At 36.5% G+C, this 130,986-nt stretch overlaps 2 protein-coding genes across 2 annotated transcripts in view; both read left to right on the top strand.

Moving 5' to 3' along the window:
• Nucleotides 1–9,315: 9,315 nt before the first annotated feature.
• Nucleotides 9,316–81,564, top strand: LOC141342078 (plectin-like). Its single transcript, XM_073846461.1, has 34 exons — nucleotides 9,316–9,498; nucleotides 13,016–13,077; nucleotides 23,041–23,130; nucleotides 26,747–26,824; nucleotides 28,254–28,346; nucleotides 29,734–29,900; nucleotides 32,547–32,662; nucleotides 33,288–33,394; nucleotides 35,149–35,268; nucleotides 38,453–38,548; nucleotides 38,664–38,791; nucleotides 43,902–43,995; nucleotides 44,096–44,250; nucleotides 45,454–45,778; nucleotides 48,065–48,142; nucleotides 48,220–48,381; nucleotides 48,513–48,617; nucleotides 49,613–49,708; nucleotides 49,818–49,943; nucleotides 51,003–51,155; nucleotides 51,239–51,393; nucleotides 53,215–53,341; nucleotides 56,031–56,214; nucleotides 59,028–59,185; nucleotides 61,370–61,545; nucleotides 62,856–62,994; nucleotides 65,228–65,584; nucleotides 65,711–65,794; nucleotides 66,577–66,681; nucleotides 67,163–67,261; nucleotides 69,686–73,039; nucleotides 73,265–80,330; nucleotides 80,614–80,715; nucleotides 80,870–81,564. Exons 1-32 carry the CDS (start codon nucleotides 9,378–9,380, stop codon nucleotides 79,379–79,381), a joined length of 13,527 nt encoding a protein of 4,508 aa, XP_073702562.1. The 5' UTR covers nucleotides 9,316–9,377; the 3' UTR covers nucleotides 79,382–80,330; nucleotides 80,614–80,715; nucleotides 80,870–81,564.
• A 21,928-nt stretch (nucleotides 81,565–103,492) lies between these two features.
• macf1b (microtubule actin crosslinking factor 1b) overlaps nucleotides 103,493–130,986 on the top strand; it is a 31,044-nt gene continuing 3,550 nt past the window's right edge. Inside the window, exons 1-38 of the mRNA XM_073847870.1 lie at nucleotides 103,493–104,056; nucleotides 104,236–104,292; nucleotides 104,382–104,552; nucleotides 105,916–106,082; nucleotides 106,201–106,360; nucleotides 106,461–106,545; nucleotides 106,650–106,891; nucleotides 107,123–107,242; nucleotides 107,325–107,432; nucleotides 107,528–107,746; nucleotides 108,020–108,223; nucleotides 109,082–109,313; nucleotides 109,447–109,673; nucleotides 109,982–110,104; nucleotides 110,206–110,307; nucleotides 112,792–112,893; nucleotides 112,977–113,141; nucleotides 113,217–113,372; nucleotides 114,033–114,230; nucleotides 118,008–118,136; nucleotides 118,253–118,423; nucleotides 119,671–119,826; nucleotides 119,901–120,107; nucleotides 120,206–120,325; nucleotides 121,947–122,116; nucleotides 122,188–122,347; nucleotides 122,427–122,621; nucleotides 122,904–123,029; nucleotides 124,577–124,720; nucleotides 124,837–125,025; nucleotides 126,333–126,447; nucleotides 126,535–126,701; nucleotides 126,786–126,948; nucleotides 127,043–127,197; nucleotides 128,845–128,919; nucleotides 129,427–129,544; nucleotides 129,776–129,942; nucleotides 130,056–130,167. Coding sequence (XP_073703971.1) covers nucleotides 103,493–104,056; nucleotides 104,236–104,292; nucleotides 104,382–104,552; nucleotides 105,916–106,082; nucleotides 106,201–106,360; nucleotides 106,461–106,545; nucleotides 106,650–106,891; nucleotides 107,123–107,242; nucleotides 107,325–107,432; nucleotides 107,528–107,746; nucleotides 108,020–108,223; nucleotides 109,082–109,313; nucleotides 109,447–109,673; nucleotides 109,982–110,104; nucleotides 110,206–110,307; nucleotides 112,792–112,893; nucleotides 112,977–113,141; nucleotides 113,217–113,372; nucleotides 114,033–114,230; nucleotides 118,008–118,136; nucleotides 118,253–118,423; nucleotides 119,671–119,826; nucleotides 119,901–120,107; nucleotides 120,206–120,325; nucleotides 121,947–122,116; nucleotides 122,188–122,347; nucleotides 122,427–122,621; nucleotides 122,904–123,029; nucleotides 124,577–124,720; nucleotides 124,837–125,025; nucleotides 126,333–126,447; nucleotides 126,535–126,701; nucleotides 126,786–126,948; nucleotides 127,043–127,197; nucleotides 128,845–128,919; nucleotides 129,427–129,544; nucleotides 129,776–129,942; nucleotides 130,056–130,167 — 6,241 coding nt within the window. The remainder of the gene's footprint in view (nucleotides 104,057–104,235; nucleotides 104,293–104,381; nucleotides 104,553–105,915; nucleotides 106,083–106,200; nucleotides 106,361–106,460; nucleotides 106,546–106,649; nucleotides 106,892–107,122; nucleotides 107,243–107,324; nucleotides 107,433–107,527; nucleotides 107,747–108,019; nucleotides 108,224–109,081; nucleotides 109,314–109,446; nucleotides 109,674–109,981; nucleotides 110,105–110,205; nucleotides 110,308–112,791; nucleotides 112,894–112,976; nucleotides 113,142–113,216; nucleotides 113,373–114,032; nucleotides 114,231–118,007; nucleotides 118,137–118,252; nucleotides 118,424–119,670; nucleotides 119,827–119,900; nucleotides 120,108–120,205; nucleotides 120,326–121,946; nucleotides 122,117–122,187; nucleotides 122,348–122,426; nucleotides 122,622–122,903; nucleotides 123,030–124,576; nucleotides 124,721–124,836; nucleotides 125,026–126,332; nucleotides 126,448–126,534; nucleotides 126,702–126,785; nucleotides 126,949–127,042; nucleotides 127,198–128,844; nucleotides 128,920–129,426; nucleotides 129,545–129,775; nucleotides 129,943–130,055; nucleotides 130,168–130,986) is intronic.

Raw genomic sequence — 130,986 nt, 5'->3', positions numbered from 1 at the left:
TTCCCGATCTTCATACTGAAATCGAGAGGGTCTGGAAAAAGCCGTACGCGGCGCGCATTCATAGTTCGTCCATTGCGAACTATGCTAGTATCGAGGGTTTGCGCGACCACGGCTATGAGAGGACGCCCCTTGTGGAAGAGATGCTATCTCTCCACAGGGCGGGCTTTCTCTCTCAAGACTCCCTCTCTGCCTTCTCCGGCCCTGCTGAACGGCAGAGCGTATGCAGCAGCAGGTCAGGCGGTGGGTGCACTGCACACCATGGCAGTGCTCCAAGCCTACCCAGCCGATCTGCTGAAAAATCCTTTATCCCTCGAAGGTCCAGGTATTAGCCCGAACACCACAGGGGTCCTGCTCCGCCTCCTTCTGAGGAACGGAGGTAGGTGCAGAAGGCTAGTGTTGCATCCCGCGCTCCTCCCCCGCCTGCGAGCAGGTCTAGGAGGCGACGCGGATCGAGAGGTGACAGACAGGATTTCAGGGAAGTCATCCAAGCGAGACAAAATTCTCGCAGGGGTCAGAGTAATACCTCTCCTTCCCTCGGTCCAGTCGGGTCGCCATATTAATTCCCCTGTCTCCATTTAAGCTTCCTGCACTCCCCGGACCCATGATGTCCTTTGGGGGTTCTACCTGTATAGAACCCTAATTTTCGGACGGTCTGGAATCAGGCGGTCTCTGAAAAAAAAAAAAAAAACCCCGCCTCTTTCTATGAAACAGGATGCTTTTAAATGGGTGAGTATGATCCATTTTTTACGTGAAGGAACTTCATACTGTCTCAGACCTGTGTATGTTTTTCTCTATTCACAGAAGAAATACGACGAGTCTACGGCAGACGCCCCCTCTGATCCTATGGATTAAGGTTACGGCAGTGTTTGCCCTCTCCACTCCACAGGCTGTGCGGTAAATCAACCCTTACAGCATATATTACACATAGGACCTCTGTCCTCTTCAAGGTAAGCTCCCTAAGTTTTTCTTAGGTTTGCCCTTGGTATGTTTATGCTGTCCTTTGCAGGCCTAGTGTAGACTTATGTCCTGTTGAGACAGGAGCATAACTCCCTAGTTACGCCCCCCTTATGGCTGGATAGGCGTGTTGCCTGCAGGGTTTGGGTTGCGTGTTGTGTTTTTCCCTCAGAAAAGGAATGTGGAAACATCTCAACGGAGCACCCCTCCCTTCCGGTTGTATGGTGGTGTCCGTCTACACAACACTCGTTCCAGCACAATCGGGCTTCTCCCTTCAGTGGTTAAACGAGCAAAAGGAAATTTTTCCTTTCTCCCTAGGTAAGCATCTTAAGATATTTATATTTAAGATTGCACTAGTATGTTTAACTCTGTTGCAGACGGCCTGCGTGCGAGGATCCGCTTCGTGTCCTCTCCTAAATACGGTTTCTATGGAAACTGAGTGTCTACACCTGTTGAGACAGGTGTTCACTTACATAGGAGTACCAGCAGTCCGGAGTGCTCGCTGCGGACTCGGAGCAGGTTTGGTTGCTCCCTTTTCTGCGGAAAAGGCTTTTTATTTGAGCACCACCTGGTGACACGCTTTCCAGCTGGGGTCTTGATTCTCGGTGTGCGCTCCCCTTTCTGAGGAAAGGGGTTTTTATCTGAGCGCTACTTTGAGACTCTCTTCAAGTCGCCTCATTCTAAGCCTGAGGGCTGAAGCAGCACTTGATGTAGGATCTACACCCAGGCTGTCGAATGTCTCCCCTACAGAGGGTTTGAGCATCCTTCGGTGTTTAACACCTTAGAAAGCCGTCACTTTAGGATCGATTCTCGCTCCCCAGGCCTAGTTCCACTTCCCTTTCTGAGGAAAGGTTTACGAAGTGTCTGAACTAGGAAGCTGCCCTTATTCATTTCGGAGCTTCCCAGAAACTTTCAAGGCAAACAGTGCTCCCCTTTCTGAGGAATGGGTTTGTTAAGGTTAAGAGCTCACGTTCCTCCCTGTGCGCAGGATTGCTGGAACGGACCTGAGCTCCCCTAATCCAGGGTTTCCTTCAGAGCAACTTCCCAGGACTGAGTGCTCCCCCTTCTGAGGAATGGGTTTGTTAAGGTTAAGAGCTCACGTTCCTCCCTGTGCGCAGGATTGCTGGAACGGACCTGAGCTCCCCTAATTCAGGGTTTCCTTCAGAGCAACTTCCCAGGACTGAATGCTTCCTCCCTCCTGAGGGTAGGAATCTACCAGGGACAGACCTTTGAGAGTTATGGACCTGCTACAAGGATGTTGGCGTGCCCCCTTTCCAGGGTTCACTTATAAGAGCACCACTCCTTGGTGGCCAAGTTCTCCTCCCTGTTTCCCAGGGTAGGAGCTTGACCTTCATGCTTCAGGTTTCTACTCTCCAGCCTTTATTCTGGATGTATGCTCCCCTCTATGAAGGGTAACAGTGAGAGCATTCGCTCCTGTTCGGTTGTGCAGCTCCCCTTCTGGGAAGGGTCTTCTATGAGCGCCAACCCACCTTCGTGAGATTGCCAGACCTTCATACAGGTCGCGTGGACCGGGCTGTGCACGCTTCCCCTTTTCATTAAGGGTTCCCTAAAAAGACAGCAGTGCCCCCTTCTGGAGAAGCGATTCTCCCTGTGGATCAGGGTCAGGATTTTTGTCCTCCACTGTCGTCCACTATTGCAGGATGGTCTCAGCTCCATGTTCTTCTCTGTTGACAGATAGCTTGCGAGCTTCTGTCCAGGGGAGGGTTAGTGTGGCAATCCCCTCACCTTCAGGGTTATCCCCTTTCCGTCTCTTCAGACGGCATGGAGCTGATAGTGAAACCCTCTGGGAAAACACTCTCCTTAAATCCGATCATGTCGGTAAGCGTCCCACGCTATGCCTGGGCGTCTTCCAGTTAAAACCACAAGTGTGGTAAGTGCACACACACCTGGGGCACTTCTATAAAATCCACGTGTTGGTAGGTTCCCACCAAGTTTGGGTTCCTCTTTTAAATCCCTTTTTGGTATGGGTCACACGTTTTGCCTTGTTCCCATCTATTGGAGTCGGCTCACAACCCCGGTTCCCTGGGTTCGACTCCTTTGATATCTTAGCTGATGTCTGCTGACCATCCACTATTAGGGCGCGCCACTACTAGTGGCCCTTTGAACGGACCCAGGACAGGTTTCTGCCCTCATATGGGAGCCAGTTCCTGAGGGAACTAGGCCCTATGTTGCGGTAGTTTCTGGTTCTGACAAGTCTAAGTTTCCATCGAAGCTTAGCCGTTTCCCTCAGAAGGAATTACTATAATTCCAAGCCTGAGCTGTGCCCTGGGTTCTACCCAGTCTGGTAAGTGGGTAACAGGTCAGGCCTCTGGCCGGGAGGGGTAACGTTTTGACAGCCGTCACCACGTCCTAGTAGGGGCAATTCCTCTCAGAATTGTTGCTTAGTGCTCGCTGGCTTAGCATGCACTCCCCTCAGCATGGCAGTGTTGGTATACCGTTCCCCAAAAGCGCCCTCTAGAGGACGCAGTGAGAGTTCCCTTCGGAAGGGAACGTCTCAGGTTACGTATGTAACCCTAGTTCCCTGAGAATAGGGAACGAGACACTGCGTCCTCTAGGCTTCTTCGCCATGCTTCGGACGATAAAGCTTCAGACTTTGAAGATGTATTGTGTTGCACGGGCGCCTCTTTATGTTATGGTCGCCCGGTAGTGACGCAACGGCAGCGACTGACGCGCCGCGGTGACGTCATACGCTGGCGCCGGCCATTTCATGTAGTTTTTCTATGCATTCTTCAGACTCGAGGCACGCTGCAGCGTTCCCCAAAAGCGCCCTCTAGAGGACGCAGTGTCTCGTTCCCTATTCTCAGGGAACTAGGGTTACATACGTAACCTGAGACGTTTTTCTTACCCCATTGACAGATTACTTTGCTTGTTAAAAAAAACACTTTTTGTCTAGAAAATCCTTCTTGATTTAAGAATTTTAAGACATTTTGGCTGGAAACCAGACATTTTTTGCAATGTAATAATTAAATAGAATTATAAATATAATTTAAAAAAATGTAAATAAACAGATGCAATTTTAAATAAATAGAAGTTACATTAATTAATATATTAAATATGTACCTAGGTTTAACTCTTACATTTTACAATTTTATATGTATTTAATTTGAACACATGAAAAATACTAGAAAAACTCAATTTTTTCTTTTTTTTTGCAAAAGTATTATCTTCTCTAACATTTTTCACTTTTTACTGTGCAAGGTCATGACCAAGTTAGTTTTTAGGTTTTTGAAGGAAAAAAGTAAAAAGCACCACCTTGTTGTGTTTTGTAAACTAATTTGGCATGACTCACAGAATTCACAGCAGACCGCCTGGAACATGTTTGGTTTTACCAATTAGAATGACTTCAGTGGAAGTAGTTTCCGAGCAAGTTTTAACACGCAGATTGAATATCACAAAGGAAAATATAGTTTGTTATTACTTGAAATAACTTGTCTCATTGTTTTGCTGTGAATGTGCATTAAGAAAGCAAATTTCATGACGCTTTAATATGTATTACTCTTTTGAAGTGCATGTCATCATTTCAAGAGGCCTGAGAGTGAGTTTGCAAGTGTTTGGCAGCTCCGTCTGTTTTCCATGCTGGCTGAGACGAACGCAGAAGCTCTAATGGGTTATTTTAGACCTCAGCTGCTGCGGTTGATGTTCTGTTGTGAATCTCCAGCTAAACTGAGATTTCCTCAAATCCAGTGCTATCACATCACAACATTTAGATAAGCACAGAGCCAACATTGCTGTTGTAGTATCAATGCTCCTAGCTCTTGGAAAGCCACATATGGAGCGGAAGAGAAAGAGCTCAGGTGTCCGTGTTGTTCTGGTTGGGAAGGACAGGGTGTGTCCGTGATTCAGGTGGATCAAAGCAGATGTGCTCACATTCCTCTCTCTCTCTGGGCGTTACAGACGGACACACAGACAGACGTATCGCTACACGCTCTCACACGCAGAGAAATAGAGAGACAGGGATCCACAGGGAGAGAGATAGAGAGAGAAAGTTGGGATTGGGAGGCACTTTCGCAGCTAATGCGGTTTGGTTACGCCTAACACAGGAATGTGAGAAGTTAGCATTCTTATAACATCGGCCTCATTATCTTTGAAGACAACCTTCAGTCTTATCTGTGATGTTCCAGGTTGCTTCTGTGCACTCTCAACTTTGCCTGTACTGTATGGGAATTTGTATGCTTAACCCCATAAGGCTTAGGTTATCAATTTTCGAAAGCCTCTAAATGATCAGCATGATCAAAACTTTGCTGTTGCACACATCTTCTCCATTCTTTTCTTGCAATTTAGTATAAACATCCACCTTCAGCTTGTGCTTCATGTGTCAAATCTTTACTGATTTTTATCAAGAAAACATAACTCATATCGAACACTTACTGGACCGAAGCAGCTTGGCTTTACTTGATTATCAATGAATCGTTTTTAAAAAAAAATCGGGGACTCTCAAATCTCTGGAAGCCTGTTTGCGTCACTAAATAAAAAAAATAAAAAGGTAATTGTGACTTTTTATCTCACAATTCGGACTTTTTTCTCGCAATTGCAATTCTTTTTTCTTGGAATTGTGAGTTTGTGTCTAATAATTTTGACTTTTTCTCCGAATTGTGAGATATAAACTCATAACTGCGAGTTATAAAGTCAATTTCTGAGGAGAAAAAAAAGACTAATAAAAACTAATTAAAAAAAAAGGAAATTGCGACTTTTTTTCTCACAATTCTGATTTTTTTTCTTGCAATTGCGAGTTTTTACATCTCAAAATTCTGAATTTTTATCCGAATTATGAGATATAAACAATTGTGAGTCACAAAGTCAGAATTGCGAGAAATAAAGTCAGAATTGTGAAATATAAATTATATTGCAATTCTGACTTTTTTCTCGCAATTGCGAGTTTGTTTTAATTGCAAGTTTGTATCTCATAATTCTGACTTTTGAGACATAAACTCGCGATTGCGAGTTATAAAGTCCATTTCTGAGGAGAACAAAAGACTATTTTCACAGAATTGCGAGTTTGTATCTTGCAATTCTGACTTTATAACTCGCATTTGTGACTTTTTATCTCACAATTCTGACATTTTTTCTCTCACAACTGCGAGTTTATATCACGCAATTCTGACTTTATTTTAAGTCAGAATTGTTAGATAAGTCGCAATTACCTTATTTTATTTTTTATTCAGTGCCGGAATCAGGCAAATCTGATCATGAGGCTTTTGAGGAATGTTTATTTGTTCATCTCTCAGTCATCATTGTATTGCATTGCATTATATGTTTTGATCATTTAAATCTCATCTAAGACATTTTATTTAGTGACAAATCATATTTATGTCATTCTATACAATAACAGTACAGCTGTTATAAGCTTCTGAATTTCAGAATCTCAACTTATCTTTAGGTCATAGAAATATCAGAATTTGCACCAAGTTGCATATTTTTGCACAGTGCGGGTCCCTGAATAAAATTCAGCTGTTTTTTAATCTTTACCCTCTTGTTCATACATATAAGCCTGATTTATGCAATATTCTTTTTTTAGACTTTAAACGAAAGGTTCAATAAACTCTTTAAAAAATATATGCATCTTCTCATTTGACCTCAGATCTAGAGCAGTTTTGTGTGCATGTGGTTCATAGAAAGATCTAGGGTGTGTTTATGCGAGGGTGAAAGATGAATACTTGATTTTGATTCAAAAGGTCCATCATGCTTCACCCTCCGCGTGTGGAGGATCGCTGAATAATTCGTCTTGTGTAGACTTGACTGTTGGAATAAAACCTGATCCGTGTTGCAGCTCTGGCTTAGAACCAAGCACAGTTTTGCAGTAAAAAAAGGCATTTAAAGGCACGTTCATCTAAATATATGGGTCTGCTCAAGGATATCACGTGTCTCAAACAAAGCTCTTGAATATCTTAAAGGCTGTATTTGTATAACGCCATGTATCTAGTGAACTTCAGAAGTGCTCCAGCCAATCAGATCTCATCCAGCTCTTGTCATTATGTGTGCCTTAAGTATCAGCTGGGATGTAAATGCTGCATTGAAACTGCTGGCAATCCTGTGGGTTAAAAACACATTTAAAAAAGGGAATCACATAAATGTATCCCTGCTATCAGCAGAATTACTCTTTCATTGTGGTTTAAATGAGATATTATCAATTTCATTACATAATTAAGCAATTTTTAACAATTTAATCTTCTAATAATTATATATGTGAATGGGTAAGTACATCTATAATAAATGATGTAATTTTAAGTTAATAAGCTTCAAAAACAGAAAGAACACTGCAGTTAAACAAGGCTGGTCAAAGCTAACATGAGGTTACTTGTGTTAATATAAAAGTAGTCAGTCAATATTATAAGGTAATATGTGAACCTGGACCTCAAAACCAGTCATAAGGGTCCATTGATAAACTGAATAAATAAGCTTTCCATTGATGTGATGTTTGTTAGGATAGGACAATATTTGTCTGAAATTCAACTACTTGAAAATCTGGAATCTGAGGGTGCAAAAAATCGAAATATTGAGAGAATCGCCTTTAAAGTTGTCCAAATGAACTGTTTAGCAATGCATGTTACTAATAAAAAATTAAGTTTTGATATATTTACTATAAGAAAACTTACAAAATATGTTCATGGAGCATGATCTTTACTTAATAGCCTAATGATTTTTGGCATAAAAAATCAATAATTTTGACCCATACAATGTATTTTTGGCTATTGCTACAAATATACCCGTGCTACTTAAGACTGGTTTTGTGGTCCAGGGTCACTACTACAATTCAAAATAACTGTTTTCTATGTGAATATGTTGTAAAATGTGCATTTTCAGCATCATAACTCCATCAGTGTCACACGATCCTTCAGAAATAATTCTAATATGCTGATTTTCTGCTCAAGAAACATTTCTGATTATTATCAATGTTGAAAACTGAGATACATTTAATTTTTTTAAGATTCACAAATAAATGGAAAGTTCGAAAGAACAGCATTTGTTTGACACAGAAATCCTTTCCAACATTGTAAATGTAAATATCTTTGATGCATTAAAAAAATCACAAAACATACATGGGTATAATATAAATAAGCACATACATAAATACATGTATGAGTAAAATTACATAACTTGAGATCATTGGAAATATTTTAAGTCAAAGACTGAAAAAAAAAGTAAATAATAGAGTTAAAAGGGTTGTTAATGCTGTTAAAGGTGTTGGTAGTTTTTGTGCCACACCTTAATACCTTCTCAGACATTTAGACATCTATAAAAGGAAGGCGCCAGCTTCCATATCCGCTGAAGAGTATTTCAGATATTGTAAAAATTAACACTCCTGCAAACTCAAGTCAAGTTCAGGCTGTTATAGTTAACGGCGAGCCTCGACAGGTTGTCAGATGAGCAGCTTCTCAAAGTTTATGGTGTGGGTCTGAACACCTCATCTTCATCTTCATTATCTGAGCTATAGGTTTATGTCTTTATGACTTGAGCAGAGCTGTCTCTGTATCTATAAGTCCTTCTCGACTTATACTGAAAGAAATGTAGTGTATAGTTTTCACTCTAAAATTTTTAAAGTGGATAAACTGAATTAGTAACATATCTACATGCTTAAGTTCTAGAAGATGATGCACATGCATGTTCAGCATGAGAAAGTGAAATGATTCTTATGAAGAATTTTCTTTGCATTTCTGGCTGTTGATTTTGCAGCCTCTGGTTATGTATTTTACCGGGGTTGGTTTGGACTCAATACAGTTAATCTCCAGCGTGTGTAGACCTGAGCGGCCCATCCCAGAGCCTCACCCTGCCTTATTGGCAGCACAGACTCTCAGTTAGTCATACTTGCCCAACCACTCAGGTATGTTACAGTGGTTAATCATTAAAGAGGTGTGTGTGTATGTGTGTGTGTGTGTGTGTGTGTGTGTGTGTGTATTGGCATGAGTAGTTTTAGATTGTGATTGTGTAATCCTGTTCCTGTAATGACTCTTTCTACGCACTCATTTAGCGCTCAGTTTTGTGAGGTTACACAACTGGCCACTGTCCTCTTCCTGTTGCGTTATTCTTGAGAGACTGATGATTTAGTGTGTATGTTTGGAGAGGGTGTGGGATTCTAGATGAGGCATGCTGGCGGACACACCTTCCCACTCACTTTCCCTGATTCCACCCCTTCTTCCTGCCTCGGCTCCACCAACATGACAATTTAGCGCTGAGGCGGGGCCAAGCGTATCCCGCAATGCCCTCCAACCTCCATGTCTCACTAGAGTCAGAACGACACAAGAACAGGCCCACGACCTGTACCTAGTGGCATCATTTACAAGAGCTAGAAAAAATGGACCGCAGGGATTAAACCGAAAGAAAGCACAACGGGAACATCGCTGCAACTTTCGATTTGAAGATAAGGAGCTTGTAAAGAACTGTGGTTTTAGTGTGACTTAAAGGAGATGAATACTCAACAGAGACGCAGGGAATATTCGGCTGACAGCCTGGAAAGGGAGAGGGACAGGATCCCTTCTGATGACTTGTACTATCAGGGAATGCTGAAAGCCGTGGAAGGCAGGAAAGGTGATGGAAGAGAAATCTATCTATAGTCTTTTAATCAGTATTTTTGTCATGGCTTCTAGTAAAATTATTGATATATTCTTCGCTAACACTGCATTTAAACTATGCATTTCACTTTCTATAAGTGACTTTGTTAGTGTCTTATTTTAACTTATTCTACTAACCTAGTCTGTTATTACTCAAGTTAGTTGGGATGTCGTTGCAAAGTTACTTATAGTGAGTAGAATGTCTAAAGTGGACTATAGAAATAAAGCGTGACCCATTCATAACACAAGATCAATTTAAGAAGTGAAACTGTGTCAGGTTGAAGCATAAATGGGGCAAAAACAATTTCATTCAAGGATTTATTTAAGATTGAAATACCTTATGCAGAAAAACCTTATGCAAATTACTTCCTAAATTAATTTATCTTATTTTACTGGAAAACTGTTTTTTTATTATTATTATTATTTTATTTTTTATATTAATCTTTTTTTATATGTATATAACTGCTATCTTCTTTAAAGTCAGGTTGTAGGATATCTAGAATTGTTTTATTTATTTATTTATTTATCTTGAGGTGTTGATACTTATTGGTATGGTTCTTGCATTGAAGAATATTTTACCCCTCATCGAATGCAATCTTGTGAGTAAACAGGATTATATTGGAAGATATTAGATATTAAAAGATATTTTACATAATGAGATCTGATATTAGATCTCATTATTTTAAAAACTGCATTTAAGTTCTAATTTTTTTAGTAAAGCGGAAAACATCTCAAAGTGCATCACTAGCTGTATAATGTTTGCAATCTGTCATTGCTTCACCCAGGTGCCTATAATTCACACTATAAAAAGTCTCATACAGAAGCTGTCTCACCTGACCAAGGCCGTTGCCGCAATATTTAAATAGATGACATATATTTGCCAGTGTAAAGATGTGTTAAATAGCACTGAGATGATTGTCCTGTCATCACACCGCTGCATCTGATTGGCTCGTTCAGTATGTCATCAGCAAACAGAGGTGCGCAAACACAGAAAGAGCATTTGACACTATATCTACTGTAGGTATACATATCACTGCATCAATAACATTAGATCAAATTTAATTTTATAGGTCAAAAATAAATTTTCTTATGTGCCTCACACACCTTAGAGGGCAGGAGCTGTGTACTGAATCACAAGGGCGTTGGTTTAAACATTAGTGCTGTAACATTATACATGTGAGAGGATAGTAAACGATGGTCAAAGGTCTGCTGACGACCACCGTAAAGGTACGACAGTATGACTCTTCAAACACTAAAGGGAAGTCTTACATTAATGACTGAGGTCAAGGTTTACTGCCTCCACCCATGATAGTCACTATGGTAATGTTATTTCATAATATGTTCGTCACACTCCACCCATCAGAAGCAGAAGTCCTGCGTGCGCGTCTGTGTGGGCCTGAATCAGCTGTTCCCTCAACACAACAATCACTGGGCGTTTTAAAGAACTCCCGCCGTTGCTTAGCAAAGAGTTTTAATTGTCTGTCGTAATATGCATTGAAGTATCCTGTTGTATTTGGCCAAATAGTTTCAAGTATTGAATGGAGAACATGTGATTCAACAGGAGCATAATTGAATTGATTTTTTGGGGATTTGACTAGATGAGTCAAATTCCACTCCAGAAATGTTTGAGACTTCACCCTTAATAATAAAAGGTACTTTATTGGCATCAATGGTTCCATGAAGAACCTTGGACATCCATGGAACTTTTCAAATGCCTTATAGTGTAAAGTGTTCTTCAAAATGGTTCTTTTAAGAACTGTTCACTGAAATGTTCTTTGGGGAACCAAAAAAACACCCTTTTAGAACCTTTATATTTAAGAGTGAAGCATGATCCATCCTTAAAATTAGAGATGGTGATGGGACGTCCTGTGTACCTGATTCATTGGTTCAGATTTGGTTCGGTGTTCTTCCTAATCATACTTGCAAATAGACTTTGCAGCAGTTTTCTTCATGCATTTACTCCCAGAAAGAGGTGTATTAAAATCTATATCATAGGATCTTGTTTTTCATGCTTTTACATGCTGTTTTGTGTATTTTTAAACACAAATATCTACTTTTTCTCTTTAGAGTAACTTTAAGGTACTTTGAACACTAACTTCACATGTTACAATTAATTAAGTGACCTTAACTACTGTAAACTAACATTTAATACCTTCATTATGGATTTACTATGTAAATGCCTAGTTTTGACATGAAACTCTAGATGGCGCAGGCTGAGGGGTTGTTAACGTAACTGATGATATCACATAGTTATATGACTTGGCACAAGCTGATTGGTTCATGTTGCGTACGCAACCAATGAGCTTGCAGCTTTAAATTCAAATGGCTGGTAGCATTCAATTGGGCATTTTGGAGTTCCTCCGAAACACTTCACCATCCCCAGCTCCACCTGTATAGATCTGATATGGGTTATTGTAAGCTATTTGTGCGGCAGCAGTATGCCTTAAATACTCACAACACAATATCGCCATATTCTATGGCAGTAGCAAGTTCTTGTTCTTAATTGCAGCAGCAGCAGCACTAATCTACATCTACAGCAATAACCAACAGCAGCAGTTATTCTGGAAAATTCCCAGATTTTCTGCTAATGAGTTGTTGTATGGTTAGGTTTAGGAGTAAGGTTAGGGTTACAGTGGTTAGTTTGTGTGGTAAGGGTTGAGTTACGGTTAGGGATCAAGTTAACAGTGTAATGGCATGTTAATTAAGTACAAGTAAATGTAATTGCAATGTACTAACATGCATGTATCAAATGGTACACAGTAGTGTAGCTAAGGTCAACCAACTTTAACCGTAAATGTAAGCATGTTGCTTCAAATTACAGCTTTTCCCTGAAAAACACAGAGCTTTGCCAGTTATCTAGTAAAGATGACGGATTCAAGTGCTGGTAATTTGTATGAGGCAGCAGTGTGGACGGTGAAGGAACATGATTCTGCAGGCTGTAGGTGTGTCTCTGGTGTTCGGTTAGTCATGAGCCATGCACATTTAAGATGAAAGCTTTTCTGCCTTCATGGTGAATTTTCCTAGCCTGAGGCGTCACAGTGCATGGCGTTTTCTTTCCTCCAAACCTGCGCTCCGTCTTTACTTGACAATGGAGCTGTCTAGACATCTCCTGCAGTCATTACGCTCCAGCCTCACCCAGAGATCGGCTTTCTCACATGGGTGTGCCTCCGGGGTTTAATAGTTTGGTAGGGGATGTTTTGTGTATTTGTGTATTTGCGTTCCTACACAAAAAGAAGTGATTTCTCTTCACTTCTCTCTTCAGTTGCATTTCTGAGGATACTTCTGAATAAAGTCAGGTTTGAAACAAACTCACAGTAGTGGTTGCATCAGTGTTGTTGTTTTGGGCCGATTGTAGCATTCAAAGAAACAGATCAATGAGTCGAAAGCATCACTGTCTCTGACAGTGTTTCAGTGTTAGTTTTTAGTGAAATGAACTTGTGAACATGAAACACTGCTGAAGTGTTACATTTTCTTTTTTCCTTGATCTTTTGCAGATGAACGGGACAGAGTGCAGAAGAAGACTTTCACAAAATGGGTGAACAAACACTTAATAAAGGTACATTTATGTTGTTTATTTACAATTTTTCCAAGGAACAATTACAATTGTCTTCTATGTCCTCATCCAATCTTGTTCAAACTGTGATTCTGCTTTTGCAAAATTTGATTACAGCAGAATAAGTAATCATTTTGCTGGAAAAGAGTTATAAAAACTAACAACAGCCTTAATAATGTACAGTAAAAACCAAAACAGTAACACTTTACAATAAGGAACACTTATTCACTATTAACTATGACTTTTCCCTCAATAAATTCCTGCTTATTAATAGTTAGTAAGGTAGTTGTTAAATTTAGATATTGGGTTAGGGATGTAGAATAAGGCATGTGTGCTAAATTAGTATTAATAAATTGCTAAGATTCGAGTAATATGCATGCTAATAAGCAAGGTAATTGAAGACGAATAAGCAGTTTGTAATAAAATAAGAACAAACTATTTAAGTGCAATAAACAGTGAAGAAGAAATAGTTGCACATGGTGTGATAGGTGGTTTTCTATAGTTGAGCTTTGGCTGTGTGCACATAGAAAAGCACTTTAAGAAAGGTTTAAAAACACACAAGCTTTTATTACAGTACGGTACAGCACTGCGGTGTCATATGAGCATAACCATGACAGAGAGATAATAGTTAAATTTCTACCAGTTTATCTTGTCTCCTAGTATATTGCTCACACTTACAGTACCAGTATTAGTTACCAGTTCAATTTTTAACTCACTATGTCACAACACCCAGTTTAGAAACTAGTGTACGCATCTTAAAGTCTCTTCCATTTGTGGAGACATAACAGCTGTTGGGCTAAACATGATTTCTGTTTGTATCCGCCGTGGGATTCTTTTAGTTAAGGACAGATAATTGTAGAGAAGCAGATCATATCCTGTCCACACATGTGATAAATCTACACATAGCTCATTAATCATCCTCTAGTCTGAAATGTCTAGTATTTAGGCAGAAAGAGGGGGCGTGTTGAGAATCCAAACAAAATGAAAATGTAACGCTGGACAAGACTGGAGGTTATTAACGCTCTTACAAATCAATCAAGCATGTTCATCGACCCTAGAGGACTCCTTCAGAACAAAAGAGTTGATTTAAAACAAACCTGCATGACATGAACATCTGGATTCATTTTGCAACTCGCATATCATTTTCGAGGTATAAACACTTGTCAGTCCAGCCAACAGTAGCACATGTGCTGCAGATGTTTGGCTTAACCCTTCATCAGCATTAGATAACAAAGTGATCAGTCTTATTTAAAGCCCTTCACATGTGAGTAAGCAAAAGAGAGGGTAACATTTGTATTTTATTCTGGATTGAACCATGTTAGTTTTTTCCTCATACAACTTTGGTAAAACTTACAGATCAAGCGAACTGTTTTTAGGCAAAATTTGCTAAAATCTGATCTCCTCTGGATAGTAATATTTGTCATTCTGGATTATTGTGTTAAGTAATGCTTTTCCTAATTTATGAGGCAAAGTTTTAGGGTAAAATAATTGTTTTACATATTGTATATTCAGTGTTTGGGGTAATGCAGGGCTCTAGAGTGCGACCTAATTTCTCAATGGTGCGACTAAAAAAAATCAAAGGTTGCACCCGTGCGACCAGCCGTTCGATGGGAAAAAAACGAAACTCCGTCACAAAGTCTCCCTGTTGCGCAACAACAGACACACATTAGACCCATATCGTGGTCTAAACCAATCAGAGATGAAGGACAGATCCCGCGCCCCCTCTGATTGGCCGTGGTCCAGATATTCCTGTACGTGTGTGTACGTTTGAAAATACACGTGATGCAGTCAGGATGTCTCTACATTGTCAAGCGTTTACAATGCCTCCTCCGCAAAAACACGGACTGGATCGCGGACTCAATTCATAAAAACCGAATTTACTATGGCGCGGAATGACACGTAATACGTTGATTTCTGGATTGATAAATCAAAAGTTGATCTGTCACTTAATTCAAATCGCGATATGGACTAGTGTCTATGAAAACTGAAAGGCAAAAAGACAGTTTAAAATGAATCCTGCATGTTCCGTTTCCCTCTATGCATTAATGGTGGAGACGTGTATTTTTTTTTTAACTACACGCGTATAGGCTACTGAAGCACGCGTGACGCTCCCGCTAAATTTTGGCATTTGCATCACACATGAACAGATAAACTCAATCTCCAAACCTACTGTGTCACTTTTACCGTTTCATTTGAGAAAGCATCATATCATAGTGTACACACAGACTTCACGGCAATCTGTCAAAATAAAAGTACGGTTTAACATGAAACAGAACAATATTGGCCATGTATTACTTTTGTACAGTATAATGTAGGTAGGTGTTTATATATTCCTATTTATAAATCATATATATGTTTGCCAAAAATGTTTATTTTTAATTTGATTAAAAATAAATAAATGTTTATGCTTTCATTTGATTAAGAGAAAAATTAAAACAAGAATTAAAAAAAAAAAAAATTGTAGAGCCCTATTGTTCAAAATGTTCAAATAGAGAGTTTTGAACTTATTTTTTCACTGAAATGTTTTCGTTATTACACAAAGTAGGGTAAAGTACTGGGGAAAAAAAATATGCTTCAAATAAATAACTTTATATTGACCAGATTGTTAGTTAATCATTTACAAGTCAATATTGCCTATATGGACAGGGATTAAAAAATAAATAAAATAAAAAAGTAAAAAAAACTTTTGTGCTGGTGCACCTAAGAAAAAAAGTTAGGCGCACCAGTGCAACCAGTGCAAAAAGTTAGTCTAGAGCCCTGTAATGCATTACAAGTAACACATGTTACATACTAATATTACTTTTCCACGTAACTAGTAAAGTAACGCATTCCTTTTTAATTGACAAGAAAATATGTGAGTTACTTTTTCAAATACACAACGCCAGTTACTTTTTCCCCCCATTTATTGATTAAAAGCTCTCTAAAGATGTTATTTTAGTTCTGGAATAAATGTAAACATGCATTATTTCATCTCACTTACCTAAAAACAGATACAGTGTTCCTCAAAATGAATAAAAACTGTGAAATTCAACTCAGAATATGACGCAAACCTGCAATAATATTTATCCTTTATGTATTTAATCCCATTTTATTAACCGATGTCTTTGCTGCCGGCCTTCGATGATCCAATTCATCCATACTAATAAGCAAAAATTACTCAAGAACATTTGTTTTCCTTTTTTTTTTATTGCTAAAGAGTTTACATTTTTTCTTCTGCGGTCTACTGTACAGACGTCAATTTACTTTTCTCTAAGCCTGAGGCTTTTGATGTTAAAAAGCTTTTACGTTATCAAAAAAATAGAACTTTTTATATTAAAAACAAACAAGCAAGCCCTGCCCAGATTTAAAAACTAACGCAAAAATAATGTAACACATTACTTTCCATAAAAAGTAACGTAATTAGTTAGTTTTTTTAGGGAGTAACTCAATATTGTAATGCATTACTTTTAAAAGCAACACTGTGTTTATTAGATTAATTATATACACAAAGTTATAATTTATTATAACATGCTCCATTCTGCAGCAAGTTATAACACACACAGTATAAATCTCATAGTGATTTTATGATGTGCGTCCAGGGCACACCTACAGAAACCTATCATTTTCCTTGGCAGCAAGTGTTCAAATCATTTGTATTTAGCACAAACAAACATTGAGTATGTTTTCACCCTTTATACTATCAAATGTAAGCCCTTATTTTGTAATAATCTACACTGACACATCTACATTTTCTGACTAATTGTTTGAAACTGACCTTGACCAACAATTTCAGATCACAACAACAGTTTGCGCAGTGGTTTGCACTTGTCATCAGCTGTTATCTAGCACTTATTAGGGTTTATTATTGCTTTGTGCTGACTGAGCTGAGTATGTGTGAGGAAAACATGGGTTAACAGTTGAATATATGGAGATAGATGACACAAATGAGACTTATTACAGAGTAATACACCCATACTGTACGTTGGTTAGGTCACTATTGGTGTTTTGCCAATGTGTGAGTCTAACACAGAATGCAATGTTATACATTATAGCAAAGAGTCAGATTGTGATGAAATCCATTGCAATCATAATAGCAATATTTGTCTGAGGTTTTGAGTAACATTTTAATCCATAAACAGCGACCTCTAGTGGCCCAACCTTTGAGTTTCTGCTTGTTTGTGGCTTCAATTCTCTTTGACATTTCACTGTCAGATGGATGAATAGATGTTTTGTGAAAGAAAAGAGGCTGGAGGTTGTATTCAGTCGATTTGAAGTTCAGAAGTAATGCTAATTTGGCTAATCTTCAAGCCTCAGTAGTAAACTCCTCACATACCCAATGCTTACAGCTGCTTTATATTAAGACTTTTAAAATATATAAAATAAAAATGCAATTATATTGCACTTTTTGCAGAAAAAATATTTCATATCTTATTGATATTTGTAAAAATTATTCCCAGTCAGTGTTCCTCAAGTTATAACAATATTTAACTAGATAAAAAAGTTTGTCAAGACAAACTTTAGGTTGGCTTGAGAAAGCCAAGCTTGAACGTTTAAAGCAGATATAAAAGCTTAAAGTTTTGAACTTTATACAGATAGATTAGATGATTAGCATGTTGCTAGCATGATTAGAATGTAGTTAGCATGATTCTAACATTTTTCTAACACGTTTAGTATGTTTCTAGCATGATTAGCAAGTTTCTAGCATGATTAGCAAGTTACTAGCATGTCATTATCAAGTTTCTAGCATGATTAGCAAGCTGCTAGCATGTTTCTAGCATGATTAACAAGTTGTTTGTTACGTTTATAATATGTTTCTATCATGATTAGCAAGTTGCTAGCACGTTTATAATATGTTTCTAGCATGATTAGCTAAGTTGCTAGCATGTTTCTTACATGATTAGCAAGTTACTAGCATGTTTCCAGCATAATTAGGATGCTATTAGCATGTTTCTAGCATGATTACCAAGTTACTAGGATGTCATTAGCATGTTATTAACATTATTAGCAAGTTGCTAGCATGCTAACATGTTTCTAGCATGATTAGCCAGCTTCTAGCATTTTTAGGAAGCTATTAGCATGTTTCTAGCATGATTACCAAGTTACTAGGATGTCATTAACATGTTATTAACATGATTAGCAAGTTGCTAGCATGCTAACATGTTTCTAGCATGATTAGCCAGCTTCTAGCATTTTTAGGAAGCTATTAGCATGTTTCTAGCATGATTACCAAGTTACTAGGATGTCATTGGCATGTTATTAACATGATTCGCAAGTTGCTAGCATACTAACATGTTTCTAGCATGATTAGCCAGTTTCTAGCATTTTTCTAACATGATTAGCAAGCTACTAGCATGATTGTAGTTGCTAGGCAAGGCTAGATAGTTAAATAGATTAGAAATGTTAGATAGAATGTTTAATAAATTAGAAATAGTACATAGAAGGGAAGCTTGATTGAGTCTCAAGGGATTCTGGCAGTTTAGATTTAGAATTTTGTCATTTGGAGTTTGAATAGTGTTGATCAGTTGAACATTCAGTCACTGCAAGTCTATGGGCTATTTATGATTTTTAATCTTCAATTTAATGAAAACTATAAGTCAGATCAGTCTGGGGAGCTGGGCTGAGTTTGGTGCTTCTAGCTTGAAAGCTCTAGAAGGAGTAGTGTTCGGAAATGTAGACGTTAAATATGACGTTAAGTTTCCATAATGGAAAAAAGATTCATTTACTTGTTAACCACTTTGATTTTTCTTTTTCTGTGGAAGTCAAAACAAGTTATTTGGCAGAACATCCAGGCTGTCTTTTATATACAAATCAAGTGCAAATCAGATGAAAACAGCCCATGAAACAACTTTCAGTTAAATATATTTTTTCCGGTCAGTGGAAAAAGATAAATGGCGTCAATGACATCAAAACATGATAAAGCATTCATTCAGTCAGTCATAAACATGAGCATCATTTTTAAAATCCTACATTGTCCTTCATTGTCTTTCACTTCTAAGTTCCATTCATTCTTCTAATCATTGTAACTCAATCATTCATCTCTCTGTGCTCTTCTCTCCTTCTCATCGTCTCTTCCTCTCCTCCAGCACCAGAGAGCTGAGGTAGGTTCATCTGTGAGCGTGTCCCAGCAGGCTTTGCTCTCTCACACGCATGTTCAGTTCTCTGTCCTCCCTGAGGCTCTTCTTCTGCCACAGGAGGAATGCAGAACGATGCTCACAGCTTGAGTTTGAGAAATGGCCCATTGGTTGCCATTAGTTTTAGTCTCATGCACTGAAAAGAATCTTCAGCAAAAAAGCAAAGGAAATGCAAGATGCAGAAAAAAATGCAAAGTGCAGCGCGGCCTCATCACATTTCCTGTGCATGAAACACCATCTGCTCACTCATATACTGTATGTACAGTGACAACTACTTTGTCATTGTATTTAGATTTAAAGAAGCAAAGTTGATTTTAAAATTGTGGAAAGGCTTTGCTGTGTTGCACTATTAGTTAAAGAATTGTTGATCCTAAAATCCTGTCTTCATTCGCTCACCTGTCATGTTCTTTCAAACCCATATGCTGTTATATGCCTTTATTTTTCACTTTATATTTTGGTGACCATGGCTGTCAAACTCAATAAGGACTGACAAAAACAACAAACAAACATTGTAACACTGTTTAATCTTCTATCACATCATTTTAATTTATCATTGAATAAATGTAGATCTTTTCAACTTTTTTTTTAATACTTTTATTTATTATATATTTTTTGATTATAAAGTCTTTCGCAATTTGATTGCCATTATTAAAAATAAATAAATGTAAATTAATAAAAATATATATTTTTTTAAATATTTTATTTCAGCAACATTTCTCAACATCTCAAAAAAAGAAAAAAAAAGTTATGTAGTTAAACCAAAGCTTAAACTAAACTGTTACTTGAAAAAAAATACATGTAAATTAATAAAAAAATATATTTTATTTCAGCTACATTTCTCAACATCTCAATAAATAAATATCTATATAGTTGTATGGTTAAACCAACGATAATACAAAACTGTTACTTGAATTAAAACAAATGTAAATTCATTTTCAAAAATATTATTTAATTTTAGCTACATTTCTCAACATCTCAAAATTTATATATATATATATATATATATATATATATATATATATATATATATATATATATATATATATATATATATATAGTTAAACTAAAACTAAAACTTAACTTTTACTTGAAATAAAATACATTTATTTTAATAAAAAAAGCTACATTTCTCAACATTTCTCATTTTATTTAATTAAAAAATACAATTTAAAAAGAAAATAGAAACAAATAAAAATAAATTACCCAGCCTTTAATTTAATTTAAAGCAGGAAACATAAATATAAAACCCAGTTTGATATTTACAATTATAACAAAACCTGCAAAATATTTCATTTATGCTAAAATAACACTGATTAAAATGCATTGACAGGAGGGTGAATAAATGATCACAGAACTGTCTCGTTTCTGTGAACTGTACCTTTAAGGATTTTAAGCGAGATGCAGAGTGCTGAGTGTTTTACATTGGTGCATGTTGTTGGCTGTATCTGCATGATAACTACCTGAAGAAACACATTCTGTCTGTCATCCACAGAATAGCTGTATGTTTTTATTACTGAAGCAGAGATTTTACACAATGATGTTTTATATACCAGCTATGCAATGACTGACTTGACTTGATTTAGAAAAGAAAGAAAAAGCCTCAGAATTTAATTTAAACTCTGTCACTCAATAAATCATATATTACAGATCTTTTCTGACGTGAGGCAGGTGAGCCGCTCTTGTGCCTGCAGCTATACATTGCCCGATCCTGTACTCGCTGCAGCAAAATGCAAATGAATCACTTTGAGTTCAGTGTTTTTTTTCCCCTTGTAACCACCAACATACATACAGTACTTGTGTTTTGAAGTCTTAACTTTTTCAGATACCCCAAAATTGTATTTTGGTCAAAGTCATGTATTAGTTTCTACTTTTATTTAAGCACAAAATTAGACGTTAGAAATGTCTAAGCTTCTGTTTTTATGGATTTACACAGCCAAGCTCTAAAAACCATCATAAAAATTTTGGAAATTTTGGAAAAAGTTTGGAAATTTTGGAAGAAATATATATGCAACTGCAGGATTGTAGGATTGTGGCATGTCAGTTGTGATTTTGGAGATTGGCATCGCCATTCACTTTCCTTGAATGGAAAAATCTGTAGAAGCTCAGCCTTTCTGTCTAACATCTCATTTTGAGTTGAAATGAGGATAAAACACACAAAATGACCGGAACTGAAAATTATACTCTTAAAACTGAAGATGCATTACGATGCCATAGACGATCCTTTTTTATCTAAACGGTTCAATAAAGAAGCTTTAACATCTGAAGAAGCTTCCTGTTTCACAAAAGGTTCTTTGTGGTGAAAGAAGGTTCTTCAGATTATAAAAAGGTAAGAAAGAGATGGCTCTTTAAAGAACCTTTGACTGAATGGTTCTTTGTGGAGCCTAAAATGGTTCTTCTATGGCATCGCTGTGGAGAACCTTTTAAAGCACCTTTATTTTTATGAGTGTAGAGGTGTTTTAGTCTAATATAGTGCAAATTGGCCAACTAAATCATGCAATTACTTGTCAACAAAAGTTCATAACAACATTCATAACAATCTGTTTTGTAATTGATTTTTTTTTTTTTAGCACAATTTGGTTATTTAATTTATGCAATGCTAAAAAAAAACAGCAAAACAACAAAATAACAAAAAAAAAGTGTTCAGTTTTCAGCTTTGGCCAAGAATTTTCCTTTTGGTCCATCCCTATTATTAATTAAGATATTTGCCTAATATTTCACCTACCTGACTGAAAATGATAATCTTGCCCTGGAAATCCTGGTTTAGTTTGGCCAACCACAAACACCTTTTGTTCCTCAGACAGTTTTATGCACTCTTCTCCTTGATTTTGTCAGTCTATAGCACTTCAAATGTTTTTCCCGGTCTGACCGATTAGAACAGCCCAAAACATGACAACAATTGACCATTTTCAGCAGCAATAATCAGCAAAATATGAGAGTTTTATTCAGTTCAGTGGCATTGTTTATGTTCAGTTCCACCAATATGGCCGATTGATGACAAGTCATGAAAACACACAATGTTTCCGGCAGTCAGCATTGTGATTTAAGAATGAAATCTTTAGAATTGGCCCCAGGGTAGGCTTTGCAATCACATAATCTAGATTGTTTTCTGCATTATGAATTATGGAGTGGCAAAATAAGTCCTTCTGTGAAAACATTTGACTCTTAATATGTCAAAAAAATTCATCAAGAATTTTGAAACTGACTTCATCCAGTGTTTAGATTTTTGTACTAGAAGTTAACGCATATTTCATTAAATAATGACTCATTGGCATATTAAAAACCTAACATTTTAGAAAACGTGTAATACGAAAAATGTTTGCAATTATCAATGTAATCAATCAGCTGGTTAAGTAAGGTCATAACTATTAGTAAATTTTTTTACCCTATTCACTGCAGTGAAAACACTCTAGAGCACTCTATAGAAAGAAAACTATATATTTTTTTTTACAGTTTTTTGGGGAATAAAATGTATAAAATCAAGCAAATTATATATGAACAAATCTCTCTGTAAAAACCTTCAGGATATAGACAGGAATAAAAATGTCAAGTTTGGTGTGCGTAAGTGCTACTGAAGTGGAGATTTATGGCTCAGTGTAGGAGAAGCATTTTTTTCTGAACAAACGGCCTTAAAAAATATGGATTGTAATCGAAATCTATTCAAACAAATAGATAAAGTGCTACAAAAGAAACACTTAACAGTGTCGTTTGGATGTTTTATTTCCACTAGTCTGAAAAAAACATTTTATGAAACACCAAAAAGCCCCAAATTCCAAATTTGACAGGTGCATGATAAAACAGTGTTTTTGCCTGCAGTTACGAATCTCATAAATTGATCTTTGTTTTTGTTTTTTTCCAGACTCAGCGTCATGTGAATGACCTGTACGAAGATCTCCGAGATGGACATAACCTGATCTCCCTTCTTGAGGTCCTCTCCGGGGAGACACTGGTGAGTGTAACCGAACTTCCTCCTCCACTATTGCAGCTAAAAAACCAGTCAAGAGAAGACCCATCTCTAATCCCATCCAACCTCTCCACCTCCAACCTTGCCCTCAGCCTTCAAACAAATCCAAAGTCCTGACCTGAACACCCCGCTATATTAATGGGTGATGCCTTGGAATAAGTCTTTCGAAAAGTTCGAAAAGCACGTTTTGTTGAATCACACCCTAAACACTGGGTTCAGATATTCCAGGCAAATTCTTGACATCATCCCATCAATCTGCTTAATTTCTTGGCTGTGGCTAAGACTTTAACATCACTCTTCGGCTTTTCTTTGACTCCTTCTCTGCCTTTCATTTCACCTTCCCTGACCTTTTGACCCTGACCCACCATCTCTTTGCTGACCTTTGCCCTTTGACTTCTGTCTGCTCTCTTTGCACCTTCTCTTGCTGGGTCAAGCCGAGGGAGCGGGACGTTGTGCGGAGCGTGCGGTTGGTGAGTGATGCAGATGCTTCATTGGCATGGGTCACTCACTGTGGCTGGCCTGCGCATGGTGTCACGTCCGCCAGTCTTGCTGTAGTCTTGCTTTCATTTGTTATTGGAGTTACTTCAATGTAGGGGTGTGCGATATCTATTGCCGGTTTTAACAGTGTTCGATTTGACATTATCAAGTGTTTTGCAAAAATCATTCAAAACACCTTAAGAGGAAGGTGTAAGAGTACAGGCATTATGTGTCTACACTAGTGCTACATGATTCGGTCTATTAAAATACATTTAGAATGAACACAAATTCAAGACATGGGGGCAGAAAATGTATGAATTTATTTTACTTCAAATAGTTAATTAATTTAAAGGATTTACAGATAATTTACTCACCCGCTTGTCGTCCAAGATGTTCATGTCTTTCTTTCTTCAGTCATGAAGAAATAGTTTTTTGAGGAAAACATTTCAGGATTTCTCTCCATATAGTGGACTTCTATGGTGCCCCCAAATTTAAACTTCCAAAATGTAGTTTAAATGTAGCTTCAAAGGGCTCTAAACAATCCCAGCTGAGGAAGAAGGGTCTTATCTAGTGAAATGATCAGTTATTAAAAAAATAAAACTCAGTTTTTTTTTTTTAATCATTCCTCAAATGACCTCAAATGCTTGTCTTGTCAAGCTGTGCCTAAACAAATTTTTTTCCGGTTTAAGACAGTTAGGGTATGTCGGAAAAATCCCATCTCATTTTCTCCCTCAACTTCAAAACCGCTGTTTTACCTTTTTTTTGTAAAGTGTGTTTGATCTTCTTTGCATGTTTACTTTGCAAACAAAGGGTCGGTACTTTTGCAACAATGTAGGATGATTTTGAAATGATTTTTGAAGAGGGAGAAAATGAGATACAGTTGTAGTTTCTCGACAAACCCTAACAGTATTGAACCAGAGATGCACAGACTATGCATGCACATCACAAAGAAAGGCAAAATAAGCATTTGAGGTTAAAAATTATTTAAATTGTCATTTTAAAAAAAATAACAGATCGTTTCACTAGATTAGAGCATCATTTAGAGCCCTTTGAAGCTACATTTAGACTACTTTTAAACTCTGGGGCACCATTGAAGTCTACTATATGGAGAAAAATCCTGAAATGTTTTCCTCAAAAAAAAAAAAAACTAATTTCTTTAGGACTGAAGAAAGGAAGGCATGAAAATCTTGGATGACAAGGGGTTGAGTACATTATCTGTAAATTTTTGTTCTGGAAGTGAACGACTCCTTTAAGAGATACCATGTTGGCTGTTTTTGCTCTGTTTCGCCAACAAAAATCATTCCAAACACAGCCACAGTACTGTTTTGCTTCTTTAATTTAATTGCTTTGGTTTAATTGCAAAGAATCACTTATTAACAGTGACTTGCTGCCACCTACTGGTGGTTTTAATTTCACATTCAAAGTATCTTTTCAATTTTTAAATCATTTCAAGTATCAATATTTAAAATGTTATGTTTAATATATCAATACATTATTTATGCATTTTTAGATGCATTCATTACCTGCATTAAACAGTGTGTAAATACATCTAAATGCCACTTCAAATGCATTTTCTGTGTTTTCCTAATACTAATTTGATGGCTAACAGCCAAATCTGTCTTGTTATTCTAATTCACTGATTAAATGTAAGAATCGGATTTAAAAGATAATGCACACTTTTACAAAAATGGCTTTTTAAAGGTTAAAACATCAATAAAAGTTAAAAAAATCTGTTTGGAAAACATTAATTTCTATCAGTGTGAACTGCACACCGAATATAAAAATAAATGAAGGAGTCAGCTGTCCACTTTAGTCCTTGAGATACCATTATAATAAAACACTCAGCAAAATATGGTCTAATTAACATCATCGATAAAATCCCAGAAAATATTATTTTTTGTCAATATCGCACACCCCTACTTCAACACTATGTTTCAATGCTGTCTCAGCTGATTAAGATTACAGGGTGATTATTCAACAGGTTTGTAGCTAAATGTTGAAATTCTCCATTAAAAATTCAAGATCTGTTTGCAGAAAAACATTGCTGTCTAAAGCATGTTTTTTCTTCTGATTTACTTCTGACTTTTATTATAAAAGATAACTATTAGGAATAGCATTACAGTAGCTGTTTCATTTCCTCTTATAGAACAGATTGGAAACTGAATATTGAAAAACTAAGATTTCTAAATAAGATAAGATTTAAAAGATTTAAGCTGTAAGTTAAGTCTGTTGAGCAAAAATCATCAATGTCTTAATAAAGCATGTTTGGCTTCTAATTTGAGGGACTTTTATTGTGTTTATTGACTGTTATGAATAATATTAGAGTAGTTCTGTTTAATTTCCTCTTGATCAGTTCCTCTTGCGCATGACTGATGCTGTTTCTCTTTATGAAATCATCTGAACCTCGTCATAGTTTGGGTGTGTGACTGATAAAGCGAATGAATTATATCTAAGTGACAGCCAAATAAATCCATGTTTATTTTGAAGGAAAATATGCCTAAGTGCAGAACAATACGTTTGTGCAAGACATGCTTTTTAAGTTAAAGTTGTTCAGGTCATAAAATGATGTTTGCAAACTCTTGAAGTGTTTTTGCCAAGTCAAATATCTGAAGTTGCTTCCTATAATACAGCAAGTCTGTAGTTTTTTAGCATTCATCCACAATTTTATACCACATTACATGCCTAAAGCCACAAAACCATCACTTCTGTCAAATAAGCTTAAAGACCCCATGAAACGACTTGATGTGCATTTTTATGTGTTCATTTATTTATTTTGCATAAAGGAACAGGAAGTTGGGGCGTGGCATATCAAAGTAGGTGTTATGTCAGGGACGTGCAAATTCAGATAAATGCAGATTTACTTTTTCTGTCACCTTTTATACAGACGCCCTCAATGCTAACAGACTTGGACTAAAGACCACAAAACTCATCGTTTTGATTTCATGGGGTCTTTGATGTCTTTGCTTAGTAGTCATAAATGTTGTAGCTTCACTACAAGGTCCTCCTTTTTATTTCATTTAGACCTTACAAAGAAGCTTCTCGGGGCACTCGAGGATACGCCTCAGCTTCACCCTTTCTGTCAACAATCGTATGAGTCTTATTCACCCTCTGTCTGTCTCCACAGCCTCGTGAGAGAGGACGCATGCGATTCCACAAACTGCAGAATGTGCAGATAGCACTGGATTTCCTCAGACACCGGCAGGTACGAGAACAACCCAATTTACAAACCAAATTAAAAGGATAGTTTGCTCAAAAATGAGAGTTGTACTTATTGTCCTTATTCAGCCTCATTTGTTTACAATTTCGTTCATCCATGGATTACCAAAGGAGACATTTAGCAGATTGTCCAAGCTGCTCCCTTCCTTAAAGTGAAAGATATTTGAAATCATATTCTGGTCCCAGCAAAGCTGCCCTTCAAAGTATTCTAAAATGCATTTGCATCATCAGTTGTGGTAACAATTCACTTTCATCGTGTGGAAAAGAGCAGCATGGATATTTTGCTTTAAATGACTCCTTAAAGTGATTAATGAGCACTTTTTGGGTAGATAGTATTTAAATGTTATTTAATTTGAGTCTGATATGGAATGCTGCAGTGGTGTAATATAATGAAGTAATAATACTTTGTTACAGTACTTAAGTATTTTTTGGTAGTATCTGTACTTGAGTTTTTATTTTTCAGCCTACTTTTACTCCACTACATTTCCTAATTAAAATGTATACTTTTACTCTGATACATATTCGTTACTTACTACAAAATAGAAGTCAGATCTCAGTCAGAATTGCGAGATGTAAAAACACAACTGTGAGAAAAAGTTTTTTTTCTTAATTTTGTGAATTAATGAAAAAAGTTATCTCACAAAACCTATATAGTGTTTGCTCACAAAAATATTGCCTTTCCCTCAAAAACATTTTGCATTTGCATTGAAATTTAGTTTTCTTTCTTTCACCTCTTTATTTTCATCACAAAAGGTTTTGTGAGCAAATGCAAAGTTTATAAACTCATAATTCTGACTTTTTATCTCGCAAATGTGTGTTTGCATCTCGCAATTCTTTTCAGGAAATTCTGTCTTTTTCCTCTTTTTCTGTCTTTTGTTCTCTGAATTGGGTGATATAAACTTGCAATTGCGAGAAATAAAGTCAGAATTGTGAGATATAAACTCAAAATTCTGACTTTTTTTCTCAAAAATTAACTAAAAACAAATTTTCCTCACAAATGCGAGTTTGTATCTCGCAAAACTGACTTTTTTCCTCCCAAAGCAAGTTTGTATCTCACAATTCTGACTTTTTTCTCAGAACAGTTGTGAGAAATAAAGTCAGAATTGCAATATAAACTCATAATTCAGATTTTTTTTTCAGAAATAAATAATATAAAATCGCAATTGCGAAAAAAATGCATTTATTTGTACTTTTACTTTCAATACTTAAGTACATTTAAGATTAAAAAAAAACTTTTTGTACTTAAGTACAATACATATCACATACTTTAAGACTTTAACTCAAGTAATATTCTAAATGGTGACTTCAACTCCTACCAAAGTCATTTTCTAGTAAGATATCTGTACTTTTACTTAAGTATGGCTTTCAGGTACTTTATACACCACTTAAATGCTGTTGTTCTCTGTAAATCACAGGTCAAGCTGGTGAACATCAGGAACGATGACATTGCGGACGGAAACCCAAAACTGACACTGGGTCTCATATGGACCATCATCCTCCACTTCCAGGTCTCCTATTCTGTCAGTGTTAAGTTCCCATACCATTTACCTCCTCCTCCTGGGCTCCAAATCGGTCTTATCAATCACTTCAGTCTGGGTCAATCACTGGTTTTAATTATTCTATGGGTGTCTTGGGTTAATTTTGGTTTTATACCTTTTAATTAAACATCAATGGGATCAATCATTTTGCTTTACACCAGTATCTGCCTCATGCAATGAAATGCAAAAATAAAATCTCCTTTAATCAGGAATATCCATTATGATCCAACCACAACATTCTTAGTATGTGAAAATGAAGCAGTTTTCTTCTTTATTTTGCCCAGTGTCTTAGGCGCCCTGAGGATTTGAGAGTCTCTGATCTAATCCAATTCCATAATCTAATATCCAGGATGTTTTGTAGATCCAAATTATGTGGATCTGTTGTTCATGGTGTTCAACTACAACCACACCCTGATTTATTCCACCACAGATAATTAAAAAAGAATATAAAACCTCACACATTACAGCTGCCAGAAGACTGACACAAATCCAGCCAATTTTGCTCCTTAAGTGTGTTCTTCCAGTGTTTGAGGGAATCTAATTTTCGTTGGGTTGATCAAATAAGTTGGCATGACTTCTGGTTCATCCAACAGCAACAGAGAGGTTTATGTAGAGGTGTGGCGTATGGACTCCTGCCCACTTCGTCTGGAAATAAAAGAGCTTTTTCTTAATAGATGCAGCCTGACTTAGAAGAGAATCTCATGACAGGGTTTAAGATGGTGCCAACCTTACACTCGAAGGTTATTAAAGTTTTCAATGGCATGTTGTATGGAACATGCTCAATTTACAATATTGAAAAACAATATTTAAACACACTCTTCTAGTCTGACGTTATTGTCTGGAAGTCTGACTTTTGTACTGGTTTGTTTTGTAATTGATTCATTGAACTGAAGTAGATTTTATCTTACAGTAGTTATATGCTTGTTTTATGAACTATATTTACTCTAAAAATGCACAATGTTTTCAAGTTTTTCTCTTTAAGATCCTTGTTTTTGTGGCAGATACTGTTGTTTAAATGCTTCAAACTGGGTAGCTTTAAAGCTTGGCAAGCTACAATTAAATATATAGCTTACCCAACATTGATAGTAAACCAGTTTCCAAGCTAATTGGATTTTCCTTAATGAACCGTGTTGTTTTTGCTACACTTGTTCCTGCATTAAGTTTTAATAAAGGTCTCAGAGGGGTCTTAGGAGGTCAATGGTATTCATTGGGGCTGAGTTTGTATTGCAGTGCATGCCTGAAATTTGTGTGAGAAAGCTTTTTTATTTTATTTATTTTTTATTTGCATTCGATAAACATATGGCTACTGCAGCCGCATGTCCTTAAATCCATGAAACTCATTTTTCTGGGCTGGTAGATTTCAGATATCCAGATTAACGGTCAGTCAGATGATATGTCAGCGAAGGAAAAGCTGCTGCTCTGGTCTCAGCGTATGGTGGAGGGTTACCCCAGTATCCGCTGTGATAACTTCACCACTAGCTGGAGGGACGGAAAACTCTTCAACGCTGTTATACACAAACACGAGTAAGTATAAAATCTCAAGAATAAACCAGAATGCGCCTTGTATAGGTAGTTGCATCAAGTCATATTTGTAATCACCAATGCATTGTCAAATTATTTATACTTATTTTGGTGCTTCCTGATGTTTTCCTGAAATATATTTATCATGTTTTACATGTGCTCAAAAATACAGCCCTCTTTGAGCAACATTGGAAGATACAAATGTTGCCTTACTCAAGTTTGAGCTTCACTCTTGATCAAACTTGTCTTTGATGCCATGGAGTAAAATGCTCTGATCTGAATTCAGCGCATATTTTCATGGAGATAAATGCCCTGAGCACAAACGTGTCAGATCAGCATAGTGCACACGACTGACAGTTTATACTTGCAGTCTTCTAGAGTTTAATCAGCCTTTGAAGTTCAACATTTTTTTGGTAACACATTACTTAAAGCCTTTATATATAATGCATTATAAATATATACATATAGTACTTTTAATGCATTAATTATGCCTTGTAATGCACTTTATAATGCATTGTATGATCTCATGAATAATCAATTCATTGTTACACCTTTAGAAAGTGTAACGCATTAAAACATGACAAACAAACCTTCAAATATTATAATGCATTTTAAGTTCGGTTACAGTTATTTATGAAAAGATATAATGCATTACAGTGTTCATTATGAATGCTTTTCAACTATCAAGCATCATGGGATCCTAAACTCAATGAAAGATCAACCTACACTCTTAAAAATAAAGGTGCTTTAAAAGGTTCTTCACAGCAATGCCATACATTTTTGCTTCCACAAAGAACAATTCAGTCAAAGGTTCTTTAAAGAACCACCTCTTTCTTATTTAATTTTTATAATCTGAAGAACATTCTTTCTCCAAAAAGAACCTTTTGTGAAACAGATAGGTTTGTCAGATGTCAAAGGTTCTTTTAGTTCTTTAATGCATTATACATAAAGCCTTTTAGTAAAGAGTTACCAGCTTTTCTTTTTCTGTGAAAATGGGCTGCCGAGCTCAAGAAACAGTTACGAGATACTTGAGAAAGCCTCATTAAAAAGCAGATTCAATAGTTTTAAGTCAGGGTGTTTTAAGTAAGAAGTAGAACAGTCAATAAGTAGGTGTTTTAAAAGCTAGCAGTTTTAAGGAGTTTTGAAGTTGTATGGAGTTTTTGGAGCTTGTTGAAACAAACTGATTTTATTGCATGGGAAAGAGCACAATGTAAATTATTAAAAATCTTCTTTTGTGTTCCACATGGGTTTGGGATGATATGAGCAGCAATTAAATAAATGATACAGTTTTATGTAAGTGAGAAACAACTGTCCACACATGCCACACAGATCCAGGCTAAATAAAAGCAGTTTTCTGTAATGCGGGTGTGTTCTGTATGCAGACGCAAGGACAAAAGAGAGCAGGAGGAGACTGAATGAGAAAATAGTTTTATAAGAAGTGTACAATGAAGACTGAAAAGATAAATAGCGTGAGGTGTGGTGCCTGTTGGAGTGGAGACAGGCCTCCCCGCAGGGCAGCTTTTCCGAAATGTTAGCAAGTACCTGCAGAGCTTGGGAACGCCCAACTGACCCTGACATGAGTAGAGAGGATTTGATGCTTTTGTCAGCCAGAAACACCCATCGGATTTGTCAGATCTGCCTCCTTTCAGAAATGGGGAAGAGCTATTTACAAGCACCACCTGCACCACAGAAAACAACACTGCAAGCACAGTTTGGTGTCTTTTTTTCGAGCTCCCTGGGAACAAATGGATTTGAGAAACTGAAGACTAACTAACACCATTCAGAGGAGATACGGATATTTGGACATTCAAGAACTATACAGCTGGAATTGCATTGCGAGGAAGCACATTTTGGGACAAAATGATGCTCAACATGAAGATGCAGCTGTCCTTGAAGAAGCGTCGGAATGGCTCCGGCAGTACCGCTTCTGGCAGCGAAGCGGAGGACCGTGTGGTGATGCTATGCGAGGAAATTCCCTCCGAGGGTTCCCTGGACTCCGGCCGGGGCTCTCATAGTCCAGGCGCTCACTCCAGCGGTGATTCTCAGATGAGATACAGCCCAGACTGGAGCTCTGTGAACCATTTGCCAGAGAGGGACCTGAGGCAGATCCATGGAGGCTACAGGATGGATGATATGAGCATGATAGCAGATGATAAATACCACGCAGGAGAATTTTACACAGTGATAACCGGGTGCTTGCTTCATTTCTAATACTTCTTTGTGGTGCTTGATGTTTAAATCATTCGAATCCGGTGTAAATATGTAGAGTTTGTTCGCTGTCTGTTGTTTTGAGCCGCTCCCATCTCTGGATATTCATGGCATGTGAGTTATGGCTCTATCCCTCAGGAGACAGATGTTTTTTGGATTTATGGAGCAGGTGGTCACTTTACCTGCATCTCTGTGCTCATTATATGTTCCTCTGCTATTAAGCAACTAGTGTACTTATTTTAGTCTGCAATATTCAAATCCACATACACTGATTTAAAATTTTGTCATTCTGGTTTCATTTTTTAAATCGTATCAAATGTATTGCTTAGTGTAAAAGTTTGCACTGCATTTCTTGTAGTGTTTCAGTCATTTAAAATTCTTATGCTGTGTTTATTACACAATTACTGAGGCTCATGGTTTTGTTTCTCTTGATTTCCCCAGGCCCAGGCTTGTTGACATGGGAAAAGTGTACCGCCAGACCAACCTGGAGAACCTGGAACAGGCTTTTTCAGTGGCAGAGCGAGAACTTGGGGTCACACGACTGCTTGACCCAGAGGGTAATGTTTAAGCTATAAGCTGATTTTGAAGAACAGAGAGATATTAACACCTAGTATTAAAGCTAAATCCTGCTTAAATGTAGTAGTTCAGTGCCAAAACACTACACTTTTAAAAATAAAGGTGCTTCATGATGCCATAGAGGAACCTTTTGTCTAAAGAACCTTTAACATCTGTTTCACAAAAGGTTCTTTTTGGAGAAAGAATGTTCTTCAGATTATAAAAAAATAAGAAAGAGATAGTTCTTTAAAGACTTTTGACTGAATTGTTCTTTGTGGAAGCAAAAATGGTTCTTCTATGGCATTGCTGTGAAGAACCTTTTAAAGCACCTTTATTTTTAAGAGTGTAGGTTGATCTTTCATTGAGTTTAGGATCCAATGATGCTTGATAGTTGAAAAGTGTCAAAAGTATGTGAACCCTTTCAAGCTAAATGTCACAGCAGAGAAGAAAAGAAAAGATGACCACAGTTTCTGTTTCATGCTGATGAAAATCAAAATAGTTTGATTGAAATTTGATCTGAGTAGACAAATGCGGTCTGCTTAAACAAATGACACACAAACAATCATGTTTTCATGTCTTTATTGAACACCCTGAATGCTTATTAAACTACAATTCTTCCCACTGCAGATGTGGATGTGCCTCATCCTGATGAGAAGTCCATCATCACCTATGTGTCCTCCCTTTACGACGCTATGCCACGTGTCCCAGACGTCCAGGATGGCGTCAAAGCCAGTGTGAGTATTTACCCTTATCATTTTACAATGACGCAATTGCCACTTAACAACCCAGTTCCAGACTTCCAGACAGTTCCAGGCAGTCAGCACAGAGTCCAGTTAATATGCAGTCGAACTAAATCTAATAAAACTAATGAAGCATTTTTATGAATGAGTTTTTTGAGGCATCCTGTCTTTGCCCCATTCCCACACTGCTGCTAAATAGCATCAGTGTCCAGTCTCTCTGACAATGACAAGATGTTTGCCTTTTACCCACATCTACAGATTTGTTCAGGATCTCGTGCACTTTCATGCAACACAAAATGAGAAGTTTAGCAGAATGTTCACGCTGCTGCTTTGAGCACAATTGCAGTGAATTTACAGACATTTACTGTTGCTCAGCGAAAAAAAGTTTTGTGTGAAGACAAAAAGTTGCCCAAACAGGTTTTGGTTGGTTATGCAAATTCACCACCTTAACCAACAGAAAGCTCCTTGGTTCTTTCATCTAAAGAATTATTTTCCATGTTTGTCCAATGAAAAGTTTCAATGAATGTTAAAGGTTCTTCATGAAATTATTAAGAGGAGATACTTTGATGCACCTGTGAAGTTTGAGATTTTTGGGCTTTTTGCTGTTTCATAAAGTGTTTTTTCAGACTAGTGGAATGAAAACACCCAAAAGACACTGTTAAGTGTTTCTTTTATAGCACTTTATCTATTTGTCTCAACAGTTTTCAATTACAATACATATTTTTAAAGGCCGTTTTCTCAAAATATGTTTTTTCTCCTACACTGAGCCATAAATCTCCACTTCAGTAGCACTTACACATTTTTATTGCTGTCTATATCCTGAAGGTTTTTACAGAGGGATTTGTTCATATATAATTTGCTTGATTTCATACAACATTTTATTCCTCCAAAAATGCAAAAAAAAAAATGTTTTCTGTCAGTTTTTTCAGAATTATGGAGTGCCAAAATTCCCTCTGTAAAAACATTTGACTCTAATATGTTAAAAAATTAAACAAGAATTTTTTAAACTGTTCATCCAGTGCATATTTAATTAAATAATGCATCATTTGCATATTTAAACCTAACATTTTAGAAAACTTGTAACACAAATTTTTTTTGCAATTATCAATGTAATCAATCATCTGGGTAAGTAAGGCGATAACTATTATTATTACTAGTTATTTTTTTCCCCATTCACCTGCAGTGTCTCGCCTTAAAGCCAATAAAGAACCTTTACATTTTAGAGCATACAATAGGTTTGTGTAAAGAAAAGCTATAAAATGAACATTTGTTGTTTACGAAGTCATTTGCATGTATTAAAATATAGTAAGTCAAGATCATTTTTGACCTCCATGGTGGTTACGAAATGATAGAAGGCTCCTCTTTCACCTCCTTGTTTACAACTTTAAGAAGGATAGACGGTTTAAGCATATAAACTTGAAGAGGTAATAGACCTTGTGTGATCTGGATCTCTGCCATCTGCCCTTATATAACGCCATCTGCTGTCAGATGCAGTTTATTTCATTCCTTCTTCACACCATTCTTCACAGAATTAGATGAGCTGTCTCACAAACTATCAATAAACCTGTATCAGCTATTTCTGTACTTTGAATCGTCCCTTCGTTCATGTGCTGTTATCAGACAGGGCTGCGATTGTTGACCTCTAATTGAGTGAATGTGGTAAGTGACTTAGTGACTTAACGCAGGGGCAAAAGAGTTTTCCTGTTCCTTTCTGAATAGTTTTTGTGTGGTTTTGTTCCCGGCTGCAGGAGCTGGAGCTGCGCTGGCAGGAGTATTACGAGCTGATCACCGTCCTTCTCCAGTGGATTAGACATCATGTCCTCATCTTTGAGGAGAGGAAGTTTCCCAGCAGCTACGAAGAGGTCGAGGTGAGTCTGTTGTTTTGTGGTCTGGGTTGCTACTAGTTACTCTGGTCCTATTCGGTTATTGAATGAATTGCACTCCTCATTATATGTCAAGCTGTGCTGTCTGTGAGTCAAACCTTGGTTTTGTGTAGAATTAGTGTGAATTAGTCAATGCAGATGGTCACCAGGATATGATGTGATCTGCAGACTGCATAGAATGCTGGAGTTCGAATTAGTTTAACGAGCAAAACCCATGTTGGTTGACCAGCTTCAAGGCTTTAACATAGTTATGCAGATTTAACAATTAGACCAGCACTAACCAAACAATATTAAAACCAGCATATAATTTGTACTGGTCAAAATTTTATTTTAAGTTATTTTAAGCTTTTTTTTTTCCTGCAGCTATATATATGTTTTTACCTCAGTTATGTAAATTAAGGTGTGTTATTAGCTGTATTTAGTGTGAATTAATCCTGTTCATATATATGTGACCCTAGGCCACAAAACCAGTTCTACAACCATGAGTATATTTATAGCAATAGCCAAAAATGCATTCCATGCCATATGTGACCCTGGACCACAAAACCAGTCTTAAGTCGCTGGGGTATGTTTGTAGCAATAGCCAAAAATACATTGCATGGGTCAAAATGATTGATTTTTCTTTTATGCCTAATATCATTAGGAAATTAAGTAAAGATCATGTTCCATGAAGATTCTTTGTAAAATTCCTACTGTAAATATATCAAAATGTAATTTTTGATTAGTAATATGCATTGTTAAGAACCTAATTTGGACAACTTTAAAGGTGATTTTCTCAGTATTTTAATTTTTTTTGCACCCTCAGATTCCTGATTTTCAAATAGATGTATCTCGACCAAATATTGTCCTATCATGACAAACCATACATCAATAGAAAGCTTATTTATTGAGTATTCATATGATGTATACATCTCAGTTTTGTAAAATTTAACCTTATGACTGGTTTTGTGGTCCAGGGTCACATATATCATTAGGATAAGTGAAGATCGTGTTCCATAAAGACATTTTGTGAATTTTCTACCATAAATATATTTAAACTCACTTTTTGATTAATAATATGCATTCCTAAGAACTTCATCTGGACAACTTTAAAGGCGATTTTCTCAATATTAAGATTTTTTGCACCCTCAGATTCCAGATTGTCAAGTAGCTGTATGTCGGCCAAATAAATCAATCAATTTAAACGCATAAGTCTCACTTTCAAAAAATTGACCCTTATGACTGTTTTTGTGGTCCAGGGTCACATATAAAGAGTTCAGGCTCCTATATTTATCTGTGATTTCACTTTAATGGCAATGAAAATAACCTATTTTGGAAGAAAATTTCAAATGGCAAACCTTTTAAAAGTCGATCCCAACACTCCTAAAAACAGAGAGAGAACTCTATCCTCCTCATCCGATGGCATGTTACTGGAAGAAATCCTTCTTTGCTGAGCGTGAGTCATGCCACATGACACCGAACCGTGAAGAGCGGCGTTCTGCCTTTGAGCTGCTTTGTCTGAGTTTGTATGGCTGTGTCTCATCAGGGTGGGGCGGCTGTGTAATGCGTATCATCTTGATCTGAGGGCAGCTACTTATATTAAGAGCTTTGTGAAGCTTATCCTTAATCATACCACTTCATGCTGGAGGAATAACAAAGAGCAGGCGATTTGGACAAATACTCTCAGGGTTATCCAGGGTCACGCTGTTACTTTGAATACCAGCATCTGTTGATTACCAAACTTACTACCATTGATATACAGTACCATTATAGTTTTTGTTATTATTTTGATATGTTCTGCTTTCATTTTAATCTTAGTCAAAGTTTTGGTTGTTTTTACGTTACAATAACCTTCCTTAGTTATTACATTGCACTAGCATTAACTAACAATATTTACAGTGTTTATGAATCTTTGTTTATGTTAGTCGATAAAAATACACCTATTTATTGTTAGGTTATGTTAGCTGAGTTTCATGAAATAATATTGGTCACACATTAGTTTAGCTCTTTACTTTGACTTTTTTCCTCAATAAACTCCTAATATGCTGTCTATTAGCAGTTAACAAGGTAGTTGTTAAAGGAGTAGTTCACTTCCAGAACAAAAATGTACAGATCATTTACTCACCCCCTTGTCATCCAAGATGTTCATGTCTTTCTTTCTTAAAGAAATTATGTTTTTTGAGGAAAACATTCCATGATTTCTCTCCATATAGTGGACGTCTATGGTGCCCCCGAGTTTGAACTTCCAAAATGCAGTTTAAATGCATCTTCATGGCACTCTAAATGATCCTAGCCGAGAAAAAAAATGGTCTTATATTGTGAAAAATTGACAACTATATACTTTTTAACCTTAATCACTTGTCTTGTCTAGCTCTACCCTGTCTTGAACTGGAGTGCGCAGAATACATGCAGAGCTAGACAAGACGAGCATTTGAGGTTAAAAAGTTTATAAATTTTAACTTTTTTTTTAGAAAAGAGCCAATCATTTCACTAGATAAGACCCTTCTTTCTCAGCTGGGATCATTTAGAGCCCTTTGAAGCTGCATTTAAACTGCATTTTGAAAGTTCAAACTCAGGGCACCATAGAAGTCCACTATATGGAGAGAAATCCATAAATGTTTTCCTTAAAAACATAATTTCTTTACCAGTGACAAAAGAAAGACCTGAACATCTTGCATAATGAGAGGGTGAGAATATTATTTGTAAATTTTTTAAATTAATCTGAAAAAATCTGTAAAGTCTTCCTTTAAGTTTATGTTAATGCAGAATAAGGCATTACTATGTGCTTTATACAGTAAGTACTAATACACAGCCTATTTGCTGGTAATGTGCATGCTATTAAGCAACAAGTTAATATTGAGAATTTGTCCCTAAACTAAAGTTGCCATAATATTAACAGATACAAGTTTAGTTCATGTTAACTAATATAATTAACTAAGATTAACTAGAAGCTTACCATAAAGTGTTAAAGTTTTTATTAAGTTTAGTACTTTAACTAAAATAATATAGGTTAAAGTTTTTTGTTATTATTTACCATTAGTTTACATTTTATTCTGGTTAAGGTCTATTTTATTTCAAGCAGTGATGATGTGTTTTATGCTGTTTGTTTCAGCCCTCAGACTCTTAATCTTTCGCTGCGTTAGATGTCTGTGTGTTTATTTATCAATTTGCTTGTTTGCTTATATTGTAGCTTCTGTGGCGTCAGTTTCTGAAATTTAAAGAAGCAGAGCTTGCCCCCAAAGAGACGGACAAGAGCCGCTCCAAACACCTCTACCAGACCTTTGAGGTTTGTACACAGGATCAGAACTCATAATACTACATTCATGGAGATAAAAGTGTTTAAAATCTGGATAATGATTTCTTTCCTCTGTCTTAATATGATTACTACCATTTCCCCACAGAGCGCGGTTCACGCTGGTCAGGTTAAGGTTCCTCCTGGATACCATCCCATTGACGTTGAGAAGGAATGGGGGCGTCTACATGTGGCCATTCTGGAGAGGGAGAGACTGCTCAGAATAGAGTTTGAGAGGTAAGAAACACATCTAAAAACACTTATCTTATCACTCTGCAGTCTTAATTTTGCCGTGGCCTTTATTTTGTGGTCAAGGCCTAAACTCAACACTCACTAAGCGTCAAATGCAAGTAAAAATCAGCGTTGGCGAGTGTATGTAACAGAGTCAGATGAAATATACTGTAACAATGCAATGTAGTGAGAACATCAGCCAGTTGTCATTCACTGTTTCTGATGTAAGCGAATAAAACAATCTTTTCAGAAGACAAGATCATCATGATTAGCTGTTCTGTTGTAAACGACAAGAACAAATTAAATAATAGGATGCAAACAGGCTGATAAGTTCAGAACATTGTGATGGCCAGCTTGTCCCTAGACACGCTTCTAATTACTTTTACCTGAGAAGATATTGCTGCTTTATTATGTAAGATTAACTTTTCCCTTCTTTATTCTTTATAACCCCAGAATGTGGCCCGCCTAAACGGTGCCATGAAGTAAAGTTTGAAAGGGGCGCTCGGCTGTAATATTAAGCATTCGCTGAGCCGCTTTAGACAGTGCACCAGTGACTTAGCACTTCAATAGACGAAAACACACACAGTTATGTCAAAATGCACAGTTTTGGTGAGTTACTTCGGAAACGTAGTCTTAAATGAGTCTTAAAGTCTTAAATTACCGGAAACAGTTTCGAGAAAATCACATGTGTGTCAGATCCACGTCATGTGCATCAGGTTTTAAAGAGACAGCGTTGCTTTTAAAGTGAAACCTGCTTAAGTCTGTTGTTGATGGAAATCAAAGAACAAAAGAAAAAAGATAAATAAAGCTTGTATAGTTTATACATATACAATTTATAGTTTATCTGAGGATTGTTTTAAAATCACTAAAATTAAAAGTTGTTTTATATTTCAGAGCCTAAAAATAAGTAATAATAGCTTTCAATTATACTTTAATGTTGAATAGCTATAATTATTAGGTTAAATTGATGGGGAAAAGAATTTAACGGAGACACCAGTTGCAGGACGAATTAAAAACATTGTACATATGTGACCCTGGACCACAAAACCAGTCTTAAGTCGCTGGGGTATATTTGTAGCAATAGCCAAAAACACATTGTATGGGTCAAAATGATTGATTTTTCTTTTATGCCAAAAATCATTAGGAAATTAAGTAAAGATCATGTTCCATGAAGATTTTTTGTAAAATTCCTACTGTAAATGTATCGAAATGTAATTTTTGATTAGTAATATGCATTGTTAAGAACCCAATTTGGACAACTTTAAAGGTGATTTTCTCAGGATTTTGATTTTTTTGCACCCTCAGATTCCAGATCAATAGAAAGCTTATTTACTGAGCTTTCATATTATATATACATCTCAGTTTTGTAAAATTTAACCTTATGACTGGTTTTGTGGTCCAGGGTCACATATGTCTAATCATTGTAGTAGTAATAACTGCCTGTTTTCATGGCCGGTAAAAAAATAAAAAATTGGCCGGTTTTATGACCAGTAAATTTGATCATGTCACCAGGCCATTGGCAGGTGTGCCAAAAAATTAGTTTTAGGCCCTGTTTGTGGTCATTGAGAATAAGGGAATGTAGTGGTTGTGTAATGGAATGACAGCCTGACTAAAATAGATCTGTCTGCCAATCCAAAAACTGACTTACATCAGCCATTATAACACAATGAAGACCTTTCTAGACTAATGAGAACTGCATGAGAATGATACAATTCTACCGATCTGTACCAGATCTCAATGTGCTCTCAAAACATATTTGGGCTGAAAATGTGTGCCCTGGCGTTTTGGTGATTTTTAGTTCATCACATTAGTGGAACTTTATGTTTGTATTTCTATCATTAGATTCATTGTTTAACATTTGACCACCTGTGTTTAGATATGCATACTTTAACTTTTTATGCTATTTTTATTTTTGTTTTTATTTTATGGTTTAAGCACACTGCAAAAAATGCTTTTCTTAATTTTTTTTTACTTAAATATCAACTAATTCTTAAATCAAGAGGGATTTTCTAGACAAAAAAAAAAAAAGTCAGAAGTTGTAAGTGAGTTTTTGCTTAGAACAAGCAAAATAATCTGCAAATGGGGATTTCTATCTTATTTCAAAGAGAAAATATAAAACAAGATTATTTTTCTTACACCATTGGCAGATTATTTCGCTTGTTTCAAGCAAAAATGCAGTTAATTTTGACTTGTTTGTTCTGAAAAAAAGACAATAATTTTTACTCATCTAGAAAATCCTTCTTGACTTAAGAATTTTTAGATATTTTGGCTGGAAACAAGTAAAAAAAAATCTAAGTAAGAAAGGCATTTTTTTTGCATTTTTCTTTTCTTTCTTAATTTTCTTTTCATAATCAAAACAAATATCGTTTACAGTAGACAAAGACATTTTATAGGTACAGTAGTAAACAGTTTCTTGTCAGAAAAAGTTTTTGTCAAATCCTTGAGTCAAGTAGAACAGAGAATAGAGTTTGAGTTGGTTTAGTTGTAAAACATAAAAAGATGGTTTGGCTTAGCAACATAATTATACCTTTAATAACAACTTCAAACTTTAAAAAACTGGTCAAAAAAAAATTCCATTTAGTTTCTATATAGCAGCGTACTATAGTAAATTTGTTGATTTCACTGTCAAAAAGGGCGAAAAAGAATGTTGCGATGCAATAAATGCAATGAAATAGTTATAAATATCCATCATCTAGAAGGAAAGGGAGTATCATCCAAAACAGGACACGTCTCCTGTCACAAGACAATGCTGCTTCTTGCTGGACAAGAGTAATACGCAGCACACAGTTTCTTTATGCACTGTGGAATGGCTGACCAAGCGCCACAACAACTTCATCCTGGCTGTGGTTTAGTCCGTCTGAGTCCCATGACAGGATTATAATAAGAAAAACATGTTTTTTATGCATTTTGGAGAGAGTCTTGCATGCCGTTGGACTGTAAGAAATGGCTTTTGTGACAGACCCGTATCGTTTAGAGTATTTGCTTCGTCGTGGAAAACTGTGAGTTTCTTGCTTGTCTTTTTCAATTACTTTTAACCAGCTCGCATTCAGGTGTTTTTTAATGTCATATGAAGTACAGTAATTCCAAATCATGTTTTTCTCATTTGTATTATTTTAGTTTTAATACGAATGCAGTTTCACAGAGAGGATATAACGTAAAAATGTTTGTGTTTTTGGTAACACTTTATAACACGGGTGCACAAATATGCATTAATTCATGCTTAATTAATGCACAGAGTTCATGTATAATTCATAAAGAACCAAATCATTTGTTAAAGATTACTACATCAGCAACTAATGAACATTCAAAATGATTCATAGATTAAGTAATCAGTAAATTGTTTTGAGTTAAATGTGTCATAATGTATTAATTCCCTAATAACTTAAAAAAATATATAATTATGTTATGACTTTACTTGTTGAGGTACAGAACTATTAACTAATTCTTAAGTAATATAGTTATAGCTAATGATTAATTAAAGCAGACAGCTGGAAGTTGAAATGCATGGCTTCGACCCGTTAACACATGCATTTACACTATTAGTTAATAAAATAAGTTATTAGGGAGTTCATACATTATGACACATTTAATTAATAACAATTTATTGATTACTTAATCTATGAATCATATACAGGGTGTCCGTGGGTCCTTAAAAAGTCGTTAATAACATTTTCCTAATAAAAGGCCCTAAAAAGTCTTAAAATGTCTTAAATTCAAATTCAGATATTTTTGGTCACATTACAGCTAAAATCATTGGACAGAACGAAAATCAAACAATTTCTTGTTTGTAAATTCATAAATGTATTTAAAATGTTGATCTTATAACATCATTTATATATTATTACTTTTTTTTTTTTACAATATTATTATAATAATCACACTTTCATTTACAGTAATCTGCCTGGTAACAGCCCTACAGAATTTATTGCAAAATTGTAGTAATTTGAAATCAAAGGTGATGCATACATTTAAAAAGTTTAAAAAATATGCCTTTATAAAGGTAAATAAAAAAAATGCTGATTTAAGTATGTAAAAGTTGATCACTGATAAAAATTATTGCTTATAAAAATATTTTTATGTGGAATATTGTCTGCTGATATGGAAAGTTCACTGTATATTGTTGTAATAATTATCATTAATGACATTTTATTTTTGAAATTTAGTTTTCTTTTTACATTAAACACATTAAATATTACATACACAGTATGTTTGTAAGATGTGTATTTCCATTACAAGTTTAGGTCTTAAACTGCATATAAGCTGGTATTAAAAGGATCTTAAAAAGTCTTAAATTTCACTTCTTCATATCTGTAGAAACCCTGCATATAGAATGATCATTTGTTCCTAATGCATTTATTATTAATAAATAGTTAAATTCTTCATGAGTTACATATGTGACCCTGGAGCACAAAACCAGTCTTAAGTCGCTGGGGTATATTTGTAGTAATAGCCAAAAATACATTGTATGGGTCAAAATTATTTATTTTTCTTTTATGCCAAAAATCATTAGGAAATTAAGTAAAGATCATGTTCCATGAAGATTTTTTGTAAAATTCCTACTGTAAACATATCAAAATTAAATTTTTGATTAGTAATATGCATTGCTAAGAACTTAATTTGGACAACTTTAAAGGTGATTTTCTCAGTATTTTGATTTTTTTCGCACCCTCAGATTCCAGATTTTCAAATAGTTGTATCTCAGTCAAATATTGTCCTATCCTAACAAACCATACATCAGTAGAAAGCTTCTTTATTGAGCTTTCATATGATGTATACAACTCAGTTTTGTAAAATTTAACCTTATGACTGGTTTTGTGCTCCAGGGTCACATATTATCTCATGATTATCTCTGTATTAGTTAAGCATGAATTAATGCATATTTGTGCAGCTGTATTGTAAAGTGTAACTGTGTTTTTATTGCACTGAAAATCCTGTCCCTTAATTCTATTAAAAAATCAGTCTCACCTCCAGTTGTTTCGTAATAGTCTCGCGTACATCAGACCTTTGACTAATCGGCGTAACATCTGGTCCTCATTGAGGCTTATTCTGACCACAAACTGCCAATTGACAAAATACAAATGTAATTTAATTGTGTGTGAACTCTGATCATTTCCAGGTTAGAGCGTCTCCAGCAGATCGTCAGTAAAGTGCAGATGGAATCAGGCATGTGTGAGGAACAGCTCAACCAGACTGAGTCTCTCCTGCAGACGGTACGATCATAGATCTTTACTTACACACTTGCACAGTTGCTATTCTATCAAATGTGAAGTTGCTGTATATACTTTGCATTGCAATGACTTTTTATTGCAGGATATCCGTCTCCTGAGTGCCGGGAAACCAGCCCAGCACACGGTTGAGGTGGAGAGAGATCTAGACAAAGCCGACGGCATGATCCGGCTGCTCTTTAACGACGTTCAGATGCTCAAAGATGGGCGCCACCTGCAGGCAGAGCAGATGTATCGCAGGTGAGTCTATACTACCTTCTGCCAGAAGCCTTAAAAAGGGTTGTTTATTTCCCGTTTGGACCTAACAGTAATTCTTTTGGATTAACCTGCGGTTAAAAATAACTATTGTTCTTAAATGTTTGAGAACTTTTGAACCCCTAATTCAATTTGAATTCTTTAAAAAGTCTCATAATGCACAAGAGTCTACTCTTGTCAGTGACTCTATTGTCTCATTTGGATATTCAAAGGCTCCGTAGTGAGCGTGACTATTTCATCGCATTTCCTCAGCACTGATTCGTCAGATGAAACCAATGCATTTCGGTCCTCTGAGCCAAACAGGAACGATTGTTGATGCTTAGTCCCACCCCTGCGCCCAGATTGGTTCAAACTGTCATCTGTTCAACCAATAAACATAGGTTTTGGTCTTTTGAACCATCGATTAGCATATTTCTTTGGAAATCTGAACAAATGCAAAGTGAAAGTAAAGTGCGTCTTGCGTGCATGAAATCAAATGCAAAATAATACATTTGCATGACAGCAGTCTTTGAAAAAGCACAGAAATACTCATGACAGAGACCTTTGACATAACACAAACCAAAAACAAGGATGGAACAGCAGTACATATCGGATAAAGCACTGAAATGTGGGTTTTCGCATAATTACAGCCAGCAGATCGATCTATTTGGTTGTTATATTATGTAACTAATTCTTATATAGTTTGTAAAGATTTTTTTGCACTATATTTCTGTTGTACTCTGTATATTTCTCTCTCATTTTGTGTGAGTTTGTGAATAATTTGGACTGTTTATATTTTTGTTGCACAAGACAATACTATTATATAATAATAATATTGTAATATATGGCTATAACTGGCTTGGGGAATGTTATATATAGACAACATTTTATTTGGAAGTGTAAAACACGTAAATACAAATTTCTAAAGAACAAAATCCAAACTTCAGGAGTTTTTGTTTGAGTACACATGAAAAAACACCCAACTGTTGCTAGAGTGTTTCCCAAAATTCTGGAAATTCACTCATTTTTAGAGAAGTTCTTATGTTTATAGTGATATATACGACAATTGATGCTGACTGCTAGAAAACAGTAGGTCTGAAAAAAACAAAGAAATGTACAGGTGCCTCAGGTGCCCCAAAAATGTTCTAGGTTTTTAAGGGTTAAACAACTATGGAAATCTATTTTAAAAAATGACTTTTCTTTTTTCAGGGTCTACCGGTTACACGAGCGCTTGGTGAACTTGCGCAGTGACTACAACCTAAGGCTCAAGTCTAGCATCAGCACTGCCTCTCACGTCTCCATCACACACATTTCCCAGAAGCCTGTGCAGCGGGCACGGCCCGAGCTCGATGATGTCACCCTGCGTTACGCTCAAGACCTGTTAGCCTGGGTGGAGGAGAACCAGCGCAGGATCGATACGTCCGAATGGGGCATCGATCTTCCGTCTGTTGAGTCTCAGCTGGGCAGCCACAGAGGACTTCACCAAACCATTGAGGATTTCAAGGCTAAGATTGAGCGCGCACGAGCAGATGAGGTATTTTAAATGTCCATTTTTAAAAGTTTTTAACACCTTTTTTTATTGAGACTCTCAACTGCTTTTGTAAATTATTTCTTACATATGAAATATGCCACTGCAAAAAATGCTTTTCTTACTTAGATTTTTTGTCTTGTTTCCAGCCAAAATATCTAAAGAATCTTGAATCAGGAAGGATTTTCTAGACAAGTAAAAATTATTATCTTGTTTTTAGTAAAAACAAGTCAAATTTAAGTGAGTTTTTGCTTAAAACAAGCAAAATAATCTGCCAATGGGGTAAGAAAAATAATCTAGTTGTCTGCTTGAAATAAGATTTTTTTTCTTACCCCATTGGCAGATTATTTTGCTTGTTGTAAGCAAAAACACACTTAATTTTGACTTGTTTTTACTAAAAACAAGATAATCATTTGTACTTGTCTAGAAAATCCTTCCTGATTCAAGATTCTTTAGATATTTTGGCTGGAAACAAGACAAACAAATCTAAGTAAGAAAAGCATTTTTTTGCAGAATTCACTGCCTCAGAATTCATTTTCATCAACTCCTCTAAGACTTTTTTTTTGTCGAGTCTTATGAAAAGATTTTGCAATGAAGTGAAACTAGATTTAATTTTAGATGAAATCATTAAAAACTTTTTTCAATTAATTTTAAATAGTTTTTTTAGTAGTTATTTGATATTTTTTGTTTGTTTGTTTTTTGTTTTCACTTTTTTCAATCATCAAATCAAATTTAACTGACCTTACTTACTTTAGTAATTTACAAGATTCTAATAAATGAAGACTACTAAACTGTTAAAAGCAGATCTAACTTTACCCACAAACATACAGGATACTTATGTAAAGCAATATATATTATTTTGCAAATCTCACATTTGTTTAAATTGTCACAAAATGTAGACGATACTATCACACAGCTCTATATATAAAGTTGGATATATAAACATATCAGATTTAACAACAAGTACACAGTATTTTCAAGTAAAGCAGTGCATACAATGTAGCAAATAACTGCTGAACTGCTTAATTGTTTATATTGTGGCAAAATGTAAACTATATTAGTAATCAGCTCAAATCTATAAAGGCCTATTCACATTAAGAACTATTAACCATAAAGATAAATGTGTCCATTTATAAGGGTCAAGTTTTCGAAATTGAGATTTATAAACCATCTGAAAGCTGAATAATTCCATTAATTCCAACTATTTGAAAGTCTGCAATCTGAGGGTGCAAAAAAATCTAAATATTAAGAAAATCGCCTTTAAAGTTTTATGCATGCAATGCATATTACTAATCAGAAAATAAGTTTTGATATATTTACGGTAGGAAATTTACAAAATATCTTCATGAAACATCCTCTTTACTTAATATCCTAATGATTTGTGGCATTAAAGAAAAAACTAAAACATTGACCAATATAATGTATTTTTGGCTATTGTTACAAATATACCCGTGCTACTTAAGGTTTTGTAGTCTTTATTAGCAGGATTATTAACAGACAATAACATTCTCTATCTTATACGTCTGCCGCTTTAAATATTCGAGCTCTTTAAAGCAGGATGGTTTCTGATTCATCAGCTGGAAAAAAAAGTTCTCAAAGTGATTCATAATATGTGACCCTGGACCACAAAGCCAGTCATAAGTGTAAATTTGTCGAAATTGAGATTCTTGCGTCATCTGAAAGCTGAGTAAATAAGCTTTCCATTGATATATTGTTCGTTAAAATAGGACAATGTTTGTCTGAGATACAACTATTTGAAAACCTGGAATCTGAGGGTGCAAAAAAATCTAAATACTGAGAAAATCGCGTTAAAAGTTGTTCTAATGAAGCTCTTAGCAATGCATTTTACTAATCAAAAATAAAGTTTTTATATATTTATGGTAAAAAATGTACAAAATATCTTCATGGAACATGATCTTTACTTAATATGCTAATGATTTTTGGCATAAAAGAAAAATCGATCATTTTGACTCATACAAAGTATTTTTGGCTATTGCTACAAATATACCCCAGCGACTTAAGACTGGTTTTGTGGTCCAGGGTCACATATATCTGTTGTCATCATAGCTGTATTGTTGAATTAGAATAGAAATAAAATGATTATTAAAACTTATAAAGTTATTGTTAAAGTTGTCGTTCTTTGTGTGCCTGGATTTTAAGGCATGCAAATCATTCTACAAATACATTTGGCTTGAATTAACTTAACAAAAATGATCGTTCTACCCTAGAATTTTTCTCTAAATGGTTTTCATTGCCTCTTGTGACATTTCTACCTCTTTGTGTGTGTTTCAGAACCAGCTCTCTCCCGTTAGTAAAGGCACATACAGAGAATATCTGGGCAAACTGGATCTGCAGTACAACAGACTGCTGGTGAGTATTTCAGCCGGTAACTATTGAAAAATCACTAGGCTTTGCAGAATGTCAGCAAATGTCTTCCTTCTCTCTAGAACTCCTCCAAGTCCCGTCTGAGAAATCTTGACCAGCTGTACAACTACGTCAGCGCCGCCACCAAGGAACTGATGTGGCTCAATGACAAAGAGGAAGAGGAGGTCAACTACGACTGGAGTGAACGCAACACCAACGTGGCTGCAAAGAAAGAGAACTACTCAGTAAGTGCAGAGCCAAAAATAGCAACCTGGATAGTTTGTTAATAAATAGATTGCTGCAATATATGGAGCAGGTGTAAATGGAGAATATAGTACAGTTTGGATTGTTTCTCATGGTTTAATTAATTCCTCAGGGACTCATGCGAGAACTGGAACTTAGAGAGAAGAAGGTCAGTGACATCCAGGCCACTGGAGACAGACTCAATAAAGACGGACATCCAGGCAAGAAGACCGTTGAGGTACGGAGTGAACTGCTAATGTGTTTTCTGCTCATCAAGGCTGTATTTATTTTATTAAAAATACGGTAAAAACAGTAAAATTGTGAAATATTATTACAGTTTAAAATGTCTGTTTTCTATGTGAAGATGTTTTAAAATGTAATTTATTTCTGTGATCAAAGCTGAATTTTCAGCATCAAAGAAACTCAAGAGTTTTTTTATTAAAGTTGCTCCTCAAGAAACATTTCTAATTACTATCAGTGTTGGGAGTAATGCATAACAAGTACTTAATAATATTACTTTTTTCAAGTAACTAGTAAAGTAACACTTTACTTTTTAATTGACAAGAAAATATATAAAGTTACTTTTTCAAATAAATACGCCAGTTACTTTTTCCCCTCATTTATTGATTAAAAGCTCTTCTGTCCCCATGTTGAGAGAAATTGTGAGTAAGATGTTACTTTAGTTCTAGAATAAATGTGAACATGCATTAATTCATCTCACTCACTAAAAAAACAGATCCAGTGTTCTTCAAAATGAATAAAAACACTGAAATTCAATGCAAACCTGCAATAATTAAATATGTTAAATAATACAAATATCCTTTATGTATTTAATCACATTTTATCAACCTTTGATGATCCAATTCATCCATACTAATAAGCAAAAATTACTCAAGATAATCTAACATTTTTTTAACTTTTTTTTATTTATCTCTAAGCCTGAGGCTTTTAGTGCAAAAAGGCTTTTACACTTGACAAAAATAGAACTTTTTATATTAAAAACAAACGAGCAAGCCCTGCCCAGATTTAAAAAGTAACGCAAAAGTAACGAAACGCATTACTTTCCATAAAAAGTAACTAAGTAACGTAATGAGTTACTTTTTTAGGGAGTAACTCAGTATTGTAATGCATTACTTTTAAAAGTAACTTTCCCCAACACTGATGACTATAAATGTTCAAAACCGTTTTGAAGGCTAGTATATGTAAGTGTTGTGTTGTGTTGGTGATCCTCAGGCCTTCACCGCAGCTCTGCAGACGCAGTGGAGCTGGATCCTCCAGGTGTGCTGTTGCATTGAAACTCATCTCAAAGAGAACACTGCATACTTCCAGGTACAGCGTCATCAAATGCCTATCCAGTATAATGTAACCTTGTGCAAACCAGTCATGTATTAGAAGTGTTCTTACCTTTCTCCGCCTTTCTCATCTGTTTTACCCACAGTTCTTTGCTGATGTGAGAGATGCTGAGGAGAGGATAAAGAAGATGCAGGAGACCATGAAGAAGAAGTACATATGTGACCGCACCACCACTGCCACTCGCCTGGAGGATTTACTCCAGGACGCTGTTGTGAGTTTGTTTTTCATTACCAAATGGCTTATAAAAATAAAAAAACTGTAATGCTAGTGTTTTGCAGATGGACAGTTTTTAGTAGAGTTATTTACTGTAATATTGCAACACTGATTTCACAATATCACAGCACAGTTTGGGAAATAAACCAAGTTTATAAAGCTAACTTTCTGATGCAAATTGTAATTGTGACTGAAAACACATTTAAATTTTGCTGTGCTTGTTTGTAGGGCTGAACAGTGTGGCCAAAATAAAGTAAAGTACAATAAAGTAAAATAAAATATAAAATAAAATAAAAAAGTAAAATAAAGTAAAATTAAATCAAATAAAGTAAAATATAATAAAATAAAATACAGGAAAATAAAGTTAAATTAAATTAAATATAAAAAATTAAATATTAAATTAAAAAATTAAATAACGAAAAATCAAATCAAATAAAGAAAAATAAAATATAAAATAAAATAAAATAGAACGAAGTAAAGTAAAATAAAATATTACTATTGTAATATTTCACTAAAATAAAATAAAGTAAAATAAAAAATAAATAAATAAATAAAATAAGGTAAAATAAAATAAAATATTACTATTGTAATATTTCACTAATAAAATAAAATAAAGAAAAATAAAATATAAAATAAAGGAAAATAAAATATTACTATTGTAAAATTTCTCTAAAATAAAATAAAATATTATTATTGTAATATTTCACAAAAATATATAATATTCAAGGTGAAATATAATAATAATAATTATTATTATTAGCAGTAGTAGTTGTAATACTTAACAGAAATATAAAAATGACTGAATCAAACAAAATAAGAAATATTACTGTTGTATATGTTCTGTAAAAAATATTTATTTATTTATTCATTTAGCAATAAAGCAATCATTACACCTGCACATTTATATTACTAATAACTATGGTCTTCATTTATTCATTTTCAAACCATCAATCTTTTATTTTTATGGGGAAAAAAAACATACTGTATAATGGTATTAGAATAAAAAAAAGTGGAATCGATAAGTAGCCTCAATCTAATTAAGTGAGTTTGACCACAGGAGGAGAGAGAGCAGCTGAACGAGTTCAAGGCTGACATCGCCAGCCTGAACAAGAGAGCCAAGTCCATCATCCAGCTGAAACCACGTGACCCCACGACCCCCTTCAAAGGCAAACTGCCCATCCAGGCCGTGTGTGACTTCAAACAGATGGAGGTAGAGTCCATCCCCGTCCGCTCGCTGTCTCACACTCTTACCCTGTGCTTGTGCTGCACGCTTAAACCTGTTTCTCCTGACAGATCACGATGCACAAAGGCGACGAGTGTGCGCTCATCAATAACTCACAGCCCTTCAAGTGGAAGGTTCTGAACCGCTCAGGAAATGAGGCCATCGTGCCGTCCATCTGCTTCCTGGTGCCGCCTGTCAACAAGGAGGCTGTGGATAGCGTGTCCAGGTAAAAACACTTCTACTATCTATTATAGTGCCATTGATATACTATTATATGTTTTGATAATATTTTGAATTGTATTTATATTTCAGGTTTTGTTTTTGTCATTTTTATTAGCGTTTTTCTTTAATATGCATATGGGTCAAAGACGTAAAAGTGTTTAAGCATAAAAGCAATAAGTGTAATACTGCTTTAAATTATTGTTTTTCCAAAAAAATATTAAAAAGTTTTCTCTTTAATTTTATTGCATTTTTGTTTTTGTTTTTCTGAGCAAAAAAATAATATCATTTACATCTATACATTTTTCCCTAATTTTCAGAAGACACCCACTAAAATGTCATTCAGTGTAACAATGCTGTCAGGCATATTTACAACAAAATCTATTGTTGTTATGTATTAAAAGGCAAATTACTATCACTTTATATACTAATTAGTATCAACCTTTTTCAAATTTGCCACTATCCTAGGTTTTGCCCATTTGTCAGTAAGAATTTTTTACTTCTTTAAAACAATAAAATTTTATATGCTCCCTTATTCTTTTATATATTTAATATGCACAAGTCAGAAAAAGCATTTTGTTTGAATTTTTACATAAATATTGTGTTTTGTGCACTGAATGACAATGTAACATTATTTCAACCAAATTTTGACTTTTATCCTCCTAAAACTTATTTGAAACCGTAAAAGTAGACACTTTACTTACATTTAATGTGCATTCTATGGACATAAAATCACTTTTGTAAATTTTGTAAAAACATCATAACCTCTTTGACCCATATATAGTATTTTTTTGTAGTAGTTTTAGTTTATTTAGTTTTCTTTGGCAACTTGATGTTAAATACTAGTATCAGATACAATTATAGTTTTTTTTTTTTAATATTTTGAATTAGTTTTATTGTTGATTAAGGTTTAAATTTAATTTTTCCATTTGAAAGTTTTAGTAATTTTGTTCTGTTTTAAAATGTTTTTTTTTTTTTATGTGCAAATATTTAGGTGCATTTTTTATTTTTTTGGTTTATTTAGTTTTTCGTTATTTTAGTACTTCATCTAAAAACAAATATGAGAAATGTTGAAATAGATCAAATAAAATACCATACAAATATAGTTTTTTATTATTATTTTGAGTTAGTTTTTAGTTTTATTTTTCATTGATGTACTATTAAATATTTTATAGTATTTGTTAAATGTCTGTATAGTATTTAATCATTTTTGGTTAGTTTTAATACTTTAACATGAAAAAGAGAAATTTTGCCTTGGCAACTAGCTGAAATAAAATACTACTATAACTTTTGAATTCATTTTTGTTTTTCTGTTTTCTGTGTTTATTTTAAATGTAGTCACATTTTTAGCAATTTGTGTTGTGTTGTGTTTTTTTCTTTTTTTTTTTTTTAGAACATGTCTATATTTTTATACATTTTTATTCTAGATGTAGTTAAACTAAATAAAAACAAGACTTTGTCTTGACAATTAGCTGAAATAAAATACATTTATATTTTTTATATATATATTTCAGTTAACATTTATTTAATTTCAAGTAATGAAATAGCATTATTATGATTTTAGTTTTAGTTAACGGCTGCCTACATACTGCAGAAAACATCTTTACTGAGACAGAACTGAATAGAAACGCTTTCCACTGGCAGTAATTTCATTAACGACTCAACTAACAAGAACAACTGTTTTCAATATAGTTGAATGTTAATGACTAAATATGCTATCTAGGTTGGTAGCTCACACGATGTGGAACAGCTACTGTGCGTTTGTTAAGGATCACAGATTTCTCAGTATGCGCTGAAGTTTTGAGTGTTATGTTGATGTTTCTATCAGTCTGGAGACCGGTCACCAGCAGACTCTGACTCTGTGGCAGAAACTTCACGTCGACCTCAGGAGTCTGCTGTCCTGGCAATACCTGATGAAAGACATCCATCTCATCCGCTCCTGGAACATCACTATGGTCAGTTTCTACACTTCATTCGTGACATAAACAGAAACATCTGTGTTTTAGTCTTTAGCCATTAAGTTGACAAATGATTTTATGATGAGATGTAGTTGCTGCTGAAAGAGATCAGTGGTTATGTGCTGTGAAACTTTGGGGTAAATGGTTAATTCACTAAAGAAAAACACACCACAGTAAACAGTCTACAGTCCATGTTCTACACTGAACAACATAGGATTTTACATCTAATTTGGTAACCGAGTTATATTTAGGAAACAGACAGTAAACAAGGAAAATTGCTTAATTTAATATCAGGACCTTCAAGGACTCTCTTAAATGAATTAAAGTGGAGATGCAAATCTGCTGTTCCAACATCTGAGAATAGCTTGCTACTGATTTCAGATCAGAGACAAGATCAAGATTATGAAGTATTTTTGTAATTTTGTCATTGCAGTAATCACAATACTTCAGGGAAAGATTCAAATGCATACAGTTACTTTTAAAAGTAATGCATTACAATATCGCGTTACTCCCTAAAAAAGTAACTAATTATGTTACTTTTTATGCAAAGTAATTTGTTACATTACTTTTGCGTTACTTTTTAAATCTGGGCGGGGCTTGCTTGTTTGTTTTTAATATAAAAAGTTAGATTTTTAGCAAATGTAAAAGCCCTGTAAAAACCAAAAAGTGATTTAAATAAGCATAAGGCAGAAGGAAAAGTAAATTAACATCTTTACAGTGGAACTGTAGGAGAAGGAAGTTCAACACCCTTCAGCAATGAGAAAAATGAAGCGCAAATGTTAATCTAAAGTACGTTTAGGTTATTAGTATGGTTGAACTGGATCAAGGAAGGTCATTGGTTAATAAAATGGGTTTAAATACATAAAGTAACTCAGATATTTCTTGTAAATGAAAAAGTAATGCGTTACTTTACCACACTCTTAAAAATAAAGGTGCTTCACGAAGCCACAGAAGAACCTTTTTTGTCTAAATGGTTCCATAAAGAACCTTTAACATCTGAAGAACCTTTCTGTTTCACAAAAGGTTCTTTGTGCAAAAGAAGGTTCTTCAGATTATAATAAGGTAAGAAAGAGATGGTTCTTTAAAGAACCTTTGACTGAATGGTTCTTTGTGGAACCAAAAATGCTTCTTCAATGACATCGATTGAAGAACCCTTTAAAGCACCTTTAGTTTAAAGAGGAAGTTACTTGATACAAGTATTCTCATTACGTAACTTGTGTTACTTGTAATGCTTTACACTGTATATATTCATTTTGAAAGTAAAAGTAGTTAAGAATTTATACTTTCTTTCACTTTTTGTTACGTGAAAAGTGTCTCAAACATCCTGAAAAAAATAAAACCAAAGTTTCTCTGAGATTATGTGTTATGTAATCTTGTTAAAATATATTTCTTAAGATAAAAGTATCGGAAAAAGTATCGTTCGGAACCGGTATCGTATTCAGGGTATCGGTATCTAAAATTTTTGGAACGATACCCAGCCCTAGATGTAAAAGGGTTTAATAATGCTTTAAATTGTTGTTTTTCCAAAAAAAAAAAATAAATAAAAATCTTTAAAAGTTTTCTGTTTAATTTAATTTCATTTAATTTCATTGCATTTTTGTTTTTGTTTTTCTGAGCAAAAAATAAATATCATACATTACCCTTAATTTACAAAAGACCCACTAAAATGTAATTCAGTGTCAATCTTGTCAGGCATATTTACAACAAAAATCAATTCATGACATTAAAAGACAAATCACTTTCACAATACTAATTAGTATCAACATTTTTCAAATTTGCCACTATCCTAGGTTTTGCCCATTTGTCAGTAAGAATTTTTTTACTCATTTAAAACAATAACATTTTATATGCTCCCTTATTCTTTAATATATGTGACCCTGGACCACAAAACCAGTCTTAAGTCGCTGGGGTATATTTGTAGCAATAGCCAAAAATACATTGCATGGGTCAAAATTTTTGATTTTTCTTTTATGCCAAAAATCATTAAGAAATTAAGTAAAGTTCATGTTCCATGAAGATTTTTTGTAAAATTCCAACTGTAAACATATCAAAATGTAATTTTTGATTAGTAATATGCATTGTTAAGAACTTAATTTGGACAACTTTAAAGGTGATTTTCTCAGTATTTTTGATTTTTTTGTATCCTCAGATTTCAGATTTTCAAATAGATGTATCTCAGCCAAATATTGTCCTATCCTAACAAACCATACATCAATAGAAAGCTTATTTATTGAGCTTTCATATGATGTATAAATCTCAGTTTTGTCAAATTTAACCTTATGACTGGTTTTGTGGTCCAGGGTCACATATTTTATTATATACATTAATTCAACCAAGTTTTGACTTTTATTCTCCAAAAACTTATTTGAAACCTTAAAAGTTGACACTTTAATTACATTTCATGTGCTTTTTATGGACATAAAATCACTTTTGTAAATTTTGTAAAACATGGACATATTAACGTCTTTGACTGAATGGTTCCTTGTGGAACTAAAAATGGTTCTTCTATGGCATCGCTTGAAGAACCCTTTAAAGCACCTTTATTTTAAAGAGGAAGTTACTTGATATACTTGATAAAGTAGTCTGATTACGTAACTTGTGTTACTTGTAATGCTGTATACTGTATGTATTCATTTTGAAAGTAAAAGTAGTTAAGAATTTATACGTTCATTCACTTATGTTTCAGTTCAAGACGATGAGATCGGACGAGTACCAGCTGATGCTGAGAAACCTCCAGCTGCGCTATCAGGACTTCCTCAAGGACCGCCAGGACTCGAACCTTTTCGATGTCAATGAAAACATGCAGATCGAGAGGGACTATAAGGAGACCGTACAGCATTACGACAACCTGGTGCGCACCCTGGAGAAAGGTATGGACACAAACGCATGACGAAGCCCACCAAAGCCATGAAACACTGACAAAAGAAGGTTTTTGTGGATGTTGGGTAACTGTTGAATTCACGTTTCAGGAGCAGCTGTCAGAGCACAGGGTGAGTCTTGTGCTCCTGTTGGCTGTGATGAGCTCAGTTTGGTTATCATGGATGAGCTGCTTTATAATTGAAAACATGTAGTGTTTGTGTTTGTCTTTGTTCGTTTCCAGTGCTATGTCTATCTGTGCTTCTCTAAAGAGTGTGCATGTGTTGAAATGCTTAATATAGTAGCATAGTACAGAGAAAAACACACAACCTGGTTGAATGATACATTTCTGACTCCATATAATTCATATATGTGACCCTGGACCACAAAACCAGTCATAAGGTTAAATTTTACAAAACTGAGATGTATGCATCATATGAAAGCTCAATAAATAAGCTTTCTATTGATGTATGGTTTGTTAGGATAGGACAATATTTGGCTGAGATACATCTATTTGAAAATCTGGAATCTGAGGGTGCAAAAAAATCAAAAAGACTGAGAAAATCACCTTTAAAGTTGTCCAAATTAAGTTCTTAACAATGCATATTACTAATCAAAAATTACATTTTGATATATTTATAGTAGGAATTTTGCAAAAAATCTTCATGGAACATGATCTTTACTCAATTTCCTAATGATTTTTGGCATAAAAGAAAAATCAATAATTTTGACCCATGCAATGTATTTTTGGCTATTGCTACAAATATACCCCAGCGACTTAAGACTGGTTTTGTGGTCCAGGGTCACATATAGTTGTCATTTAGAAGACATCCAATGAAACATGTTTGGAATATAGTTAACTTAAACTAAAAGCACAAAAAAACTGAAATAAACAAGTGAAATTAAGATACAAAAACAACTTAACCTTTTTTTATATCAGCTACTTGCCAAAGCAACTCATTGTCAGTTTTTTTTATGTAAATATTCATTTATTTATTTTACTGGTGGTATTTTTTAATTATTATGTTTATAATCGGAGACACTGTATGCAAAAACGTTTTTTTTCATGCACCTGTCAACTTTGACATTTTATGCTTTTTGGTGTTTCATAGTGTTTTTTTCAGACTACTGGAAAGAAAACACCCAAAAGACACTGTTAAGTGTTTCTTTTATAGCACTTTATCTATTTGTGTCAATAGATTTCAATTACAATCCATATTTTTAAAGGCCGCTTTCTTAAAATGAGTTTTTTCTCCTACATTTTTATTCCTGTCTATATTCTGAAGGTTTTTACAGAGGGATTTGTTCATATATAATTGGCTTGATTTTCTACAAAATTTTATTACCCCAAAAATGGTACAAAAAAAAATAAATAAATAAAAATATTTTTTTTAATTATGGAGTGACAAAATGAGATACCATAAATCCCCTCTGTAAAAACATTTGACTCTAATATGTCAAAAAAATTAAATAAGAATTTTGAAACCGACTTCCACTTCCAGTGTTTAGATTTTCGTACTAGAAATGTATGCAAATTAGTGCATATTTCATTAAATAATGCCTCATTTACATATTTAAGCCTAACTTTTTAGAAAACTTGTAATACAAAAAATGTTTGCAATTATCAGTGAAATCAATCAACTGGGTTTTTACCCTATATTCACCTGCAGTGTCTCATCTTAATATATATTTTCTGTTTTATTTTAATTTAAGTTAAAGTTTCAGCAATTGTGTTATGCTATTGTCATTTTTATTATTATTTTTATTTAAGTTGTAGTTTTAGTAAAAATAATATTTTAATTATTAAAAGGTATTTATCATTTGCATCATGGTAGTGCTTGTTGTTCTTGGTACTTTCTTTTATTTAAATGTTATTTTGTTATTTGAATGATTTTTAAAGAAGTTTCTTATGCTCATCAAGGCTGTTTTCATTTGATCAAAAATACAGAAAAAACATTTTATATTGTGAAATATTATTATGATGTAAAACAATGTTTTTCTATATTAATATACTTTAAAACAGAATTTATATCTTTAATTACAGTTGAATTTTCAGCATCATCACTCCAGTCTTCAGTGTCATTCTAATATGCTGATTTATTATCAGTTGTGCTGCTTAATATTTTTTGGAACCTGTGATACTTTTTCAGGATTATTTGATCAATAAAAGGTTAAAAAGAACAGCATTTATTTAAAATTGATTGTTTTCTAACAATATACACTACTGTATGTATGAAATGAATACTTTTATTCACCAAGAATGTGTTAAATTATTAAAAAGTGATGGCATAATTACTTGATTGTTAATCATCAAAGAATCCTGAAAAAAAAATAGAATCACAGGTTCCCAAAAATATATTTGGCAGCACAGCTGTTTCCAACACTAATAATTCTAATAATAAATCAGCATATTAGAATGATTTCTAAAGAACCATGTGACACTTAAGACTGGAGTAACAAATTCAGCGTTGCATCACAAGAATAAAAAAACGTAAATAAAAATAAATAAATGAAATTAAAAAAAAAAAAAAAAAAACTCTTACAGATCCGAAACTTTTGAGCGGCATATATTTATATGTCCAATAACAATATATTTTTGTTATATGTAACAGTCCTCAAATTAGATTTTAAAATTTTATATGCACAGTATTTTTTCTTTTCATTTGATTTTGGGATGAAACGTGAGCCACTAACACAGATGGAATGTGTGTGTTGTGACTAAGTGCCATGAATATTGGCTGCAGCACACCTTTAAAGAAAATATAAATTGTTGTGTTCCTTTAGTGTTGATAGAAAATGTAAAAACAATTTTTTTTTTTGCTTACAGGTGAGCAAGATGAATCCACATGCAAGTCCTACATCACCCAAATCAAAAACCTGCGCCTGCAGATCGAAGATTGCGAGTCTCGTACGGTGGCCCGTATCCGACAACCTGTGGATAAAGATCCGCTCAGAGACTGCATTCAGAAGAATTCCGATCAAAGAGTACGTTCTTCTTATTTTATCCAGTTAATAAGTCTTTTGCAACCGAATTATGTGTATACATATTTAAGTCATATTTGTGACTCATAAGTACATTTCCATTACTATTATTTAAGCACTTTTGAAATATAATATTTTATTTTATTTCACTTCATTTAACTTTTATTTTATTTTAATTATACCCCAAAGTACAGTTATTTTTAAATTAAAGTGGGTCATTCCTGGGAATTGGTAATATTTCAGTTCCCCACAGTTTCTAAAGTGGTGGTTCACCGAAATTAATTGTTTGAAGCTTTTCACAATACTTTGATATGCCCATTATAATGAATAAAAATTATGATTGCATTCTAATATTTTTTAGCATAAAATAATGTCATGTGCATATCTTAAACCAAGCATTTTGTCATGTCCCTGTGGCACGTCACTGAGTTTGTACATAGAAAATTATTAACAAAATGTGCATAGTGTCTATAATTTTTGGCAATAATTTAAGCATTCATTTGTGTGTGTGTTTTTTTTTGTGACAAAACTGTAAGGTATTTTATAAAAAAACAGACTTTAAAGTTGCGTCCCTCAGTCTGAACTCAACCCCGTCACACTAACCATTCTGCACCCATAATAATTTAGACTCTGCTCATATGTGAAATTATTTACCAGATATCACATAAGAAAATGACTGCAGAAAATCTTTAGTACTATCATAATTTTTATTCATATTTTAAGGCATATTATAGTCAGGGAGGGTTCTGTCAAGCTTAACAACTCAATCCTGACACATAAAACGAAGATGGAAAATTAATATTTTTCAATATTGTATTTTAATCCATAAGTATATACAATATACTTGTTTTATTGCTGCCATATACGGTCTGATCTCCTAAGTACATGAGGAGCAGTGGACATTTTAAGTGAAAAACCGTCACAAATATATGTATTTCTCATGGTTACGGGGTTGTAAGCTTGTGACAGGGTTGAATTATTTACTTCATTTATTAATAATTTTAAGGAAAAAAATATAAATAGTAATGATTTCAGTAATATTTCAGTACTTACCAAAATCAAAACAACTTATATTTTTGTTAGAAATTGAATTTTTGATGTAATATGTCCAGTTTGCACCAGAAAGACAGTGTTTGGCATGCAGATATGTTGACTCAGAAATAAGGGTACAATATGAGAGAGAGTAAAATATACACATTTATATTTTTGAAAAAATATAGGTAAGACAATTAAGAATGAACGCATTTCTTGCCGATTACTATCTGACGTGTTAAGGACTAAAACAATGAAATTGGGGTTTAGTTAAACTTCTAAATTATAAATATTTTATACAAAAATAAACAGACCATAGACAAACAATTTGTGCATTTTTAGTTTGAGTCCTGTAAAACTGTGAAAAATATGATAAATCTTACATTTGTTATCATTAAATTGTTATCAGGGATACAAAGAATTGTAACACGTTCTGTGCAAAATCCATTACGGGGTAAAGAAAAAAAAGTGAAAAAAAAAAAATGAAAAAAGTAAAAGTTTGTTATCTCCTATATATCATTTTTTTGGAGTTTTTATGTGGCGTATATAGAAAATTATTCATTTGTAGTTGAAAAAAATCCCAGGAATCGCAGAAATGACCCAAGTACAGCTATTTTAATTTGTGACCCTGGACCACAAAACCAGTCATAAGGTTAAATTTGACAAAACTGAGATGTATACATCATATGAAAGCTCAATAAATACGCTTTCTATTGATGTATGGTTTGTTAGGATAGGACAATATTTGACTGAGATACATCTATTTGAAATCAGAAATCTGAGGATGCAAAAAAATCAAAAAGACTGAGAAAATCACCTTTAAAGTTGTCCAAATTAGGTTCTTAACAATGCATATTAAAAATAAAAAATTACATTTTAACATGTTTACAGTAGGAATTTTACAAAAAATCTTCATGGAACATGATCTTTACTTAATTTCTTAATGATTTTTGGGCATAAAAAAAAAATCAAAAATTTTGACCCATTCAATGTATTTTTGGCTATTGCTACAAATATACTCCAGCGACTTAAGACTGGTTTTGTGGTCCAGGGTCACATTTTTCTTCAGATTATGGCGTGAAATATAGTTTGGACCATGTTCTTTGTCATATTCAACCAAATGAGTCATTGTGTTTTTGTTTCTTGCTCAAACAGAAAGTGCAAATAGAGCTGGATGGTATTAAGAAGAACCTGGACAGAGTGTCTCAGAAAGCTGAGGAGATCCTGTCCTCGCCGGAGCAGTCCAGCACTCCAGTCCTGCGCTCAGAGCTGGACATCACCCTGCAGAAGATGGACCAAACCTACAACCTGTCCTCAGTCTACCTGGAGAAGTAAGGAGCACTCTCTCCTATGCAGGATTTGTCTTTGCGCAGCATCTACTGCTGCTTGTCTTCATCTTTTGTTTCTAAGTAATTTGTACTTTAATTGACCATATGCACGGATTACTTCCTTGTTTTAGACAAGCCAGCTAAGTCATTTCTGGTCAGCTGTACTGTACCGTAATAGGAGTGTAATTTGCTCATTTTCATAATCCATTCACAATCTAAGAAAAGTATTGTTTGTCTAAGAGGACCAAACGTCCATGTATACCGTTTCAAGAATGACAAACGTGAGTTTAAAAAAATACGCCAGTAAATCGGCCAAATATGCCAGTCATTGCTATGATTGACAGTAATAACCAGATGAAACAAGCTGATGTCAAAGAAACAGCTGTGCAAAAAATGACTAAAGACTAAATTCAGAGTAACAAAACTACAGCTGTTGTTAAATATAGGCTTTTAATAGCTTTTAGTTTAAGATAAAGCTTAAAGGATGTATTTATTAAATTATATAAAATATTTCAAATTCATATCCATTCATATTGAGTGCATTATTTAATTCTTATACCATTAATATTTAACTTATTTAATTTGTAGTGAACTATATATAAGTATTTAAATAATTCACCCTTATAGGCTGGTTGTGTCTGAGATTATTTATTTATTTATTTATTTTAATGGCTTTCTGCACTTGCTATACTATATACTTCAGTTCTACAATTTATTATACTAGTAATTTTATAATACATCGAAAAGCAAGACATCTTGAAAAAACTAGGGAGTGGAAATGGCAACTGCAGCCAATGATTGATCCTCTGCTGCCATCTTCTGGTTATATGAGTAATTTCGTGTCATTTTCATCTTAAAAAGATGTTTTCTGTGAAAAGAGACTTTTGTTATGAATGAAAAGTGAATCTTAGAAGTGAATTTTATTGCACAGCTGTAGAGTTGAAAAATAGTAAAGGCTTTAAATTATTACAAGATTTAAAAATTTAAATCTAAACACATTTAGTTGTCAGCATTTAAATGTACAACTATGCAGGAACTCTTCTGGGATTTCCAGGCTCTGCATTTAAATGATATGTTAAATAATATGAAACTGAATGTTCATGCCGCTATCATTATTTATGATGTTGCAATTATTATTTTTCTGAGTTTCTGATAAGAACGAGGCAGTAGCGGAGTCTCAAGAATGTCCACCTATAAATAACGCATATAAAATGAGCTTCAGCGGAAGTTTACGAGCTGCTTATCATTATGCAGAAGTTATAAAGAACGTTCTGTGCATAAGATCTCATCAAGGCAACTCTTTTTTTCTGTAGACTTAAGACAATCGAAATTGTGATCCGGAACACACAAGGAGCAGAAGATGTGGTGAAGAAATACGAGAATCGCCTGCGTGAGGTTCACACAGTTCCTACAAACGTTCATGAGGTGGACAGCTACTGTTCTGAGCTCAAGGTAATATTTAATGTTCAGTCACTGAACTTTTCTTTCTTGTATGACACTAGTTGAACCTTGTACCATTTATTTAATATGCACAACAATATAGGTCAATGCATCTCAACCTTTTTGACAACCTTCTTAACCTTTGTCCACAACAATATTCAGAAGCCTGACATTCACAAAACCAGTCTGAAGTAGCACGATTATATTTGTAGTTATAGCCAAAAAATACATTGTATAGGTCAAAATTATTGATTTTTCTTTTATGCCAAAAATCATTAGGATATTAAATAAAAATCATGTTCCATGAAAATATTTTGTAAATGTTGTACTGTAAATATTTATCTAAACTTTTTTATTAGTAATATGCATTGCTAAGAACTTAATTTGGACAAATTTAAAGGCGGTTTTCTGAATATTTTGAATTTTTTTGCACCCTCAGATTCCAGTTATTAAAATCTCAGCCAAAAATTGTCCTATATAATATTGTTTATCAATGGAAAGCTTTTTTACTGAGCTTTCAGATGATGTATAAATTATGTATCAGTTAAAAAAAAAAATGGACTTGACCAGGGTCACATTTCTACTTTCCAGAAATTCAGTTTTAGGATTATAAACGTTTTAGGAGCCAGTTAATAATGTTGTTTGTGGTTTACTGGATAAGGGTTAATGATTAGTTTTAAAAATGTCTGTACTCACAATTTATACACAATGAAAAGTTTTAGAGCTTGGTATAACAACATAAATGTATATTCTTCATAAAAATGTCTATGGGGTTAAAGGGTTTTATCAATTTATTTATTTTCCACTTTTAAAATTAGGCTTTTTGTATATCCCAGTTTTACAGGGGGTGAATTAAACATAATTTATTGAATTTGTTTGAGCATATTTGATGCTTGTTTTGTCTTATTTTAATTCAAGAAAGTCATTGTTTTGGAAACTAGCTGTGGCCGTCTGCATGAGAACCACATGTATAAATACCCTTACCGAAAAGAAGTATACTTTGAGTTTATTTTATTAAGTATACTTAAGTAAAGTTCAAGTACATTTTTTAAGTATACTTTATGCATTAAGTATACAAATATCGGTGTACTAGTAGTATACTTTTAAGTGTACTATTTCAATACTCCTTGGGACTAAATTGGCCCACTTTCTAGTATATAAAATATACTTTAAGTATGACAGTAGCAAACTTTGAATATACATCTAGTTTACATCTTGTTTATGTGAGCACTAGCTTTATGCACTTTCATAAATAAAAAAAAATAAATAAACAAAATTTTGAACAAAAAGCTAAAAAGGCTATTCAGGATAATCAAAACATAGACGGAGTTGATCATTATTACCTCTTCATGAGTCGACATGTTATTCATCATAACATTGTGTTAGATTACATGTGGAAGCATCTGTTGTTTTGGTTTCTTCTTCACTTGTGTTTTGGAAATTCTGTGCAGAAGATGTGTAATACACCCCTAGTGTATAACAATGAAAGCACAATTATAGCTCAAATATATTTAGACTTTAGTATAAGTATAAGTCAAGTATATTTAAATGTCATTAAAGTAGACTGAGAAGTATATAAAAAGTAGACTGAAAGTATACTTTCCTATTTTTAGTTTAAAAGAAGTATACTAATAGCACACTTGAATAAATTCTTTTTCGTAAGAATAGGATAATTTCGTGTAAAATTGTGCAAAAAAAAAAAAAAAGTCTGTTCAAACCAAGATGGTGAAGTGTTTTTTTTTCCCATTTTTACCGAATGGAAACACGAAACAGTTGTATTAGCATATTAATTAACAAGAAAGCATTTTCATGTGACCCTGGACCACAAAACCAGTCTTAAGTAGCATGGGTATATTTGTAGAAATAGCCAAAAATACATGGTATGGGTCAAAATGATCAATTTTGTCTTTGTAAATTTCCAGCATAAAAATATTAAAACTAAAAATTAGCGATGTTCATTGATTAAATCCTAATATGGACAACTTTAAAGGCCATTTTCTCAATATTTAGATTTTTCAATCTATTTCAATCTCAGATTCCAGATTTTCAAATAGTTGTATCTTGGCCAAATATTGTCCTATCCTCACAAACCATACAGGAATGGAAAGGTTATTTAGCTTTCAGATGATGTATAAATCTGACTGGTTTTGTGGTCCAGGGTCAAATATGTACCTGCTACTGTACTGTGTGTTTAACATAGTTGCATCAAATTTGTGATTAAGTCACCTTGTTCATTTATGTTCAGCGAATGCGTTCGGAGGCAGAAAACCAGCGGCCCGTGTTTGATGACATGGAGAGTGAGCTGGCCAAGGCTACTGCGGTCAGCCAGCGCATGGTTCAGATTCACACCGAGCGGGACGCTGAGCTGGAACACTACCGACAGCTTCTGGGCAGTCTGCAGGACCGCTGGCGCGCCGTCTTCGGCCAGATCGACCTGCGTCAGCGCGAGCTGGAGCAGCTGGGCCGGCAGTTGGGCTACTACAGGGAGAGCTACGACTGGCTCATCCGCTGGATCGCTGACGCCAAACAACGGCAGGAGAATATCCAGGCTGTGCCTATAATTGACAGCAAGACGCTCAAAGAACAACTGGCACAGGAGAAGGTACTGAATGACAATATTTCATGGAATATTAACTCATGTGCATTAGTTCTCTGTCAATGAGCAATGAGATTCTTTTTGTTAACCTGCTGCAAAGGTCTAAGAATTATATGCTGACTTTTTCCACAGAAACTGCTTGAAGAGATTGAGAAAAACAAAGAGAAGGTTGATGAGTGCCAGAAATATGCCAAGGCTTACATCGATACCATTAAGGTAAAATAGAGCACTGTATGTGCTATAAGTCATGTAATAATATTACTTTTTCCAAAGTAACTAGAAAAGTAATGCATTACTTAATAATTGACAAGAAAATATCTGAGTTACTTTTTCAAATAAGTAACGGCAGTTACTTTCCCCCCATTTATCGATTGAAAGCTTTCCTGTCCCCATGTTGAGAGAAACTGTAAGATGTTACTTTAGTTCTAGAATAAATGTGAACATGCATTAATTCATCTCACTCACTAAAAAACACAGATACAGTATTCATCAAAATGAATAAAAACAGTGAAATTCAAGGCAAACCTGCAATAATTAAATATGTTAAATAATACAAATATCCTTTATGTATTTAAGCCCATTTTATTAACCGATGTCTTTGCTGCTGACCTTCGATGATCCAATTCATCCATACTAATAAGCAAAAATTACTCAAGATAATCTAACATTTTTCTTCTGCGATCTACTGTACAAAAGTGAATTTACTTTTCTCTAAGCCTGAGGCTTTTGGTCTGAAAAGGCTTTTACATTTGCCAAAAATAGAACTTTTTATATTAAAAACAAGCAAGCCCTGCTCTGATTTCAAAAGTAATGCAAAAGTAACGAAACGCATTACTTTCCATAAAAACGTAGTTAGTTACTTTTTTAGGGAGTAACTCAATATTGTAATGCATTACTTTTAAAAGTAACTTTCCCCAACACTGTATGTGAGTATATAAATGTATTTATTTACCTACCTAATTTGTGGTTAAATTGCTACAATCTTAATTTTTTTTCAGGATTATGAACTTCAGTTGGTTGCCTACAAAGCTCAGGTAGAACCTCTGACTTCTCCTTTGAAGAAAACCAAGATGGAGTCTGCCTCTGATAACATCATTCAAGAGGTTAGAAAGAGATAATATGATTCACATTTATACATGTGCATTATTTGATTGCTGAATAGGTTTGGCAGGTAAGTTTGGCATTGGGCCAAAAAAAATGTTTGAGAGATAGGAATATATTACTTTAGGGCGTAGTCCTGGAAAATTATCACCGAAAAAGAGTGGAAACCCTGTTAAATTTATTTGTTGCTTTCAGTATGGCTATAAATGTCACGCAAAATTATAGTCAAACTCACATTAGACACTTTTACCATTGAATAAAGAACATAATCAGTACCTGAGATTATACCTGTCATGGTTTGTGTTGTTGTTCCAGACACAACATCACAGAAATAGAAACTGTTTCTAAAATAGAAATTTTGTGTGTCGCCAGTTTTGGTCCAGCAGGCCACACGTTGCTTTCTATGTGCACTTATGTTATATCCTACCAACTGATATAATTTCACTGATGATATTTCAATATGCTTTGTCTTTTTCATCATAGTATGTGACTCTGAGAACCCGCTATAGTGAACTGATGACACTGACCAGCCAATACATCAAGTTCATCACAGACACGCAGCGGCGCATCGAGGGCGAAGAGGTGCGTGACATCGGGACCCTGTTCATAACAGATTAACCCAACACTCTAACCTTAACCAATCCAACCCAACCAATCTAACCAATCAATCATCAGAAAAAAAAGCACCATCTAGATATACTTAATGTATGGGTAACTCGACACAACAATTTGGACACAAAACTATTTTAAATAGTATTTTACTGCAAGTGTTTTATAAATAAGTCACAGGAAGAAGAAATTTGTCCTGTCATAATTAATTAATAATCACATTATTATGTTATGTTAATGGCAATTATATTTTATTTCTACTTTTAGACTTTTATTATTGGGAAAAAAAAGGAAGAATAGAATTAATGATGATTAATTTGCAGATATATTTTATTTTATTTGAAAACATTAGTATTTTGACATTTTTACAGTATAGTAAATGTTACATCCGTACATCAGACAGTGTCTGATACACACTAGGGAAAACAAGTCAAGGCCGACTTTTCCTGTATACTTTTCTATTTTCTCACTACGGTATGTCTTTCAAACCCTAACCTTTGATTTCTTTGCTTCTCCTAACTGCTTGCCAGTGCTTTGTCTTGATGATTGCTTGATCTTTTTTGGGCTCTAAAGAGGTAAAACTTTTCATTACACTCTAGTAATTTCATACCCATATTCCAGTATCCCTCTTCATGAATATTCTACATTTTCTTCCATCAAGCTTTCATGCTTTACCCTTTCTATTTAAATGTTTATTTTAGTTTTCTGATTCTCATTGTCATATAGCAGATTATGTTATTAATTAATTAAAATGGTCTCCAAATTAACTTTAAATACATACATATTTTTTTATATATTTATGTTGTTGAGAATAATCACTGAAAACTTTATAGTATTTTTTAAATTTCCAATATAATATACATGGTATAAGTGTTAATAATCTTATTTGAGAATCAGATTCCTACTGTCCTTTTTTTTTTTTTTTTTTTAGATCTTTAGGCCATGTTCCTTTTCAAGCTAGCTTTTCCTCTTTAAGGACTTGCTTGTCTGCGTGAATTATTGCTTATAGTTAACACTTATAGTTCACTTTCCATTGCTAACTTCAGTACTTGCTTGCATTGTTTGTATTTAGTTCTTCTGTTCTTCTCACAATTTTTCAGGCCACCAAATCAAATTGTCATTCTTAACAATGACATCAATTTAGAAAAGCAGGATTTTATTTAACACACTTGAAGTTTGTGTGCTTAATTTCATCCAGTCATCTAGTTTATAGATTACATTCTATATTTTTCTGTAGATTTTTTTTTTTTAAATCATTTTGTTTAACTGGAATGCAGTAAATGGTTTTCATAGTGCAACCATTTGGGAGTTTCTCCCTAGCATGTTGTGAGAGTGAAGTGTTTTAAAGCAATGTCTTGTGTCTCCATACATTATTTATATCATCTTACCATGATCCAAATGATTGCATATGACCTTTGAATATTAATTTACCTTAATCCTGTTTGTCATGATTGCATCTAAACCTTTCTTTGAGCTGAATAATCACCTTAACGCTTAAAGAATTAGTTCACTGGAAAATGTAAACTTCTGTCATCATTTGCTCATCCTTATGTTATTCCAAACCCAAAATGTCTTACTTGCTTCCCTGGAACACAAAAGAGAAACATACTAATGAATAGGATCTGATGTTTTCAAGCTTCAAAAGTGACAAGACACGATAACAGTCGTCCATAAAACGTGTGCATTCTCCTAGATTTTTGAAAATATACAATAGGGTTACAATTTTAATTGCTATTCATTTAAAAATATTATAGTGCGCATATTGTCAGTGAATAGCAAATAAAGGAATGTTAATTCCTTAAACAAAGCTGTCATTATTATCATTTTGAAGATTGACATCTGCTGATATCATTTACTTTAAAGCGTGGCCGAGATACATACATACTAGTGCTTGGCGATATAGTGGTTCAAACAGTAAACCGATTTGAATTACGCCAACGGTATGCATTTTTAAAAAACAGCATACCGGTACAAGTGGCTAAGCAACGTAGTTGTGAATTGAGAGGAGATCCCTGTTAACTGCATACACTTCTGACTAATTGTTAGAGAACTATTAATAGCACACAACTCATTCTTTAACAGGACAAATAAACCAACTGCAAACGGAGGTTAACAGAAGCCAGAGATGCGAAAGATGCAAAGATGAGAAAATGCTGTAACAGGCAGAGCAAGATCACTGTTAACGATGTGAAAAATAAAAATATATACAGACCCTATATATAAATCACCTTTTGTGTTCTACGGAAGAAAGTAAAAATGTAATATAAGTCAATACAGTTTTGGAATGACAGTGAGTAAATAACAGAATTTTCATTTTTGGGTAAACTACTCCTTTAACACCCCGTCATGCTTATTCTTAATCATGATTTTCTTTACGATTTACTTCCACTAATACAGAAAGCTGCTGAGAAACTAAAAGCAGAAGAGAGGAAAAAAATGGCTGAGATGCAGGCAGAGTTAGACAAACAGAAGCAGCTAGCTGAAGCTCATGCCAAGGCCATTGCCAAAGCGGAGAAAGAGGCACAGGAGCTCAAGCTCATGATGCAAGAGGAGGTTAGCAGACGAGAGATTGTTGCTGTGGATGCTGAAAGGCAAAAGCAGAACATCCAACTGGAGCTGCATGAGCTTAAAAACCTCTCAGAACAACAGATCAAATCAAAGAGCCAACAAGTGGAGGAGGCTCTCTTAAGCCGGACCAAAATAGAGGAAGAGATCCGCATCATAAGACTTCAACTGGAAACTACAGTGAAGCAAAAGTCCACTGCAGAGGACGAGCTGAGACAGCTTAGAGACAAAGCTGCAGAGGCGGAGAGACTTCGCAAAGCAGCTCAGGAAGAGGCTGAGAAACTCCGCAGGCAGGTTAACGAGGAGACCCAGAAGAAGCGGATGGCGGAGGAAGAGTTAAAGCTGAAGTCTGAAGCAGAAAAAGAGGCTGCCAGGCAGAAGCAGAAAGCCCTGGATGACCTTGCGAAGCTCAAGATGCAGGCAGAGGAGGCAGAAAGACACATGAAGCAGGCTGAGCTAGAGAAAAACCGACAAATCAAGGTCGCTCAAGAGGCAGCTCAGAAAAGTGCTGCTGCTGAGCTGCAGAGTAAGCGCATGTCCTACGTCGAGAAGACATCTAAACTTGAGGAGTCTCTCCGAGAGCAGCACGGGACTGTCATGCAACTGCAGGAGGAGGCAGAACGGCTCAAGAAGCAACAGGAAGAGGCAGACAAAGCAAGGGAGGAGGCTGAAAAAGAGCTTGAAAAGTGGAGGCAAAAAGCCAATGAAGCCCTTCGTCTAAGGCTCCAGGCCGAAGAAGAAGCCCACAAAAAGACTCTTACACAGGAAGAAGCTGAAAAACAGAAAGACGAAGCTGAGCGTGAGGCCAAAAAACGGGCCAAAGCTGAAGAGTCTGCCCTTAAACAAAAAGACATGGCTGAACAAGAGCTGGAGAGGCAGAGGAAGCTAGCAGAGAGCACAGCACAACAGAAGCTTTCCGCAGAGCAGGAGCTGATCCGCTTGAGGGCTGATTTTGATCATGCCGAACAACAAAGATCACTGCTTGATGACGAATTGTATCGTCTTAAGAATGAGGTTTGTGCCGCTGAGCAGCAGCGGAAGCAGCTTGAAGATGAGCTTTCCAGAGTTAGAAGTGAAATGGACATACTTTTGCAGCTTAAGTGTAAAGCTGAAAAGGACAGCATGTCCACTACCGAAAAGAGTAAACAACTCTTGGAAGCTGAAGCTTCTAAACTGAGGGATCTTGCAGACGAAGCGGCCAAGCTCCGTGCCATTGCTGAAGAGGCAAAGAGACAGAGACAGGTGGCTGAGGAAGAAGCTGCAAGACAGAGAGCAGAAGCTGAGAGGATTCTCAAAGAGAAACTTGCTGCCATTAATGAGGCCACTCGCTTGAAAACTGAAGCAGAGATAGTATTGAAAGAAAAAGAGGCTGAAAATGAACGCCTGAGAAGGAAAGCTGAGGATGAGGGTTACCAGAGAAAAGCTCTTGAAGATCAGGCAAGCCAGCACAAGCTAGACATTGATCAGAAGATCGACCAGCTCAAGAAGTCCTCTGAAATAGAATTAGACAGACAGAAATCAATTGTGGATGAAACTCTTAAACAGAAAAGAATAGTTGAAGAGGAGATTCGCATCTTGAAAGTTAACTTTGAGAAGGCTTCATCTGGCAAGCTTGATTTGGAGCTTGAACTGAATAAGCTGAAGAATATTGCAGAGGAAACACAACAAAGCAAACTGCGAGCTGAGGGGGAGGCCGAGAAGCTACGCAAGCTTGCCCTTGAGGAAGAAAACAGAAGAAGGGAGGCTGAAGAAAAACTGAAAAAGATTACTGCTGCAGAGCAGGAAGCAGCTCGACAGTGTCAGACTGCCCGAGATGAAGTGGAACGTCTCAAAAAGAAAGCTGAAGAGGCCAGGAAGCAAAAAGAAGATGCCGATAAGGAAGCTGAGAGGCAAATACTTGCTGCCAAAGAGGCCGCCGAGAAAGCAGTCACAGCTGAACACCAAGTCCAAAGTGTTCTTTTTCAGCAGAAAGAGGACAACATGGTACAGAAAAAGCTCAAGGAGGAGTTTGAGAAAGCCAAAAGGCTTGCCCAAGAAGCAGAAAAGGCCAAAGAAAAGGCAGAGAGAGAGGCTGCCCTCCTCCGCCAACAAGCAGAAGATGCAGAGCGTCAGCGTCAGGCTGCTGAGGTTGAGGCAGCCAATCAGGCCAAAGCCCAAGAAGCCGCTGAGAGGCTCAGAAAAGAAGCAGAGCTAGAGGCAGAAAAGCGAGCCCAGGCAGAGGCAGCAGCGCTGAGACAAAAACAACTAGCTGATGAGGAGATGGCTAGGCATAAGACACTTGCAGAGCAAACACTTAAGCAGAAATCTCAGGTTGAGCAGGAGCTCGCTAAAGTTAAACTGCGGTTGGATGAGACAGACAAACAGAAGACTCTTCTGGATGACGAGCTTCATCGCCTGAAGGACGAGGTCAGTGATGCTGTCAAACAGAAATCCCAGGTAGAGGAGGAACTGTTCAAGGTCAAGATTCAAATGGAGGAGCTCATCAAACTCAAGCTCAGAATTGAGGAGGAGAACCAGCGTCTCATCCAGAAGGACAAAGATAATACTCAGAAATTCTTGGCTGAGGAGGCTGAGAACATGAAAAAACTTGCTGAGGATGCTGCCAGGCTCAGCATCGAGGCCCAGGAGACTGCTCGCATGAGACACATCGCAGAGACTGACCTTGCAGAGCAAAGAGCACTTGCTGAAAAGATGCTTAAAGAAAAGATGCAAGCCATTCAGGAGGCCTCTAAACTTAGAGCAGAGGCAGAAATGCTACAGAGACAGAAAGACCTTGCTCAAGAGCAAGCTCAAAGGCTGCTTGAAGACAAACAACTGATGCAGCAACGGCTTGCGGAGGAAACTGAGGGCTTCCAAAAATCGCTGGAGGCTGAGCGCAGAAGACAGTTGGAGATAACAGCTGAGGCAGAGAAACTTAGACTTAAGGTGTGCCAGCTCAGTGATGCCCAGTCTAGAGCTGAGGAGGAAGCCAAGAAATTCAAGAAGCAGGCAGATGATATTAGTGCCCGACTTCATGAGACCGAGCTTGCCACCAAAGAGAAAATGACAGTTGTTGAAAATTTGGAAGTACAGAGATTGAGCAGTAGCAAAGAAGCAGATGACTTGCGCAAAGCCATTGCTGATCTCGAGAAAGAGAAGGCAAAATTGAAAAAAGAGGCCGAAGAGTTACAGAAAAAGTCTAAAGAGGTATTGTGTAAAAGATGGCATCAATTGCTGCTTATGTCATTGTTAACCCTCTCTCCGAAAACTAACGTGCTTTCAGTTTCTTTTTTATGTTACAAATATTCCAATCTTTAATTAAGTACCCTAATGATTTCTCATTAATCTTAAAATTACATCACTGAAAATTATGCGTCTGAATGTTCTTTAGCATTTTTTTTTTAACTTTGTTCGTTATTTCTTCTTTTACAGATGGCGAATGCTCAGCAAGAACAAATTAAACAGGAGAAAACAATGCTCCAACAGACATTTATGTCTGAAAAGGAGATGCTGTTGAAGAAGGAAAAACAAATTGAGGATGAAAAGAAGAGGTTAGAGAGCCAGTTTGAAGAAGAGATCAGAAAATCAAAAGCCCTTAAAGATGAGCAGGAACGTCAAAGAAAACAAATGGAGGATGAAAAGATGAAACTGAAGGCCACTATGGATGCTGCTCTGACAAAACAGAAAGAGGCTGAACAAGAGATGCTCAACAAGCAGAGAGAAATGCAAGAACTTGAGAGGAAAAGGCTTGAACAAGAAAGGGTTCTTGCTGATGAAAACCAGAAACTGCGTGAGAAACTTCAGGAGCTTGAGGTTGCTCAAAAAATCACCCAGGAGATTCACATCCAGACAGAATGCAAAAAAGTCCTCAATGGTCAAAGTATTTCTGAAGAAGTTGACGGCACACATGGTTTCTCTCCATTATCCTTCGATGGCATTCGTGAGAAGGTGCCTGCAAGCAGACTTTTTGAAATAGGGCTTTTAAGTAAAACTGATTATGATAAGCTCCAGAGTGGTGGCACCACAATCGAAGAACTCAGCAAGTCAGACAAACTTAAAACAGTTCTTAAGGGCAAGAACTGCATTGGTGGCTTGCTTGTTCATCCAAATCAGAAAATGCCCATCTATCAAGCTGTCAAGGAGAAGAAGATTGCTCCTGGGACAGGGCTCGTGCTGCTAGAGGCACAGGCTGCTTCTGGATACATAATAGACCCAGTTAAAAACAAGAAACTCTCTGTCAATGAGGCAGTTAAAGAGGGTCTAATTGGACCTGAACTTCACAACAAGATGCTGTCTGCGGAGAGAGCTGTCACTGGCTACAAGGATCCATACACAGAGGCAAAGATCTCCCTCTTTGAAGCTATGAAGAAGGGCCTCATTGGGGAGGATCATGCCATCAGGTTGCTTGAGGCTCAGATAGCAACAGGTGGCATTATTGATCCAGTCAACAGTCATCGTGTGCCAAATGAAATAGCCTATAAGCAGGGCCAGTTCGATGCAGCCACCAATAAAATCCTACAAAATCCAACAGATGATGTGAAAGGGTTCTATGATCCAAACACCCAAGAAAATCTGACGTACCAACAACTAATATCTAGGTGTGTCACCGATCCAGGAACAGGAATTCTTCTTTTGCCCATTTCTGAGGAGGCTGCTCAAAATGCCAGGATATTCACAGATGAGGAAACAAGAGATGTGTTTGACAAGACAACTGTGTCTGTGCCATTCGGCCGCTTTAAAGGAAAGACTGTGACCATCTGGGAGATTATAAACTCTGAGTACTTCACTGAAGACCAGAGAAAAGATCTTATCCGCCAGTACAAAACAGGAAAAATTACAGTTGAAAAGATAATCAAAATTGTTCTGTCTGTGGTCGAGGAAAAAGAGAAAAAGAATGAGCTTGCCTTTGATGGCCTGAGAGCACCTGTACCTGCTACGAAACTTCTTGAAACAAAAGTCATTGACAAAGACCTCTATAACAAGTTGCAGAAAGGACAACTGCTGGTAAAAGATGTGTCTGAGATGGAGCATGTGCGCAATGCCTTAAAAGGCACTAACTGCATTGCAGGAGTACTTATTGACTCAACCAAGCAAACAATGTCGTTTTATGATGCCATGAAAAGAGACATGATGAGACCTGGGCCTGCCCTTCATCTCTTGGAAGCACAAGCCGCTACAGGATATGTCATCGATCCTGTTAAAAACCAGAAACTTACAGTAGATGAGGCTGTCAAAGCAGGTGTTGTCGGTCCAGAACTTCACGAGAAACTACTGTCTGCAGAGAGAGCTGTCACAGGCTATAAAGATCCTTACACTGGAAAAACTGTTTCTCTGTTTGAGGCTATGAAGAAAGATCTGATCGTGAAGGATCAAGGAATTCGACTACTTGATGCACAACTGGCGACCGGAGGCATCATTGATCCTGTTCAAAGTCACCGTATTCCACATGACATTGCATGCACGAAGGGCTGCTTTGATGATGCAACCCGCAAGTTTTTGAGCAGCCCAACTGATGAAGTGAAGGGATACTTTGACCCAAACACTCAGGAATATCTCACATATCCACAGCTTTATAAACGATGTGTCACTGACAAAAAGACTGGCCTTCAGCTTCTGCCTTTGTCTGAACAAGCCATCAATGCCAAAGAGGAGATGAAGTACACTGATGCCCAGACCAAAGACGCAATGACGCAGGCAACTGTTGAAGTCCAGAGTGGACCTTTCAAAGGGAGAAAGCTTACCTTATGGGAGCTCATTAACTCTGACTATCTCACTGAAGAGCAAAGGCTTGACTTAATAAGGCAATACAGATCTGGGAAAATGACAATTGAGAAGATTATAAAGATTGTAATGGAAATTGTTACAAATAAAGATGCCAAGAAACAAGAAGAGGGCTGCTTTATGGGGCTTAGGGCACCAGTTCCACCCAAATCATTATTTGACTCCAAAATTATTGAGAAGTCTACCTATGATTTGCTGGAACAAGGTAAAATGCAACCAAAAGAAGTCAGCAAAAACACTTCAGTCAACAAGTATCTCCAAGGCTCTGAGAGCATTGCTGGAGTTTACCTTGAGCCTACAAAAGAGAAAGTTAGCATCTACGAAGCAATGAAAAAGAAATTCCTCAGACAGAACACAGGTATTGCCCTGCTTGAAGCTCAAGCTGCGACAGGATTCATTGTGGATCCATCAAGAAATGAATGTCTCACTGTGGATGATGCTGTTAAAGCAGGTCTTGTTGGTCCAGAGCTTCATGAGAAGCTCCTCTCTGCTGAAAAAGCTGTCACTGGATATAAAGACCCATTCACTGGCAATAAGATCTCCCTATATCAAGCCATGGAGAAAGACCTTATCCCCAAAGAACATGCCATGCCACTCTTGGACGCACAGCTGGCATCTGGTGGAATTATTGATCCAGTGAACAGTCATCGCATTCCTGTTGAGACTGCAATCCAGCGTGGATATGTTACCAAACAACTGGCCAGCAGCATTGCTGAAAGCAAGTGCTTTTCTGACCCAGCATCTGATGAGAACATATCATACAAACAGTTGAAAGACAAGTGTATGGCAGATCCTGATACAGGCTTACATCTACTAAAGCTTTCCAAACCACAGGCCCCAACTGTTGTGGAGAAGACATACCTTTACAGTGAAGAACAAACCCAGAGTGATCTATCCAATACCCAGGTTGATCTACCCATTGAAGGTCAGGGCTCTATGTCTCTCTGGGATGTCATGAATTCAAATCTCATACCCGAAGATCAGAGGGCTCGGCTTCTAGAAGATTATCGCTCTGGCAATTTAACAAAGGAACGAATGATAATCATTATAATTGAGATTATGGAGCAGAGAGAAATCATCAGAGGAGGGGACGGCCAGACTGGTGGCTCAAGAAGACGGCTAATCACTATTGAAGATCTCTACAATGCCCGCATCATCGACCTTGAGACCTACAACCAGCTGAAGAAAGAGAACAAGACTATGCGTGATGTCATGGAGATGCAAAGTGTTAGGCAGTATTTGTATGGAACTGGCAGTGTTTCTGGTGTGGTGACTGATTCAAATTCCAAGATGAGCATTTATCAAGCAATGAAGAGAGAGCTGATGAAGCCTGACATTGCACTTGCCCTCTTGGAGGCTCAAGCAGCCACTGGATTCATTATTGATCCTGTCAGGAATGAAATGCTCACTGTAGATGAAGCGGTGCGCAAAGGCGTGGTGGGCCCAGAGCTTCATGATAAACTCCTGTCTGCAGAGAGAGCAGTCACAGGCTTTAAGGATCCATATAGTGGAAAGGTTGTCTCCCTCTTCCAAGCTATGAAAAAGGACCTTGTCCCAGAGGACTATGCCCTAAGGCTTCTTGAAGCTCAAACAGCAACAGGCGGTATCATTGATCCAGAATATAACTTCCACTTGCCAACAGAGATTGCCACACAACGTGGCTATATTAACAAAGAGATAAATGAAAAGCTCTCCGATGAGGTTAAAGGATTCGTTGACCCATTGACTGATGAAAAAGTGTCATATTCTCAGCTTCTGAGAAGATGCAAGGTTGACAATAATGGACAATATCTGTTGTCTCTAGGAGACAAAAGACTGCTCTTCAAAGGTCTCAGAAAAGAAATAACAATAGAAGAGTTATTACGGTCAAAAATCATCGATGAACAAACAGTCAGCAAACTTAATGAGGGACTGCTAACAGTCGACGAGGTGAGCACTAGCTTGCGGAACTATCTTGAGGGCTCAAGCTGCATTGCTGGTGTGTTTGTGGAGTCTACCAAAGACCGTCTATCTATCTACCAAGCCATGAAAAAGAATATGATCAGACCAGGCACTGCTTTTGAGTTGCTGGAAGCTCAAGCATCAACAGGTTATATCATTGACCCTATCAAGAACCTCAAGTTAACTGTAAATGAAGCAGTCAAGATGGGAATCGTCGGCCCAGAGTTTAAGGACAAGCTCCTGTCTGCTGAGAGGGCTGTGACTGGCTATAGAGATCCTTATACAGGCAAAACAATCTCACTGTTCCAAGCTATGAAAAAGGGCCTGATTTTGAGAGACCATGGAATTCGTCTACTTGAGGCCCAGATTGCTACTGGAGGAATCATTGACCCAGAGCAGAGCCACCGACTACCAGTCGAAGTGGCCTACAACCGAGGCTTTTTCGATGAGGAGATGAATGAGATCCTCAGTGACCCATCGGATGACACCAAGGGCTTCTTTGACCCAAACACTGAGGAGAATCTTACCTACCTGCAGCTGATGGACAGATGTATTAAAGACCCAGACACAGGTCTTGTGCTCTTGCTTCTCAAAGAAAAGAAACGCGAGAGAAAGACCTCTTCCAAATCCTCTGTTCGCAAACGCAGAGTCGTCATCGTTGATCCTGACTCAGGCAAAGAGATGTCTGTGTATGAAGCCTACCGCAAAGGACTTATTGACCATCAGACTTACATTGAACTTTCAGAGCAAGAGTGTGAATGGGAAGAAATCACAATGACATCATCAGAAGGGGTAGAAAAGTCTTTACTCATTGACCGAAGATCCGGTCGACAGTATGACGTTGACGATGCTATTTCAAGAGGCCTTATTGACCAGAGTGCAATTGACCAGTACCGCGCTGGCACGCTTTCTATTACAGAATTTGCTGATATGTTGTCTGGAAACATTGGTGGCTTCCGTTCCCGATCCTCTTCCTTTGGCTCCACCGCCTCTTATCCAATGAGCCCCGTACCTTCCATCAAAACTCCTGCCACCATATGGAATGATCCAACTGAGGAGACCGGTCCTGTGGCTGGAATCCTTGATACAGAAAGCCTGGAAAAAGTTTCCGTCACTGAAGCCATGCGTAGGAACTTAGTGGATTCTATAACTGGCCAGAGACTGTTGGAGGCACAGGCTTGCACCGGTGGCATAATAGACCCATCTTCTGGAGAGAAATTCTCAGTTGCCGAAGCCACAGAGAAGGGTCTAATTGACAAAATAATGGTTGACAGACTCAACTTAGCCCAGAAAGCTTTCAATGGCTTTGAGGATCCACGCACTAAAGTCAAAATGTCTGCTGCTCAGGCTCTCAAGAAAGGCTGGCTTTATTATGAGGCAGGCCAGCGTTTCCTGGAGGTGCAGTATCTCACCGGTGGCCTTATTGAGCCAGAGGCAGAGGGAAGAATCTCCCTAGAGGAGGCAATCAGAAAAGGTGCTATTGATGGCCGTACAGCGCAAAAGCTCAGAGATGTGAGTGCTTACACAAAATATCTTACGTGTCCCAAAACCAAACTAAAGATCTCCTACAAAGATGCCATGGACAGAAGCATGGTTGAAGAGGGATCTGGCATTAGGCTTCTGGAAGCTTCATCAGTATCCAGTAAAGGTCTCTACAGTCCCTACAATGTCAGTGGTGCGGCATCTGCTTCTGGTTCTCGGTCTGGATCCAGGACAGGCTCTAGGTCAGGTTCGAGAAGAGGCAGCTTTGATGCTACTGGCTCTGGATTCAGCATTAACCTTTCGTCGTCCTCATATACTTCCTCTAGTTACAACCGCAGATTTTAAAGCCGGACCTCACCACAACCCTACCACATGGTCCTGCAGCTTTCATATCAATGCTGACTCTATACACACTACAGTTACATAATACACATAAATTAATTAGAGAGAAAAAAAAACCCACTTTATTCTGTTTTTGCATGTGTTTGGTATAGGAAAATGCATTCCAAAAACTACCAGTATCTCATTGTCTGGCGATGGTTAAGTTCCCATTTGATGTATTTTGGATGCTTAAGAACTATTACCTGGTTAGCTTTAATTATAGTTCAAACTGTCTAATTTAGGTTTATTTCAGTTCATACAGATATTGCATATTTTGAAAGTGACATTTTTCTTTTTTCTTATTGTATACTTAAGTACAGCGTCTAAATTCAGGAAATGTTAAAATGCAGCAAATACATTTTTGGAGATTTTTTTCTGATTAGACTATATTTAATATTACTTACTATTGCATTTCTACATGTTATTTTAGAAAATTCTTTTTATACTTTGGTTTATTTTGGGATAATATACCAGAAAATATACCAAGTTTTACAAAAAAAGAGATTTGATTAACAAAGAGTGTGGTTATTTTTTACATATTTGTATAGATTTGATAGATGGATATATTAGAGGATGCTAGCCATCACATCAAATAAAAGTTATAGCTGGTTTCACAGAATGTAAAAAAAAAAAAACACTACACCTATACAGAAACACTAAAGGAGGAGCAAGCACTTGTACAACAAGCCAATTTTAATGTCCCCTTGTTATGAAAGTCCATTTTTCATTTACTGGATCCAGTCACAAAGTCCTTTTCAAAACTGATTACCCTATAAAGGAGTTCCCAAGGCCCAGATTTACTGTCAGTCCTCTACTGATGTGATATCCAATGAAGATTTCAGATGTCTCAGGTGTCTGATCCATTCCTCCACACTCATAACATCTGGACAGATCTGGATGAAATGTAGTACTTGTAAGTTGAACAAAATTTACATTTATTTCTGCTGTTTCCTACTGACCACACTGGTTTTACTTTTTCAAAATAATTTTTATTGTCTTAACACCTATCTTACCCTGTTCTGCCACTGTGCCTCTAGAAGAAGTTAATGCAATCTTGAGCAGCTTCTTTTTTTAATACATTGAATGGCATACTGGATGTCTGCTTTTTTAAAAGCATTTTCTTGACAGCATTAAGCCAAATAATAGTTCTTGTGTCATTTATAGTTTGCATTTTGTCATGTTTTTTTCTCCCACAGAGATCACCAGGTACTAGATATGGAGGACTGGATGACACCACACTTGTCTTGGATCTAGAAATAAATGATGCTCATAAGCAGTCCACATCCTTAGACATTCAGGTATTTATTAAAAATTCACCCCCTTTCTATGATTTTGCATTGTATGAACGTATGTTTGATACCAAGTATATTTTTGCTTCCCTTCATTCACTGTTTTGTTGGCCTTTTTTTCATTTTGTTGCTTCATGTTTTATTTTTAATTTTGTTTTTTTAGAGCCTCACTGAGGGTTTCCTCCTTCCATTGCATCCGCCATTTGCATGAAGACACTAGAAGCTAGGGCTACCTTGAAGTTTGCCTTGGATATCATATCAGGAACTGACACTTTAGTGGACTGCTCTTGTTTTCATCAGCTGGGAGCAAAACAACAAAAGAATTGGATCCAGATTCTAGCCCCAACATGAGATTTTAAATGAAGCACTCAATGCAACAGATACAGTATACAAAGCCTTGCATATTCACACAACACAAATAAATACAGATTACATTTCTGACTGAATGTATTTAGGCCCATTTAGTGTACGGCAATTAGAATTTTTCATTTTTACATTTCCTGTGCCAAAAAACGTGTTTTGGTCTTGTTGGCTCCCATGTATTTCTTTGCTCGTTTTTTATTATTAATTGTACTGTTGTGTCTTTTGAAAGTACTTGACTTTTTCTTTCTTTCTTTCTTTTTGCGATGTTGTATTTGTAAAATATTTTTTGCATGTTTTACTAACTTGCTATAAAGTGTTCTAAAAAAATGAAGAATAGATTTTTGAATTAATACCAATATATGGAAGATCATATGAGTACAAGATGTATGAAATACTAACTGGTGGATGAACTTTTTCTTTAAGAGATACTGGTAATAAAGAGTGAGTTAAAAAACACTATACTCAAGTGTAAATAAATATATTTTGGAAAGATCAGTTCCAGACTTTGTAGAGTTTGTCTTTTATCTTGTGTTTAATCTAATTGATCATCCATATTACTATGACATTCCAATAAATCAACAGTAAAGTACACATTTTTAGATGCTAAAATGCTGGTGCTGATTAGAGAAATGGTCATTGTTCAGTGGATGCTGTCCTGTGGTGGTAGGGAAGTTTAATGACAGGCTCAGATATCATAATGTTAAATCTGTAGGCTGAAAGACAGAACCCAGAGGGAGACACATTTATGGATGGCCTACCTTTGTGCCATTACACTGCCGACAGCCTTTCCGGTCCTCCTGCATTAACTGTGCCAATGCCGTGCCTTTCTCCACATGATGGTGACCCTACGGTAAGTCTTCAGATCAGCAGAGAGATTTAAAAAAAAAAATCATATGCAAATAATAGTGAATTGTGAATGAATCAAGACCTATGTGGTTGTTGTGGTGAAATAAGTGTGTGTTCGGTTGGTGTCCCTGTGTTTCAGGAAGCAGCTGCACAGAAAGGAAGACACTATGGGTAAACCAAACATATAATGTCCATTCCCATGTTACATTTTAATTTAATAATAAACCCCATGTATTTTTCAAATTAAATTCTACAAATGTAATATATTCAGGCTGTAGGTCATGTCTGAGCTAACATCTAATAGTGTTATGTTATGTTATATTATATTATAGGAGATGGGAGAGGGGGGTTATCTTATGAATATGTTTTATCTAAATATGTCCTTTTTCTATTGAGTACATCATTACAATTATTCGGTATAAGCTTAAACCAATCAAATAGCTTTCGCCGAATCTACGTATATATTACTGAAATGTTGCAAATGCAAGCTCTGCTACTACTAAATTATATTAAAATAAACAGCATTTCAAGTTGTGCTAAAATCCATGATATTACAGTTAAGACCTGCTAATCATATGCCTGCTAAAAATCCAGATCAATCCAACCTAGACTGATTTGCTGGTCATAGCTGGGCATTTTTCAGCTGCTGAAACTGAGAGATCAGCTAAATTAGTCAAGACTAGACCAACAAACCGTCTCAGGCCGCTGTTTTGCTCTTCTTCAACAGAGCATATCAAATATGATAAAAATTAGAGATTGCATATGATAAATATGAAAGATGAAAAAAATATTGCATATAAAAGATAAAAGATTACCGGCATTTTAAAAGTGATATCAATATATAATGTAATGTTTTTGATTTATAGGATTTTTTAATAACACAGCAATGTCATAATTATTCAATCCCCTATTAAACATTGCTGTTTTTATGTCAAAAATGTCTTAAAACAGAATTAAGCCTTTAGAAACTTTATTTATTAAAAAAAAAAGGCAGTATCAGCTTGGGTTGTTACACATACATGCATGTAGTCCATGCATGTGCTGAAGTTGAATATAGCAAATATGGCAAAGTCAACAGAGTTCTCTCAAAAGCTATAAAAAAGATTGGTTTTATTACATTAGAAAATGTAAGGCTACATGAAGATTTCCAAAACATTAAACACAGCTGGCAGCCTTATTTCTTAGTTTAAAGTGTGCTGTACCAGAAACCTTTGAGGGTGTTGAACAAAAAAAAAAAAAAAATACAATATGGTAAAATGCTTGATCAGAGCAACTGAGAAAAAAAACTGCAATGTACTGCCAAATACTTGAAAGATGACCTGACAAACGGAGGAAAACATTTCAATTCAGTGTATAGCATGAACACCAGACAACTATGGCTTTCATGTTAAAGCGTCTTGCTGAATTCAGGTCAAGCAGGGAGGCAGATTTTTTGAAGTATCAGGCCATTTTGGCAACAATTGTGATGCCTTTGGAGCAAAGACTGAAGCTAATGATCAATGGACTTTCCTGAAGGACAATTATCCCAAAGTAAACATCCAAATAAGCTTGATTCAGGGATCAGTCATAGAATGTCTTTGAGTGGCCTTTTCAGTCTCAGATTTAATTCTCATTGAAAATATTTGGTTAAATTTAAAGAAAGCAGTTTCAAAGTGAAAACCAAGGATCTTTTAAGCACTCCCAAGCAGTGTTTATTGGTGGTTTTAAAGAATAACAGTTTCTGCACCAAATTTGACTATTGGGGGTTGAATAATTTTGAACATTAACGTTTAGAGGCAATTTTTTTTTGTTTACATTATTCATCAACTTACGTTCTCAGAATTATTCAGATGTGTATTATTAAACTTTCTCTAATAGTGTTCTCATGTGATTGTTGAAATGTTTTCACAAAATGTTCTCTGCTGCAAAATGTCTCACAAGGGGTTGAATAATTTCAGTTGCAACTGTATGCAAAAGTGAGCAAAACATGTGACTTGTGTGAAAAATATGTATTTGATATTCATTCTTGAGCTGCTTCTTTGTCTAGACTCCAGCTCTGCTCACTCCACTTGTGAAATGTGAATGTGTTCTTGTACTGTTGCTAGGATGGATTCAGAAGAGTGGAGTCAGTGGCAGAGTGAGTTCAGAGGGCAGATCAGGGCTCTGCGACACTGGCTGAAGACTATGGAGAAGAGACTCCCTCCATCGGATCCCGATGTGAGTCTCTCACATACACTCCGGCCCAAAAATCTGAGGACACTTCTGAAAACACTTAAAAACATAAAAACAAAATGCTTAATTGCAAGATTACTTGGATACCTAATAATAAACCTGGCGGTCATCAGTGTTGGGGGTAATGCATTAAAAGTAACGCAAGTTACCTAATAATATTACTTTTTCCAAGTAACTAGTAAAGTAACGCATTACTTTTTAATTGACACGAAAATATCTGAGTCAAATAAGTAACACCAGTTACCCCCCCCCCCCCCCCACCAGTTACTGTCCCCATGTTGAGAGAAATCGTTACTTTAGTTCTAGAATAAATGTGAACATGCATTAATTCATCTCACTCACTAAAAAACAGATACAGTATTCCTCAAAATGAATAAAAACAGTCAAATTCAATGCAAACCTGCAATAATTAAATATGTTAAATAATACAAATATCCTTCATGTATTTAATCCCATTTTATTAACCGATGTCTTTGCTGCCGACCTCCGATGATCCAATTCATCCATACTAATAAGCAAAATGACTCAAGATAATCTAACATTTGTTTTCCTTTTTTTTTTTTTTTTTTGCTGAAGAGTTGACATTTTTTCTTCTGCGGTCTACTGTACAGACGTCAATTTACTTTTTTCTAAGCCTGAGGCTTTTGGTGTGAAAAGGCTTTTACATTTTCCAAAAATAGAACTTTTTATATTAAAAACAAACAAGCAAGCCCTGCCCAGATTTAAAAAGTAACGCAAAAGTAACGTAACACATTACTTTCCAAAAAAAGTAACGTAACGTAATTAGTTACTTTTTTAAGGAGTAACTCAATATTGTAATGCATTACTTTTAAAAGTAACTTTCCCCAACACTGGTGCTCATGTTCTCCATCATGATTTGAGAATATTAAAAAAAACATTTTGTGCTTGAGTCACATGATCATTCTCTTACATTTAATTAGTAGCCTAGAAATTACAAAAATGTAAAATCATCTTATTCATAAATGTTTTTTCAATATCTTCCCCAAACAAGCAATGCATCTTTAAAAAAAATATTTTGATTTGCAAAAAAGGCCTGATATTAACTAATTTGATAATGAGTCTAAAAATATCAGTAAAAACTGATTTTTTTTTTTTATTCTTTAGTGTCTTCAGATTCATTCATACATGTGAAAATGGGCGGAGAATTTAAAATATAGCTCAGTAGAAGACAGGAATCATGTCTTTGTGGCAGATTTTTCCACTGTTAAGTAATAATACAAAACTTATTCACCTTACAAATGGCTGTTGAAAGCAAAAATGCTATGTAATGCATCATATTTTGTGAGAAAGTGTGACATGCGTAAGCAAAACAGACAATATTATTTTGAATCTGCACCCCAAAATTAGTAAGAAACCAAATATCTTCACTCAAAACTTACATTTCATGGCCATTATTTCATTCTCCTCTGTTACTTATTATACAACAGCTTTTTATTTGAATAATGAATAAGCTCAAGTTTCTTTTGTGCCACTACTGAGACTCCACCCAGGGTTTTCATCCTTTTTGTCTTGATATGAAGTATAACGTCTCATTTCTCATGGCATCATACTGTAAGGAGAAGAACATCAAGGTTTGGAGGAGAGACATTTATGCCATGCGTTTTTGTGTTTTTGGATTTAAGACTAATGATCCTTATTTATAACTGAAACCAAACATATATGTTTTTTTTCTCTCATTCTTTTTTTATTATTATTTTAATATGTGGAAAATATTCTTATAACATGACCACCTGGGTTAAAAAAAAGAGTCCCATCCTGATCACATCCGGAATATGCAGGCCTCTTTGTCGAGTGGTTATTGTGTGGGCAGGGGCTTTTTTTTGATGAGAAAAAAGCTGATCAAAGGCGGTGATGTGAGGCTTGTAACACACTGTCCCCATGGTGCTGGGCTAAGCATCCCTATCAAATATGCTCAAAGAATATGCTTGAGCTATAGCCATAAATCCCGAAGCCCTGGAGGGCCGTCCTATGAGAGAAGAGAGAGAGAGCGAGTGAGGTGCAGCTCCTCAGAGGAGAGCTCTTTTGTGTTAAGGCTGGTTGAGGAGAGCGGGGTGCAGGTTTGTGTGGGGCCCTGCGCACACATGAGAGAGCACTCTGAAAACACATTAGACTTCGATGAGACGCTGACGGACCGGAGAAAAACACACAATCTTACAGCGGACGTTCTCTTATCAGTTCACAATGGAAATGTTGTAACACTCCTCTTTCTGTTTTATCTCCTTACCGCCTCGCTCACGTCAACAGTAATTGAGCCATCCACTGCCAGTCTTGGATTAGTTTTGTCTATAGTTTTGTTTACAGAGGAACATACAGAAGATTATTTCCGCCAAGGAAAAAAAAAAAGTCTGTTTTGGGATTATCAACGTAAATTATAACTTAAATTTGAGATTTTACTGGGCCACGTGCCCCATTGAAAAGGGTCTAGCAACGCCCCTGACTCACTTTATAACACAATTCTGAATTGCGAGATACAAACTTTTATTACAAACTTTTTATCTTGCAATTCTGACTTTATTTCTCGCAATTGTGAGTTTATATTTCACAGTTCTGAGAAAAAAAGTCAGAATTGTAAGATAAAAAGTTGCAATTATCTTTTTCATTCTTTATTTTTTTATTTAGTGCATGGTGGAAACAGGCTCACAAATTATGACGAAACGAGATACCCAAAATCCCCTCAGTAAAAACTTTTGACTCTAATATGTCAAAAAAAAAAAAATTAAACAAGTTTGAAACTGACTTCATCCAGTGTTTGCAAATTAGTGCATATTTCATAAAAATAGTGCTTCATTTGCATATTTAAACCTAACATTTTAGAAAACTTGTAATACAAAAAATGTTCGCAATTATCAATGTGATCAATCAACTGAGTAAGTAAGGTGATAATAAGTAGATACTTTTTAGCCTATTCACCTGCAGTGTCTCGGGCAGCACGCTTTGTCTTGTTTTGTCTTAGTAAATGACATCAAGTTTAATTACCAAAACTTTATTTTCGATTTTAGATTCGGCTAAACGCGAACTTTGATCTCGGTTTTGGTGCATCACTAAAGTGCTGTTCACTCTTCAGTGTCGTCCATTATGACTAGAGTCAGTGGGTCTGATTCTTGCCCAGGGCCTCATCCATTGCTTCCTGCTAACGGTAAAGTCTTTGTGTGTCTGTGTGTCTTTATCCTGAGCCTGTGGCAAACTCTGCATCTCAAATGAGCCTCGCACACATAACCTGCAAACAGAGCCATGATGGAGCAGGGTGAAGGGTTACGGCACAGCATGGTCTCCTTTTCCCATCCCAACCCTTATAATGACAGCCACAAACATCAGCTCCCTCCTCCTGTGCATCGCTGCTCAGACACACACACTTCACACTTCCTCTGGACAGCAGAGGCTCTTTCACTTGCATACAGAGATTTTAAAATGTGTTTAATGCTCAGTTTATTGTTGTAAACTTATTACATATACTTTGGACAGCACACAAGTGCATAAGTAATGTTAAGTTCCATACACTGTTAAAAGAAAATTGGGTCACACTTCCTCAAACCAGTTCTCACTGAAAACTATAAACTACGACTTCTGCGTAAGTGGTCATGCAGAATAAGGCATTAATATGTGCTTTATAAGTACTAATAAACAGCCAATATTCTAGTTATATGCATGCTAATAGCTGAAGCTTGTCCTTAAAATAGTGTTACTGCAAATTGGCAGCACTTTTTAATTTAACTTACTTGCATTAACTTACATAAACATAAACAATGGGCAATATATTAGTTATTAATTTTTGTTATGACTATTCATTGTTAGTTCATGTTAGCTCAGGTCTATTTAATAATATTAACAGATACAACTTTTGATTTCACTAATGAATTAGTAAATGTTGAAACTAAATATAACTAAGATTAGTAAATGCTTTAGAAGTATTTTTTGTTGTTCGTTCATTGGAACCTTAAAAGTCCTACCAGAAAATAAGTGCTTGATTCATTATGAAATTATTATATGATTCATAGTAGTGCATATTATTGGTGTCAAATATCTGTTCACAAGTTATAATCAAGTAAATAATTGATTGCATTAAGTTAAAGTCAAGCCTGAAATTATTCATACCCCTGGCAAATTCTGACTTAAAGTTACTTTTATTCAACCAGCAAGGTTTTTTTCTGGACCGGAAATGAATGATGTGGGAAAAAAATATTTCTCAGCTTTTATTTACATTTGAACAAAAAGTGGCATGTCCAAAATTATTCATACCCTTTGCAAACTCTCACAGTCTATGGGAAAATCCAAAGTTCTATACCAGTCCAAATAGTCCAAGCTGTTCTAAAGCATCCTGATTACCCTGATTCATTGGGAACGGCTGTTTTAATCAACTCAACAGGTGAAAAACAGAAGATCTCTGCTGTTGGTTTGTGGACAGTCATGGCTAAGACAAAGGAGCTCACTGAGGACCTGCAGCTGCGCATTGTGGCTGCTCACAAGTCAGGAAAGGGCTATAAGACCATATCTAAATGTTTTGAAGTTCCAGCGGCTACAGTGCAAAGTATTATTAAAAAATACAAGACGTTCCGCACCGGGAAAACCCAGAGGACGTGGTCGGAAGCCAAAAGTGACACCTGTGCTGGGCAGGAGGATAGTGAGAGAGGTAAAAAAGAATCCAAGGATCACCACCAAGGCCATTGTAACGCTCTAACCCGGATAACTATTCAAGTTAGTGAAATGAAAGAGATAGAAAACGGCAAAGTTGGTGATCCACACATTTAATGGTTGGTACATGACAACGCGCCCCTCTCATACATGAGAGTTTAACTCTTTCTTGGCGTTACAAAATAAAAGTGAAGGCAAAATAATAGCAAGAAGGCAGAGCGAACTTATCACCTGTATGGTTCTCATTAAAACAGTCACGTAGTCATTCTACGTCATCTCCACACAGCGTGAGTTATATGTTACGTGATCAGTCTCTTAAAGGGCACCTCACAATATAATGTAATGTATGCAAAAACATAGCTTTGGCCGTTACACCATCCTGATGAATCTGGGCTCTGCTGGTGGCAAAATCTCAAGGCAGACAGTCCATAGACACTGCACACCACTGGGTACCACGGACTCAGACCAAGGAGGACACCACTTCTCCAGATAAGGCACACAAAAGCCCACATGGCCTTTGCAAATGCTCTTCTGGACAAAGAAGAAGACTTCTGGTTTTCTGTTTTATGGTCAGATGAAACAAATGATTGTGGCCACAATGATGTAGCCTTCATTTGGCTTAAAAAAGGCCTTCAACCCTAAGAACACCATCCCCACTGTCAAACATGGTGGTGGGAACCTAATGTTTTGGGGGTGTTTTTCAGCCAGTGGACCAGGGAACCTAATCACAGTAAATGGCACCATGAAAAAAGAGCAATACATCAAAATTCTCAACAACAACAACATCAGGCAGTCTGCAGAGAAACTTGGCCTTGGGCACCAGTAGACATTTCAGCACGACAACGACCCAAAACACACAGCAAAAGTGGTGAAGAAATGGTTAGCAGACAAAAACATTAACGTTTTGCAGTGGCCCAGCCAGAGTCCTGACTTAAATCCAATTGAGAATCTGTGGAGGGAGCTAAAGATCAGAGTGATGGCAAGGAGACCCTCCAACCTAAAAGAGTTGGAGCTCATCGCTAAAGATGAATGGGCAAAAATACCAGTGGAGACATGCAAAAAGCTGCTCAGCAATTATAGGAAGCGTTTGATTGCTGTAATAAAGGCTTTTCTATTGATTATTGAGAAGAGTATGAATAATTTTGGACATGCCACTTTTTGTTCAAATGTAAATAAAAGCTGATAAATCACTTTTTCCACAATGATGCCTCTTGTACATCGTCTTATTATCTTCTGGGAGACGTCTGTGTCATTTCTAATAAATAAAAAAATCTTGCTGGTTGAATAAAAGTAACTTTAAGTCAGAATTTGCCAGGGGTATGAATAATTTCAGGCTTGACTGCACTGGCTTTCATTTCAAAATATCTAAGAAAGTATATCAATATCATACAGGTTTACAATGACATGAGGGTGAGTAAATGATGACAGAATTTTCTATTTTTTGTTGGATGAGCTCATTTGTTTCTTGTAATGCACACTAGTAATGCTTGGTGTTGACATATGTAGTATGTTGTTGTTGGAGGTGGTTTTACAGCATTGTCCTGTCATCACAGCAGGTATATTGAGATCTAGTTAACAGGGCGGGTCAGTTTTCACAGGAGACTGTGGCTGTCACACAGTAATTGACTCTGGTGTGGAGGTTGAGCCCTAACATGATCCCCTCACATTAATTAGCAGATTCACACATCTGTTTGTCAAATCAGCCTCAGATGTGTCACACAACAGTTTAATGTATGCTGAAAAAAAATGGTAATTAAAAAAAATGTCAGTTAACATTGCTAAATTAATCTAAATATATTAGGTTACTCCAACAAAAATACATTTAGTGGTAAGATCAGGTAGAAATAGCTCTTTCACATAACAATAGCAGGTGTATAAAATACATTTTAGCAACTGTATAATAAGTAAAAAAGTAAAGTATGCTACTAACATTAGTACATTTTTAGTAATGTTTTTAGTAATGTTTCTTTTTAAAATATAAAAGCTTTTTTAGTAATGAGCCAAAATACACTGCAGTATTTATGTACTGCTAACATTTGCAATGCAAAAGAATTGCCTTTACTTTTTGTATCATAACTGTAAGCTTTTTGCTGAATTATACATACAGCAATGAACATACTACAACAATATAGCACACTATTGTATTTTATTGTCATGCATTGCACAATGCTTCACATATTACAATTTATATTCTAACAGTACTCAGTTAATAATGAAATAGTACTCAGTATATCATTTGTACTTTACATTATGCATTAAGGTATTCAGTTATCAATATTTCTTAAGTAGAATTAGGCTGTCCTGTTCATTTTGCAAGCTTATTTTTTTGGACAACTGACATAAATGAAGCTGTTCAAAAAGACTCAGTCACTGATGATGTTTTGATTCTCTGTGCAGCATTTCATACCGCAAAATCACAGTTTTCATTATAAATCAGGGTGTCTTCTGAGTTTTAGTGCTTGTTAATTATCTGTTTATTTAAATGTTTATCCGTTAAGGTTGAAAAAAAGAAAAAAAAAAAGAAATCCTCATTAAGAAAATCCTCATTGTTTTGTATGTAATTTTTTTCATATGTGACCCTGGACCACAAAACCAGTCTTAAGTAGTTAAAAATACAATGTATGGGTCAAAGTTAATGATTTATGTTATGCCTAAAATCATTAGGATATTAAGTAAAGATCATGTTCCATGAAGATATTTTGTAAATTTCCTACCATAAATATATTAAAACTTTATTTTTGATTTGTAATATGCATTGCTAAGAACTTCATTTGGACAACTTGGATTTTTTTTGCACCCTGAGATTCCAGATTTTCAAATAGTTAGACCAAATATTGTAGAAAATCCTATCCAAATCCTATCCTAACAAACCATACATCAATGGAAAGCTTATTTATTTAACTTTCAGATTTTTTTTGTATATTAAGATTTATATGTAAATAACTAAGCTTTCCATTTATTTGTTAGGATAGGACAATATTTGGCTGAGATACAACTATTTTAAAATCTGGAATCTGAGGGTGCAAAAAAAAAAAAAAAAAAAAAAAAAAAAATCTAAATATTGAGAAAATCTCCTTTAAAGTTGTCCAAATGAAGTTCTTAGCCATGCATATTACTAACCAAAAATTATGTTTCGATATATTTACAGTAGGAAATTTATAAAATATCTTCATGCAACATGACTCTTCTGATTTTTTGCATAAAATAAAAATTGATAATTTTGACCCATACAGTGTATTCTTGGCTATTGCCACAAATATACCCATGCTACTTAAAACTGTTTTGTGGTCCAGCATCACATATATGTGACCCTGGACCAGAAAACCAGTCATAAGGTTAAATTTTACAAAACTGAGATGTACACATCATATGATAGCTCAATAAATAAGCTTTCTATTGATGTATGTTTTGTTAGGATAGGACAATATTTGGTCGAGATACATCTATTTGAAAATCTGGAATCTGAGGGTGCAAAAAAATCTAAATGCTGAGAAAATCATCTTAAAGTTGTCCAAATTAAGTTCTTAACAATGCATATTACTAATCAAAAATTACATTTTGATATATTTATAGTAGGAATTTTACAAAAAAATCTTCATGGAACATGATCTTTACTCAATTTCCTAATGATTTTTGGCATAAAAGAAAAATCAATAATTTTGACCCATACAATGTATTTTTGGCTATTGCTACACTTATACCCCAGCGACTTAAGACTGGTTTTGTGGTCCAGGGTCACATATTTTAAAAGGTTGTTGCCTCTTTACTAGCTTCAGCATACTGTATGCAGCGACTGTGTTAGTAGCTTGTAACTACTCTTTCAAAAGGGTGACATGATTGTGGTTTACTCACTGCTTGATATCAAACAACCACACTGTCAGCCTCTTTTGTCGCCCCATGTGTTTAATCCCCTGTGATGGTTTCATTTCCAGTATCCCAGCAGGGAAGCCCTTCACAATGAGCCGGTCAGCGTCAGTGTGTTTTGGGAAGTGACCGTTACATCTCTGTGTTTGTTGAATGACACTTTGATTTTGCTGCCCAAAGGAGATCCATCTGTAGTCTTTCATTAATCATCAGGCCGGGGCTCACCGGCAGCGTGCGATCTGTCCGCTGAGGTGCTAATTATGTACTGGAGGAGCCATTGTGTGTTATTTGATTTGAAGCAGGAATAGTGGGGGAGGAGAACATGTCTGTAGGATTAATCCACTTTAGGGCTCTCTGGGTATTTAAACACAGGGGACCCGTGATCAAATTTGGCCACATCTGCAACCCATTTGGCATTACGCTGATTCATCTGCTGCTCTCTCAACATACGAGCCACATGTGAGGCACACAATAGATTCAAGCTGAATTATTACTCATATCACTGCTTTTATGGACAATATAAACATATGCATGTGAACTGCTGAATATTTGTTAAGATGCATGGATTTTGTGCATTGCATATGTTATTAGATTTTTCATGAAGTTAAATTTGTAAGCTCAGAAGATTGGCATTGCAATAGAAGTGAAAAAAAAAAACTAAATATAAAAATAAGTGCACTCCTTTTAATGTTGTCATATGATTCACACACTTAGGTAACTGATATGGGAGGGCAATTTGATTTTCCCTCTGAGTGAACAGGCCTGGATCAGGTGTCTTTGTCAGATTGGGTATATAATGGCAGTACAGCACTGCCAAATGTGGACACAACTGCACTCGTTTTTTTGATTTTGTCTCTAATTATTACTTTGGATATTCATCTGTGCATCCGTTTAAACGTTTAAAATAGCTGTTTTCTATGTGAATACATTTAAAAATGTAATTTATTTGTTAAATCAAAGCTGAATTTTCTTCAGAGTCTTTAGTGTCATTCCTAGTGAAAAAAAAATACTAAAATGTATTTAAAATACATTTATTTCATGCTAAGTATACTACAAATACATTTGCATATTATGTAATAAAAATATCCTGCAATTGTATTTTTAGTATACTAAAATGGTATATTTATTGTCTGCTTAGTTGGAATTTATTGTTTAAAGATAATACAATCCTCATCAATAGTGACATTAAAACATATTTTAGGCTTAATATTAAGAAATGTGCATTGTGCACAAGTAGTAAAAGAAATAATAACTTTAAAAAAAATTTTTATATCAGTATATCTCAAGCAATATGTCAAGGAAATATGTTAATAAACTTGAACTATACTTATAAAATAAATGCATTTTAAAACTCTTACTTTTTTAATATGCTGCTCAAAAAACATTTATAATTATTATCAATGTTGCTGCCCAATATTTTGTGGAAAGGAACCATGAAGCACTTAATTTTTCAGGATTCTATGAGTTTAAAAGAACAGCATTTCAAGCAATATGTCAGTAAATATGTTAATTAACTTGAACTATACTTATACTTATAAAATAAATGCATTTTAAAACTCTTACTTTTTTAATATGCTGATTTGCTAAAAACAGTTGTGCTGCCCAACATTTTGTAGAAAGGAATCATGAAATACATTTTTATGAGCTTAAAAGTTAAAAAAAAAATTAAATCTTTTGCTCATTATTTTAAATGTAAATATTGCGATGTGAAGCATGATCTGCTTAGAATATAAAACAAGTTGTATATCGATGAACAAGCAGAAAAGAAATATTAAAATAATAACAAAAAAACATATAATTTACATTTTATCTCACAAGTTTATCTTGCTATTGCAATTCTGCTGTTATATCTCACAATTCTCACTTTTTTTATCTATACATTTTATATGATTATATGATAATATGTGTATGTGTATATATATATATATATATATATATATATATATATATATCCAAATCTGATCTTGCCATGCACTCCAAAAAATGCTTTTCTTACTTAGATTTTTTTGTTTTGTTTCCAGCCAAAATACCTAAAAACTCTTAAATGAGAAACGATTTGCCAGACGAGTAAAAATTATTGTCTTGTTTTCAGAAAAATTCAAGTCAAAATTAAGTAGGTTTTTGCTTGAAACAAATAAAATAATCTGTCAATGGGGTAAGAAAAATAATCTTGTTTTCTTGTTTTTTTTTTTTTTAGTCTTACCCCATTGCCAGATTATTTTGCTTGTTCTAAGCAAAAACTCACTTAATGTTGACTTGTTTTTTCTCTGAAAACAAGAACATATTTTTTTACTTGTCTAAAAAAAGAAGTTTTAGATAATTTGGCTAAAAAAACAAGACGAGAAATTTCAGAGGTGGTCTGTTTTAGCTCCATAACTCATGTCCCGTCTCTGTTTAAGAGGCTGGTCAGGTTAAATAACTTGACCTCATGGGTTCACAGCACTGAATTCACTTTCCCAGGACAGTCAGGGTGACAGGCATTGTTGCTCCTCTTTTTTCCTGGTCTCCTCCTTTTGTCTGTTTTATTTTGCTGTCTGTCTCGATGGGGGATGGGCCGGGGTTAATAATTGAAGTGCTGTGGTTAGTGTAGTGGCCGTGATGTCCCCTCTTTTGCGGGTCCCTACTGAATTAGAGGTACACATTCATCATCATAAAGCAGATGTGTGCACTCTGCCGCTCTCTCACGAGCTTTCATCTTTATTCTCCTGTCTTCCTCATTCCACTTCCCTGTTTTCTGGGACAACTGAGAGACTCATTTCATTCGGGTGGGTGTGTCCCGCTGCTAATGTGGGTGGTGTCCTCTCTGATGACCCACACCTCACCATCACCCCGGCTCATTACGCTCAAGGTCAACACTCACATTCTTACACTCACTGTATTCTGTGATCACAGGAGACAGGACAGTGAGACAATAACACATTTACATCTAAAGGAGGAACTATAGTGGTGTAACACCTGCAGACACTGGCAGCAACAATCCCTGCACTGTCTAGATTTACCTTGTGGAAGCTGGTTTTTGCCACAGGATTAAAAAAAAGTCTGAATTACAACTGCAAGATATAAATTCACAATTCTGAGAAGAAAGGTCAGAATTGGAAAATAAACTTGCAAAACTAAAATTGTAATTATCTTTTTATTTTTAATCACTGCAAAAAATGGTTTTCTTACTTAGATTTTTTGTCTTGCTTCCAGTCAAAATATCTAAAAATTCTTAAAACTTACTATACTAATGCTAGACTTGCTAAAATATACCCCTCTGTCTGCGATGCATGTAATAGGTGCAAGCAATCACCAGCGGATCTCATCCACATGTTATGGGAATGCCCTAAATTATTTGATTGATATATTTTGATTATTTTAAAATATTTAAAACTTTGAAAGATGCCTTCAACATAAATCTTGATACAAATCCACTTTGGGCCATTTTTGGGTTGACAGTAGATGTTAACCTTTCAGTAAAGGTCCAAAAGGCTTTAGCTTTTACTACTTTACTAGCAAGACATCTCATCCTCATCCAAATGGAAACACATCTCTCACATCCCCCTCTTTTGATACATGGCTAAAAGAAGTGTTTACTTGCATTAAATTGGAAAAAATTTGACTCAAGGTGTGCCGCTCATTTTTAGATTATCTGCTGGCAAACTCTCTTGAAACTTAAGATGAGCAGTAATATATAAATACATATTTTTTATTCATGTTTTTTTGAATGTTTTACTTTTGCCTCTGCCTGTTATATATTTATTTATTTATTTATTTATTTTATTTTTTTTCAATGGGAAGTTATTGGCTGTTGAGGGAGGGAAGTATTTTTTGGGAATTATTAGTAACAACATGGAAGGAAAAATTATTTGTTTATCTGAGTTTGTTTATTTGAGTTGATATTCCATGTAGAAAATCTAATAAAGAAATTTGAGATAAAAATTCTTAAATCAAGAAGGATTTTCAAGACCAGTAAAAATTATTTTCTTGTTTTCAAAAAAAAAAAAAAAAAAAAAAAATCAATAAAAGCGTTTTCATTCTGGCTCTTAATGCATGGTTTTTCCTTCTGGAGCATCAGTGAACCTTCTGTAATAGTTGCATATGAGTCTCTCTGTTGTCCTAAGATGGATCTTAAAATCATACAGTCATTGTTGAAAGGAATTCAAACACACAAAATACTGGAAAACCAAATAATTTGTGTGACCTGAAAGAATTCTGAAGAACAGCAGGCAGTTTAACTGTTCAGGACAAACAAGGGACTCATGAACAACTATCACTAAACAAAAAAAAAACAAAAAAACACAGCTGTGGATCATTCAGGTAACAACACAGTATTAAAGGATAACTATAGCCAAAATGCAACCTGGGCTGTTTTTTTTTTAAACTGTAAACGAGACAAACTTATATCTAAAAGCATAATTACGACAAACGAGCCGTTTTTGAGATTGACCGTGATTTCGTTTTGTGGTCTATGGCCGGTGAATGGGAGTACTAGGGGCATAACTTTGAGCGCATCAAAATCAATATTTTTACAACACTAAGAAGGCTCGACACACCATGACACTTTGCTCTAAGTATCGCCTGGGTCTCCACACATGAACTCCAGCATTGAGAACATTGTTTGTGTACACAGAGTTTACTAAAAAGAAAGGTTTTGAACAACTCACTTTCACTGTTTGAGTTTCCGCTCGCGGCCGTCTAGCCAGTCAAGAAGTGTCGATCTCCGAATGCGAGGAGAGTAAAGATGGATAGCTCCTAAAGCATATTTCCATATAAATGCACGGCTAATTCGTTGTTTTGTCGCAAGTGAAAAACAATATTAACCTTCTAGTTGTTAAAAGAGCCTCATATAAGCCTAATATTTCGTCCTATGAAGTTCATTCATTGGCATTCGGAGATCGACACTTCTTGACTGGCAAGACAACCGCGACCGGAAACTCAAACAGTGAAAGTGAGTTGTTCAAAAACTTTCTTTTTAGTAAACTCTGTGTACACAAACAATGTTCTCAATGCTGGAGTTCATGTGTAGAGACCCAGGCGATACTTCGAGCAAAGTTTCATGGTGTCGAGCCTTCTTAGTGTCGTAAAAATATTGATTTTGATGAGCTCAAAGTTATGCCCCTAGTACTCCCATTCACCGGCCATTGACCACAAAACGAAATCACGGTCAATCTCAAAAACGGCTCGTTTGTCGTAATTATGCTTTTAGATATAAGTTTGTCTCGTTTACAGTAAAAAAAAAAAAAAAACAGCCCAGGTTGCATTTTGGCAATAGTTATCCTTTAAGAATCAAGCGTATATACTTTTGAACGAGGTTCAAAATTTTTATAAATTCAGCTATTACTTTCTCTTGTGGACTATATGTAAACATCTTTTATGTGGAATATCTTATTCAGGTCAGTATTAAATAAAAAAACAACATGCATTTTGTATGATCCCTCTTATTTTGGTAAAATAATTAACATTTTGCAGATTCAGCAAGGTATATGTATTTTGACTTCAACTGTACATGTCTGAATCAGCTGGTGTTTTTTTGGTTTTTAGTGGCTGAATGAAAATCAGTTCTTGTGCCAGACTGTACTTTTTATTTATTTTATTTTTTTGTATCTACTGTATTGACATCATGCTTTTTGAAGTGTTTTTTGGGGGCCACTGTATGTAAATTGACATCCCAAGTTCTTCCACTTCTCTTCCATATGTTATTGACCTGTCCTATTGAGCAACTGAGTGTTTCTTGTGTGGGATAAAGGATAAGTAGTAGTGCAGGTGTTGGGTAGAGTCTTTTGTGTGCTAAAAGAATGGTGGAATTGTGTGTTTGCAACACACCTGAGCCACCTCCTCCTCCTCGTCCCCCTCACTGCACCTGCTATATACACCTGTCCTCACTCTCCCTCTTTGCCCCATGGGAACCAATCAGAGAGATTATTTGAGATCTGACACCTACACACATAGAACCTTCTATTCTCAAGCAGCAATGGAGCAGAAAAGACAGCAAAAGTAGAGACGCAGCATCACGCAACTCCCATGAAACTCGGCCAGACGTGGCAGAGTCCTCCGCTCTATCGGTTCCTCTACTGTTCTTCGTTTGTTTAGGCCTGAAAGTGACTTGAAAGTAATCAGAGATGTCTTACAGTAATTAGTCGTCTTTGTAGCTGTGGCGGGGGCTTTGAATAGTGATGGGGGTTTGTGTGCTCCTTTTGTAGCCCGCTTCGGTCTGCCCCGCACTTGCTGCGGAGAGGGAGGGGAAAACGAGAGCAAGGGGCTGGAGGCAGCTGTCACTTAACATGTGAATGTTCGGGAGCAGCCTGGGGGTCTTTAGAAAGCTTTTTATCCTCCTCGTTTTCATTAGAAGCGGAGTTTGTGAGCCAAAAGAGGAGCTGGGGGAGGGGCTAACGCTGGGAGGGAAAGAGGGAGGTGAAGGGACTGCTCCTCTGTCTAAATGTCTGGCACAAGAGTTCACACAACAGGCTGGCGACTTACAGACCTGCCCTAACTCTACTCTACCAAAATACCCACCATCCTGGACCTTGAAACCCAGCATACAGGACTTTTTCAGCAGTTGAACCCATCGGTTGCCTCAGCAAGGAATTCCTCTATGGGACTGTGGACAACAAAGGCACGAGAGAGAGAATACCGCTGACGGGAGGGGGCAGCCGGAGGGAAAGAGGGACATTGTTTGCTTGTGGCTGTGGGCGACGGAAAAGCATGGGTCATCTTGCATAAACTGTGTGTATGTGTGTGTGTTTAAACCAGGATTTGTGAGCAAGTGAGGTCCTGTTTGAGCAAGTGAATGTGAAGGTTTCGCATGTTTATACGTCTGGAAAGGAAGGCCTCTCAAAGGATGCTGAGAGAAGACAGGTTTTTTGTTCTCCTGTTTGAATGATGACGGAGGAACTTGAGGAATTGTTCGGTTAGCCGTTTGTCCTCCTCTATGCACGGGGGTAAGTATGCACCAGCGAGACCCCAACCGACACAACCGCCACCTCTTTCTGAGCTCATTCAAACTTTCTCACTGAAACCAGCAGCTGCTTTGGATGCAGGGAGACAGTGATGCTATCAAAACCACTTGAATTTCACTGAAGGGGATTGTGGCACAAATTTGGTGCGGGTTCAAACAGCTTGCGAGGATTTGGATGTAATTAGTTCACTTGCTGCATGCTGTGTGATTGCATTCACTGCTGTGAGTATCTATTTTCTTTTATTAGTACGTGTGGTAAATATATATGTTACATAATTACATATTCTTCCTCAGTTTGTTTTAGAACTGAAACAACTTTTAGATTCTATATCAGCATGTTGACTAATATAGTATATTAATTATGCTAAATTATGGGGTTTAATTATGTTATGCATTTATGCATTCACTTAACACCAGACACTTTTAGGTTTCTAGTGGGTCTTAATTAGAGAAACCATTATCATGAGCACTGTACTAACTCACCTACATAGACAGCACTGATTTATGACTATACGGAAATCCATAAAAAGACAAACGTACATCCCAAGAGAGCCATCACTCTCGCTGCTTACTGCCTATATGAGTTTATCCACCAGCAAAACGTGGCATGACACCAGTATACACCGTCTGTCTGCCATATTGAGGTCAGATTAGGAAAGGGTATTGTCATGGTGCTCTCTGACAGTACCCACACCCATTGGTATGACAGGCAGAGTGGACCATCTCTGCTGCCTTTATTTGTTTGACTATCATTCATTAAAACACAACAGAAGAATCGTTCAGTTTGAGTCAATTGTTGTAAGCGATGGGACTATATTAATCATGCTTTATGGATTGTTGATGCACAAAGCTGTCCATCACAGGGGTTAATCTAGCACACTGGTGGGCCAGTCTGTGACATGCCTCATAAATCAATATCAAGAGGCTACACAGGGTGGTCTTAAATGTGAGAATACATTAGAGTTGGGTTTAGAGAATGGCTGGTTAAACTAAAGCCTTGATAAACAGGAGGAGAATCAATCTGTATCATAAAATGAACTAGTCACCGTTGGACAGTATACTCTTAAAAATAAAGGTTCTTCAAGCAATGCCATAGAAGAACCATTTTTGGTTCCACAAAGAACCATTCAGTCAAATGTTCTTTAAAGAACCATTTCATGCTTACCTTTTAATAATCTGAAGAACATTATTTGCCACAAAGAACCTTTTGTGAAACAGTAAGGTTCTTCAGATGCTAAAGGTTCTTTATGGAACCATTGAGACAAAAAGGTTCTTCTAAGGCATTGCGAAACACCTTTATTTTTAAGAGTGTATGTTGTGATTTAGAGGTTGGTGCATGTGGATTTTAGTGTGCCACTTTGACAAGGTTTCTTGAGCTTAACCAGTTTAATTTAAAACAGAATTACCAGAAAAACCACGCAGGTTTACCAACATCAGGTTAGTTTTACACAAGCCAGACAAGCACCAAAGCAACCTGTAATTTGTGCCAATCTAAGCTGGTCTTTTTATGAAGGGAATTAGCTCATTTGTGACACTGGACCATAAAACCAGTCAAAAGTAGCAGGGGTCAAAATGATCAATTTTTCTTTTATGTCAAAAATCATTAGGAAATTAAGTAAAGATCATGTTCCATGAAGATATTTTGTAAATTTCCTACCATAAATATATCAAAACTTAATTTTTGATTTGTAATATGCATTACTAAGAACTTAATTTGGACAACTTTAACAGCGATTTTTGCACCCTCAGATTCATATTTTCAAATAGTTGTATCTCAGCCAAATATTGTCCTATCCTAACAAACCATGCCCCAGTGGAAAGCTTATTTATTCAGATGATGTATACATCATTTCTGGTTTTGTGTCCAGGGTCACATTTAGACGATCAGATACAAAAGATGGCATCACCTCTAATGAAATGGTCAGCATTGAGGTGTAAAATGTGTCATCTCTAAATCCATGCAAACAGCCATTGCAGGTGTGATAACACCTGCGAATCTTTATATTCAAAAGACTGACATTATTGACATTTAGCTTTGTAACCTCTTCCCGTCCTCTTTGTGTAATCCATTAAGGATTTAAGATGGGCATGAGATGGATGGAATGGGTTAATATAATTAAACTTGATTTGAGAAGAGCATTTGTCATTGGTGACATTGTTCAGATTGATTACATGGATTTTATGGCACTCACTTTATGGAAACAGAAAGAAGAAAATGTTTAACATTCACCAGTTTCAGTATCAGTACCAATGAGTCTCTTAAAACTATTTCATAAAGATCTTAGTAATAGTTTAGCTCAATCAAGCTATCGTCCACAGCATCAAACTCATTTCCTGTCACGTGTTAGTAATGTCAATTCACACATTATACAAGCTAATCCACCCTGCTAAAATGTGGGCTGATACCAAGTCTTCTGCTCCAGTGATCTAGAAACACTGAGTCTGTCCGCTGTCTGGAGCCAGATCCCTCAGCACCCGCCATTAGCATGCAGTGAACCGCAATGACCTGGACTGACCCAGATCACCTGTGCAATTAACATGCATGCTTATCTGGATTCAACACAGCTCTGTAATTCCTGCGCAAACAAAACCGTCAACCAAAGGCCAACATGTCATTGCATTCTTTAAGATAAGAGGTTTGCAAATTTGTTGGGTAACAGGTTTTCTGTTTTATATCTAGACGAAAGAAAAATTTGATCTGTTTAATTTACTTTTAATAGTTTTGAAAAAGACCCCAGAACGCTTGCGTCTCCTGACATAGATGTGCAGACATTAAAGTATCAACATTTAGAGATTTAGATATGAACTCACAAATTGATCTAAAATTCGAGTACATTCATTGTTATAGCTTTATATTGTTAATGTATGTCTTTTTATTTCTTACTTTTAGACTTAAATAGGTAGCACAGTGATGAGAGTTGTTTTTAGCTCCAGTGTCTCCTGTGTATTATTTTTTAATGGAATTTTAGGAGATACGTCTGAGACAAAGTTGAGAAATCAAATATAGTCTAATTTCACTAAGTCTCCTGCACTATAAATGAACAATTTTGTGGAGTATAACAGTTTTAGTAGTCCTAAATTTATAGCCAAATTCACTAAACAAGTGGGTCACTTTTGCATATTCCATACACAATTTGCAATCTTCTATGAGTTGAAATCACTGTTGAAATAACCAGTGATGATCACTAGTAAAGACTTGTATTTAGTTGAAAATCCCTGAAAAGGTGTTTTTTGCACTTAAACTTAAAAATTTAAACTGTCCTGCTCCTCAGGCATGTGGTCTGTGTTTCCCAGTAAACCACGAACACGTGCACTAAAAAAAAAAAACACTGTTCATTCTTTTGTGGCAAAGAAATGAAGCAGCATTTCCATGCCTGTCATATTTGATCAGGAGCTAAATGGTTTCCCAGGGCCATCCCGGGGATAGTCTTGGCAGAGGACAGTAGCTGTGGCTGCCAGGAGGAACCGTGGGTATCCTGGAGGAGACTGCCCTCATAAACAGGCTTGTCACTTGCATTTGTATGGCTAGTACTAGAAATTCTGTGTTCATGTTGTAGTTCTCCCGCAGTAATCTGGCCCCTCTTGGTCAGGACAGAGCCTCAGTCAAGTGTTACCGTCTCTGCTGTATAAATAATGATGGTGCTGTTTGTTGGCGTGAAAGACTCTTCTTTGTAGGATAGCAAGGAATCTAATTGAGATTTAAGCTTAGTGCTCTTTGTCAGAGCTGGATGAATCTCTCTTGAAAACTGCAGTGGAAAACTGGAAACTAATACTGTTTTCTTGGAAGGGTACAGGTGTTACTGCGACTGTATAAGAAGAGTACTTCTCACTTTGACCTTCCTTGTGTTGTAGGTAGTTTAGGTGACGCCTGTATGTATGGCACAGGGACCAGATTAACCCGTGGAATGAAGAATCATGGGTAACCTCATTAGCAGACCTAGCTGTTTGGGACAAAAGTCCAAACAAGTTAAGTCAGATGAGAGCGTCTTAAAAGAGTGCTACCAGCAACGGAGAGAATGGCCGCTCCCGGAGCCTCCTAAAGAAGAATCAAGCAAAGAGGACTTGGAAGAGGTTCTTCGACAAACTCCAACACCGGACAAGCAAAGGAGTTCCCCTGCCCCTACTGTCACCACTACTAGCACTCTGGACAATGCCTGGCGAAGCACTCCATCCCCTGTAAAAACACCACGGAATGGGTCCTTGCCCAGCAAGTGTAATATTCCAGAATATAGAAGATCCCCTCTGAGTCAGTATGGATCTGTGGACAGGAGAGCCAGCCTGCAGAGAAGGGATTCTGGAAGCCCCTGGCCCTGGAAGCCTCTCAACACTCGAGAGGTTACAGAAGTCACAGAGGTGACAGAGACAATTGTGACAGAGATTGTGGAGGTTACAGAGTATCCTCCTGCGGGGAAAGGAGGTGACCCTATTGTTACCAGAACTGTTAGAGTCCTTACTGGAGCTGCTGAGGAACTTGCAGAGGTTATTCAATTTATTTTTTATTTTTTTCTTCATCGAGAACCTAACATGTTTGTCTTTATTCCTATTTTTTTTTATAACATCATTTACCATTTTCATTTAACCGATTTTGGAGACAACGTATCAACAATGTATCTCCAATTTGTTCATTTTGCAATTAAATTAATTGTTCTGATTCACAGCTGCAGAGTGATGGTCAGTCAAGTTCAGACCAGGAATCAAGTCTAGAACAATGGAAGGTACATTTCAGTTTTTTTTTAAATTGTACTTTCTTTGAAAAAAAGTGATTTTTGTTTAATTTTAGCATATTGTCTGCTCTTATGTTAAGGATGGCAGAAGTGTTTTGGCTCTGAAAGATGAGTTCAGGGATCCGTTGAAATTCCAGCAAAATCTGGAGACACTGTTGACTTGGGTCTGCGAGATTGAAGAGCTGACAGCCAATCAAAAACCACCATCCTCAGAGTTTAAAGTGGTCAAAGCCCAACTGCAAGAACAGAAGGTATGTTACAAACTCTGTTGGTGCTATATAACAACAACAAAAAAAAACAATAAGTTATTACATTAATATATACAGAAATAAATAATAAAAAGAGAACATTGATGTAAAGCCTTGCCATGTAATTTCTCATTCTTAAACTTTTCTTGAACTGAGAAGCATACTAGGTAAGGTCATGCATATAATAAGCCTTTTTGATTGATATGGGAATGCAGGGGGAAAAACAAAGCAATTCACCTTTTTGAGATAACCACCTTTGTTAGCTTAGTGAATAAGGTGAAACTTACCTGAATGCCCACAATGCTTCTATGACACATGATACAAGCGTTTGGCTTAAGTTCCACAATGAAAAAAACAAGGTGGATTATAAAGCTTGTAAATTCTCAGAAGCAGCAATACCTCTATATACCAAATGTGGGTTTGCTTCCTCAATCAGTGTCTTCAAAAGAGCAAAGTTGGGGGTGTTCTACAAAACTGCATTAGGAAGGTAATTCTGTAAGCTTCATCAGTAGCCTGTGGCCGAAAGAGATGAACAGAGATGGGGGCAGTCATTGCCTAATGGTTAGAGAGTCGGACTTGTAAGGTTGTGGGTTCGAGTCTCAGGTCCGGCAGGGATTGCAGGTGGGGGGGAGTGAACACCACGACTGAGTTGAGTCCCTTGAGCATGGCACAGAACCCCCAGCAATATTGGTCACCAAACGTGGCCACACATCACATCCTTTCCTTTTTTCAGATTTATGTAAGCCACTTAAAAAGTAGTGGCCCTGTTAAAAATCGTTCAAGTCCAAAATTTGCCAAACGGCACATATGTTGGCAAGTTAGGTCCTGGAGAGCCGCAGCCCTGCAGAGTTTAGTTCCAGCCCTAATCAAACAAACCTAACCAACCTAAACAATGTCTTGAGGATTACTTAGGCTATTGCAGGTGAGGTTTTTTACAGGGTTGGATCTAAACTCTCCAGGACCGTGGCTCTTTAGGACTAAACTTGTCTACCCCTGCCATAGGTCTTAAACCCTGCTTCTGAAGACAGAACCAGTTAATTAGGTCTTCAGGATCGCTTGAAACCCCATGAGCAGCATTGAAAGTTTGACCCAGGAGTAGGCCTTAAAATTATAAATGGACCTCCATTTGCCAGTGTTTCTGAATTCTTGGAGAACCACAGAACTGCGCATTTTGGTGCTTTTCTAGATTGGATAATATTTTGGATTTGGCACTTCAGGTATCTGAGCCTCTGCTAATGAACTGATGATATAAATTAATTAAGCGAGACATCTACAATGAGACATCTTCAAGACCAGGATTGAGAACCACTTCCTTGCAAGCCCTTGCTCTTGGAGGAAGCATAATAAATTGTTTCTTGTCCTGCAGCTCTTACAGCGACTCCTAGAGGACAGGAGACTCAATATGGAGACCATGATGCAGGAGGGTCCACACTTGGCAGAGGGACTTCAGGGAAATGATGGTGAAAAGACCAAAGTGCAGCTTGCACAGCTCAAACTCAAGTGGGAGGCTCTACTTCAGGGCGCCAACAGCAGGTCAGTCTGGACCCAGAATGACCCACTTAGATGGGGCTGTCTGACTTACATATAAAATGACCATGCTTTTGGGTGAGTAAATCTGACACTAGTGATGAAATGTGATTTGTTTTGATAGACACAGGATTCTGGAGGACATTCTTCCAAGAGCTCAGCTATTCCAGGAGAGGACAGATAGACTTCAGCAATGGTTTATATCTGTGGATCAGGACTTAGCTGAGCTCCGCTCTGCAGAGCGAGGGATGCTTCATCTGCAAGAAGCCACAGGACAGGCCAAGGTTAGCAAAACATTAGAAAATGGTTTGTTTTTCAATTATTAAATGTTTACACTACAAGATTTCGGTGTGGAAGAAAGAGCCTTTCTCTATCACCTTTTAGGCTGTCATGGAAGAGATAAAAGCTAAGAGTGTCGACCTTGGGAAACTCCAACAATGTGCTCATGAGCTCATGGAAAAGATTTCAGGTGGCGTCCCTCCCATTTTATGTCATTGAATACACTCAACCTTGCACAGTACCCACAAGAACATGTCTCAAACATCTTTCGATATTTCACATGCTAATCTAAAGAGGAGGAAACCCAACTGGTGCAGGAGCGGGTGGACAGTCTGCGTATCCGGTACTCAGTGATGAGTCTGGGGAGTGCTGATGTCCAGCAGAGGCTGGAGCAGGCTTTGGAGGCATCTAGTCGATGTACCTCCAGTCAGGAAGACCTTCACCTGTGGCTTGGTCGTATCGAGAGAGAGCTGCTGGTTCCTGCTGCCCAGAGTCAGACTGGAGATGCTGTCTTGTGTTCCTCTGAGAGGCAGAAGGTAAGAGACAGGTGGATTATTGCCATGTCACAATGTAATCACACACACAGAATATCATTTTGGACAACTATGGCCAGTGCAGAGCGGCATTCTGTGGAGCAGTGGTTTAAACATAAGGGAAGGCAACCAGAAGGCTGCTGCTTCATAAGCAAGGCGTCTAAATTCTGATTGCTTGAAGTGCAGCTGGCGCTAAATACCTACTTACCTATTAACCTGTTTGCATCTAATCAGCTGGAACAGGCTGTTGAGAGAGAGCTGGCTTGGTTTAGAGACACCTCACTGGCACTGGAGGAACTCAGAGCCATTAATCTGGACCCAGACATGATTGCATCCCAGCTCAATGAACAGAAAGTGAGTTTTTGCACACTCACAAAGATTTTCTCTGTGCATATATAAGAAAAGCTGTAAAAATCATCAAAATTGTGCTCTGCAGATACTTGCTGTAGAGATTCTGCAACACAAGTTTAACATTGAGAAAATGGTGAAGATTCTGGAACTCCTGCAAACGTACACTGAAGATGGGGAGACACTGCGACTCCAGGTAAGCTACTGTTCATTCTTAATATCTTTTTAAATATTTAGACCTAGAACTTAGACAAGAACCAACATATTACTAATGTCTTTTTTCCTCCAAAGTCTTCCCTAGACACATTACAGGAGCAGTGTCAGGTCACTACTGCCACTAATTCCCATGTTGTGCTTCAACTGGAGCATGCCCAGTCGCTCTTGTCTCAGTTCTCAGAGGGCTATGATGAGGTGTTACCATGGTTACAGGAAACCAAAGCCCTTATTGGTCAGTTTACCCTGAACACCATCAGCTACGAGGCTTTCCGAGAACAACAAGACCTCTTACAGGTACTAAACAACCAGCATTTTCAGAGCAACAGACAACAGATATCCATGTTTGTGCTCGCATTTACTATAGTACATGTTCAATTTCAGACTCATTGGACTCCACATTGTTAAAGCCATTTCAGTAAATGTATAATTGTTGTGTAGCATGCAGTATTCTCTCAAGATTTCAATAGCCATCTCACTGTGTTCAGTTTCTTACTAGACACAGGAAAACAGAGCATAACTTTATAACTAAACACTGTTTGATCATGGTGCTCCATAACTTCCAAACAGGGCATCAGGGAGTCCATAGCAGAGCATAAGCCTCTGATAGCACGGCTGATCATGTTGGCCCAGCGTCTATCAGACCTGAATGCAGCTCAGGGAGAGGACTTCTGCCAGAAAGCCAGGGACACTGAAGAGCAGCACCTGGCCATCAGAGACAGGGTTCGAGAAGCAGCTGGAGTACTGGAGGAGTCTCTGCCTCGCTATACACAGGTGACACACATGTAATGCTTATTCCTGGTGCATATGATAAAATATTTATCCTACAGAAATCATCTGTAGAAGTAGTTTGAATACTGTCAAAGCTAGTTGTGTTTTGAAGGCCTCATGGCCTACATGACTGTGAGAAAAGTCACACGGGAAAGAGTAGGACTTTAGCTGAAGTTACTTGAGGTTGGCATTCACACTGATACTAAGTTGCTCTGTTGGGCCACACGGCCTTCAACATGTTCTTTGGATAAAAATGAGGCGAATACACTGAATAATCCCTTTGTGATACGATTTGACGTAGACTAGTTGGCAGTCTACAACCCTTACAAAGAGAACAAGAGACCAATTAATGAAGTGACCATGGTGGAGGAGTTAGGGAGTGTTGGGAGGAGAATACCTGCAATAAGATCACTGGCTAAAAACTGTATTGTTTTGTAAGACAGAGATGACTTTTCTTACGACATACTGGACTAAGGTAGTTGGTTTAACATGGCTTCTAACTTTAAACCAGAGTTTCTTAAACTCGAATAAGTCCTCCACAGTGAGGGCCTACTTCTGATAAATGCCCCAAAACTCCATTGTAGGGAAGAACTTGAAGCTGAGACTACTGTACTGAACACTATACAGACTAACCTGTTAATAAAAGCTTTTTAATAACCTTTATCAGTTTATACTGTCCCAGGGATTTAAACCCATGAACTTGGTGTTGCTAATGTCATGCTCAGCTGAGCTATAGGAATGCCACCTTATACTGATACAACCAGCCATATGTTTTGCTAAAGTGGTATAGAAATATGTCATTGCCACATTTTAGCTGCATAAATGCTATCCCACTCCTGACACTCTGTATGTCCATATCAGATGAATGAGAGGATGACTCTGATTGGGGAGAGACTGGAGCGTCTTTGTAGTCACCTGCAGGCCTCAATGGTTCTTCAAGGCCTCACCCCACGAATTCAGGAGCAGCTACAGGACAACAAACACACATTGTCTGAGCTCTGCAAAATGGATCTGGACCTCAGCAGTGTGAGGACACAGGCTCAGGAGATCCTGACCAACACAGGGGCTCTTGGGGATAGTTCCATTGGCACAGGTACCTCAAGCATGAATCACATACATCTTCTGGCATATACAATATTACATGATACAGCATCTCATAACCACTGCTGTTTTAATAGCATGGTCTGTCTACGAAAAAAACTTGGTAATAGCCTTTCTAATTTCAGCTATTCAAGAGCGGGTTTGCAGTCTGACAAGCCTCTGGGAGGAGGCTCAAAGGCAAGCTCAGGAAAGGGAGAAGTTTCTTCTCAATCTCCTGGATCTGGCAGTCAGGTTCTGGAATGATGTGAGTGACATGACAACCGGACTGAATGATGCCCAGCAAGCTGTTCTGGACCTCAACTCCAGTCGATCAGATTCAGAAACCATACGACAGAGCTTGGAGACCATGCAGGTATGGTACAAATACGATGCTGTTGTCAAAATTTCCCTGCTCTATGCGGTTCCAGGCTGGCCTTTGCAGGTTTAGTGCTTTTGAACCAGAAATGCTGGTTGACAAGAGTAATATTATTAGATTTGCTTTAACGGCCTTTAGCAGTACATCTCATGCTAGGGACTAGTGTTGAAAACAGAACATATGCTCATTATCTAGTTTTGGTCTTTCAGCAGGGTTATTTAAGGATATTTTCTCATTGCATCCTGAAAGTTATAAATCAACTCTTTGCTTCATACCGTCCAAACTCTCTTATCCTGCCTCCTCAGACACTCAGGGAGGACATTGATTCTCTGCAAGGTGACCTGGACACACTGGGAATTCTGGGATTGGAACTCATGTCAGCTTGTGGTGACACAGACAAGCCAGAGGTTACCAAAAGTTTGGATGAGGTTTGTATTTGAAATCGAAATGAGACTAAACCCCCCAGAAACTGTTGTACATCATGCAGTCAACTGTTCCCATTTCACTATCCATCTGTGTTTTTCTGCAGCTTTATGGCACATGGAACAATCTCAGTAAGATCTGGACAGAGTGCAACAGTAAGTTAGAAGAATGTTTACGAATGGCTCTCCATTATCAGGACAGCATGCAGGTGAGTTAGCCACAAGAAACAAATCTCATTGCCTTTCAAGACATTCCACTTGTTTTCAGAAATTGGACATTTCAGGCATTTTTAAAATGCCTAAAATGCCCTGGTTTGGCTTTGACGTATTGATATTCCCTCTACTGTCCCCATAAATAAAATGTATGTGCATTTGCATTGCTTTGAAGGTTTTCTGTTGATCCCATCTTCTTGAATGCCACAATCTGTCGACTATGTGCAAAGCCTACACGCTATTGGTCAAACTAATTGTCAGTCATTACCTTCAGCAAGTATGAAAACAACAGCAAACAAAGCCAAAACCTAGACATTTTAGAAATGATACATATGTGACCTTGAACCACAAAACCAGTCTTAAGTAACACGGGTATATTTGTAGCAATAGCCAAAAATACATTCTATGGGTCAAAATGATAGATTTTTCTTTTATTCCAAAAATCATTAGGATATTAAGTATGTTCCATTAAGATATTTTGTAAATTACCTACCATAAATATATCAAAACTTAATTTTTGATTATTAATATGTATTGCTAAGAACTTAATTTGGACAACTTTAAAGGCGATTTTCTCAATATTTATATTTTTTTGCACCCTCAGATTCCAGATTTTCAAATAGTTTGTATCTAAGCCAAATAGTGTCCTATCCTAACAAACCATTCATTAAGTAAGGGATAATGTACAGGCAGCCGGTAGTTATCGCAGAAATAAGCCCCGACAGTGTGATCAGGACCCGACGCGAAGCGGAGGGTCTTGTTTCACACTGAAGGGGCTTATTTCGCGATAACTACAGGCTGCCTGTACATTATCCCGCTTATTACACGGCTACTTGCCACATAAGGAAAAAAAACTGGACATGAATATGAATTTGACATCTTTTATTGGCATATTTGTTTTAAATTAACATTTTTATCCTTCCGCGGAGCGATATAGTACCATGTGAGTAACATTCAAACTATGTACGTTAGTAAGACAATTTAAATAGATTAATGTCGAAATTTTCCATTGTTAAATGTGGTTTTCCAGTGTTTGTCACAAGATGGCGCCAAACGGTAATCTTTGTTGGCACGGAGGGATTTTAAACATACAAGTAGTACCGGCTATGCGTTATTACTTTGGAGCAGTGATTATTTGAAAAGAACGAACCTGCAAATGTCTCAACTGACCAATCAGAATCAAGCATTCCAAAGAGCCGTGTAATAAGTAAGGGATAATCAACGGTTTGCCGTGCGTTAAAGGATTTTAAATGCACGACGTGGAGGCTAATAACCGCCCGACGCGAAGCGGAGGGTGGTTGCCTCCGCGAAGTGCATTTTAAATCCTTTAACGCACGGCAAGCCGTTGATTATCCCGCTTATTCCATGGTTATAGACAAATTAAAACTAGGATTGATATTTGCAGCGCAAAATTTGACTGAATGGATAAAAAAGACGGTTATTTTCGTCAGTTATGACACACAGCACTAGCATTCTGGCCGCTTCAAATCAGACTCAGAGATTAAATAGTCCGGTAAGATCACATTTATTTGAATGAAATTTAGCATTTATTTCAGTAGATTATCGATCGACCAAGAGAGAGTGTGAAGGCAAGAGAGATGACAGTTGTGTGTGTGCGTAACGTTACCTGCCTGCATGCTGTGCGTCTCTCTCTACAAACAACGATTCATTCAAAAACAGCAGCTTTACCACCCCGTTGCTGAGGAATATAATGTAGCGATCTAGTATCTAGGATATTTTAATAAGGATCGCAGGCAAATGCTGACAAGAAGTTTATGTATGTGCGCAGCACAATGCGATCTCCGACCTCTCTCTCTCTCTCTCTCTCTCTCTCTGTGCTTTTGCGTGCGTCAATTAAAGCAGCGCATTAATATAGAACGGTGATTAAACTGACTTGGAACTACCTGTGCATTAAACGGTTTTACTGCACACCTGCCAGCCAATCAGAATCCAGTATCCAGACATTCCATGGAATAATAGAAATTCATTCAGCTTTCAGATGATGAATATATCTCAATTTCAGAAATTTGACCCTTGAAACTGGTTTTGTGGTCCAGGGTCACATATGGTCACCCTAATAAAGTTTGTACTCACTGTAGAAAACAATGAAACAATAATAAAAAAAAAATGGTCTGTTCATTACTTTTATCTTATCTCGTCCAGTGGCAGTAGGTCTCTGTCTACAGTTGTAGTATTTCAGTATTCATGCCTCCATGTGGTTGTAGTGATGTGTCTCGAACAGACTGGCCAATTTCCTGCCAATTGGCAGGACCTTTGTATGCCCTTGTGAGAGACCAAAGCTAGCCATAGAGAATTTGGATTAAATCCAGCATATTTCAGTGAATTCTCTTGTTGGTTGTATTGACTTAATGAGACAATGGAAGAAATTGAAAATGTGCATTTATAAATAGTCATATACTATAGGATGGGTCAAGAGAACACTACAAAAGCAAGTTTAAAAATATGACATTCTCTTGAAGGGGCTCTTTGAGTGGCTGAAGTCTGCAGAGCTGAAATCCACAGAGGAGTTCTCAGTTGGGTCTGACCTGGGATCAGTTAAAGAGCAGCTATGTGACTTGAAGGTTAGACCACACAAACTTACCTTGAGAAACTGAAAATTGTGTCACATACAAATTTGTGATGATGCCATCATCTCTACTTTCAGGAATTTAAGAGAGAGCTCTATCAGAAGAAGATTGAGATTGAAAGTCTAAACCATCGCTTTGTGTGTCGTCTTCCCCCTGGCACTGAGCGGCCTGGGTCTGTCTCTCCGCTCTGTGACTTCCGTCAGCGATGGGACAACCTGGAGTCAGAGACTGTCAGCAGACAGGTAAAATAACAGCTAATAAAAAAATATTGTTTTATCTTAACGGTATTTCAACGAGAGCACTATGTTTTTGAGCAGCACCAGTTGGAGTGTGCACTGCTGGGCTTGGGGCAGTTCCAGAACACTCTTGATGAATTGCACTCCTGGCTCTCCCATACGGCGAACCTACTGCAGGCCTCTCAGCCAATCAGCATTGACTTGCAAACCTGTGAGATAGAGCTAGCCAAACACAAGGTACAAACACAAACTCTAAGTTGTCTGCATGATTTTATATAGACATTATTGTCAATGCTGTCTCCTCACTTTCACATTAAAGAGAATGGGAAAGTGTGTCCAAACTTTTGACTGGTAGTGTATATCTACTTATTAATGTTCATATTTTGCTGATCCTGAAACACCATTACTGTCCAAATACATACAGTGCATTCAGAAAGTATTCAGACCCCTTTCACTTTTTTCAGTTTTGTTATGTTGCAGCCTGATATTACAATCGTTTAAATATTTTTTTTTCTAATTAATCTACACTCCGTACTAAGGCTGCACGATAAATCGCATGCGATTATCATGCGTATCTCATCAGTAAAGCCGGTTCTGTCATTCTCATTCTCATTCAGATGGCGTGGCATTTAAAATACAGAGCCGTAGGTAACTTTTGCGTAGCTTTTCAGTGATCTACGGCTCTGTATTTTAAATGCCACGCCATCTGAATGCACGTGATGGAGATTTACTACTAGTCACAGAACCGGCTTTACTGATGAGATATGACAATCGCATGCGATTTATCGTGCAGCCCTACTCTGTACCTTATAATTAAAAAGTGAAAACAGAATTTTAGAATTTATTAAAAATAAAAAACTGACTTTTAAACAAGAGTTTTTTGTTGTGTGTATTTAGGTTCTGCGGAATGATGTGATGTCCCATGTGCACACGGTAGACTCTCTGAACCAGGCTGGCAGAAACCTGATGGAGTCTGGTGCGGGCGACAGTTCACATGTCCTGCAGACTCGTCTGGAACAGCTGAATGAACGCTGGGAATTTGTGCGCTGTGAGACAGAGCGCAGACAGCTAGAGCTGGAAAATAACCTCAGTCAGGTGACCACAAACACCAGCAAATAAACCAGATTACACACTTCATGAATACAGAATGGTTTTAGCTAGTCTTAGTCTCATTGTGCTCATATGTTTACATTTTCCTTTTCTCCAAAAAAGTACATATGCTATATTATTACCAAATCTTTTTTGCATTTTACTTGTTTCTTTCAGATTTTGTATGTCTTTTTGGAACTGATTGACCGTAAGTCTCACTGATATTCGCTTATGTTGTTCCAGGTTTGAGTAAGACAATCATTATTTGTGGATAATTTTGGTGATGTTCACTCAAAAACTGAGGTGCATAAGCTCAGTTCCAAAATGAAATACAAAACCTGTGCTAATTAAAATAAAACAAGATGACAAAAGGATTGAAACCGATATTTGGCAATAATACAGCATGATGCAATCCATAAGCAGTTGTAGGCCAGGCATTTACTTATTTATTTATTGACCAAGAACATCATAAGTGTATCAAGCTAGGGGGAAAAATCCCCCCAAAAGTTTTTTTTTTAAACCTTTTTGTTCACATTCCTTAAACTTAAAAGAGTAGTTTACTTTCAGAACAAGAATGTACAGATAATGTACTTACCCCCTTGTCATCCAAGATGTTCATGTCTTTCTTTCTTCAGTCATAAGGTAATTATGTTTTTTGAGGAAAACAATTCAGAATTTCTCTCCATATAATGGACTTCTATAGTGCCCCGAGTTTGACCTTCCAAAATGCAGTTTAAATGCAGCTTCAAAAGGGCTCTAAACAATCCTAGCCGAGGAAGAAGGGTCTTATTTAGCAAAATGATCGGTTATTTTCTAAAAACATTTACAATTTATATACTTTTTAATCTCTACACAGATTACACACAGAGCTACACAAGGCGAGCATTTGAGGTTAAAAAGTAAATAAATTGTAATTTTTGTTTAGAAAATAACCGATCGTTTTGCTAGATAAGACCCTTCTTTCCTCTGCTGTGATCGTTTAGAGCCATTTGAAGCTGCATTTTGGAAGTTCTATGGCAACATAGAAGTCCATTATATGGAGAGAAATCCTGCAATGTTTTCCTCAAAAAACATAATTTCCTTACGACTGAAGAAAGAAAGACATGAACATCTTGGATGACAAGGGGGTGAGGACATTATCTGTACATTTTTGTTTTGAAAGTGAACTATTCCTTTAAGCGTGAAACTTGCCTTACAGACATGAAAAATATATCTATAAAATATATCTATAGAGAGCAAAATATCTACTTTCAATGAACCAATTCAGATAGAAAACAAATGTTCTCAGATTATGTTATCCGTATGAAACATGCATACATGCGCATCCACTACTCCAGAGATGACAAGTCAGTGTCGCTGGTGTGCTGTGGCAAGTTTTTTTTTTTTTTAGGCAATTAAAAGCTCATTATTATGATATAAATGCATTATTAATAAACATGTGACTAATAGTCGACTAATGCTTAAAGGGGTCATCGGGTGCCACATTTTTACAAGCAGTTTGAACTGAAATGTGTGTTAGGAGTGTGTGTACACACCCACCTTAGAATGACAAAGATCCACCCAGTAGTTTTCTTTTAATTAAGTAAAATAATTTGCCTCTTGTCATATCGAGCCGTTCTCAGATGCCTGTCGTTGTGGCGTAACACCGACAGAGGCCGCTCCTACGACAGATGATAGACAGTAGTGTTTTTGCACAGACCCGCCCAGAGTCAGAAGTAAACTGACGGCACTGAGGGAATGTGGTCGCCGATCTACCTAAATGGGTTCATGTTAAGGCGAATCATTTCTCACCATACTGCTTTAAAAACGAGGGTCAGTATAAAGCAGTTTTTGCGAAGCTGCTGCTGAAAAATGGGTCTGTAACTATTCGTGTTTTTGTTTCATCTCCACCAGAAGTGAGTGTAATTTCTTTTTATATGAATCTTTGCTAATTGCCTTTTAAATAATGTGCTAAAGTTAGCGCGTTTCACGATGAATGCGGCTAAAGTGTACATTACACTCTCAGAGAACATGGTTATGTCGTCTTCTCTATGTACATCCGTCTCAACATAATTCATAATCGCACATTTATAATGAACAATGCATTAAGGTGATTGTCTATTTACAAACTGTGTACGTTGTGGTAAAACTACATTAAGCTTAGCTTTGTAACACTAGATGGTTTAAAACAGTGTCTGTTAATGATTAAGAAGTCATGTACAATTATTTTAAATCATTTTGGATCAGTTATAACTGCATTAAGATTGGTAACGTTAACGCAATACCTGCAAAAGTGTTGACAGCCCGCAACTGCACATGAGCAAAGACCATAACACTCACATTTATGTATTTCAATATTAGGACGGGGTAAGTTATGTTAACCGATCACTTTCTCTCATTCAATCAGCTGTACCTCAGTAAACACATCACGTTCATATCTCTCGCAGTACGCTACCCTGACATACCCTTATACAAAGATAAATCAAAGTGACATTAAGTTTACTAACCATTCAGACACGTCCAGTATAAGCCGTAATTGCCGAACTTCTTCGGTTCCAACTCCGTTTTTTTTATTAAATTTTAAATGGATAGGGTTGTACAGTGTCTTCAAAGCCCCCCAGTGCCATTTTTCCCCAAACTATACAACTATACCCCCAACTGTTGTCTAGGCAACACCATCATGTGCTATGTAATGACACGCCCCACAGAACTGAAGGGCAGGGTGAGCAGAGGTTCATATCATTTAAAGGGCCAGGTACTGATATCGCTTGCTGAGAACAGAGGCATTTTTTACCAGGTAAAATGAGTGTTTTTTTTTACACTACCATAGAGAATTTTTAATCCAAGTATATTACAAACGTTTCATTAGGACCCTAAAGCATCATATTAACTTGTGGAAAATGGGCATCCGATGACCCCTTTAAAATGAACGACTACTAGTTGGTCAAAAAATGTTTTTAGTCAAGGGCAGCCCTAACATATATATGTATATATATATGTGACCCTGGACCACAAAACCAGTCATAAGGTTAAATTTTACAAAACTGAGATGTATACATCATATGAACGCTCAATAAATAAGCTTTCTATTGATGTATGGTTTGTTAGGATAGGACAATATTTGGCCGAGATGTATCTGTTTGAAAATCTAGAATCTGAGGGTGCAAAAAAATCTAAATACTGAGAAAATCACCTTTAAAGTTGTCCAAATCAAGTTCTTAACAATGCATATTACAAATCAAAATTTACATTTTGATATGTTTACAGTAGGAATTTTACAAAAAATCTTCTTGGAACATGATCTTTACTTAATTTCCTAATGATTTTTGGCATAAAAGAAAAATCAATAATTTTGACCCATACTATGTATTTTTGGCTATTGCTACAAATATACCCCAGCGACTTAAGGTTTTGTGGTCCAGGGTCACACACACATATATATATATAGAAGGTATATGTTTCTATTGCAGATTATACTCTCATATGTGTAAATGTCAAGAACACTTACATTTTAAATTTCACGACCCCTTCAACTAAAACTGGAGACCCACTCTGACAATATCAGTAATTTGGAGTTGGTGAAATGAATCCTTCAATGTAATTTGTAAGCCAATTGAGCAGGTTCACTTCAAAGAATTGTCTCAAAAGCGTAAAAAGGTGGGGAAAAAATTCCCCAAAATACAAAAATTAACCACTTTTTGAGGCGCACCAGGGTGATTAATTTCATATTTATACATATATTTTAGATAATTCATAGTTGATTTGCATTGTATTTTAAACTCAGCCCTTATAACTGGATTTCAGGTTCAGGACGTAACTATGGAGATCCAGGATCTCCTGCAGTGGCTGGAGCACACAGACCTGAGGCTGTCGTCCAGTAAGACAGTGTGGGGAATGCCAGACTCTGCCAACGAGAGACTGAACGCTCATTTGGTAATAAGGACTTTAATTCTGCATGCTGAACATTTGGAGGCTTAACCCTGCAAACTGTGTTTATAAAACATGATCCTGCTCTGAGGTCTGACTTGTTTCTGTATTGTGTGCTGCAGGAGTTGTGTAATGAGATGGACTCTAAAATGCACGCCTACACAAACGTCCGCAATGCCATCCACAGGATGCTGGAGGGCAGTGAAGTGGCTCGGAGCTCCAACACGGAGCACAGCTTATGCATTCTGGAGCAGAAGTGGAGCGCTGTCTATGCTAAAATGCAAGAAAGAAAGGTGATGACAGCATATTCTGCATAAATATAGCCACCTACAGTGAAGGAAAAAATTATTTGATCCCCTGCTGATTTTGTACGTTTGCCCACCGACAAAGAAATTATCAGTCTCTAATTTGAATGGTAGGATTATAAACAGTGAGAAACAGAAAAACGCATTTCAAAAGAACTTAGAAATTGATTTGCATTTTAATGAGTGAAATAAATATTTGACCCCTTCGCAAAACATGACTTAGCACTTGGTGGCAAATGTGGTTGGCCACCAGGTTTGCACAGATCTCAGGAGGGATTTTGTGCTTTCTTGAGCAGGATTTCAGTCCTTCACGGTGTAGTGTGTTACCAATTGTTTTCTTGGTGACTATGGTCCCAGGTGCCTTGAGATCATTGACAAGATCCTCTCATGTAGTTCTGGGCTGATTCCTCACGTTCTCATGATCATTGAAACTCCACGAGGTGAGATCTTGCATGGAGCCCCAGACTGAGGTTGATTGACAGTTATTTTGTGTTTCTTCCATTTGAGAAAAATCGCACCATTGTCACCTTCTCACCAAGCTGCTTGACGATGGTCTTATAGCCCATTCCAGCCTTGTGTAGGTCTACAATCTTGTCCCTGACATCCTTGGACAGCTCTTTGGTCTTGGCCATGGTGGAGAGTTTGAAATCTGATTGATTGATTGATTGATTGATTGATTGCTTCTGTGGACAGGTGTCTTTCATACAGGTAACAAGCTGAGATTAAGAGCACTCCATTTAAGAGAATGCTCCTAATCTTAGCTCTTTACCTGTATAGAAGACAGCTGGGAGCCAGAAATTTTGCTGATTGATAGTGGATCAAATACTTATTCCACTCATTAAAATGCAAATTAATTGAACTTTTTTGAATGTGTTTTTCTGTATTTTTTGTTTCCCACTGTTAAAATAAACCTAACATTAAAATTATAGACTGATAATTTTTTTATCAGTGGGCAAATGTACAAAATCAGCAGAGGATCAAATAATGTTTTCATCACTGTACATCTACAGGCTTATACCATTGTATTATGTTTTAAGAGTTTAATTTTTTTGCAATTTAAAAGGATTTTATTCAAAAAATATAAAGGTAACACTGTGAACTAGTTGCTTATAGTTATTTTATAATTATTTATGTTTAATTTTAGTTTCATCAACAATGTATTTGTTGTCAGGTAACAAATGTTTTTGCGGTTTTAGTTTACTTAACTATTTTATATCCCTAATATATACATTTAGGCAAAGCTAACCGAGGGACTTGGTCTCGCAAAGGAGTTTAACAGTAATGTCCAAGACCTGCTTACAAAAATGGCCAAGTGTGAGGAGACCATAAACACTCTGCCTGCGCCCAGCTTCATCCTGGACACCATCTGTGCTCAGCTTCAGGAGCACAGGGTATGTGCATCTGTGTCTACATCTGTGTGTGTGCATGTGCAAAAGGTTGTGTGATTCAGTCGTGTTGTCTGTAGGTGCTGGTAGGTGAGGTGCAGTCTTATGGAGAGAGGAAGACGATTGTGGAAACCGCTGCCACACGTCTGTCAGAGCTCAGCAGGAAGGAAGACTGTGATGTGGTGCAAAACCTGATCATGACTGTTCAGGACCGATACAAGAAACTCTTCCAACACACCACAGAGAGGGGGAAAACTCTTGAAGATGTCAAAAGACATGCTAAACAGGTATTCACTTCTAATATGAACTACAACGCTGACAGAAAGACCTCTGTTCTCAGGAAATCAATTGGCAAACACTAAACTTTTGTGCTCTTTGCTTCCAGTTCAATGAATCATGGCACTTACTGGTGGACTGGATGACAGAGGTTGAACAGACGTTGGATACACACAAAGAGATCGCTGTGTCACAGGACGAGATCAAACAGCAGCTTACTGAACAAAAGGTACCTCACATCTTAGGGCTCAGCAAGGATGGTCCGCTGGTTCGAGGCCAGTGTGAGAGAGTTTTGGGTTAGGTGTCATTTTGGCCTGTAGGCCAGTGTTGCAGTACCAATTAAAAAATCATTTCCGACACACTTAAAAGTCTGTCTTTATTTCATATATTTTACATGACATTGAATTAGGGATGTATTGGCCAATAATTGGTATCGGCCAATAAAAGCAATTATTTATAGCTTTTAGAATTTGAAGAATAGGGTCAATTTAACTTATTTTGTCTTCTGGGGAACAAGTATCTTTTGTAGCTTCTGAAGGGCAGCACTAATTGACAAAAATATGATATTTAGGCAAAATACGAAAAATGTTCAAATCCTTATTCCGTTCAAAAATTTCTGGAGCATCAGTGAGCATTTGAACCTTCTGTAATAGTTGCATATGAGTCCCTCAGTTGTCCTCAGTGTGAAAAGATGGATCTCAAAATCATACAGTCATTGTTGGAAAGAGTTCAAATACACAAAAATGCTGAAAAACCACAGATCTGAAAGATTTTTCTGAAGAACAGCAGGCAGTTTAACTGTTCAGGACAAACAAGGGACTCTTGAGCAACTAACACTAAACGAAAAAACCCAGCTGTTGATCATTCAGGTAACAACACAGTAGTAAGAATCAAGTGTATGTAAATTTTTGAATGAGGTCACTTTTTATAAATTCAGCTATTATTTTCTCTTGTGGACTATATGTAAATGTATTTTATGTGACATATCTCATTCAGGTCAGTACTAAATAAACAGTAACATGCATTTTGAATGATCCCTCTTATTTTGGTCAAATAATTAACATTTTGCAGATTCTAAAAGGTGTATGTAAACGTTTGACGTATGTACAATTGAGTTGTAAGTATTTAAAAAATAGATCTATATATTCATATAAATAGGATATAAATTCAGAATTGTGAGATGTAAACTTGCAAATGTGAGAAAAGATGTAAAAACTGTCAGATAAAAAGTCGCAATAACCTTTTTTTATTTCTTATACTGTGGCAAAAAAATTATTTTGAGATATAAACTCAGAATTCAGAGAAAGTTAAATATAAACTCTGAACTGCGAGAAACAAAGTCCAAATTATGAGATATAAACTCATTCTAAACTGTAAGCAGAAAAAGGTTCTTTTATTAAAAAGAAAGGACAGACAGATTAGTATGATCAAGTTAGTATTAGTATTATCTTAATTAGATATTTTGTCTTTTTTCCAGCCAAAATATTTATAAAATTCTTAAATCAAGAAGGATTTTCTAGATGAGAAGTTATTTTCTTGTTTTTCGAAAAAAAAAAAAAAAAAAACATAAAATTAAGTGCGTTTTTGCTTGAAACAAGCAAAATAATATGACAATGGGGTAAAAAAAATAATCTTGTTTTCGGTTTAAAATAAGATTTTTTTGCTTGTTCTAAGCAAAAACTCACTTTATTTTGACTTGTTTTTTTCTGAAAACAAGAAAATAATTTTAACTCATCTAGAAAATCCTTCTTGATTTAAGAATTTTTAAATATTTAGCACAGACTCCAGACATGGTAAGAAGCTTGAGTTGACAAGTGAATAGCATATTGAATGTTGAAGTATATTTTCAGGACTTCCAGAAACTACTCCGCTCGAAGCGGCCCATGTATGAGGCCTGTCTGAAGAGTGGCCGCTCGCTACAGGACAAAGCTCAGAGTCCTGAAGACACGCAGCACCTGGAGAACATGGTGTCTGAGCTCAGAGACTCATGGGACACCATCAGCGGCAAATCTAGCGAGAGGTGAGCTGAGGAGCTGTAGAATCTGCTCTAAGTCTCTTTTTAAGCTCTAACCTCTGTTTTTTTGTTCCAAGGCAACACAAGCTGGAAGAAGCTCTGCTGTTTTCAGGCAGGTTCACTGATGCTCTACAAGCTCTCAATGATTGGCTGTACAGAGCCGAGCCACAGCTGGCTGAAGATGTGCCTGTCTGTGGTGAAAAAGACCTGGTCAACAATCTGATTGACAAGCACAAGGTACAGCTCGTCTCAGAGTATATTAACTCAGTGTGTTTAAGCTGCTATAGCTGACCTCTGCATCTTCTCTGATGCGCAGGTGTTCCAGCGGGAGCTCGGGAAGCGTGCCAGCTGTATCCGGACGCTCAAGCGGTCGGTCAGGGATCTGACGCGGAGCAGCACAGCCGATGCACACTGGCTGCAGGAGCAGATGGAGGAGCTGGAGGGCCGCTGGGAGGCTGTGTGTAAACTTTCTGTGTCCAGACAAACTCGACTAGAGGCCGCACTTCAACAGGTACCAGCACAAGCCGCTTATAATCATGGGATCTTCATTCACAAACGTTTATAGTTACATTTATGCATTTGGCTGTTAGCAAATGCATAAATGTATGGCAAACTGAACTTTTTAAAAAAAGTTAAATTACTAATTACTTGAATTGAAATCAAAATTTAAAAAAACTGAAAAAAGCAAAAACTAATAAAAATTACTATGTTATATTAATAATACTAAAATAACTAAAATATCACTGTATGTGTTATACGACATATTTGATAATCCCAGCACATTTATTCTCAGGCGGAAGAGTTTGATGAAATGGTTCACTCATTCCTGGATCATCTTTCGGATGTTGAGAGGGTTCTGAAGTATGGAGTGCTGCCTGAGGAAGAGGAGGCTCTTCTGGCATTTCATACCTGTCATCAGGTACGGTGGATTGACTCATTTATTACTTCCAGTTCAGGGAGTCATACAGTGAGGAAAAAAATTATTTGATCCCCTGCTGATTTTGTAAGTTTGCCCACTGACAAAGAAATGATCAGTCTATAATGTTAATGGTAGGTTTGAGAAAATCTAGAAAAACGTATTTCAAAAAAGTTAAAATGATTTGCATTTTAATAAGTGGAATAAGTATTTGATCCACTATCAATCAGCAAGATTTCTGGCTCCCAGGTGTCTTTTATACAGCTAACAAGATCAAAATTAGGAGCACTCTCTTAAAGGGAGTACCTGTATAAGACACTTGTCCACAGAAGCAATCAATCAATCAGATTCCAAACTCTCCACCATGGCCAAGACCAAAGAGCTGTCCAAGGATGTCAGGGACAAGATTGTAGACCTACACAAGGCTGGAATGGGCTACAAGACCATCACCAAACAGATTGGTGAGAAGGTGACAACAGTTGGTGCGATTATTCTCAAATGGAAGAAACACAAAATAACTGTCAATCTCCCTCGGTCTGGGGCTCCATGCAAGATCTCACCTCGTGGAGTTTCAATGATCATGAGAACGTGAGGAATCAGCTCAGAACTACACAGAAGGATCTTGTCAATGATCTCAAGGCAGCTGGGACCATAGTCACCAAGAAAACTATTGGTAACACACTACGCCGTGAAGGACTGAAATCCTGTAACGATTACAAGGTCCCCCTGCTCAAGAAAGCACATGTGCAGGCCCATCTGAAGTTTGCCAATGAACATCTGAATGATTCAGAGGAGAACTGGGTGAAAGTGTTGTGGTCAGATGAGACCAAAATCGAGCTCTTTGGCATCAATTCAACTGACCCCAAGAACACCATCCCCACCGCTTTGGGGTGTTTTTCTGCTAAGGGGACAGGACAACTGCGCCACATCAAAGAGACAATGGACAGGGCCATGTACTGTCAGGGTAAAAAATGGGTTGTGGATGGCTATTCCAGCTTGACAATGAGCCAAAACACATGGGCAAGGCAACAAAGGAGTAGCTCAAGAAGAAGCACATTAAGGTCCTGGAGTGGCCTAGCCAGTCTCCAAACCTTAATCCCATAGAAAATCTGTGGAGGGAGCTGAAGGTTTGAGATGCCAAACATCAGCCTCGAAACCTTAATGACTTGGGAGAGGATTTGCAAAGAGGAGTGGGGCCAAAAATCCCTTCTGAGATGTGTGCAAACCTGGTGGCCAACTACAGGAAACGTCTGACCTCTGTGATTGCCAACAAGGGTTTTGCCAGCAAGTACTAAGTCTTGTTTTATGAAGGGATCAAATGCTTATTTCACTCATTAAAATGCAAATCAAGTTATAACTTTTTCGAAGTGTATTTTTTTAAATTTTGTTGTTGTTATTCTGTCTCTCACTGTTAAAATAAACATACCATTAACGTAATTTCTGATCATTTCTTTGTCAGTGGGCAAACGTACAAAATCAGTAGGGGATCAAATATTTTTTCTCTCACTTTATCATATGAGTTTTCATGTCAGTGTGTTTGTGATCTGCAGGAATCGATGAGCTCCTTGAACGCTCAGCAGACGGCGCTAGAGAACATTGGCAAACTGGGTGAGGAAATCCTGTCCTCCTGCCATCCGGACTCTGTCATCACCATCAAATCATGGATCAGCATCGCAAAGACTCGCTATGAAGAGGTGAGTCCAGTTAGACTATGATATTAACTAGTTGCAATCTGTTAATAATTAGATGTGATTGAGCAAAAACAGTCAGGTCTGGAAGCTACATTCATTTGTGTGGTTTCATGGTTCAGGTCCAGACGTGGGCGAAGCAGCAGGCAGAGAGGATCCAGACCACACTGTCCGCTCTCGAGGCAGAGAGAGAGGAGATACAGCGATTACTGGACTGGATCTCCTCTGCTGAAGAGTCTCTCAATCTAAAGGAAAAGGAGCCGCTGCCTGAAGACCTAGAACTCACTGTAGACCTCATCGTTCAGCATGCGGTAAAAATAGACAATAATAATCTATTGACATTTAAATTTACATTAATCTAAAAGGAATAGGTGACAGTTCTGTCCTCATTTACTCACGTCATTTCAAACATGTATGCCTTTATTTCTTGTGCTGAGAAAGAACTTTCTTGTATGTTTCACTCTAGAAATAAAATCATACAGTTTTGGAATGACATACAGCTGAGTAAACGATGGCAGAATTATCCTTTTGGGGTGAACTATCTGTTTAAAAAAAGCAGAAATATAAATGAAATCAAAGTCAGTGTTTATCTTGATTGTCTAATTTTTTTATTATCGATCCACAAAATTACAAAAAAAAAAAAAAAAATGCAAAAATGTATATAAAAATTACAAAAATGAAATGAAATTAAAATTTTTGCATGTGTATTTACTTCAAAAACTAGGCAAAATCAAAGTCAGTCTTTATCTTGAAAGATAAACATTTCACCGTCTTTGAGCTCAACATGGTTAACATTTAGATTTTTGTTTGTTTTTATATTATGTTACTTATGTTTTTAAAAAATCAAAATTGTGTTATTTGCCAACTTTTATTTTTTTAATTATACCGTTTTGTATCCTGTTTTGTCCAGTGTCTCATTTTATTTTATTATCGATCCTCAAAATTTCAAAAAAAAAAAAACATCATGCAAAAATGAAATCTAAAAATGACAAAACGAAAATTTTTACATGTTTACTTGAAGATTAAATCAAAGTCAAAATCAAAGTCAGTCTTTATCTTGAAAGATAAATATTCCACCAAAATGTTGATTTGTTTGTTTTTATGATATTATGTAACTATATATATATATTAATCAAAATTATGTTATTTTCCAACTTTTAATTTTTTAAATTATGCTGTTTTGTATCCTGTTCTGTCCAGTGTCTGATTTTTAGTCAGTCTTTATCTTAATCTTAAAAGATAAATGTTTCACATTCTTTGAGCTCAACAAGATCAAAATTTAGATTTAAGTTTGTTTTTATGATATTATGTAAAAATAAAAAATATTTGCAAAAATGTTACTTGTTTTATTTCAGCTAGTTTCATTGATGTATTAATGTAATTAATTTGAACTAAAGCTCAAATTAAAATATGAATAAATCTATATGAAATAAAAATAACAAAAATGCAACAAAATTAAAATTTTAAAATGTTGATAAAAATTAGAATAGTGTCATATTGATACTAAAGTAACACTGATGTACCTAGAGCAATAATTTAAAAATCTGAGCAGATTTGCCTAAAAAAAAAAAAAAAAAAAACATGATGAAGGTTTAAGGTCTACTGATTTCTTTTGCAGGATTTTATGAATGAGATGAAAGGGAAAGTACCAGAAATTGAAAACGCCACAAAATCCTGTAAACACAAGCTAGTTCCCAAGCAGCAGGTTTCTCCTAGTCGGAAGGCTCCAGCAAGTAAGTAAAGAATTGGTGTGATTCACTGATGTGATTATTGTGTGCACACAGTCAGCTGTAATCTCTGTGGTTTGTATTCCTGCATAGAGAGGAGAGGCACTGCAAAGCCCCCGCCATCTGTTCCTCTTCCACTGGAGAAACTGGACCCTCAGACGCCCACGATGTGTCAGCTAGTGAGTCAATGGAGAAAACTCTGGCTCCTGGCCCACAACAGACAGAGCAGACTAGAGGAATATCTACAAAGGCTGAAAGAGGTGATCATGACTGCGCTGTAGGTTTGATTAAATAAAACATTTGTGTTCAAATCCATATTGAATCCTTCTCTTTGGCACATGCAGCTGGAGGAGTTTGCTAATTTTGACTTCAACATTTGGCGGAAAAGATACATGCAGTGGATAAGTCACCTCAAATCACGGATACTGGATGTTTTTCGTAGCATCGATCGGGATCAGGATGGCCGAATCACTCACAAGGAGTTCATCGACAGTGTTCTGGCTTCTAGTGAGCACAGTTTTAACACTTGGTTGCTTTTTTGCATCGAGTTGTTTAGATTGATGTGTAACTTTTTGCAATATTTGCCTTTGCATATGTACAGAATTTCCCACCAATTCCTTGGAAATGACTGCGGTTGCAAACATATTTGATGTTAACGGTGATGGATACATTGACTACTATGAATTCGTGAGTGCCCTCCATCCAAGCCGGGACCCTTACAGAAAGACGATAGACGTCGACCAAATCAATGAGGAGGTATGAGTAGCTCCGTTTATACATTCTTATATAGGCACATCTCAATAAATTAGAATGTCATGGAAAACGTTAATTCATTTTAGCAATTCAACTCAAACTGTGAAACTTGTGTATTAAATAAATTCAATGCACACAGACTGAAGTAGTTTAAGTCTTAGGTTCTTTTAATTGTGGCTCACATTTAACAAAACCCCACCCATTCACAATCTCAACAATGACATGATATGCCAATCAGCTAATCAACTCAAAACACCTACAAAGGTTTCCTGAGCCTTCAAAATGGTCTCTCAGTTTGGTTAACTAGACTACACAATCATGGGGAAGACTGCTGATCTGACAGTTGTCCAGAAGACCATCCTTGACACCCTTCACAAGGGTAAGCCACAAACATTCATTGCCAAAGAAATTGGCTGTTCACAGAGTGCTGTATCCAAGCATGTTAACAGGAAGTTGAGTGGAAGGAAAAAGTGTGGAAGACAAAGATGCACAACCAACTCAGAGAACCGCAGCCTTGAGAGGCTTGTCAAGCAAAATCGATTCAAGAATTTGGGTGAACTTCACAAGGAATGGACTGAGGCTGGGGTCAAGGCATCCAGAGCCACCACACACAGACGTGTCAAGGAATTTGATACAGTTGTCGCATTCCTCTTGTTAAGCAGCTTCTGAACCACAGACAACATCAAAGGCGTCTTACCTGGGCTAAGGAGAAGAAGAAATAAGACTGTTGCCCAGTGGCCCAAAGTCCTCTTTTTAGATGAGAACAAGTTTTATATTTCATTTGGAAACCTAGGTCCTAGAGTCTGGAGGAAGGGTGGAGAAGCTCAGAGCCCAAGTTGCTTGAAGTCCAGTGTTAAGTTTCCACAGTCTGTGATGATTTGGGGTGCAATGTCATCTGCTGGTGTTGGTCCACTGAGTTTTTTGAAAACCAAAGTCACTGCACCTGTTTACCAAAAAATTATAGAGCACTTCATGCTTCCCTCTGCTGACCAGCTTTTTAAAGATGCTGATTTCATTTTCCAGCAGGATTTGGCACCTGCCTACATTGCACCAAAAAAAAAAAAAAAAAGCACCAAAAAAGCACCAAAAGTTGGTGAAATGACCATGGTGTTGTTGTGCTTGACTGGCCAGCAAACTCACCAGACCTGAACCCCATAAAGAATCTATGGGCTATTGTCAAGAGGAAAATGAGAAACAAGAGACCAAAAAATGCAGCTGAAGGCCACTCTCAAAGAAACCTGGGCTTCCATACCACCTCAGCAGTGCCACAGATTGATCACATCCATGCCACACTGAATTGAGGCAGTAATTAAAGCAAAAGGAGCCCCTACCAAGTATTGAGTACATATACAGTAAATTAACATACTTTCCAGAAGGCCAACAATTCACTAAAAATGTTTTTTTATTGGTCTTATGAAGTATTCTGATTTGTTGAGATTGGTGGGTTTTTGTTAAATGTAAGCCAAATCATCACAATTACAAGAACCAATGACTTAAACTACTTCAGTCTGTGTGCATTTAATTTATTTAGTACACAAGTTTCACAATTTGAGTTGAACTACTGTGTTTCCACAACATTCTAATTTATTGCAATGGACCTGTACATTGAGAATTTCTGTAAGACAACTAACAGAGAACTCAATTCTGCAGGTGAGTCGTCAGGTGTCTCAATGCAACTGTCCAAAGAGATTTCAAGTAGAGCAGATTAGCGCAAATCGCTACAGGGTGAGTAAAAATCTAGGTACAAATCCCACTGTTTATTCCTGGTATTTACACCTGGTTTGGTGATCTGATCACAACTAATTGGGTGACAAAGATTACCATTGATGTGTCTCAAATGTGTCTCCTCATTTGAAACAAGTGGAAAACGTCTGCTTCCAAACAAACCCTGGTTCAGTTCGACTGACATGAATGTAACATGGACCAAAGACCAAAGATCTAAATTAATTAGGGTGCAAAAAATCAATATATTGAGAAAAAACACCTTTAAAGTTGTCCAAATAAAGTTCTTAGCAATGCATATTACTAATGAAAATTAAGTTTTGATATATTTACAGTAGGAAATTCACAAAATATTTTCATGGAACATGATCTTTACTTCCCTATTGATTTTTGGCATAAAAGAAAAATCCATAATTTTGGCTATTGCTACAAATATACCCATGCTTTGTGGTCCAAGGTCACATATTATTTCAGTGATTTTCATTAAAATCTGTGATTTTTTTTTACCAGTTTGGAGACTCTCAGCAGTTGCGAATGGTTCGTATTCTCAGAAGCACTCTGATGGTTCGAGTTGGTGGTGGATGGACGGCATTAGATGAGTTTCTAGTGAAGAACGACCCCTGTAGAGGTGAATATCTCACACTCAAAATCTGCTTATTGTAATGTAGAGGAAATCAGTAGAAGATAAACAATATACTCAAAGCTTGGAAAGTCTTGCTGTTTTCTATGTAATATAAATATAATTACTATTAACTAACTTTTAGTTTACTATTTCCCTAAAAATACTTATTCAGCAAGGATGCATTTATTTCATTTGTAATGTCTGTATTTTTATGCATCATTTCTTCTTCACACACAGTAAAGGGACGCACAAACCTGAAGATAAAGGAGAAGTATCTCTCTCCGGAAGGGTTTGAGGCATCAGGCCGCAGAGGCAGTGCTAAAGGCCTGACCGTCAGCAGATCCAACTCCAGCCTGAGTTTATACAGCAGTGCTTCAGCTCCCAGCAGCCCACTGACTCGCAAGGTACACCAGCAAAACGCTAACTAACCAAATGCATTCGTCACAACAATACTGTGAAGCTTTAAATTTGTCATTAAAGTAATCATATAAAGTAACAGTTTTTTGCACCGACACAGGCATTGCTACGCAGAAGTTTCTCTGGTGAGAGGTGTATTCGACCCAGGAGCTCTATTGCAGCATTGGGGAGCGACCATTTCTCTGCTGACATTGACTCACCTTCACCGACAGGTTAGTGAGTCAGGTTTAAAGTCTGCATACATCATAATGTATATGTGACCCTGGACCACAAAACCAGACATAATTAAATTATCTGAAAGCTGAATAAATAAGCTTCACATTGATGTGATGTTTGTTAGGATTGGACAATATTTGGCTGAGATACAACTATTTGAAAATCTGGAATCTGAGGGTGCAAAAAATCGAAATATTGATAAAATCACCTTTAAAGCTGTCCATATGCATAATACTAATAAAAAATTAAGTTTTGATATATTTAAGGTAGGAAATTTACAAAATATCTTCATGGAACATGATCTTTACTTAATATCCTAATGATTTTTGGCATAAAAGAAAAATCTATCATTTTGACCCATACAATGTATTTTTGGATATTGCTACAAAGTACCCTTTTATGGTCCAAGGTCACATATCTTGTTTTCACACAAGTATGTCTACATGTAAAATTCTAGAGCTTGTTTTAGAATAAGGTTAAAATAAATAAAAGAAATCTGGCAGATTATTATATTTTATTTGATTAAAAATTTGGGCTGTCAAACAATTAATCATGATTAATCACATTTACATAATTAATATACACAGTAAACAAATATTTTATGTAAACAAACTTTTATTTTAGTTGACATGTTTTCTTCTGCGGTCTACTGTACAGACCTGAATTTACTTTTCTCTAAGCCTGGGGTTTTTGGTGTGAAAAGGCTTTTACAGTAGCCAGAAATATAACTTTTTATGTTAAAAACAAACAAGCAAGCCCTGCCCAGATTTAAAAAGTAACGCAACAGTAACGTAACACATTACTTTCCATAAAAA

Source organism: Garra rufa, chromosome 9, assembly GCF_049309525.1.
Source record: "Garra rufa chromosome 9, GarRuf1.0, whole genome shotgun sequence".
Classification (NCBI taxonomy): domain Eukaryota; kingdom Metazoa; phylum Chordata; class Actinopteri; order Cypriniformes; family Cyprinidae; genus Garra; species Garra rufa.
This window is presented reverse-complemented; position numbering and strand designations above follow the sequence as displayed.

Excerpts from the sequence above, each read along its gene's own strand:
- LOC141342078 (XM_073846461.1), top strand. The coding sequence starts at position 9,378 with ATGAATACTCAACAGAGACGCAGGGAATATTCGGCTGACAGCCTGGAA. Across the intron at positions 29,901-32,546 it reads GCTGTTATACACAAACACGA|GCCCAGGCTTGTTGACATGG; the intron begins GTAAGTATAAAA and ends TGATTTCCCCAG. Across the intron at positions 56,215-59,027 it reads GGTGCGCACCCTGGAGAAAG|GTGAGCAAGATGAATCCACA; the intron begins GTATGGACACAA and ends TTTTGCTTACAG.